We start from the raw sequence: 139,398 nt of genomic DNA, 5'->3' as shown, positions 1-139,398 counted from the left end.
GATTCTGTGACATACAGTGTTTCCCCGACCATAACAACAGGAAGCAAAGGTAGTTGCTTCCTACCTTTAAGCTTTGGCTTGGAGCTCAGAGCGAGCCTTGATGAATATATACATTGTGTCCCTAGAATGCACACACAGTTCAGAATACAAAGGCAGGCTCCCCACCCTCAAGAATAAATAATGCAAGAAGAACGCACGTTAGGTTCTCAGGAAGACAGGCAGACGGCAGTCCTCCAAGGTCAGGAGAGCTGCTGTCAGCAATGTGGAATGTTCTAGTGCGGCAGCTGCTATTCCCTGGCTATGAAAACCCAGCTGGGGATATCACTCAGGCTAGTGACTCATCAGGGCAGGAGGGGTCTCATTTGTCTGCCCAGCTGACACCACACCTTTTGGGGGTGGGGGTGCTACAAACTTGCTTTGGATGTACGTGCTTCACTCTGCCAAACCCTCTGGCAGCTCAGGTGTTCTCTTGTGGACGGGACCCAGGATGAAACAAGTCTGTGGGGAACTCACTGCTGTGTTTCTGCACTGCACCTGCCAGTGAGCCTTTGGAGGCTACACTTGGCAGGAGCCAGCTCTTGCTTCCCCTAAAAGCTGTTCTCACCCACCCGCCAAGGGCCAGGGCCTGACATCGAATCGAGGGCACATTCTAGAGCAGGGCTGTGGGCACAGTCATTCTTACGGTCAGTAAGCCCACAGTGGACCTTGCCAAGCACCCGCCAAGGCCACACCCCAGGCCTTCCCAGGAGAATTTGGCTGTCCTTTCCAAGAGTGGCCAAAAGAAGATTTCTTGATAATATTTTGGAGAGTATCTCCATGTTAAAGTGAATTTAAGATTGAACACAGGGGTAAAACTCCTGGAATCTGTGTAGTAATCATGTAATCATGAAGGCTTTCTACTCAAGAGGCTAAAACACGGTCATTTCCCTGGCAACGTTGGGGAAATGGATGTCTGGTATAGGAGGACCCTGTCCGTGTAAATGTATTGTTGACTCAAAAAATTACAATTTTGCGAAGAAGAGCCATTGTGTGGAGTCAGGTGTCCCAGGAAACAGACTTGGACGTGGGGATTTGCCTTCATGGGGTTCACTGTGGGTGGCTCCTGGTGACATTACTATGAGAAAATGAAGAAAGCAGCATTAAATAGAACGGCGATGTTGAACAGCAATGCAGTTCAAGCGGGTTGGTGTCAATCACACAGCAGACTCTGAAATGGAAAGGCTCTTCAGAGTCGAGTCAGAGTAAGGCAAAAGAGCCGGGCACCATTACCCCACACCCACCGGTGGCTGGTGATTGGCTGCCCCCACAGCACTGATCCCTGGGCCATGCTGTTCCCTCTGGCCAAGCACAATTCCCTAGAAGACTGCTGAGCAGCGACCAGTCAACACTCAGCTGCTGATACAAAGGTGCCTCTGTGACTATGCGTGAAGCTTATTCTCAAATTGTAGGGCACACAGATCCCCTGGGGGGCCTGATGGGCCCACCCACAGTTTCCCACTCAGTGGGTGTGGGTTGGGCATCAGAACCTGCACTTGCAACAATTCCAGGGGACCCCAATGCTGCTGTGTAGGGACACTTTGAGAACCATATACTGTTATCTGACCAGGTTAAATCCTGCAGGTTGAATAACCCGACATGTGTGGTAGTTTATCACTTGTAGATGCTAATTCCTACAGTTCCCTGGTTAGGCTGGTCTTTGTGAGCCCATGCCACCCGCTCTGCAGCCCTGGTTCACTGGAAACCAGACTTGATTCGCTGACACACGTCCTTTATAAAATTGGTAATAGGCAGGTTTTCTTTTTACAAATGCGGTAAAGTTCCCACCTGATTTTCTTCTGTCTGTGGGCCTCAATCTCCATCTAGTTCTCCCAGCTCTAAACAGGATGCAGAGATGGGGAGGCAGATCACTACTGTTTGTGATGAGCGCTAGTGTCTGTCACCCTAACTGCACTGTCCTCCACTCTGAATCAAGGACTTGAGAGCCGAGGGGCGACGGAATGAACTGGCGGTTAAGGAAAGAAGTGACCCAAGTGACCGTGTATCGGACATGACCCCGTGCTAGGAACAGGACGCTTCCTCCTAGGTTGCTGAATGAGCGCTCACCCCAACGCTGCGCGGTGGGCACTCTTGCGAGCAGATTTAATGACCACACAGGCGTGGGCATACGCGGTGCCCTGCGCGGACCACGCAGCCAGGGAGCGAGGGCTCGGGGTCAGGCGTCCCCACGGGCCGCACCGCCCGAGCCAGCGCTCAGAGCTGCGCGAGTTTGCGTTCCCCCCGTTCCCCCCGGCGTGTTGGAAGGCCAGGGTCTGCAGGTGAGCGCTGGGGGTGGGGGTGGGGGAAGGGCCAAGATCTCAGTTGAGCTCGGAGAGCAAGGGAGTCACCGAGGGCGCAGGGAGAACCGGGGTCTGCAGGTGAGCGCTGGGGGTGGCCCGGGGGCGCGGGGAGGGCGCCCGGGCGCGGCGGGAACCTGCTCTGGAGCCAGACTCGGGGTTGCAGGGTGCCCTCCTCTCCGCCACCCCCGCCCGCACCGGGACCACCCGGACTTCATGAGGAAGCCCCCACGGGAATCTGTGGGGTCCCGACCGGCGGTGCGGGCGCTCCCCCTCCCCTCCGCTTGCCCCACGTCCCTGCCCTGCGCGCACGCACGAACCCCGGGCGGGAGCGCCGGGAAGAGGGCGCCTGCGGCTTCGGAGAGGGCGGCGAGGGGACAAAGGCTGATGCGGGACGCGGGAGAAGGAAAAGACAGGAACATCCCTGCAGGGCCCGTCCTGAGAAGGTCTACCGATTCCCCTAGTCTCGGCGCTTGGACGCCCCTGAGAGCCACAGGATCGCGAGAAGGCGAGCGCGCGGGCGACGCCCACCGCCACTTCCGCCCAGAACGCAACTAAGAGACTACTCCCCGCAGAGAACGCGCGGGAAAGCAGCCACCACCTCCAGTCACCCCACACATTGGCTAACCCCGCTGTCGTTCCCGGCAACCCGCCTCCCCTGCTCGCGGGCAAGGTTCTCATTGGCTGAGTTCTGCCAGCCGTCCGTCCTCATTGGTCCGCCCCTCCATTCATCCGGCCCGAGCCTTGGAGACAGGCGGAGAGTGGCGCGTGGCCCCGCCCCCGCTCGCACGAAGGGCGGTCCTTGTCGGGGCTGGAGGCCCCGCCCCCGTGGGCCGTGTGCAAAAACAAACAGCCGTTAGGGAGGTGTGCCGGGGGCGGGGCCGGACTAGAAGGGGGCGTGCGATTGGGCGGCCGCCGGGGTTCAAATTAGCAAAGAGAACGGGGATTGGTCGGGGCGGCGCGAAGCGGGTCCCGGTTATTGTCCGGGCTCCGGCGGCGGCTGCGGCGGCGGCGGCGGCGGCGGTGGTCGGTGCTGTGGGGCGGCGGCTCGGCGGCGGCTCGGCGGCGGCTCGGCGGGAGCGAGGGCGGGAGCGGCCGAGACCATGGTGAGGGCAGCGACCGGCCGGGCGGCGGCGAGTGGCGCTACCTGTTGAGGCTGCGCGGTGCCGCCTCGCCCGCTGTGGCGCCGGCGTGGAGCGCGGGGAGAGGGCCCTGCGGCCGGCCTGCGTCCCGGGTGGGTGGGCGCTCCCCGTGTCCCCCGGCGCGGTGCCTCAGACCTGCGTCCCTCCACCAGGCCGCTAAAATTACGGGTTGGCCGCGGGATCTAAAAATAGCGGCGGCGGAGACTTGTCAGCTAGTTGTTGGGATGCTGACGTCGGGGCTCCGGGAGCAGGTGCCCTGCTGGAAGGAGACCCGGTGTCCGGCAGGGAGGGACCCCCGTCCGGCGCTCCCTCGTTCTCCGGGGCGCGGACCCCAAGCCGATGCTCCCTCGGCCCCCGGGACGCGGACCACCGGCCGGGCCCCTTCCTCCCCGAGACGCGGACCCCCGACAGGTGTCCCTTATGCCTCCGGGACGCGGACCCCCGACATGTGCCCCCTCCCTTTCCGGGATGCGGACCCCGGCCGGTGACCCCTCCGCCCCCGGGATGCGGACCCGCGGCAGCTGCGGGGGTGGACGTGCCCAATTCGGGGCCGAATCGTCCGCTGGCTTCTCGAGTGCGAGCTGACCCGGGCGGAGCGCCGGGCAACTTGGTGGCTGGCGTCCGGAAGGTGACCGCGACCCCCACACCTGGCAGAGTCATGACGTCTGTTGTCTTAAAACCGTGATTTCACGCCTACCTCCTTAAAAATCAAATCAGACAGTAAACAGGATGGATTGGACACAGGCTGAAGTTGCCTATGAAGAGTCAATTCGGGCTTTTGCGGTTTGGTGGCTTTGGATTGGTAACTAGTTCTTATTTCCTGATTCGGCCCTGGAGGCACAGTGATTGTGATTTTAGATTCTTGCGCCTGTTGAAAGGTTTTTACGTTTTATTCCGGGACAGATAGAGCTGAAACAATTTCTGTACTTGAGGAAGAAGTGGGAATGTGTTATGTAAGCCAAATTCAGAAATCAAAAAATTCTACAAAAACCTTTTTATCGTATATCGGTGTGATCAGAAATTATTAAAACATACAAGGCATCCTGTAGAAACCTAGAGCTTCTCAGTCCCCTCTGTTAAACTTAAATCACTGTCTCCTGCTAAAGTGCTAAATGTGAAAAACATAGGAATTTGTTCTTAAACTTTTTTCCTGCTTCTAATACGTGCCAAGACCTGTATTTTTTTTTTTTTTTTTTTATGTCGTTCCGGGAAATAAACATTAAATCCCCTGAGGCGTGCAGTTGGGGGGGACTATGTGTAGTTGATTTTTTTTTAGCTTAAAAATTTTAAGAAAAACATTATAAAGGGGATATGCCATTTCATTGCTTATCCTCTGCTTCGAAAATGTAGATCCTTGAACAGTTTGCCCGTCTTGTAAACCAGTTTTTTTTTTTTTTAAACAGGGAAGCCATAATAGACTTAAATGGTAAAATTAAACAGTCCAAAGAAAACAGTAGTTTCTCTCTCAAGTCAGATTCTTGGTATTCCCCTGCCCCCCCGCCAGAGGCAAATAGCTTTTCTAACATATTGTGTGTTCTTCTGGAAATCTGTGTGCACACATACTCTGCATAGAAGACCCCATGTTTATGTAAGGAAAAGCTCCCTGCACTGGTACATACTTTGCCTTTTCCACTTAAGAGTTTTGTGGGTGTTTATGACACATATCTTTGTCTCATTTGTTGAAATGGCTGCATGATATTTTCCTTTTTTTATGTGAAAGAATTTTTAATGTTTATTTTTTTAATTTTTTATTTTTTTTAACGTTTTATTTTTATTTTTGAGAGACAGTGTGTGTGGAGGAGGGGCAGAGAGAGAGGGAGACACAGAATCCAAAGCAGGCTCCAGGCTCTGAGCCGTCAGCACAGTGTCCAACGTGGGGCTTGAACCCACAAACCCCGAGATCATGACCTGAGCGGAAGTCAGACGCTTAACTGACTAAGCCACCCAGGCGCCCGTTGAGTATTTTTTTTTTTTAATGTTTATTTATTTATTTGGAGAGAGAGAGAATCCCAGGCAGGCTCCGTGCTCAGCACAGGTTCATGGGGCTTGAACCCATGAACCATGAGCCAAAATCAAAAGTTGGATGTCCAGCCGAACCACCCAGGCATCCAGCAGGTTTGGTTTACTTTTCATTCATTGATTGACCTTACCAACAAAAAATGATTTTATTCAGGAATAAAAGAGAATTGCAATGTGGGAAAAACAAGCTGTGAGCAAAACCGTAGGCAAGTCCTGGCAGGATTACTTTTTGTTTTTCTTGTTTTAAACCTCAACCAGCCAAGTATTTATCTATCTATCTATCTATCAATATGGGAGAATACTAACACACACACACACACACACACACACACACACACACACACACACACACGAGGTGGGGGGGGGGGGGAAGGGCAGAGAGAATCCTAAGCGGGCTCTGCATGGTCAGTGCAGAGCCCAGCATGAGGCTCAGTCTCACAAACTGAGATCATGACCTGAGCCAAAAATCAAGAGCAGGACGTTTAATTGACTGAGTCACCCAGGTGCTCCTATTTAATTAGTTATTTGAGACAGAGTGAGTACAGTTGAGGGAGGGGGAGAGAGAGAGAGATAGAGACCCAAGTAAGCTTCATGCTCAGAGCAGAGCCCCCCACTTGGGGCTTGATCCCATGACCCTGGGAGCTGAAATCAAGAGTTGGCCCCTTCCCCCTGCCCATCCCTTGCTTACGTACTCCCTCTCAAAAATAAACATATTTTTAAAAATTAAGAGAAAAAAAAGTTGCTCCCTCAACTGACTGACCCACTCAGGTGCCTGAGGTTTTTTTTTGTTTTTTTTTTTTTTTTGTTTTGTTTTTTACTATTGATAGTAGGATTTGTTTAACCCTTTTAGTGTAAGTGGTTCTTTTTTTAAAATATACATACTTAAACTTGCCATTTTAGCCATCTTTAATGTGCAATTACTGATGTTAAGGACATTTAACACTGTTATGCAGCCATCACTGCCAGTCACCTCTAAAACTTCTTCTCAAAGTGAGTAACTCTCCATTCCAACCCTGTCTCCAGTCTCCTGCAACTACCATTGTACTTTCTCCCCCTCTGATTTTTTTTTTTAAATTTTTTAATGTTTGTCTATTCTTGAGAGAGTGAGACAGAGCATGAGCGGGAAAAGGGCAAAGTGAGAGAGGGACACAGAATTCAAAGCAGGTTCCAGGCTCTGAGTTGTCAGCACAGACAGAGCCCGATGTGGGGCTGCAACTCCCCAGCTGGGAGATCATAACCTGGGCCGAAGTCGCTGCTTAACGACTGAGCCCCCCAGCTGCCCCCCCACTTCTGATTTTTGACTAGGTACCTCATATAAGAGGAATCCTACAACATGTGTCCTTTTGGGACTGGTTTATTTCACTTAGCATCACATCTTCAGTTTATCTGGCATAGGGCGTACCACAATTTCCTTTATATAGCCGAATGCTGTTCCATGGTGTGTGTACACCCCCTTTTGTTGATCATTAGTTCCTCAGTAGGCCCTGGAGCCCTTTCTGTCCTGAGGCTGTTGTGGACTTGCCTGTGTGTTGCTGCATTGAGTCCTCTGCCGGTTTCAGTTCTTTGTGTAGAGACCCCAAAGTGCAGTTGGTGGGCCTGATGTTAATTCTGCGTTTAATTTTTGGGTTTCTTCTAAGGTGCTTTTTTCTCTCCCAAAAGAGCTAACTTTTTTTTTTTTTCTTAAGTTTCTACAGTTTTTTTAATGCTTATTTATTTTTGAGAGAGAGAAAGTGTGGTGGGAGAGGGAAGGAAAGAGGGACAGGATCCCAAGCAGGCTCCACACTGACAGCAGAGAGCCCGCCATGGGGCTCGAACTCACGAACCATGAGATCAGGACCTGAACTGAAGTCAGAAGCTTAACCGACTGAGCTTACCCGGGCTCCCCGATATGTTAACATTTTTAAAAATCACTACGTTATGAAATATTTCCAGCATGAAAGTTATGTTTACTTGATGAAGATTCGTCGGTGTGAAATTCAAGAAAAATAGGCAAACTTATAGAAAACTCAATTTAAATAAGAATTTAAGGTTTGACATCATATTTACATAAGTTAGTAAATAATGATATAACACATGTGTATTTGAAATTGAAGAAAGGGATCACTTACAAATGTATATTTTTTAACTACCTGAAGTAAAAGTGGAGAAAATTATTTCCCAAATGTTTTTGAAATAGCATTTTCAAGTCTTCATCTGGAGGTGTTTTTTTTTTTTTTTTCTTTTCTCTTTCACTTAGGCTGGAGGGAAAGCCGGAAAGGACAGCGGGAAGGCCAAGGCTAAGGCAGTGTCTCGCTCGCAGAGAGCTGGGCTCCAGGTAATTGATGCCGTCATAATTCACGACTGGGTTATTTTCTTCATTGTTGTAATTTAGGACCCATAAATGTTTCATTACTTGCAAAATTATACTTGTACCGCTGACCTTTTAATGAGAGTGAGTGGTCAAAAATTAAAATCCCAATGCAACAGTCTTTTAATTTGGATTCTTCCAAATGAGAACAAGTTATGAAGCAGTGTTAAATGAGCTCTTAAAATCTGTTATTTCTAGATTATAATTATGTTCCTGTTTTTGTTATAAATTGGCCCCCATGAAAGTAAGTATGCCGTGATTTGTCTTCCGGGGACGGTCCACGCCATGTGTGTTCACCCTGAGGCAGACACAGAGCTTGGGGGAGGACCGGGCAGTGCACCCGTCCCCTGGATGTCTCCCCTTGAGCTTCCTTCAGTTTGAGCCAGAGTGATACGCTTGAAACACTAAATACTTTCAAACTTCACGCATTTGAGTTGTTGCAACTTTGATCCACAAACTCCAATGTTTCTGAATGAGTGAGAACCGATTCTACCTAGAGGAGGAGACTTTGAAACAGGACGGTTTGCAGGCCAGACTGTAAGGTTTGGGTTTTCTTCTTGGCGGTGGCGGGGAGCCACTGAACTTTGTGGAGCGGGAGAGTGACGTGAGTCAGGGGCACCAAGGGTAGGGGGAGGGAAGTCCCCCTAGAGGGTGACTAGCTGGACTCTCCCTGAGCATTGCCGGGGGCAGGGGCGTCAGTGACCGACAGTGACCCTTGTCCGCGAGAGGGCAGGTGATGAGGGCAGGTGACGGAGGCTGTGCCGCGCTTTAGGACTGAGGTAGGCACACCTAAACCCCGTGCAGCAGGAGGAATAGAAGGCACATGTGCCTCCCGAGAATGGACAGGGAGGCACGGGGGTTCTATACGGCTTAGAAGCACAGCATCAGAGGAGTTTATGTTGTAGCAAGAACGCGTCAGGAGAGAAGTTGAAGGTGAGTCATTTGAAGTTCCACCAAAACATTGTCAGGAAAATGTCTCCAAGTTGTAGATTTGAGTCCCCTTTCCAAGAGGAGTGATGAAAAGAATTACAAAGTTGAGATCACATGTGTAAATTTGGGAGCTCGTGCCCCAGTGAGTCTGGTCACAGAGGACGAGAGGGGAACGGGGGGCCTTGGGCGGACCCCACATGCAGCCTGGGAGTCCTGGGAAGGCTGGGGACCGGCCCGAGGGCACAGAGAGGCTCGAGTCCTTGAGGATTGGATCTAGAAATGGCTACTGGATTTGGCAGTTAAAGTGCCACCACCTATCTTTAAGAGCAATGGCAAAAGCCAAGGTTGGGTTAGAATAGAACAGGTGACAGGACTTGGGGTGCCTGGGTGGCTCAATCGGTTGAGCATCTGATTTCAGCTCAGGTCATGATCTCGCAGTTTGCGAGTTTGAGCCCCGCATGAGGCTCTGTGCTGACAGCCTGGAGCCTGCTTCGGATTCTGTCTCCCTCTCTCTCTGCCCCTCCCCCACTTGTGCTCTGTCTCTCTCTCTCTCTCTCAAAAATAAACATTACAAAAAAATTGAAAAAAAATAAAGGTGACAGGACAGGTAGGTGTCCAGGATTTGCTTTTAAGTTTTGCCTTTGGAAAGGAGAGCGGGGAACGGGCTGGAGTGGGGTTGGTTGCTGTGAGGCTCAGAGGACAGGTGCAGGGGGGAAGGCTTGGGGGTGGGGGTTGAGCTGTTGTGGTGCTGGCGTGGCAAAGGGTCACAGAAAGTGCGTGAGAAGGGGGCCATGGGGGCGACATGCCTGAGGACACATTGGAGAAAGTTCTGTCCTCGGAGAGTCCCCAGGAGAGTTAGCATAGCTGTCAGCCGCAGGGAGGGAGCGGGGAGCTGGCCACCCCACCCCCCCTACTCCCACCCCCACCCCCGGGCTGCGAGGCTGCCGCGGAGGGGTCAAGGGTCAAGTCTGGCACCAGCACACACCTGGCCCCTCCTTGGGCTGTGCTGTGCCGGCTGCCCGTCTTCAGAAGCTAGTTCCTCAGACCCCCCCCCCCCCCCCCACCGGGTCTCTCCTCGGGAGGGCAGAGGTGGGACCTCTAGGCCCTTACTGCGACACACAGGTGCTAGCAACCGTTCCTTGTTAAGTGGGTCTGACTTCTCTGATCCGTGCGAGTTCACGGTCCGCTCTGCCTTTGGTCTCGCTCGGTAGCGCGCTGGTAAGGCCGCGGATGCTCTGTCTTTCAGTTTCCCGTGGGCCGCATCCACAGACACTTGAAGACCCGCACCACAAGCCACGGGAGGGTCGGCGCCACGGCCGCGGTGTACAGCGCTGCGATCCTGGAGTACCTCACGGCCGAGGTCAGTCGTGCGCGGTCCCGGCAGGTGCGCCGGGTGCAGAGTGGCAGAGCCCACGGGGGAGGGGGCGCCTCCTCGGCACCCAGCCCGGTCGCACCCAGCCCCATGTGGGAAGGACCTTGATGCGCTCATGCTGAGTTAAGGCAGGGTCCGTAGCCCCACGTCTGCGGGAGGTGATGGGTGTCTGGTGCCTGCGGTACTCCGCTACTAAGGAAATGAACCCTCAGTGGGAGGTTTGTGAACTGAAATCATGATCTCTTCGTGAAGATGGGGTGGGGGGGGCAGAGTTTGCCAGGGTGATGTACATTACACATCCATTCTGATGGTGGAATCTGGTGGAAGAGCAGACGAACCCTCTTCTCTGCGTGGTTGCCTGCGTAGACTGCCTGCCAAGACTGCGTAGTCTTGGCCAGTGTGACATTGCAGGAAGATGGGCTGATTGGGTGAAATTCTTAACACCTGGGTGATGGACCAGCCCCTTGTAAGGAGAACCCCCTGAAGACTGCGACCGCCCCCCATCCCTGCACTATCCGCCCCAGTCAGGGCAGGATGAGTAGCAAGCAGGTCAGGCGGTTAGAAACACAGGGAAGTTCTTCCCCGCGATCGTGTGGTGGGGACCCAGACTGAAAGGTGGGAGTTTGGGGTGTGTGTGTGAATTGTTAATGCCGTCATCTCATTAACTTCATCTGGTCCCTGCACTCCAGGCGGTTTCTACGGTGTTAGGTCCTGAGACAGGGACACGGGGCCTCCCCCCACCCCACCTTCTCCTTCAGCCTTACACCAGTTTGTGTTTGGTGAGCGGCAGACTTTTCAGGAAGGTACACGTTTCATTCATCACGTGGAGGCATATTCTTCTGACTCAGAATGTTCCAGGTCTCATCCAGACTCCCATTTTCTTTATTCCCGGGAACTTTGAGTACAAGTTTTTAGGTTAAGATTAGACCATGAGCATTTATGTAAGCAGTCAACATATTTTCAGGTATTTGTGTTTGGGGTGTTAGTCATAGTAGAATGCAAAGAAAATACTGAAATCTAAAGTCAGTAGCTTCACACTAGGGTCACTTGGAGCTTCCAAAAGATACTGGTGCCCAGATGGGTCAGAGTCTTGGGAGGAAGAAGCAGGGGTCCCCGCTGCTTCTGACATACACGGGGACTTCCCACCGCTCTGTTTAAGCGAGGCTCTGTGGAGTTTTTTTTTTGGTAGGACTTCCATCAAAGGTTTTATAATGCCAGTATAGTCTGTAGAGGCAAAACAAAACAAATTAGAAATGCAGTTTTTATGGCCAGCTGGGACTTTGGAATTGTTTTAGTTGAAAATTCCCATTCTAGAATAAAGGGCTTCTAGTATATTGCCTCTAGATTAGAGGACCCAGTGATGTTAAAAACTCTGAATAAGAAATTATTAAAAAAAAATTTTTTTTTTAACGTTTATTTATTTTTGAGACCGAGAGAGACAGAGCATGAACGGGGGAGGGGCAGAGAGAGAGAGGGAGACACAGAATCCGAAACAGGCTCCAGGCTCTGAGCCGTCAGCACAGAGCCCGACGCGGGGCTCGAACTCACGAACCGCGAGATCATGACCTGAGCCGAAGTCGGACGCTTAACCGACTGAGCCACCCAGGCACCCCAAGAAATTATTTTTTAAACTTTTCTACAAGTACTAAGAAATAAGTTCCGTCCATTAAGGGCTGGACAAAAATAGACTACGGGGCCATACTGAAATCACGATTTTCCTCGATGTTCGCATTTGGAATCTTGGCTAGGGAAATAGTGTTATCCCTTGCCCTTCTTTCTGGAGAAGTGGGTTCTTGCTCAGGGGTCTAGCTCTCCTGCAGAAAATGAATATAAGAGACCGTAGCGAAGTAACAAGATTCCTATGAAAGCATCAGAAATGTGAAAAAGAAACCCGCATTACCGGCTCATATGCATTGCGTGTCTTCTGTGCAGATACTGTACAGGTCTGTGTAGCTATAACTGCAGGTCTGCGCTGAGCCTCACGCGCTTGAGCCTCTGATGCACCGTCTCACGGTGCTTTGCAGGTGCTGGAGCTGGCGGGTAACGCCTCCAAGGACCTCAAGGTAAAGCGGATCACCCCGCGCCACCTGCAGCTCGCAATCCGCGGCGATGAAGAGTTGGACTCCCTCATCAAGGCAACCATCGCCGGGGGTGGTACGTAGGATCCCCACTCCCGCCCACGTGGCTGTTGGCCGTTCTGACATCATTCGATCAGTGACCCTAGAACTCATACAGACCTCGACTCCAGGATTCCAGGACTCCAGGAGTGTTGAGTCTGTTACGTTACAGTAAAGGCTCCTTTATATTCTGATCCCAATAAATGCTATGGCCAGATACAGCACTGCTTTAGTTTGGCACATTCCTTGTCTAAATCTCATAAATGATTCTTAAAACCTGGGGTTTTAAATATTTCCCATACCCTTGTAGCGGTGTCTTAAAGGTAATCCTGAGAACCTGCTCTGTGTGATGCCCTTGAAAGTCAGGGCTGAGGTGATTGAGTGAGTCAGGGTCGGTGAAGGTGAGATGAACACCTGAATCCCTTCCGGGTCACCTTCGGAGAAGCTCTTGAAAGCTATGCTTCCTCTTCCCCAAAGTCCATAAAAGCGGTGTTTTATGTAGTTTAAGGGGGGTTCCCAGACCTCAAGAGAGGGAGGCCTTGGCGTGGGTGGGTGTGTGAAGAAGGCCATCAGCAGACTTCATGTCTGGGGAGTTGCTCTCCGGGGAGGCCCCGAAGTGGAGAGAGCGCCCGTGGAGAGTCGTTCATATGTTTCCGTTCCCTTCCAGGTGTGATCCCGCACATCCACAAGTCTCTGATCGGAAAGAAGGGACAACAGAAAACCGCGTAGAGCATTGTTTTAACCAGCCCCTTCCTCCCGTCATTGTACTGTAACCGGGACAGAAGAAATAATGGGGACATGGGGGGTTTTTAAAAGAGGCAGATGGAAAAGCTTAGACAATTACTGTAGACACGATAAGAGACATTTGTACGTTCTTAGGCTCAAAGTTTGATAAAGTACCTTTCCACGCGGCAGCGCTTGTGTGGTGATTGGCTAGGTTTCTCCCGTTGTGTTTTATACAAAAACGGAATTGATAAACCATTTTTTACAAAAAGAATTGGTCTCAAAACTGTTCTGTTCGTGACGTGTTGGAAATATTTTGCTCATACTTTGAAATTTTTTAGATTTCAAATCGGTTACTCTATATTCAGGATAATCTGAGAACAAATTGGGAATCTAGATTTACCAGGATTGATACCATATCACTGTGTGCTACCATATAGTAGGTGCCATCCACTTGCGGTACAAACCGTCGTGTTACATACCCCAAAAGAAGGAAAAACAGCCAAGTAAACCGTGGGGTGCCATCAGCTGTGGGACGCTCCCCGATCCAGAGATGCCAGAATAGGAAAACGCATGCGTTTAGGATTGATGACCTAGGGTAGTGGACTCGTCCACTGAGCACTTACCATGGCAGGCCCTGAACTGAGTGCCTTAGTGATCCAGACTTTACTGCCCTCCACTTTTAAAGATGCAGAAACCGAGGTGCCCAGAAGTTACTTGCTGGAAGACATTTAGTAGGTAGGACTCACAGGGCTGGGAGACAGGCCTCGATTCGGCGAACTCTGGAGCCCACACTCTTACCTGGATCAAAGTTCAGTCTATAAGTTTTCTGCTTTTACTTAAACCTCCAGCTTTTAGTGGTCTTCTGTTGACATAGTAACATCCAGCAATTGGTGCCCTATTTTAAAAAATATTTTACTTTGTCAGCTTTTAAGTAACTTGTAAGGTTTAATGTACCAACTAATAGTCCGTCACAAACTCTCTTTTTCCGCTTGGAAGTCTTCATTAAAAAAAGATCTTTCAATGTTTTATAATCTAGCTCTATCAAAACAAAGCTCTCATTTTAAGAAAACTTATTTTATTATGGAAATTTTCAAAAATACAGAATAAAGAGAAGAGTATAATGAACCCCCGTGTACTTACCCTCCACCTTCCAACAACCGTCCTGTGGTCAGTGTTGTTTCACCTGTCGGCTCCCTGGTGGGTTGGTTTGAATCCTGTTTCAGGCATGACTTCCTGCCTTATATCTATACTTAAGTGTGAGTCTCTAAAGATGGGGCATAATCGCAATCTTAAAACAGCATTTAATGTTTTATTTTTTAAGATTTTTTTTAAACTTTATTTGGCGGGGGAGGGACACAGAGAAAGAGGGAGACAGAACCCAAGCAGGTTACAAGCTGTCCGTGAAGAGCCTGACGTGGGGCGCAAACTTACAAACTGTGAGATCACGACCTGAGCTGAAGTCAGACACTTAACCAACCAACTGAGCCACCCAGGTGCCCTGACAGCATTTTATAATATCTGACCTATTTGGTGTTCACACTTTCCTATCAATTTGTTTATGATTGGTTTGAATCAAGATCCAGACGTGTTCTGGATCTTTTTTTTATTTTTGAGAGAGGGAGACAGGATCCGAAACAGGCTCCAAGCTGTCAGCAGCACAGAGCCAACATGGGGCTCAAACTCACAAACTGTGAGATCGTGACCTGAGCCAAAGTTGGACACTGAACCAAGTGAGCCACCCGGGTGCCCCTTTTTTTTTTCTTTGTTTAATAATCTCTGCAGCCAGCATGGGGCTCGAACTCACAACCCCAAGAACGAGTTGCATGCTCTACCGACTGAGCCGGCCAGGTGCCCTAGCTTGTTCTATATCCTAGATTTTGTTGATCCCTCTTGTTTCTTTTCTATTTTTTTTTTTAAATGTTTATATTCATTTTTGAGACAGCATGAGCGGGGGAGGGCAGAGAGGGAGACACAAAATCCGAAGCAGGCTCCAGGCTCCGAGCTGTCAGTGCAGAGCCCAATGCGGGGCTCGAACCCACAAACTGCGAGATCATGACCTGAGCCGAAGTCGGACGCTCAACCGAGTCCTGCAGGTGCCTCCCCCCACCTTGTTTCTTTTTAATCCATGGGTTTCTCCTCCCTTTTCCTTACAATTTTTAAAGAAACGGGGTTGTTTGTGGAATTTTCTCAGTTTTACTGAATGCATCCTGCTGGTATTTGAGATGTCTTTCCCCTAAATTTCCCATAAGCCGACAGATCTTGAGGGGTTGGCTTTTGTTGCGTTTTGCTTTTTCACAAAAATAATTCCCAGGTGACACTGTACTCCCTGCGGTACCTTGGGGGGCACCTGGCGCCTGCCATGTGAAAACTGCCGGTTGGGCTGTGCCAGCCACTCTCCTGGAAGGGGCCTGTCCCAGCATTCCACGGGGGGCGCCGATGGGGGACACGCTTGCCATCCTTATGCATCCAGAATTCCTGCCGAACTGCTCTTTGATTTACAAGGCAGGAATAAGAAAGAACATTTCAATTTTGGATTCAGTTAGCACGTATTTTGAGGTTTCTGTGTTGAGTGGGCCCGCGATTATCCTGCGAAATTTTAGTAGTTGCCGGAAGCCAAAGTAACAATAGCAAAGAAGGCAAAATAGAGAAGAGTGACTTTTACTAGAGTTTTCTAGGTAATTGCTTCAGATACCGGCCTCCCTTTGGCAGTTGCTTGTGGTGTTCCTAGAATTGTTTTGTTTTTTAAAGAGGAATTTTTTGGGGCGCCTGGGTGGCGCAGTCGGTTAAGCGTCCAACTTCAGCCAGGTCATGATCTTGCGGTCTGTGAGTTCGAGCCCCGCGTCGGGCTCTGGGCTGATGGCTCGGAGCCTGGAGCCTGCTTCCGATTCTGTGTCTCCCTCTCTGCCCCTCCCCCGTCCATGCTCTGTCTCTCTCTGTCCCAAAAATAAACGTTGAAAAAAAAAATTTTTAAGAGGAATTTTTTAAGATTATTTTGAGAGAGAGTGAGTAGGGAAGGGACAGAGAGAGGGAGAATTCTAAGCAGGCTCCGCGCTGTCAGCACAGAGCCCAACGTGGGCTCAAACTCACAAGCCCAAAGATCATGACCTGAGCTGGCCACCCAGGTGCCCCTTGTTTTGTTTTCTAATGGAGACAAAGTCAAACAGCTGGGCCCTGCCCTCCACCCCCACGGGTGGTCCTTGTTGCCCTGCATGTACCTGTCCCCCACCCCGCTCACGGGCCTGGGCCTGTGTTGAAGTCCGTCCCCTCCCAGACTTTGTGTTCCCTCTGTGGTGCCTTAACAGGTGTATCCAACAGAAAACTTTTTTTGTTGTTTTTTTGTTTTTTTGAGAGAGAAAGAGTGTGTGTGCGCGCACGTGCCCTTGGGAACAGAGGAGGGGCAGAGGAGACAGAATCTGAAGCAGGCTCCAGGTGCTGACTGACATCACAGAGCCTGCTTAGGATTCTCTCTTTCTCTTGCCTCTCTCCTGCTCACACTTTTTGTCTCTCCAAATAAATAAATTTAAAAAAATATTTTATCATATTTATCACATAATTATTTTATTACACCATATTTTATCACATAAGTATTCATCAATGGCCCTTATTTGCCTGATGTTTTATGCTCTTTATCTATTGAGAGAGAGAGAGAGAAAGAGAGAACGTGAGTGGGGGAGGTGTGGGGGGGCATGAAGCAGGGTCTGAGCTGTCGATGTAGAGCCCGACACAGGGCTCGATCTCATAAACCCTGGGATCATGACAGCCAAAATCAAGAGTTGGATGCTCAACCGACTGTACTACCCAGGCGCCCAGGAATCATTATTTTAGATGCAAATAGTGGTATTTTGGTTATGTTAAAAATGCAAATTCGTATCTTTTAGAGACAAACTATTTACTAGAATATTTGTGCCTATGATACGTCTGGAATTTGCTTCGAAACAATCCAGAGAACAGGGAGGAGGAGGGGAGGACACGAAACAAGGTTGGGTCTCAGGCAGCAAAAATATACATGCAGACACAGGTGTCCTCAAGTGCCTGCATGTGACATGCGCCAAGTCAAATAGTTAATAGTTAAACGAGTACAAGCTGGGAGCTCACAGGTGAACTGTACGGTTGTGAAAATGAAGACTGTTCCCCCCGAGTTAGGTGGCCAATTGCATGGACGCGTTGACCTCTACTGTCCCCAGACCCTCTTATAACTGCAGCTCACAAGGAAGGGCTCACAGACCCCTGGGACCACCAGGTCCAAGCAACACAGGGCAGCTCAGAGGGGCTCCTGCTGGTCAGACGGGGGGTGGTTTGAGTGTCAAAAATTGTATTGTTTGTAACAGGTTCAGTAAAAATTCGTGAGCCCTTAGTAACTGGAAGAGGGAGAGATTTGAAATTGTTTTTACAACTACAGAATAATCATTGATCGAGGCAAAGATCGTTCACGGGTGCAAAGGCAGAGCCATCAGGCGAAAGGTCTGGGAACGGGGTTCAGACCGAGGCAAAGTATCGCCCACAGATTGCCTCCTCGCTGGGAAGAGGACACAGTGCCTCCCAGGGGGCTGTCTGGTGAGTCGGCCTGAGGTCGCGTGCACCCCCCAGGAGGCAGGATTGCGTACACAGTCACCCACAAAGTCTTCCTGCTACAAATGTGGAGCTTGTGTCTAAATTGAGATTCTCGGCCTAGCTTCCAGTTTACAGAGAATCCAGGAGCTAAACAAGCAGGGGACAGGAACGGGTGGCAGTGGGCAGCTCCAGAATCAAGCACGTTCCTTGAAGTCAACGTCCTGAACCACTTGAGGAGCCAGTGACATAGAAAAAAGTGGAGGCCAAAGATCTTACATATTTTTAGTATTTATTTTTGAGAGAGCACAAGCAGGGGAGGGGCAGAGAGAGGGGGACAGAGGATCCAAAGCAGGCTCTGTGCTGACAGCAGTGAGCCCAATGCCGGGCTTGAACCCATGAACCACAAGATCATGACCTGAGGCGAAGTCAAATGTTCAACGTTCAAACCAGGTGTCCCTAAAGAGTTAAAAAAAAAAAAAAAGTACATTTATGGTGTATAATTATAATCTCCATACAATTATTTTTTTAATGTTTACTTATTGAAAAAGAGTGGGTGCATGCATGCTCCTGAGAGCAGGGGAGGGGCAGAGAGAGACACAGAATGCCAAGCGGGCTCCATGCTGCCAGCACAGAGCTCCACATGGGGCTCGACCTCAGGAACAGTGAGATCATGACCTCAGCCAAGATCAAGAGTTGGATGCTTATCTGAGCCACCCAGGTGCCCCTCCATAGTTATGTTAATAATAGAAGTGACAGTGCGAAGGTCGCCTGATGGCTCTCTCCGGCTCTCTCCCGCCTGGCGTCTCTCTCCTGCCTGGCGACAGCCTGAAACAGCCGGAAACCGATGCAAGAGCAGGGGAAGCGCGGCCTTTGCACTTGCAAGTTCTTGGCTTGGGCCTTTCTTTCCCTCACTTGGTAAACTCTCCAGGAAAGCCACTCGGGACCGATGAGGTCTCATTACACACGCTAACACCACGTTACCAACTCTTGGCAGCTGGCCTGCCTGCCCCTTGGAAAGCTAAGTCGGGCACCACTCTACTTTGGTTACCTTTTTTTCCAGTACCCAGCGCGGCTCATCGGTGTCAGACACTCGGTGGCGGAATACACACAATCAGTGACTAGGCAGGTGTGATCGCGTGCTCGAGGACAACTCTAAGTGAGGTTGGGTTGATGAAAGCCTATCATCACCTGGACACAAGCCATCCAAGGACATTAAAGGTCACTGCAGTCACCCAGGGAGCAGGGGAAACGGAACACACCCAGAGGCACAAGCATTTGGTGAAGGAAGCAGCCAGCAGCCCGACAAATTACATTCTCACACCATCAGGACAGAAATGGCTCTGGGTCAAGAGCCCCGGTGGGGAGGGGCCCTGCAGGGAGAGGAGGGTGCCCCTCAGCCTGTGCAACTAGTTCTGGTCACCAGTTTGCAGCCCAGTTAAAGGGGGAAGGGCCTCTCCTTTGCCCAATCTTACAGCTTGTGACCGTTAGATCTGCGTGACTAAGTGACTGTGGGACCTTGAGGGGGCCAGGATGGGATCACTGTTCGGGGAGAGCAAGGACCGTGGGTCACAGTACCAGGCACCCCCACAGGCCAGGGTCTACCAGACTTTGTCAACAATTCCAGAATTGGACTTTACTGCACACCTTTTGCCCTGATTCTATACCCCCAGACTAAACCGGATCCAAAGACCCTTCCCCAGAGCCTGAGGCCCAACACTCAGTTTTCCCTGCTGATAAACAGCACAATTAGCATCTCCTAACACCCTTTTCAAACTTCATCAAAACCAAGAAATAATGGGGTCTTAGAAGAGCGAGTGGCGCACTCATTCTCCAGTGTTAGAGGGATTCTCCACTTACTGTGGTGCCAGTCCACGTGCCAAGTGCAAATTTGTCCCCGCTCCCCTTAAAGGAGCACCTGTCCCGCCTGCCCATGGTCACTACCTCCCTCCCAAAATCCTGGCTCTTTCCTTCCTTGCCCCCACCCACATCTTCAACACCCCCCACCCCAGGACCTTTGGGCCAGGGAAGCAGAAATGGCAGCTGTGGAATCCAGCAAACTGCAGTGTTGCCAAAAATGCGAGCTGCAGGACCCCCGCGCCACACAAGGACAGACAAGTGTTGTTTAGCTTTTATTTCATGATCATAAACTTCACTCTGCAATCCAGCTAAACTTGGAGGGGAGTAAGGAGGACACAGGACCCGTGGAACTGAGGCAGGAACACAGGGACTCTAGATTTCGAGCAGATGGGGGCAGAAGGGCGCTCTCCCGAGCTACAGAAGGAATGGTCTGGTAGTTAAGATAAAACACGAGTCAAATTTATTAGATTTGTCCACAGTCAGCAATGGTGATTTTCTTGCTGGTCTTGCCGTTCCGGGACCCAAAGCGCTCCATGGCTTCCACGATGTTCATGCCTTCCTTCACCATGCCAAACACCACGTGTTTGCCATCCAACCTGGAAACGAGATGGAGCGTCAGCACTGGTGCCCAGGGGCCACTGAGCCTGCGCCGCACCCCGAGAACAGAGACCCACAGAGCAGTACTGCACCCCCGGAAGAACAGCTGGAGGCCGGGTTACACAGTCGTCAGTACCAGTTAATGTGGATCAACAGTGAACACCTCATCCTTCTAACAGAAACGGCAACACTATAGGTCACCAGGAGTCAGAAGATTCTCCAACTCCTGTCAGAACTCCCGAATTTACAATGGACCCCTAAAAAAGGGCCAACACCCACAGGCCAAGGAGATCTAAGTACTACTCTTTTGTAGTTTGTGTTCACTTGCTTTTTAAGTCTATTGTTGTTGATTACCTCCACCCCCAACCTGGACACAAAAGGGTGCATGCTCTGCAGACCGAGCCAGTGGGCACCCCACAAGTACTGGTCTTAACTACTCAGCTCAGCGCCCCGTTGTGCTATGCTCGGTATCTTGCTTTCTCCACGGACCCCCGTTTCGGCTTTCTCACATCCTCCCACGCTAGAAACAAGGCCAGGCTGAAGCGGGCAGCGCTCCTTGCTGCAGGGATCTGCCCTTACCACTCGGTCTTGGCGGTGCAGATGAAAAACTGAGAACCGTTCGTGTTGGGTCCGGCGTTCGCCATGGACAGGATGCCAGGACCTGTGTGCTTCAGGATGAAATTCTCGTCGTCAAACTTCTCCCCGTAGATGGACTTGCCTCCAGTGCCATTATGGCGTGTGAAGTCACCACCCTGTGGAGTGAGCAAAACCTGTCACTTCTGGCAACAGCGTCAGAAAACAAGCCAAGTCTGCAGAGACCTAGCTTCAAACTCAAGTTTAAATGGACTAGAAGGTGAAGCCGGACCAGACTGGCAGAAAACAGCTCCCATGCACTCATGCTGCGTTCTCCTAGCTCTAGCTCAAGCTCAAGGACCATCACCCAAACCAGAGTCCATGAATTTCATACCTGGCACATAAATCCCGGGATAATCCTGTGAAAGCAGGAACCTTTGTAACCAAATCCTTTCTCCCCAGTGCTGAGAGCACGAAAGTTCTCTATTAAGAGACAAAAACATCGGTCACACACACAACTAAAATCCGAAAAGGTAACAGTGAATTAGACAAGAAAACTAACCTGCTGTCTTGGGAACTTTGTCTGCAAACAGCTGTAAGACAAGACGGAGCGTTACTTCAGCACGCCTGCCCCCCACTGCGGCTCACGGAGTCGGGGGGGGGGGGGGGGGAGCTCCCGAGCACAAGCCCACTTTCTCACCCTAAAAGAGTGCTTTTACAAGAACCACTGGCCCCAAACCTGAGCCGCTACCTGAAGCCTCGGGGCCCTGTGGGGTCGCGCAGAGTAACAGAGACCGTTCCCCGCCCCCCCCGAATCCAGCACCAGACAGGACTCCACCCCCGGCAGTGCAGCCCGTGGGGCGTCTCCCACGTGCCCCCGTCCCCCACCCGAGCACAACCGCAGGAAACCGGCGAGGCTCCCGCAGAACCCCTCCCGCGCTTGAGGGGCGCGTCCTGGCCACACACGAGGGGACGAAGCCCGTCCGCGAGGATAGCTGTTCAGGCCTCCATGAACCGTTTCGAACACGTGCGACCGAACCCTCCCTCCGGCTGCGGAGCAGGCGCCGCCATCTCAGGGCCGGGAGTTCGGGCCGCGCGCGGGCGTACAGCCCACTCAACACAGTAATCCGCGGGCGTCCGTCTCAGCCCGCACCCTTTCCGCGCGTGAACGCCACCCCCTCCCGGCCGCCCCGTCCCCGCCCTTCTCGCGGGGCCGCCCGAGCCCCCGGAGGAGAGCGGGGACGCGCACGCCGAGGGCCGCGGGCTCCCGGGAGGCGGCCGAAGGAGACCGTTAGGCGCGGGCGGGGCCGGCGTCGTCTGCGCGGGGCGGGGGCGCCGCTGGCTTCCGCCGGGCGGGGCCGGGCCCGCTTCCGCAGTGCGCCCGCCGCCCGCACACCCCCGCGGCCGCGCCTGCGGGCATCGCCCTCACCCAGCCCCCACCGCGACCCCGCGCGGCCTAAACACGTGCGCGCCGCCCCGCCTTTGTCCGCCGCCGCCCCTCCCCCGCCGCCCCCGGCCTCCCAAAATGGCCCCTCATCAGGAAATGGCGCCACCCGCCCGCCCGCGCCCCCCGCCCGCCGCCGCCCCGGAGCCGCCCGCGCCCGCCCGGCACACCCCGCCCGCCCTCCGACCTCGAAGGAGACGCGGCCCAAGGGCTCGCCGTCCACGGCGATGTCAAAGAACACGGTGGGGTTGACCATGGCTAAGAGGTGCGGGCAATTCCGGGGCGGCGGCGTCTGCAAGGCGGCACGAGCTCCGCCGCGGCCTCTTTTATAGACGCCCAGGCCCCGCCCACGGCCGGTCGCGCGCCCGGACCCTGGCCAATCGCTACCGCTGGCCGGTCGGAGTGATGGTGTGGCTGGCCTATGAGCTGAGACGGCGCCGGCGGGGCGGGCCGGCGGCGCGCGTGCGCGTTGGCGGCGCAGGCAGGTTCCCGCCCGCAGGCTCCGTCGCGTTACTGCGGCGTGCGGACTGGGACTGGGGTCGGGCGCGGGGACGGAGGCCCGGGGGACCGGCGGAGCCCGAGGGCGCGCGGGAAAGGGGTCTGCGGCGCGGGCGGACCCACGCAGCCCGGTGATCAGGGCGTGTCCCCATTGCGCAGAGGGGGCAACTGAGGCGAACGCAGGCCTCAAGGTCGCGCCGCCCCGCCAAGGTCGCCCGGTCCCGTGTGACCCCGCTACCCCGCATATGTCTGGGGGCTCGGCGGGGGGGGGGGGGGGGGGGCTGGGACATCGCCTCTTCCGCGCACGGGAGGTGCCGTCGTCCCCGTCTGAGAAGTTACGAAATGCTTCCAAAATGCCCTACTTTCCATAAATATCTTGCTCAGTCCGTCTAAATTTTCTCCAGCAGGAAGACGTTGACTCGAGAGCCTGGCAGACTCGTACCTGCAAAGGCGCTGTGTGCTCTTCCGCCCTCCTTCTCCGTCCTTCTGCGCCTCTGCGCTCCCGCACGTGGGGGCAGGACTGGGCCGCGACCCCGGGCGCCCGGGAGCGCGCCCTGGTCAGCCCCCAGGCTCGCACGCCAGCGGTGACCCGGTTCTCTGTGCGTGCGGAGCCCGGAGGAGGGACTTGACAGGTTCTCGTCCGCCCCTGAGTTGCAGTATCCAGAGCATCATCTGGTTTCCAACTCGCTTTCTTCTCCGCACCACCGGGGAAGCCTTGGGATGCGCCGGGTGTCGGGCGTCCTGCATCCCAAGGGTCGCTAGCTGCCACCAGAGTGCACCTGGGCTGGGACTTCGTGCCCCCACTGACACACGTGCCTGAGGAGGCTCCGCCGTGGGAGGAGCCCGCCCCGGGTGTCCCCAAAGCCAGAAACTGCTCCCCCCCCCCCCCCCCCCCGCGCACTTCTCACCTGGTGCTTTGTGACCTCGAAGCTGAAGCTGCTCGTTCCCCTGTGACTGAAAACGAAACGCCCAAGGCCCTGAGATACAAGCGCCCTGCACTCCGGTCCTTCCTCCACGCTGACCCTTGCAGCAGCTAGGGACCCCTCCTAAGAAAGGAAAGAGTGTGTGGATGAGAAAAGAAATCAGCCCATGTGACTTACCTGGAGCCATTGAGAGTCCGGTCCTCTTGTAACCGGCAGCATCAGCAAGGCCACTGCCTAATTCAAGAAAACTAATCGCTGGTGATTTGTTTCTGGGGGAGCTGGTGTTGTAGGGAATCCTTCATTATTACCCTTACCTGTTGAACTGGACTTTCTAACCAGCAAAGGAGGGGCAGGCCCAGAACCTCAGGAATGTAGGGCTGTCCCTATGGTGCTGGGATGAACCAGACTGAACTCAGCAGGGCCCAAAGGGACGGGCAGCCTGGGTTCTGTACCCACAAGTGCAGTGCTGTGGCTTTGCTCCTACAGCGGGTTGTAAACAAAACTTCTGTCCAGAGCATCTCTGAGCAAGAGAAGGTAATAGGGGGGAAATCAGGGCATTGAAACATCCAGAAAACAGACAGCTTTGGAAGAGGGTGACTCACCTCCCTTGTGCCTCTTGCCCAGGGGTGGGCGTGGTCACCTTGCATCTTCTGGGACCACTGGTGACTTCACAGCTCGCTGTCTCAGGGCTTCATCCAGGGTGAACTTTCCGTGAGGACACCCTCCATCAGGCAGGTGTCCGCCCCCCTACTGCTCCCTCAAGCCATTCTCCAGCCCTGCCTTTCCCTGTGAACTTCTCCACAGATTACTCCCATGTCAAATTTCCGTGTTTGATCCTGTGGGGTTCCTTGCACACACACCATGACCAACCTCCTCCGTTCCCAAGGCTCAGATCATCAGGAGGCTTCTAAACCTGCCCCCAGACCGACAGCTCACTCCACAGTTCCTACGGATCCTCCCTGCTCACCGGGTCCTCCCCATGGATGAGTCCCTCACAGAGCTCTTCCAGTTCCCTCTCCAGGCCACAGCCTAGGCCGCTATGCTACCCTCCTCCTCCTCTCCCTCCTCCTCCCTCCTCCTTTCCCTCCTCTCCCTCCTCCTACCCCTCCCTCCTCCTTCCCCTCTTGCACCTCCTGCTCCTCCCCAACCCCCCTTCTCTCCTTCCACCTTCCCTTCTTCCTCCCCCTCCCCTTCCTCCTCCCCCTCCCCCCCCTCCTCTACCTCTCCCTCCTCCTCCTCCTCCCCCTCCTCTTCCTCCTCCACAGGCTTGGTCTCTGTGCCCACAGCTACAGCTCCTGCTTGGCCTTGTTTGCAGCAGCCTCCTGACTGATTACTGGGCCCCAGTTTTTCCAGGGACTTCCAGGATGCTTATTCTCAAAACCCTCTGCAATTGTAACTCCTGTGCTGGACGGCCTTTCCCGGGTTCCTGGTTGCCTACACTACAGAGCGAGGCCCACAGCAGCCCTGTCTCAGCTGGCTCGCCTTCCACTCTTCTCTGGCCGCGCTGAATTTCCCCACACTGCTCCCTGTGTGTGCAAGGCTCACCCCTGGGCTGTGCAGGGCCTCCCTGCTCCCCGCCAGCAAAGCTCCCCACTGTGCTTGGTCCTTTCTGGGAAGCTTTCCTGAGCTCTCCCAGAACTGGTTGCTTGAGAACACTGTGCAGAATCAAAACTCAGCAAAGATGCACTGAGCTAACACATACACGAGGTCAGCCCTGGTGCGTGTGGTGAGAGCCTGGCACTGAGGTGTCCCCCCAGGGGGCTAGTCAGTGAGTTTGCATACCCTGTGGTCACTCGCACCCCAAGCTGTCCCTGCTCAGGCTCCAGGATCTCAGATTCACAAGCCGCAAGGACTCATGCTCTGTGGTGGCTGGCATTGACCCCACGGAGGAGGCAGGGCGCCCCGCTCGGGGCTGCAGTGCCCAGCCCCACCGCTCAGGTCAGGGCACAGCAGCAGCAGGTGGGGAAACCCCACCACAGTGGGTCCCATGGGAATTTATCTCCGTGCTGAAGGTCACAGGCAGAGCACAGCTCCCGGTGCCCTCAGTCAGGAGAGCTGTGCAGGGGACACCTCTCAGCAGGCACGCCTGCCCCCCAGAGCAGCTGGGCCCGGGAAGGCCGCGAAGGCACCATGGGGCAAGGTTGACCCGATACGGAGATGTTTATGGATCTGACTGTGGCATCATGCGTAAGGGTGCTTTGGGAGAGAGGAAACAAACACGTGGTCCGTGCGTCCCCTTCCAGTGATGACAGGGGGCCCTGAGTGGGCTGCGGGCAGGAGCCGGGCCCAGGACAGGCATGCTGGGGTGGCCACAGGCCGTTGTCGCTGGCACCGACCTTGGTTAGGTGTTAGAGTATGCACTTGTTTTTCTCTTTGATTTATGTACCTACATGGAATTCACTTGTGTTAAACATATAGTTCAGTGAATTGTAGAAACCAGAGCTGTAGGGCGCCTGGGGGGGCTCAGTCGGTTGAGTGTCCGACTCTTGGCGTCAGGTCAGGTCATGATCTCTCTGTTCCTGATTTCCAGCCCTGTGCTGTCAGGGCAGAGCCTGCTTGGGATTTTCTTCCTCCCTCTCTCTCTGTCCTTCCCCTGCTCCGCCTGCTTGCGTGCTCTCTCTCTCTCTCTCTCTCAAAATAAATAAATAAAATTAAAAAAAGAGAGAGAAATCAGAGCTGTGCAGATCCCGCCACAATCTAAGATTAGAACATTCTCTTGGCTCCAAAAAGGACCTTGTGCCTGTTTTTAGTAACTCCCTGTTCCCGTCCCAAAACTGCATTTTCAAATGTGAAGTTAAAAATTGACTGAGGGGCACGTGGGTGGCTCAGTTGGTTAAGAGTCAGACTTTGGCTCGGGTCATGATCTCATGGTTCATGGGTTCAAGCCCCACATCAGGCTCTGTGCTGACAGTGTGGAGCCCACTTTGGATCCTCTGTCCCCTTCTCTCTGCCCCTCCCCTGCATGCTCTCTCTGTCTCTGTGTCCAAAAAAAAAAAAACAAAACAAAACACATTAAAAAAAGGAAATATTTGAAAATTATTAAAAACAAGTTCAAATCTGCTATACTCACAAAGATACTAACATGGTTTCTAAGCTAAAGAGTTATGTTTTAAAATGACAACTTTAATAAATGAGATATCAGCTGTTAAGGTAAAACAAAATAACCCCGAGTCCTTTTCCTACATAAAGAAGCCCCAGGTCCCAAATCGCCAGGCAGGGGCCCCGGGGACTCTGCTCTTGCCGTCCCTCAGGCTCAGGCCAGTCACCTCAGGGGCCTCTCCGCAGCCCCCAAGTTCACGTTCTTCATCGACTGCCTGCCGGAAGACTAGGAAGGGCAGAGAAGGAAGAGGCCAGAAGGCTGGGAGTGACGCCACCAGTCAGGCCTGTTCTCGGCGGCTTCCCCGGGAGCCCGCCCAGCTGCTTGCACCCTGGTGCAGGAATCCGGGAAGATGAATGTGTGGGTCCGGGCACGCTGCCACCCACCCCCCACCCCCGCCTCCTGCTGGTGAGGAGGGAGCAGGAGCAACGCTTTGGGTAGCTGGCCGGCCGGCGGCAGAAGGGGGCACAGGCCGGGAAGTAGCAGGCGATCAGAGCCGGGAAAGCAGCACCCGCCGCTGGGGGAGACGCCCCAGCCCATGACGGCCCCGGCGGGAGGTGGGGCGGGGCGGCGGGGCGGGGCGGGGCGGGGTGGGGGTGGGGGGAGGGAATGCAGCTGCTGCCTCGGCCTCCAGAATCGTCAACGCGATGGCGGGGCGGGGGCGGTCCATCTGCCAGTGGAGCCCGGATCACGCAGATCTCTGGAGGCTGCTGCTGTCTGGAGTGTGCACACAGCCTCCCCTGGGACTCGCCAGGTGGGAAATGTCCCCGGCACAGAAAGGGGCGCAGTACCTGAAGCAGGGCAACGAGGCCCAGTTCCTTCAGAATTCTGGGGACTGTCAGGGCCCCCCAACCCCGTGACGCTGCTGTTTTCCCCAAGGGCAGAGAAAGCTCAGGGAGGATGAGAAATTTCCTGAAGACTGCACAGCCAGCCAAAGGTAGAGCCAGGGTGGACGCCCATTCTCCCTGACTCTCTGCTCGGTGCTCATCAGCAGGGCTTGGCTTGAAATTAAAACAAACAAAAAAACCATGGTGGGGCATCTGGGTGGCTCCTAGGTTAAGAGACTTCAGCTCGGGTCATAATCTCCCAGTTCAGGAGTTCGAGCCCCGTGTCAGGTTCTGTGCTGACAGCTCGGAGCCTGGAGCTGCTTCAGATTCTGTGTCTCCCTCTCTGTCTCTGTCCTTCCATCGCTCACACTGTCTCTCTCAAAAGTAAATAAACATTACAAAAAATTTTTTTTCAATAAATACAATTTAAAAAATTTATCAAGGATTTCGAGACAGGGACAGCAGAGTGTTAAAGCAAATGCAAGTCCTCTCTGAGAACCCCTGGGCCACACGCACTGGCACTGCCTTTGGCGACAACCTGTCAGTCCCCGGGGGGGGGGGGGGGGGGTGGCTCCAGACACACATAGCTCTCTTCCAAGAGCCGTCACTAAGTACTCATAAGGAAGACGGTGGGGGGTCCAGGGGACCAAGGAGCTCCCTGAGGCACCGGTGCTCAGGGCCTGCTAGAGTCTGAGGGAAGACCCGGGCCCTGAGAGACCCTCCAGGACAGGGGCTTCCCAGTAAGATCCCAGGAGTGACCGTGCATCTGCTGTGGGGAGCCATGAGTGGGGCCCCGGCCTGAGGCTACCAGAGCCTGAGACTGGAGCAGGAGGCCTGGCAGAAACCAGCCAGGCGGGCCTCACACCAGGTAGCACCTGGGATTCGACCGAGAGCCAAGTCCACGCAGAGGCTCAGGTCCCAGATACTCATGGTGCTCTGGGGGCAGGGGGGCACCAAGGGAAACATGGGGTGTGTCGATTGCCAGCTGGTGGCCCTCTACCGTTCGGGGAGATGAAAGAGAACAGAGAGCCACCGGCCAGCACAGGGCCACCTGGCCTGCTGCAGCAGACCCCGACCCACTCAGATGCCACCCTGCCCCACTCCACCCAGAGGAAAGTATGATCTTTCTGCCCGCAGGCCACACAGCCGAGCCCAGAACCAACAGCCAGCACCGGAAGGGGCAGGCCGTCCTGGGCACATGGCCGCTGACCTGTCACACAATGCCTGGCATTCAGTCACGAATCTGTCCCACCTTTCTCCTGCCTCCTGCCTGGAACTTACCCCATCACTTGTCCTGGGGCCCTGGCTGCCAGTTCACCTTGCAGACCTTGGGATGTGTCAGCCTCTGTTTTCATGCAAGTTAATTCCTTGTGATAAATATCTTTATATTAATTCTATTAATTCCTTTATGTGTGTGTGTCTTTTATTGGCTCTATTTCTTTGGAGAACTTTAATACAGACACCCCAAAAAAGCAAGCTGATGTGGCCCATCGTCCAGGGAGGCGACAGTCGATAGAAGCAGACCCAGGCATGGCCTGCAGCAGTGTGGGAAGACAGTCTTTAATCCCGGGGAGCGTGTGATATGGTGTAGTGCTAAGGGTGGACAGCATGCGCGAAGACATGGGGGTTTCAGCGGAAAGAGAGAACAATAAAGAAGACCTGAGCAGAGCTGCCGCAAAGGGAAATTATGAAATTAGAAGGAAATAGGACATTGGAGATGAAGACCTCTTGTAAGGACGGAGAGTGGACTGGACTCACAGAGGGAGGTCCCGGCGGGTTTGAGGGCAGCTGTGGACTGGACGTCTGTCCCTCTCAACAAGTCATGTGTTGAAGCCCTTAGCCCCAGCGTGACTCTGTTGGAGATGGGGTCTCCACGGAAGTAACTCAGGTTGAATGAAGTCATGAGGGCAAGCCCCGATCACATAGGACTATGCCCTCCTCACGTCTGGTTCTCCATCGCTCAGCGCACACACGAAGGAAAGACTGCGGGACCGAGAAGGAAGCTTCCTGAGGGTCAAGAAGAGAGGCCTCACCAGAAAGCAGATCAGCCGGAAGCTCGACCTTGGACGTCCAGCCTCCAGAACCATGAGAGAAAATACACATTTGCTGTTGAGCCACCCAAATTGTGATGTTTTGTTGTGGACGCCCAAGTCGACTAAAACAACAGGGCAAAAGAAATGATCCAATCAGATATATGAAGATAAAGAAAAATCAGGAGAAATAAAGCAGCAGCCAGCACTGCAGATGTGTGAGACGGTGTCTGACTGTGCGACCTGCCTGCAACTAGCATTTCCTGAAGGTCAACTGATCCCAGAAATCCCAAAATGGATTTTTTTTAATTTTTTTCAACGTTTTTTATTTATTTTTGGGACAGAGAGAGACAGAGCATGAATGGGGGAGGGGCAGAGAGAGAGGGAGACACAGAATCGGAAACAGGCTCCAGGCTCCGAGCCATCAGCCTAGAGCCTGACGCGGGGCTCGAACTCACGGACTGCGAGATCGTGACCTGGCTGAAGTCGGACGCTTAACCGACTGCGCCACCCAGGCGCCCCCCAAAATGGATTTAAAAACAAACAAAGAGGGGCGCCTGGGTGGCTCAGTCAGCTGGGTGTCTGACTTCTGCTCAGGTCATGATTTCACGGTTTGTGAGTTCAAGCCCCACGTCAAGCTCTGCGCTGACAGCTCAGAGCCCAGAGCCTGCTTTGCATTCTGTGGCTCCCTCTCTCTGCACCTCCCCTGCACTCTCTCTCTCTCTCTCTCTCTCTCTTTCTCAGAAATAAATAAATGTTAAAAGACATGCATTAAAAAAATTTTTTTTGAAATGGTCAGTAAAACCCTTGAATGGCCTTAAAATTCTGAATACTATTAAAAAAATAAGACATTTAAAAGAACCAGATATAAAGTATGAGGTGTTATTTTTTATAATCTCGGAGAAGAGAGGCGGCCAGGAGACGCGGACTAGATTCATAGGTCAGTAATAATAAAATTAAAAACTACTCCAGCCAAAGGCTATAAACAAGGTTAAGGTAAGCAAGATTCAGGCACAGACAGAAGGTCAATATCTGTAATATTTGAAGTGTTCTTTTAACTAGAAAAAGACACTAGAGAAGAAAACCAAAAAAGGAACATTCGGTATGAAAAACGGGATGCGGCCCACCGATCATCAAAGAAACATAAAGCATGACATAAGACCGTCCATGGTGTCTGCTCTGGCAGAGATGGAAAAGGAAATTATGCCAGGCTTCTCTCTAGGCTTGAGTTGGACACACGGAATACGCAGCTGTTTGTACATCATACCTCAGTAGAGTGCCTTAATAAAAGAGAGAAAGAACGAGAGGGAGGAAGAAGGACAGGAAGACAGCCTGGGTCTGGCAGGGAAGTGGTGGGGGAGAGCGTGGGGAGGCGGGAAGGTCATCCCATCGCTAGACCTGTGGCCCGGCCCGTGTCCAAGCCCCAGGCGAGGCGGGTGGGCCTGGCCAGCTCACCCAGGGCCGCAGCTGCTGGGACACAGTGGGGGGGAGAGGGGGGCACAGGCATGGGAGGCCTCCTCCGGCCGTGAGGTCGCCAGGGAGCCACGTTCCATCAGAGTCGAGTTGCTGGCTTGTGGGGACAGTGGACGGCTGTGCCGGGTGAGCACCCGCTCCCGTCAGTGCCCTGACGCCCTCGGGGGCCCCCTCACCGCACTGCCCGTGCCAGGAAATGTGATGGCATTTGGTTTAGACCAAATTTTGTTTAGGCCCGGCCAGCATGGGCCTCCCCAGAGCTTTCCCACGGACATGGGGTTGGAGGCTCCCTTTCTGGCGGCCGTGCATCCGGAAGGATGCCGCCCAGTGCCTTGGTGCTCCAACTGGCCCTGCGGCTGTGGCAGCCCAGGCCTCACCCGCTGGGGGACCTGTGTGGGCAGGGCATACATGTGCTTACAGGAGTCCTGCCTGCTTTCCACCCGTTTAGGCCATTTTGTTTGTTTTAAAGTCAATGACGGGGCGCCTGGGTGGCTCAGTCAGTTAAGCGTCTGACTTTGGCTCAGGTCATGGTCTCGCAGTTTGTGGGTTCAAGCCCCGTGTGGGGCTCTATGCTGACAGCTCAGAGCCTGGAGGCTGCTTCAGATTCTGTGTCTCCCTCTCTCTCTGCTCCTGCCTTGCTCATGCTCTGTCAAAAGTGAATAAATGTTAAAAAAAATAAAAATAAAGTCAATGACAATGATTAAGAATTTGTATCTGGTATTTAAAAATAATATGTAAAACGCCAAATTTTTAACAGACTTTGTGAATAGACATTTTTAGAACAGTTGTAGGTTTACAGCAAAACTGAGTGGAAGCTTCGTACAGAGATTTCCCCCACGTCCCCCACATTCCCCCCACCATCACCACCCCCACGATTCGGTGTGCTGGTTACAACTGACAAGCCCACACTGATGCGTCATCACCCGAAGTCCACGTTTGATGTGAGGACTCCCTCCTGCTGTTGGGCATTCTCTGGGTTTGGACAAGTGTCCCGCATGTACCCACTGTTGTCGTGTCACACGGGGCTAAACCCTGCACTCTGCCTGTTCATTGCTCCCCGCAAAACCCTGGCAACCAGCAACCTCTGTACTGTCTCCGTACTTGTGTCTTTTCCGGAAGGTCAGAGAATTGGGACCAGTGTGTAGCCCTGGCTTCCTTCACTGGGCAATAAGGTTTACGTTTCCTCCGCATCTCTCCATGGCTCAAAGGCTCATTTCTTTCTAGCGCTGAGTAATACTCCACTGTGTGACTGGACCGCCGTGTAGTATCCGTTCACCTGCTGAGGGACACTCCTCAGCAATTCTGGTTGCTCCCAGGTAGTGGCAGCTATGAGTAAGGCTACTGTGACACCGGTGTGTGGGCTTCTGTGTGGACACAAGTTTTGAGCTCCTTTGGGGAAAATACCAAGGAGCTCACTAGCCGGACTGTATGGTGAGAATATGTTCAGTTTTACAACACCCCCCCAACTGTCCTGCAAAGTGGCTGCACCATTTTGTATTCCCATCACCACCGGGTGAGCCCTCCAGCTGCTCTATTATTTCTTTCACCACGCGTGTGTGTTTGCAGCACAGAAGCAGCCTTTCCTGCCCACGCAGGGAGCTCTGGGGACCGTGGCCCCCGTGGCTGACCGCCGGCTCTTCTTACTTTGGGCTCCCATGGGGAGGGTCAAAGGGCACAGAGGCGGACGGCCAGTCGCTGGCGAGACAGCTGGAAACCAGGGGCCTCCGGCTCTGTGGTCTTGGGCAGCCTCGGTCAGGATAAGGTTTGGCTTTGAGACAGAAGCCACCACAAGCCAGGCTCAGACTGCACGGCTGCCAACCTGCACACACGAGTGAAGGCCCCGGGGTCTGGGTGCCGCGTCCTGCCCGCTCAGGAGAGAGGAGCAGCGTCCTGCAGGCCGGGTGTGGGAAGCCGGTTCAGTCCAGCCGGAGAGCAGGGCAGCCGCTCCTGAGGCGGGGGGAGGAGGGGAGGTACCCCCATCAATTGTTGGAGGGGCTCCTAGCGTAGGCCTGTGCTGGGACCCCGGCCATCAGGGCTCACCCTGCCCTCAATCCTCATCGGAGCACATGCTCGCCGGGCACCTGCTGGCCATCCCACGGTGCACCTGCAGGGCACAGGGCCTCAGCCAGGACAGCGGCAGGCTGGTTGGAGACGCAAGCGGGCGACAGTAGGGGTGCTGGGTGCTTAGCCGGCCATGGGGTGAGGGGGCTCATTCCGGGCACCGGGGCCTCGTCCCTGCTTAATCTCTCGGACAAACATTGCTGGCTTGGGGATAAATCGCGACACAGAAGTTGGTCCTCGCCCCCATGGAGCTCACGGTCTGGAGGGTGGACACTTAAAAACCAAGGCTTGTCTGACCAGCAGCATTCAGGCAAGCTCTAGACGTCCCTTCTAGGGGACAGGACACACAGGGCAAAGCACTGAGTGTTGCCAGGACCATATGTACAGGTGAACGTGGGGCTTTCTGTGAGGCAACTGGCCCAAATTGTTCAGAAAATCAGTGTGAGGGAAAAAAGCCAAGGGCTCTTCTCTCTTAGAGGGAGCAGAGACACAGCCACCAGTCGCAAAATGTGAGCCCTGACAGAGTCTCGGTTGGTAAAAGTTATAAAAGGCATTGGGACACTGAAATGCGATGGAGGACGCGGTGGGACTGGATGTGCTCACGTAAGGGAACATTTTTGTTTCTCCAAGACGCAAGCTGAGGTGTTTAGAGACCAAAGGTCCATCTGCAACTGACTTTCCAAAGTTGGCAACAACTGTGTGCACATAAAAGACACAGCTACACGAAAAGATGGTGGGAGGAAAGAGGCAGCAAAATGCTCAGTCCGCAAACCCGAGGGTTGTGCAGACGCTCCCTGTGCTGTTTAACTTTGCAAAGATGGAAGTGTTTTTGAATAAAACATCGGGGGGCGTCTGGGGTGCTCAGTCGGTTAAAGCGTCTGACTTCGGCTCAGGTCATGATCTTGTGGTTCATGGGTTCGAGCCCCACGTCGGGCTCTGTGCTGACAGCTCAGAGCCTGGGGTCTGCTTCTGGTTCTGCGTCTCCCTCTCTGCCCCTCCCCTGCTCACTCTCTCTCACTCTCAAAAAATAAATAAATAAAATAAAATAAAATAAAATAAATTAAAAAAAATTGTGAATAAAACATGTGGGAATAACCACTACCAAGTTGTCTGTGATCAGCTGTACGGGGGCCACGGAGGCAGCCATGGAGAGAGCAGTGGCCACAGCAGGCGCCCCGACTTGTTCTGGAGGGCGGCCCCCTGGGGCAGGGGCAGGTCAGGCGAAGCCTGGATTTGGGAGGAGAAGCCTGTGTGTCTCTGGCAGGTGGCCTGTGACAGGTCAGCAGGGGCCGTGGTACTTCTGGTACCTGTTCCCTGTGGTGGGGAGCACTCCTGACCCTACCCTGGTCTCGATCCCCTAGCCAGCCAGCCAGAGCCCCCCCACTGCAAAGCAGGTGGCTGAAGCCTTGGTGGGGTGTCGGCGAGAGCAGGCAGGGCTTGGAAAGGCAGGTCTCTTGCTCCCTGGCAGCCGCTGCTCTGGAGAATGAGACCCTCAACGGGGGCAGGTCATTCTGGGGCTGTGCCTGCCAGAGTCCGGCTGTCCCCAAGGCACTGGGTGGCCCTTTCAGGATGGCTAGCTTCCATCCTTCCCTTCCAAGCTGGTCCCGGTCACTTGCAGCCTGAGCCGTGGTGAAGGCACACGGAAAGGGCACAAGTGGAGGGGGCCTGGCCGGAGGTGTGGAGGCGGGAGTGGTGTCAGCTCGTCCCCCACACCCGTCACAGACGAGGTGGTGCCAGCCTGGGTGGCCAGCAGCTAACGAGGGGGCGCAGCCCCGTGACCCCACTGACAGGCTCAAGACCATGCTAAGTCATTGTCTGCTGACAGACGCAGAGTAGTGGTGGGTGGCTGCACAACAGGGACAGTGACGGTGCGTCACCTCACATGAGCCCACTGCACTTAGCATCTGGGCAATTCATAGACACCAACTTTAAAAACTGGATTGGGGAAAAAAAAAACAAACAAAAACTGGATTGGGCAAGTGGCCAGTGATTCCTAACCTCAAATGTAAACTAAAACAAGTGATCCTGTCCAGGGACCCTCCCTCCAAAAGGGGCCTGGTGTCCCGACTTGTGTCATGATGCCCATCCTGGTCCCCGTGGCTGGCCCAGCTTGGGAGGGGGTGAGGCAGGGGCCGCGCTGCAGGGAAGGGGCTCCTGAGGCTAAAGATGGGGGATTCCTCGATGTCAGGTAAACGAACCCGAGCTGCATGGGGTCCCAGCTTGTGTGTGTGTGCTTGGAGGGCAGGTTGACCAGGGGCTCCACGACCATGCTAGAGTGTGCACTCTGTGGTCCCCTCACCTCCTGGGACCTGCACACTGGGTTGTCTGTCTTCTCCTCTCTGTGACGGTGGCCACAGTTTCTGGCCCTATTGCTGACCTTAGTCACTCGGTCAGACTCCAGGTCGGATCATTCTGTCTCTTCTTAGAGATGCGCGTTTACCTGGTCTCCTCTGCATGGGCCTTGATTTCCTCCTCTCTGCGGCTTTGGACTGTTTCCCTAGTTCCTTCAGGTGCAGAGTTGGGATGTTGAGAGCTGTTGGCAGCTAGAAAATTCCCTCCTGTCGCTGCTTTCACTGTTGCCTCTTAATGCCTGCTTGGCTGCAAAGTATCTTGTAATTCGGCTCCGTACTCCTCTGCGCCTTGGACTGTAGCGGTTGTTTGACCTCCACGCTCGTTACTGTTCCGTAGAAGGTTACGGTGTCCCACCTGAATGCTGTTGGTAACACGCAGCCTTGTCCCGCTGGGCTCAGAGAAGGTACCTCGTAGGATTTCTGTCTCTTTAATTTATGGAGACTTGTCTCGTGGCCTCAGGCAAGGGATGTCCCCCCGGGCATTTGAGAAGAGCTGGTGGGTGGTGGTCAGTGCTCTGAGTCCCGCCGGCTTGTTTTCATATTGCACACATGGCAGACATGAGGACACGATGAAGCACGAGGACAGCTGCCACTCACCTGGAGGTCATCACCGGTACTCCCCATGGTGAAGCACGTCGGTGTGCCCTCGCTGTCCCCCGGAACTATAGCGCATACATAGGAGTCCCGTGAAAGGTAGATTTGGTGTTGTGCTTTACTAAAATGGCACGTCCTATGTGAATGATCGCACTTTGCTGTCACCCCACGTTGTTCGAGGGGAGTCCCCATGTGGCCCCGCCCATCCCTTGGGAGGACTGCCTCAGCTCAGGTCTAGAGTTCTCCGTTCCACCTAGAAGCACCCAGAACACGCTGACGGTGCACGGATGTCCAGCGAGACCACACCCCGCATGGCACCCTGCTCTGCCCCCCCCCCCCAGGGGGACAGCACTCTGGACGGGCCCCTCGTCCCCTGCCATGCTGGGTGGCACTTCCCATTCCCTCAGCAAGGAACAGGCTGCAGGCAGACACTAAGGCTCACACCCGGGGTCCCGAGATGTCAACGGCTAAAGCCACCTGGGGCTGGGACACCTTCCACCTGAGCTTTCAGCACCACACCACAGGGTTCAGACCTGCTGTACAGGAAGACCTTCGGGGCCAGGAGGAAAGGGCCACCCAAGCAGCTGGCAGACGGAGGGGCCTGCAGGACCTGGGAGCCCAGGACCACCCTCCATGAGCCGCCTGGGGCTGGTGTCTAAGGCCCCTCCCGAGGCCCCTGGCTCCCTACCCCAGGCACGTCCACGCACAGTGACATGGTGGAAGATGTGTCTCCTGGCCCTGGTGACACCTCACAAAATAGTTCTCCAGCTGAGGCCAACTTGGAAAATTCCAGAGACCAGGAAATTTACCGTGAGGCAGGAACAGCCGGGTCTTGGCTTGGAATGGAGCCCTGCCCACATGAGGAACACGGGCAGGGCACAAAGGAGGGACTGGCCAGGCCCACCTTGAGGGAGTCCTTTAATAGAGACTGGCAGACAGGGGACACGACTGGCCCCCCCCTCCCCCACCCGGCCTGGCCCTGGGGTGGACATGGGAGAGGCAGTTTTAAAAAACACAGCGGGACCAATTCTTCATGTTCACGGAAAAGGGGTACTCGGGAAGCCCGCTGGAGTCTGTACACAGAGCTGGGTCTGGGCACCCACCCCCAGGAGACCGAAGCTCACAGCCATCTGCCCCGCTGTCTGCACCCAGGAGGGGCAGGAGCCCGCGGGGTCCCCAGCTGCTTGCCCAGAGCTCTTAGTGTTTCTACACTATGTACATTGTTGTGCTTTGGACCTCCTACCCCATGGCCCTGGCCTGAGGCTTCGGGTGGGAAGACGGACCCGCTCCCACTGCAAGCTCAGGCTCAGGACAGGGGCGCCCTGCTCCTCGCCAGGGAGCCACAGGGTCACTGCAACAGAAGGGTAAACGCTGGACAAGATGCAGGCTGGTGGGAGCAGGCGGGGTTGGGTCCGGGGGCGAGGTTGGGGACACAGGTGTGTATGGATGGGGCCCAGCTGGGGTTGGGGGCAGCAGGTGGTGGATGGGGTGGGGCTGAGCTGGGCGGGGGCGGGGTGTCTGAGGTCCCCTCCCACCCAGTGCAGCTGCCTCCACGGTCCGAGGCAGGTGGTGGGCAGGTGGCTGGGGCAGGGTGTGGTGGCATCTGTGGGTGTGTCCCCGCCAGCTGGGCGGGGGCGACAGGATCAGTTGTTCTCGAAGAGAGAGAGAAGGTCGTCATTGCTGTTTGTGGGGAGGTCAGGTGGGCCAAGGTAGGACAGCAGTTCTTCGGGGTTGGTCAGTTCTGGGAGCAGCTGGGGACAAAGCAAAGCCATCAGCAGCTTTGGCCTCAGGCCCACCACACCCCTGCAGGGGACCCTGTGCCTGAGCCCCTCAGCCTGCACGGGCCTCTCCCTGCCGAAGGCTGCTCTTTGACCAGGAATCACTCCATACAAGTTGTTCAAGGACAACCTGGGACACAGAGCATCTGCCCCAGGGGGCATGCATGGGGCCATGTGGGGACCCCGATGTGAACAGAGCAAATGCAAGAAGTGGGGTTTCCAGTGTCTGGGATATTCTGCTTTGAGCTGCTCTAATTTTCTCCCGCTGAACTTCAGGGTGTTCGGTTTATTAGAGAGAAAGACCGTTACCTGCAGTGCACGCACTGATTTTGGCTCACGCGACACCTGTGGGTCAGCTCAAACCACACCGAGGCCAGTGTGGTCCTCTGCAAGCCCAATCTTCTTGGGGACTCTACACAGGTTCCTGTAGCCAACTGCCTGGACAGAGTCATCCCGCGGCTACTCAGGTACCTGACACTCATCATCAAAAGAGCTGATGCTATCTGACCAGCTGTCCTGGCTTCGAGGTCACTAGGGCGTCAGTGTCCTCCCTTCTATGAAGCATGTGGACCCTGGGGACGACGGACACACCGTCCCCAGCCCCAGCTCCCATGCGCTCCCTGGCATGGGGCCTGTACTCACGTCCAGGGCTGGTTCCGGGGCCTCCCCCGCCCCAGACATGGGGGGCCCCATCACGCCTGTGGCAGTGCTGAAGGCCAACTCGCCGATGGGGCCTGAGCTCACTGGGCCCAGGGGCTGCCGGGATGCTGGGGGAGGGTTTGGATGGTGCAGCTGGGGCCCTGGGGCCCCTCCAAGGCTGGGGGCGAGCAGCCCTGGAGCCCCTGGGTTGTGGGCAGGGTCCAGGTGACCTGCTGGCGGCATCTGGAGAAGGAGAGAAGAACCAGGTAGAACAGCTCCTGGCCCCCTGGAGCTGGCCCTCCGCCCCACAGCTTGCACTGACCTGGCCTGGGAGGCAGGGAACAGACTTCTCAGGTGTCAGGAGGCTGCTAGGAATGTCGGACTGGTAGGAGCTGGGGGGTGGCCCCGGAGTGAACTCAGGAAGGGCCGGGGTGCTGGGCGTGGCAGGCGGGAAGGACTCAGGGAAGGTCCCGGGTCCCAGGAAGCTGGAACCTGAGAGCAGAGCCCATGTTGGGTGAGGCCTGGGAGCTGGCACTGGGGAGAAGCCGGGGGGTGAGGGGGGCTGGCGGCCCAGGCTCCCAGCGCTCTCTGCAGGTAGCTCTGGGTTTTACAAAAAAGAGCATTTCCTTTCATCACAGGGGAGCGGGCCTCACCCAGCCACACCCACACATGGGGTCAGGTGGGGCCGGGCCCCCAGCGGGCCAGCAGAGAGCCTCCGTTCCCAAATGCCGGGCCCCCCTGCCCGTCCCCATGGCGTGGCCACACCTACCCCACCAGGTCCCCAGGAGGCCCCCCCAGGCACAGGGCCCGCAGCAGACTGGTCTGGAGAGAGCAAATTACTGGCCCGTGGCACTCACCCTGGCCGGGGTAGTCACCAGGGGCTGGGGCCGGGGCCGAGGGGGGCTGCAGGGGGGCGAAGGGGGCGGCAGCGGGGCCCAGGGCTGCTATCATCTCCATCACGCTGGGCATGAGCATGTGTGCGGGGCTCACGGTGCGACAGCGCTTCAGCACTGGCCCGTCCGGCTCTTCCTTGACGTGAACGTCGGGCTTTACGGGCACCGGCTTCCAGCTGCACGTGGGGTCGATGGTGATCTCCTCGTAGTCAGAACTGGGCAGGGACACATGGCTGGTCACTAGCTGTCCTTGCCGTCTCTCTCGGCCCCTGGCCCGCTTCTAAGCAGACCTCCACTCCAACGCCTGTAGCCGCACGGCCCATCACACAGGCCCCGTGGGCGGCCAGGCCCGGTTGGATGTGGGTTCCATCTGCGGCCGGAATCAGCCCGCCTCGTGGCCGAGCTGTCATAGGGCCGCCGGCAGCGGGACGGCACGAAGACACTTACTTCTGAATGTGAACGAGGACGCCCAGCACATACTGGTCCACCTGCAGGCCCTCCAGCAGCGCTGTCTTGCTGTAGGAAACCAAAGGCATGTGGCTCAGGGGCCTAGCCCGACCTCGCCCCGGCACACTTCTCGGCTCTCTCACCCTGCTTGAGGCCACATGGCATGAAGTGACCCCGCATGCGATGACCCCGTGTACACGGACCCCACGTAAAGCTATTCTATGAGATGATCTCAGAGATGACCTCGCACAAAGCGACTGTGTGCATGAGACTTGTGCCCTGAGCCGCACCGTCCTCGTCTGCTCTGTGACCCCCTAAACCTGGGGTTTTGTTGGTCCCCGTGCCTGGGATCCCAGGAGGACTGTCTGGGAGACACTCACTTGCACACAGGGCACCGCCAGGTCCCCCGCTCACAGTTGAGCTGCAGGTAGGACTCCAGGTCGAAACACTGCGGGGAGCAGGAGAGATGGCTTCTCACGCGGGTGCCGGGGGCAACTGGGCCGCACTTTGCGATTGAGCCTTGTGGTTTCGGGCTGAGTTACGTGAATGTTGAGAAGCCACGTGGGCCAGGCTTGGCCGGGGCACCATGCTAAGTGCTTGGCTCTGGGAGCAGCCGGGAGAGCACAGCCCTCGTGGGACTAGAGTGCCTTGTGGCCAAAGAATAGGGTATCTGTGCTGGCAAAGACCCGCCTCCGGGACACGGTGCTGAAGGGAAACTAGGGCCGGGGTCTGTGCGTGCTGCTCCTGGCCAGGGCAGGAAGACCCCACCCACCACCCTGACGCTTCTAGAGATGTGACATGAGAACGCAGGAAACCATGGGGCGCGCTCCAAGAAACCAATGCCTGGTCTGGGGAGCACATGGGGGACGGTCTGGTGAGTGCGTGGGGGCTGGTCTGGGAAGCACGTGGGGGAGCCGGCTACCCGCCCGCTGGCTGGTCACCTGCTGGTGGAGGGTCCGCGGGAAACCGCTGCACGGCACAAGTTCTGGACCACCCACCTGTATGTGGCGACAGTCATGGCCTCGGGCGGGGAGCTGGATCCTGCGGAATGTGATGGGGCACCTGAGGGACACCTTGATGGCTGTCTGCTCCACCCCGTCCTCACCGTTGGGCCCAGGGGTGCCAGGGACGGTGCCGCTGCTGAAGTTGCGTTTTACTGGCGTGCACGGGGAGAGGACTCGAGTGAGGGGCCGCCAGCTGGGCCGGCCGCTGCCCCTACCCCCCCCCCGAGTCCCCAGCCCTGGCAGATGTGGGGGTGTGCCATGTGGTGGCTGGTCACCGGGCGGCCACTCACTCTTGGTGATACAGTGCTCCGCGGGCAGGAGGCGCTTCCTGAGGAGGCCCTGCAGCACCGAGCGGACGGACGGCCGGTGCACCAGCTGCAGCACGAACAGGTGGGACTGCGGGAGGTGAGGAGGGTCAGGGGCGCGGCCCACACCCCCACATCCCGCACTAGCTGTCTGTCTGCGGCCTGTCAGAGCACCAACCCCCAAGAGCCCCCCTGCACGCCCTGCAAACTGCACCTCGGTGTCTGTGCAGGGCCTGGGCCTGCCTGGAGTCCCCAGCCGGGGAGGGTTCAGGTCAGCCTCCCCCTGGGGAAGGACAGGCCGCCGTCTTGTAGGGAGTAAGCGAGAGCGCCAGGCCCCAGTGAGCAGGCCTCACCAGGGAGGAGGGAGGTCTCCTCTCTCAGCAGGGGCTGGGGTCAGGGGCAAGCACAGCCAGGCCCCTGCAGGCCCAGGAGGCACTCACGCAGCAGCAGGCTGTGACCGTGATCTGGATGGTGTTGCGGCCCGGCTGGCACACGTGCTTCAGGTACAGCGGCTTGTGGGAAGTCTTGTTGTCGCCGCGCTCGATGGTGAGCGGGGTGGCGTTGACGCTGACCTGCACCGACGCTGGCCAGTTGGTGTTGGTCTGCCGGTCCTCATGGTGATAGCACTTGAACTGCAGCTCCAGGTCTGGCCTGCGAGGGGTGGGGAGGGGTGGGCCGCTGAGCAGGGGATGCAGGGCGGGGCTCGGTACAGAGCCACAGTGGGGATGGGGCAAGAGGGCGGGGCCCTAGAAAGGGGCCGTTGGGTGGGACCACTGAGAAGCCTCAGGCAGCCGGAGGGGGCTGCGCGCAGCTAGGCAGGGCCACAGGGCGGGGTCACACTGTGTGGCGGAGCCGGGCTCCAGGCCGCTGAGATGTGGCTGAGGGGCAGGGCTTCATGGAGTGGGGCGTGGGTGGGAGGGAATATCTTGGGGTGGGACCTCACTGTGGGGCGGAGGCACTGAACAGGGGTCTCTAGGCGGGGCCACACTGGGGGCGGGGCCTCTGAGAAGGGTCAGGCGCTGGAGGGGGCTGCGCAGCTAGGCGGGGCCGCAGGGCCCGCTCACCTCAGCATCAAGGTCTTGTAGACAGAGTCCCGGAGCTGGAACGCGTGGTTGCTCACAGCCAGGTTGTGCTGCAGGCGGAAGGGCTCCAGCACTACCCCGTCCCGCACCGGGAAGGTCAGCCGCAGCTCGTCACCCGGGCCGCTGCCTGCGACACGCTGCTATGAGCCGGCCACCCCTGTGGCAGGGCCCGGGGTTGGGGGGGGGGGGGGGGAGGGTGGGAGGGTGGGCAGGTCCCCTCATCCTCCCGCTCGGGCTGGTGTGGGCGGCATCTCCCCCGGGGTCCTGGGCCCGGCCATCACCCCCAACGGGAATAGGATCTTGGTTCTGTCCTGGTTCTCCTGCTGTTCTGTCCTGCTTCAGTCACCTGGCCCCATGTCCCCTAAGTTATGACTGGAGAACGTGCCCCAAACCCAGAAAAGAGGGTGCTCCTGTGTTCAGAAGGGGTGCGAGGCTAAGAAGGTGTGAACGGACCACCTGCCATCATCCTAGCGCTTGAGCTAGGGTTCTAGGACCCCAGCTTCTGTGTGGTGGTCTCCCCCAGAGCATGGGTCTCTTAACCAGGAGTGGACCTCAGGAGGCCCATAAATCCCCTGAAATTATACACAGAACTTTGTGTGTGGGGGTATTTTTCTAGGGAGGAGATCAACACCTTGAACGGATGTGCAGAGTTCTAGGAGCACAAAATGAAACTGAGGGCCCCCCACCCCCACATTCCCTACAGAACTCTGGGGTCCTGGGACCCCCGCCCAACCGTCTTAAGAGCAGGTGACACTCACTGGGGGGTGATGGGTGCAAGGAGCTCACGCTGGGCTTGAGGTCCGGCAGGAAGGGCGATTTGACCTCCTGGCTGGTGGACATGTAGGGGACGCTGCTGCCGGGGGTCATGGGTGGCGTGGGGCTCCCAGGCAGTGGGGAGCTGGGGTAGCCAGGGATGGAACGGGTGGGCTGTGGGGTTGAGCAAACAGTCAAGGTGGGATGGTGGGGGGTGGAGTTTGTTCTCGAAGCACCCGCCGGAACCAGTCACAACAGAAACGGGCAGGGGTATCCGGCTGGCCACCCACACTTCCTCCTGCTTGGGTGCCCTCTGTCCACGTGCCCACCCTGAGAGCCGCCCACCCATGTGCCCGTACCCCACTCAGGCCGGGCTGGCTGTAGCTGACGCTTCCCCCGTTGAAGTTGGCACCCTGCCCGTTGAACTGCTCTGTGGGCTGTAGGGAAAACACGGTGTGCGCCAGGGGCCCCAGCCTGCCCGCCGCCGGGCCCCTGAACCTGACTCAAGGAGTGGGCTGGGGGCAGGGAGCCCACCACACACATGGCACTAGCCTGTTTTCTCTGTACACTTTTGAAGTTTACCATGTGATCTGCAGGGAGCACGTATCGTTGTGTAATTAAAAAAAAATTGCTACTATAGAGAACTGACTCCATGTGTCAGAGGGGTTTTGGGAGAGCCACAAAGAGGCTGAAACCCTCCCCCCCCACCCCAGGCCTTGCTGGGCTTCTCCATGGTGAGTGGAGGGAGTGGAGACACTTTTCCACAATGAAATTCAAGTGACTTGGGGGCCTGCCTACTGCTCCCTACACCCAATTTCCAACAAGATATATGAATTTCAGAGAGTCCTTTCAGAGCTGGATCCCTGCCCTGGTCAGGAACCCTGTGAAGCTCCTGGCTTCTTGGTCACCCTGAGTGCACAGGGCCCAGCAGGAGCTGTGTCGGGCCCGGAGGAGCCATGCCTACCTTGTAGTGCAGTCCTGCTGGGCCAGAGGCGGACAGGGACTGGCCCACACCCTGCTGCAGGGGCAGCCGGTGCCCAGGGTAGGAGGACGGGGCAGGGGGCGGCCCGGCACCGGACGTGTACTGGGTGGCACTGGGTCCGTACTGGCTTCCTGGCAGGTACTGCTGTCCTGGATAAACCTGAAAGAGGCACCATGCCAGGGGAACAGGTGTCGGGGAAGCCAGGTCCCAGGGAGGATGTGGTGCCCGTTCCATGAGGCATGGCCGCTTCTCTCACACAGATGCCCAACCTCACCATGGGTCTGGGTGGAGCTCAGGATGAGGGAGGAATGGACACTCACCTCACTGGAGTAGGCTCTCTTGACCCCCTGTCGGGGCAGTGGCTGGGCCTGGGGAGGCCCAGGGTACCCGTGCTGGGGCAGGCGCTGCCCTGCATAGAGGGGTGCCATGCCTGCTGCCCGGGTGGGGTTCATGCCCATGGGGTTCATGCCAGAGGGGCCCAGCAGCCCTCCCACGCTGGTGGGGTTCATGCTGCCAGGGACGCTGGGCCCCCGGGGACCTCCATGCTGCAGGAACTGGCTGTTAAAAGCCTGCCCGGCCCCCATCTGGGGAGAAAAGAGAGGAGCCATTCAGTACCCCCACCACTGTGGGTGCTGCCCAGTTGCCCCCTGCACCCCCTCGTCTCTCTGTGTGCACATCCCCAGTCCCCAACCCCAGCTGCCCGACTGGTCCCTGCCTTCCAGACCAGCACATGTGGGCTTCACAGGAGGAGCGGCTGGGCCTCACCGCTCCATACTGGCTCAGCTCCTGGCTCTGCTTCTCCTGGAGGGCGGCCACGGTGGCCGTGGCGGTGGCCGTGGCGGTGGCCGCAGCAGCAGCCACTGCAGCTGCTGCTGCCGCCTGAGTAAAATCGGTGGAGGGTCGTGTGGCATGTGAGGGCAGACCCAGGCCCCCTGGCCCCCCCGGGCCGCCCGCATACCTGTGAGAGACACAGATGGCTTGGCTCAGAAGTGCTTCCCTGCCTGTCGCCCGGGGGCCACATAGCACCTGCCGGGGCCCCCTTCTTGTCTAGATGCTCCAGTATCAGCCGTGGGAGCCCGCAAGAGCATCACACTCACAACAGTCAACAGACTGGTTCACATGGTCCCAGGCACCTGCCAAACCAGAAGCTTTGCACCTAGAGGACTCCCAGCACACCTCACAGGTCAGGGGTCCTGCTTACCCAGCTGTGAAGCCAGGGCCCCCTGGGTAGCCCCCGCGGCCATACACTCCTTGCTGCACGAAGCCCTTGTTGGCAGCACCCTCGCCAAACGCCTGCTGTCCGAGGCACTGTGCGGAGTTCAGGGCAGGGCCACCACCTGCCACACCAGGCATTACAGAGCTGCCGGGGGGGCTCCCTGCAGGGCCCATGGGGTTCCCCAAAACCTGCGAGGAAGCAAGAATTGCCAATGGGAATCATCCAAACAACTCACTTCCTGCAGTTGCTCTAAAGGGCTACAAAGGAGAGGCCTGCCAGTGAGGGGCTGGGGGCAGAGGTGAGGGAGGAAGGAGGGGAAGAGAGGAGGGGTGCAGAGGCCCAAAGACGGGGGAAGAAGTCCCACACAACATGTGGTGGGGAGACTCGTCTACAAGGATGGGGCAGACTCGGGGAGCCCAACCCCATTTCTGTCTAAGGTCTAGGGGGGCCCTGGCAGCTCTCAGGGGTGGCCCCACTGCAGGCTCACCTGACTCGGTGCCGCGTTGCCGACGCCCCACACGGTCGTGACGACAGACAGCGACCCTGCTGGCTGAGTGGCGCTCTGCTGCCAAGGCACCGGCTCATAAGCAAATGGACCATCACTGCAAGTAGACAGGTGGGTGGGGAGGCCCAGGTCAGGAGGCCACGGGTGTCGAGACCCCTGGCTGGGGAGGCTGGCAACTGGGGGCGGAGAGGTCCTGCCCTGCCACCCCACCCGTACCCGAGGCCTGAGAAGGGAGGGTGGCAGGAGACCCACTCACCCGTGCGGTGTGGGGGGCAGGGCGGGTTTTACGGGGTGCATGGGGTTCATTGGCCTCGGGCAGCCTAAAGGCCGGGTCTGCGGGTGGCAGGAAGTAGTCCTCACAGCTGTTTACGTGGGACTCGGCTGGTCTGGCTGTGGGGACAGAGGAGGACGTCAGTGGAGATGCAGTGGCCGGGGGCTGTCAGTGGGGTGCCGGGAACCCCCAGCACCAGGCCCCCTTGCTCTGCTCTGACTGATGGAGGGCCGGGCGACAGCGGGGTCTGAGGGCCACTGTGGGGGTGGCGGCAGCCTCAGCCTGAATTGCCCACCCTGACAAACCTCTGTCCTCTGCACCCCTAAAGCCAGCCTGGAAGCCAGCATTAACCCTTTCAGGCCAGGCCCTGCTACTCACAGCCCCTGAAATAGAGCAGGCTTTCTGACCCAGATCATTTTCACACGCCCCTCCCTCAAGAAGGCCTGGATATCCATTAAAGTCAGGGAACTCCCAGGACCCAAGTGCCAGAATCCCCCAGGTAGGCCCCAGGGTGGAGGCCAAGGCCAGAGCCAGCAGAGAAGAACAGAGGAGGACCAGCTGGCGGCCACCTTCTGCTCAGGCTCTGAGACTTGCCCACTCTGGGGAGAGGGCTCTGCTAAACAGGGCTGAGCAAGGTCAGCCAGCTGCCGGCTTCACCCTGGCCTGGGGAAGGGAGTACAGGTCACCTGCGTGCTCCTGGCTGACAGCCCCTTGAGGGCTGACGTCTGCACAGGGCCAGGTGGACCTGACCCCCCACGGGCCACAGTGACACCGAGAGGTCCCCAAAGGGGAGGGACGCACACACGGAGCAATGGGCAGGGGGTTGGTGCAAGCCCAAGGGCATGTCAAGGGGCCAAGGGGAACACGGCAGCAGTGGCTGGCAAACTTTCTTGGGATCCATGTGCCCGTGCAGGGGGCGTCCTCCTACTGTGTGAGGCTCACCGCCCCCTCCAACTGCTGTCTCAGAAAAATGAGGGAGGGAGGGCCAGGCACTCACATCCTCCAACACCCCCAAAAGCAAGCCCAAGCCCTTGTTGGCACCCCCAGGGGCATGCTGCACACCTACGTCTGCCTGACCCAACCACAGAGGTGCACTGGCCGTGGTTCTCAGGGGTCTCTGGGAATCCTGGGTGGGGGGGACTCTGCCCTCCTGGTGTCCAGGTTCTGTCCTGGAGCACCAGTGCCTTTTAGGGGCTGCAAGCCCCGCCCCCCAACATGCACACGTGCCACCCTGGACAAGCTAATGTGTGGTGGTTCAACCCAGACACCCAAGCACTCACAGCACCTCCCTCTGGCCTAGGAGTGAGAAAGTCACCCCAGAACCCACTCAAGCCCGTGACTCACATTCCTGAGTGCTGACCAGGGACCTCAATGTTACCATGTCGTCTGTAAATAGTCCTGGAGGTGCGTGTGGGGGGACCCTCATCAGGGACCCAGAGCAGGGAAGGGGTACAGTGGGAACTGTGACACGGGTGGTTCTGCCTTCGGCCCTTCGTGCCACTGAGCACTGAGGTAAGTGGGTCCCGGAGCCGCAGCAGAGCCGGGGCTGGGGCAGAACAGTTGGCAGGTCTGCCTCCTACCTGGCTCTGCTCCCCCTCTGAACGCTGTTCTCCCCTGCCACCCAGACCAGGTCCCACTCTGGAAACAGAGGCCAGAAAATGCAGGAGTCAGTGGGTCCAGAAGGCTGTGGCCCCAGGAATCTGGGTAGACACAGGCCTGCAAGCCAGGATCACCCAGCCAGGCTGGTGTCCTCGGTCCCTACCGTCCAATTCCAGGACGGTGATGCAGCCACCGTGGATATGGATGGGTGGACCTGCCAACCAATGGACCAGACCACAGAGGGCACAGACCAGGTACCGGAGGAAACCAGCATTGCAACGCGGGGCTCCCACAAGCGAAACCAGAAGTTCTAAACTTCACATCTTGTGCAAAAATTAACTTGAAATGGGCCACGGATGTAAATGAACAACAGAAAATGACAAAACCTTTGGAGAAACTCTTCGGGACCTGGAACCAAGAAAAGAGCCCTTAGCTGTGACACCAGTGCAGTCCTCACAAGGGAGAGGGGGAGTCATCTCAGAAAGGCCCTGCTGATGCAGAGCGACAGGTATGCCCGCAAGTCGCATCTCTGGCGAAGGACTAGTATCTAGGATATATAAAAAATTCTCAAAACTCAAAAGAAAAATAAACACCCCAGATAGAAAACGGGCAGAGGACACAAAGAGACATTTTAGCGAGGTCGTCCGGACGGCATGCCGGCTCAGGAAGAGACAGACATCCGACGTCATGGCCACCGGGGACGTGCAAACTAACACCACACGGAAGCATCGCTATGCACCTATCAGAGTGGCTACAACAGTGACACCACCAAGTGCTGGGGCTGGGGGGACTGGGGGGACTGGATCTCCTACCCACGGCGGGTAGGACTGGAAAATGGCGCGGCCACTCTGGAAAACAGTCTGGCAGCGTCTTGTGAAAGTCGGCACACAGCTACCAGGCAACCGGGCGACCGCACTCCTCTTCGAGACATGCAAGCTGAGGTTCACAGAAAACTATGCGCGTGTCTACACCAGCTTCCTCCTAGCAGCTCAAGAACGGCCACCCAGACGCCCTTCGGGTGAAGTTAGCCAGCCGTGGGGCGTCCACAGCCCGCGGGCATGAAAAGGAAGAGCGAGCAGGAATCCCCAGAGGATCGAGCCGTGGAAAAAGCCAGTCCCCGAAGGTTACACGCGGTATGATTCCCTTTATGTAACGTTCCTGAAATGATGAAATCACAGAAGCGAGGAGCAGAGCCCAGCTGCCAGGTGGGGAGGAGGGAAGCAGGTGTGAACAGAAGAAGGTGCGGAAGGAGAGATGTGCATCTGGCCCGTATTCCCGGAGCATCCCGGTGTGACGTGCCCGTCGTCTGGTGAGACGTCACCGCCAGGGGAGCCGGGAAAAGGATACAAGGGTGATTTCTCACAGCTGCATGTGAATCCGGAATTCTCTCAGAATACAAGTTGACTTGAAAAACCACCACCACCACCCGTGGTCTCCACAGAGAAGCCCCCGGCAATGCTCCCTTAGCCCAGGCTGGTTGGGCTGGCCGGGCCCACTCAGCTGTCCCAGGAGCAGGGGGGAGACCAGCCCCCTGCCCGGTGCAGAGCCCCAAGACTGCAGGTGCTCCACTCTGCTCCGGGCCTCCTGTCTGGCACATCACACTCACCTGGAGGGCGGGGGCCGGAAGACTCCTGTTTCTAAAGAGCTTGTGGGTCAGGGTCAGGCTGCTGCTGACGCAGGGACCCCAGTCTGAGAGCCCCGGAGATCCGGGGAGGAGGGGGCAGGGCAGGGGCCCCAGGAGGCCTCCTACATCACCCCCGAGACTTCTCTGCCACGGACTAGACCACAGACGGTTCCAGTTCCCCCTAAGCCTCCTGCACGCCTGGGTGCTTGGGTGTATGTGTGACTTCCTGCCAAACTGAGTCTGCTCTCCTCCCTGAGAAGACCCAGACTCTCCGAGTGGGGCACCCCACAACCCGCTGCTCCCCACAAATGGACAGGTGCCCTCTGAGTGCAGACCCTCCTCCCACTTCCTGGCCTTGAAGACAGAGCCAGGAAAACCGGTGCGGGCCCATGGGGCTTGTGCCCCAGTGCCAGCTGAAGGCCGGGACCCCTTGGCAGAACTGCCCTGGTTCTGGTTCTGTGCCCCATCTTTCTCCAGAAAACTCACCACTCAGGCCCCCTGCCCCAGGGCCTCAGAGCAGCTGCGCCCAGGCTCCTGCGTGCCAACCAAAGGCAGACGTTAATGTGGGTCAACCTCTTCCACTCCACCCTGTCCAGGCCGCCTGGTCACCCAGGGGCGGCACGCCCCATGACAAGCCACCTGACCCTAGGAGGGCAGGCCTACTCCACGGTCACAGAGCAGGGAACCCATGGTTCCAGGGCGAGTCTCCAACCGGAGGGACACCAGGGTCAAATGGGCTCAGAGGAGGTAGAAATGACGGCTCCAGTGAGCGCGACGGCACCAGGTGGGGACTCAGGTGTTCTGGTGTCTGCAGGTCCTACCGCTCTACATGTGAGGCCCCAACACTGACCAGCTAACTAGAGTCGTCCAAACACCCAGGAAGGAGCATTTGTGAATGGCCCAGACACCGGACACATCAGAGACCAGCTACAGGGTTTCACTACTCTGAGCCTCGGTTTACAATGTGTAAAATGGGTACGTAGCCACCCCAGGACTGAGGAAAGAGGAAGACACATAACTACATTTATCCCAGCAGCCCTGACTGCTGTAGTGGAGGCAGCCACCAGTGGACACGCCATGGGGAAGCCTGGCTGCCCTTGGAGTCCTCCTCAGGCACACCCTGCCTGTCCTTCATCATCTCCTCCTCCCCCCCCCCCCCCCCCCCCCGACTTCTATTCCCAGCCAGTAACCAGCCCCTGGGCATGGCAGGTCCTCAAGGCCAGTATCCCACCAGGTGAGGCTAAGACCCTGCACGGATCCTGGCACCTCCCTTGAGCCTGGAGAGGCCCCCGCTGCTAGCAAGCCAGGGTCTGGTTGGTGAGTCTGTGCTCACTCTCTCTACATCCACCACCGGCTTACAGATCAAGTCACGTGTTCTGTGTAGGTCCCTGCGAAATCTTGAGATAAAACAAACGACTTACAGACGTGGCCATAGATGTTCTGCAACTATCAGGAAGAGAGCAGGGCAGGGAGGAAGCAAGTGTGGGGGGGTAGGAGGGAGTAAAGGGGAGCAGGGCTGTGGGGAAAGGGGACCAGGGCAGGGAGGAAGCAGGTCATTAGGGGGAGAAAGGAGGATGGCTGGGAGCAGCTCAGAGGGGGAAAGCGGAGGAGGAAGGGAGCAGGTCGAGGGAGCAATACACCCTCCCGCCTCAGCTTCGTGCGTCCCGTTTGGAAAGGGGTGTCCCCACGGAAGCCGCGGCCGGAGGCTGAAAGGTCGGCCAGTGTCGCCGGCCCGAAGCAGACCTGCGTGGGTCCCACGTCGCTGGACGGTGGGCGCGCACGGCCCAAGACAAGCCCGGAAGGCGAGCCCGCCGGCCAGAGCGCGGGGCGGAGGCGGCGGAGCCAGGTGGGGCGAGGGCCGGGGGTCACCCTCCCCGCTCAGGAGGTCGCCGGGGCCGCGCACACCCGTCGGGAGCTCGGCCGGCTACCAGCCCCAACAAAGGCTCAGGTGAGGGTCTCCCGGCGCGCACGGGGTCGCTGGGCCCAAAACCGCGACGCGCACGCGGCAGGTGCGGCAGGTGGGCGCCGGGGCCGCCCCCCCCCCCCCCAGCGCGGCCGGAGCCCCGGGGCAGAGGCGCCGCAGCGCCGGGCCCGGGGCGCCGCACCTGCCCACCGCGCGCACCTGCCGCACCTGCCGCCCCCGCCGCCCGCACCTGCCCGCCCGGCCCGCTCACCTCCGCCCGGCCCGGCCCGGCCCCTCGCCGCCGCGGCCCCCGGCCCGCGCCGCTCCATGCGCTCAGCCCGCCCTCCGCGCCGCCCGCCGCCCCGGGGCCGCGGCCGCCACCACCCGCGCCATCACGCCGCCGCCCGCTCCGAGGGCACAATGGAGCCGCCGCGCCGCTCATGCATATGCATGACGCCGCGCGCCGGCCCCGCCCCCCCAGGCCAGAGCAGTGGAGCCCCGAGCCGGCGCTCGGGCGGGGCTGCCGCGGGCCTGCGCGGGCCGAGGTGGCTGACCGAGTCAGGCCCAGCCGGGAGCGGGCGGGCAGCGCGGGCGGCGGGGGACCACGACTGGCGACCCGCGCTCCCTCCACACCTTTCCGAACGCCGCGCCTGCGGAGCCTCCAAAGCTTCCTGCTCGCTGTCCGCCGGGGCGTGGCCAGATGGAGGGGCGGGGCCTGATGGAGTGGATGGGCCCGGGCGGCGGCGGGGACGGCTGATGGGCGGGGCCTGTCAGGGGGGTGTCAGAGCCTGGCTAGGGGGCGGGGCCTGGTGGAGGTGGCCCGGCGGAGGGGCGGGGTCCAGCCGGAGGGGCGGGGCCTTGCAGAGTGGGGTGTCAGAACCAGACTGGAGGGCGGGGCCTGGTGGAGAGGGCACAGCGGAATGGAGAGCGCTGCCGATAGGCGGGGCCTGTCAGAGGGGAGGGGTCCGGCAGGAGAGGCGGGGCCTGGTAGAGGGGGTTCAGAACCGGGCTGGGGTCGGGGCCTTGATGAGAGCCGGGCCAGTCAGATGGGGGGGCAGGGCTGAGGGCGGGGCCTGGGCCTGTCAGAAGCGGGGTATCATAGCCTGGCTAGGGGGCGGGGCCTGGCGGAGGGGGCCGGTGGAGGGGCGGGGCCTGGCTGGGGGCAGGGCCTGTCTTGAAGGGCGGAGGCGGGAGGTGAACGGGGTCTCTTCAGGGGCGGGGTCTGGAGGGAAAGAGGGCCCGCCCACGCTGGACGGGTCGCTGTAGCGCTTTAGCCGATGAAGCGCCTTCTCTGATCTGTCTCTGATCTGATCTGATCTACCTTCCAAGTACTGCTCTCACTCTTTCAGTTGTCCGCTTTTTCCTATCCTTGCTTTAGGGACAACTCGTTCTCCTGAGTACTCATAATTAATCTTTTTTTATCGGGGGAGGGCCAGAGAGAGAGGGAGACACGGGATCCGAAGCAGGCTCCACGCTCCGAGCTGTCAGCACAGAGCCGGACGCGGGGCTCGAACTGCCGCACCGCGAGATCATGACCTGAGCCAAAGCCGAACACTCAACCGATTGAGCCACCCAGGTGCCCCTCATCTTAGCTATTTTAAAAAGTATTTTGAACAATTACTATGCACTGGGCAGTTCTTTATTTTAAAGTTTTAATTTATTTTGAGAGAGAGAGGAGCACAAGCAGAGAGGGGCAGAGAAGGAGGGAGAGAGAGAGTCTCAAGCAGGCTCTGCACTCCCAGCCAGAGCCTGTCATGGGTGGGGCTCGAACTCACAAACCGTGAGATCATGACCTGAGCCAAAACCAACAGTCAGATGCTTAACTAACTTACCCAGTCGGGTGCCCCAGAATTTCCTTCCTCTTTAAGACTGATAATATTTCATTGTATGGATGTTTGGCAATTTGTTTATTCATCCTTTGGTGGATGTGCCATGGCTTTTAACGTTCTTCCCTCTAGACCGTCTGAACCTTGTGCTGTTTTTCTTCTTCTATTTATTTAAAAACAATTTTTTTTTTGTTAACGTTTATTCATTTTTGAGAGAGAGACAGAGTGTGAGTGGGAGAGGGGCAGAGAGAGAGGGAGACACAGAACAAAAAGCAGGCTCCCCCCTGGTGTGGGGTTCGAACCCCTGAGCCATGAGATCATGATCTGAGCCGAAGTCAGACGCTCAACTGACTGAGCCATCCAGGCGCCCCTTTCTTCTTCTTTTAAATGTTTATTTGTTTTGAGAGAGAGAGAGAGTGTGTGGGCCAGCAGGTGAGGGGCAAAGAGAGAGGGACAGAGAAAGAACCCCACGTGGACTCCGTGCTGTCAGCACAGAGCTGGGTGTGGGGCTCGATCTCAAGAACATGAAGTCATGACCTGAGCCCAAATCAAGAGTAAGATGCCCGACCACCTGAGCTGCCCAGGCACCCTGGTGCTCTGTTTCTTCAGAGAACCTTTTGTCAAATGGTGGATCTGTTTTGTGCCAGGCACTCATCTGGGCTCTGAACACTGGTCTGTCGACAGTGACCATGACAGCAAGGACTCTCCAGCCCCAGTAGAGGGGACAAAAAGAAGCAGGTGACTCACCAAGTAACAATGTGTCCTTCAGGGAGAGGGTTAGGAAGAAAAATAAGGCCAGAGCAGGGGATGGGGAGTGCGATAGAATGGGGGAAGATTCTATGGAGAGTTGGCCCACATGAAGGGGGAGGCAGGCGCCAAGGGACCTGACCCTCTTCTGCCTCCAGGAGGCCATGGGTTTGGGGGAGCTGCAGGCAGGTGTCTGGAGGAGGACAGAAGGGCTGTACCAGGCCTCTGGGCCTGAGACTGGCATCTCTGTCATCTCCCCAGGGCAACAGCCGCCCCCCTCATCTTGGGAGATGCCATTTGGTGGCCACTCCCTTCTACATCGTGTTTTCATCTCTGACCATATGAACTGTTAAAAGAGTCTTCCTTATTTGCTGGGAAAAATATGCCCTCCCCAAACTTTTCTTCTGTGACTGCATAAAATGACAGTCCTCACTTTGGTATGTGACAGCTCTTCAGGGATTAGAAGAAACTTCTCATTGCCCCTGAATCTTGGGCTGGAGGACACATGTAACTGATCCCTTAAGTGTTTCAGAGCCAATACAACAGGCCACTCCCTCCAGGCCACTCCCTCCCTCCACTCCCTCCACTGGGCAATGCCCTTTTTAAATGTGACACCAAGTGGGGGACACAATACTCTAAGTGTGGCCTAAAGCTACATTTGCTTTTTAACTTGGGCCCTCGGTCTTTATGAATGGCTGCTAAACACAAATAGCTTCACCTGTTCTTGACTTGCAAAACTGACTTTGAAAAGAAAAAACTTACCACTTCTTTGCATATGAGTATTTTATTCTGATTGTAGAAAATACAGAGGAACTTTTTTTTTAATGTTTATTTATTTTTGAGAGAGAGACAGAGTGCAAACGGGGGAGGGGCAGAGAGAGGGAGGGAGACAGAATCCGAAGCAGGCTCCAGGCTCTGAGCTGTCAGCACAGAGCTTGATGCGGGGCTCGAACTCACAGAGCGTGAGATCATGACCTGAGCCCAAGTCAGACACTTAACCAATTGAGCCACTCAGGTGCTCCTAGAGGAACTTTCATAATAAATCGAAACCTTTCACCATCCAAATGTTCAGCGTTAATCCCTGTTGAATTTTTGGTCTATTTTCTCTCAGATGGTTCTCCACATATCTGAGCACACGTGTGACTTTGCAGCCTTATTTTTCACTCCATCAACAGAAATGTTTCCCTTCTCATAAATGTTTGAGCCTCCTAAAATCAACGCGAAGGTTTGTGCGCCAGGATGTTGCACACAGGCAATTCCTGTAATATTGGACAACTGGATTCAAGCTGAGTTCGACCTTTCAAAACTTTTTACTGAGCTCCTGCTACTTGCCAGACATTGTTCTCAGCTGAAAATACATCAGCAAGCGAGCCCAGAAAAACGTGCGGTGGCCAAGCGTCCATCTGTAAGCCCGGAGTCATGCTCATTAAGTACAGTACCCCCGCAGGCTGCAATTTAGGGAGCGCCCAAATCAGCTGTTGGAGCTGTTTAATTGTATGAGAAGACATTCACAATTCAATCTGCTAAGTAAAAAACCAGGATACAAAGTTGTGTATGATGACAGCATAGTTTCTTAAAACCGTTCATGGTGCAGAAGATCTTCCCCAGGTGTAGAAAAGTACTTTGCAATAAAGATGTGGCTCAAACACCCCCTAACCAAATGAGTGACCAAGTCCGCAAGGCTGGGCGCGGGGCCGCTGACATCCGTGTGACTCGCGACCAGAAATGTTTAACCTGAACCTAATCATGACAAGGCCACGCGGGGGTCAGCCCCCAGCGCTGGTCTGACTCGGAAAACTCCAGAAAATCGGCCTGGGGAAATGGCCGGCAGAGGCCCCGGGGGCCGGGACCCTCGCCGCGACCTTGGGTGGGTGGGGAAGGCATGAGGCGACGCTGGGGCTCCCTGGGCGCGGGCTACAGGCGGGAAGGAAGGGGCTTGGCTGCGGACGGCCCTGGGGGACCCCGGCGGGACCTGGGGACCGGAGGGCGGCCTAGAGGCCCCGGTGAGACCCGCCGAGAGGTGTGCAGCCGGAAGTGGAGGCACGTGGCAGAACCGTGGCGGGGCGCGGGGGCAGGAGAGACACAGGCAGGAAGTGGATGGAGGGCGTGTTTGTAAGTGGTGCGCGCACTCCTCAAACCCCCGATGCTGTAGCTGGCTGCCTCTGCCCAGGGCAGGGAACCCAGAGCCTCGGGGCACGCTGGGCCGCGCACAGCGGCTTCCGGGAGTCCCGGCAGACCGGCGGGGTGACGGTAGGGGCTGCCGAGGTGGGCGGTGGCGCAGGACGGCGGTGTCTCCCAGGGACTCGGAGACGGGGACAGGGGACCGAACTTTTTCTCAAAGGTGTCCTTGGCCGCTGGCGAGGAGCTGCAGGCCGCGCTGGGTGACCGGTTCTGGCGCCGGCACGGCAGGGTCACTGCGACGCGGCAGGTCGGCGCTCAGGGACTGCTCCCGGGGCACGGTCCTGTTTCCTTCTTGCAAGGGGTGCTGGCGAGGAAACCCGCCCAGGCCCCACCCAGGCCTCCCGGCCCCCATCCCCAGACCCTGCCCACCCCACACCCCGTTCCACCCCACCCAGACCCCGCCTGACCTCTGACCCGGCCCAGGCCCCACCCCAGGCATCCCCAGACCCCACCCCACCCAGACCCCACCCAATCCCCAGGCCCTACCCCACCCCAGAGCTCACCTCACTCCAGACCCCATCCAAGCCTCACCCCAGGCCTCAGGGTCCCCGCCCCAGGCCCCGCCCCACCCCGCCCCAGACCCCGCCCCTGCTCCACCCCACCCAGACCCCGCCCCACCCAGGCCTCACCCCGGGCCTCGGGGTTGGGCCCCCATCCCGACTCCACCCCACCCCAGACTCCACCCCAGCCTCAGGCCCCGCCCCACCCGAGGCACCCTGGCCTAACCCCAGACCCCACCCCCAGGCTTAGCAAATTGTATTAGTTTTTAAATTTTTTTTGTCATAAAAGTAATACATATTCATGTAAAAAATTAAAAATAAGCAAATAGAATAAATTTTACTGCAACTTCGTCTCCCCGAACAAAAATTATTTTTGGTGTACCTCCTTCCTGTATTCCATGTGTAAACTCTCTCGGGCAGCAGCAGAGACCACACGCACTTGTTCCCTACCCAGAGCTGGGCCTGACTCCGCCTCCTCCTGGGTCCCTGGGGTCACCCGCCTCCACCTCCACCTACCTGCCCCAGCGTTCCTGTGTCTCAGCAGGGGCCGCCCGTTGGCACAGGCAGGGTCTCCTGGGGGCTCCTGTGACCCATGACCAGCAAGACTCTCACTGTTACTGTTTGCTTCCCAAGCCCCTGACCCTTGGGGTCCGGCAAGGGGTGGACATCTGGAAGGTGAGGACAAAAGTCAGCTGCGTCCCTGTCTTTGCTGGCCACGGAGGCTCCCACGCCCACAGGGCAACACTCCAGCCCTGAGCCTCAGTGGGGGTGGGTGGGCAGCGGAGAGAAGGGCAGTGTCCACACTGTGTCCCCCAAGAGCCTGTGACACAGGACGCACCCCCACCAAGGTAGCACCTCTGGTGGCATCCACATCCTCCCGAAGCGTCTGCTCCTGGGCTCTTCAAACCTGTCTCCATTCGCACATGCAGCCTGGCACCCACCCCCTCTGCCTCTGTTTTCCTTCCCCACCATTGTCTACAGTGTACCTGTTCTTGGTCAATTCACCCAGCTCTGCCAGACATAGACCACTGTCCCCAGCTTCCTGTACGCTCTCCAGAGGGCCTGCTCGGGATTTCAGGAGCTAATTGAACTAACAAGGGACACAACCCGCGTCCCTGTCCAGCTGCACCTGCTACTGACCCAGTCCTCTCTTCCCTGGAGGTTGCTGCTTGCAGTGGGCAGATTAGTGGTCCCCAAAGACATGTCCATGTCCTCGTCCCCAGAGTTTGTGGACATCACTTCCTAGGACAACAGGTGTGACCAAGGACTGGGAAAGGATTAGCCAGGTGGTCCTGAGAGGGTCAGGGAGAGACAAGGCAACTTTAGAGACAGACCCACAAACGGCGATGCAGCCATGGGCAGAGACGGGAGGTATGCGGCCAGCAGCCAAGGAAGTTGGAGGTGCCCGGAAGGGTGCTACCCCAGAGCCCCAGAGGGAGTGTGGCCCCGCACACTCTGATTTCAGACTTCGGCCTCCAGACTGGGGAGAATGAACTGCTGTGATTTGGGGCCCCTGGTTTGTGGTCCTCTGTTAGGGTGTCTGTGGGGCCCGCTTCCTCTGTCTCCTCCCCTGCATCAGGTCCCTCAGCGCCTCCAGCCAAAAACCGGGGACTGCCAGCCCTCGGGGACCTGTCTCCCTGCAGCCACCCCACTTTCTCCAGACTTGCTTTCCCCACCGTCCCCGGGCAGTGGCCAGCCTGGGCTCAGTCCTCAGGGCTGCCCTCTGCGGTGACACGTGTGGCCCTGGAGCTTTGTCTTTCACGAATCTCCTGCCACCCTCGTCTGGCTCTTTTTGATTCCGGCCTTGGCATGTGCACAGGTGGTACTCCGGATCCTGCCCCAGGCCCACTGATCCCACTCCTCTGGCAGGTCCTCCCCCACAGCCACCACCGTCCAAACCCTAGTTCTCAACATCATTTTAGTGGAGATACTGTTCAGCCGCTTGAAGTATACAATTTGGTGGCACTATGTGTATTCGGAATAGTGCCACCATTGGCACAAGTTGAGGACATCTGCATCCTCCGGGGAGAAATCCCGCTCCCGGGTGCTTACTCCCCAAGCCTCCCCCAGCCCCTGGCAACCAGCCGTCTACTTTCTATCCCCTTGAATTTGACTGCTCTGGACATTTCCTACCTACGGTATCACATGGCACGCGGTCTTTCCTATCTGGCCGCCTCACTTACTGTTCCTGGGTTCGGCCGCACTGTTGCAAGACTGCACTCCTGTTTGAGGCCGAGGACTGCTTGTCACGTGGATGGACAGGCCTTTGTACCCATCAGTTAAGGGGCATTTGGATTGTTTCTGCCTTTTGGCTATTATGAGTAATGCATATACACGTTTCTGTCTGGACATGTTGTGGGTCATACGAGAACTCTAGGTTTAGCACGTGAGGCGCCACTGGATTGTGTTCCACAGTATCTTACGTTCCCACCAGTGCACGAGGGGTCCAGTTTTTCCACATCCTGTGTCTTACTCACTATAGTCATACTAGTGAATATGAAGTAGCATCTCATTGTGTTTTTTTTCTTTGCAATTTTTTAAAATGTTTTATTTATTTTTGAGAGAGAGAGAGAGAGAGAGAGAGAGAGAGAGAGACAGAGCATGAGTGGGGGAGGAACAGAGAGAGAGGGAGACACAGAATCTGAAACAGGCTCCAGGCTCTGAGCTGTCAGCACAGAGCCCGACGCAGGGCTCAAACTCAGACCATATGCAGGGCTCAAACTCAGACCATACGCAGGGCTCAAACTCAGACCATGAGCTCATGAACTAAGCTGAAGCTGGACGCTCAACTGACTGAGCCACCCAGGCGCCCCTCATCGTGTGTGTGTGTGTGTGTGTGTGTGTGTGTGTGTGTGTGTGTGTTTAAAATAACCTCTATGCCCAATATGGGGCTCAAACTCATGACCCCTGAGACCAAGAGTCACAAGCTCTTCCAACGGTGCCAGCCAGGCACCCCCTATTGTGGTTTTGACTTGTGTTTACCTGATGACTAATGATGTTGAACATCTTTAATGTGCCCATTACCTATTTCTATACTTTAATTAGTTGCCTTATCGAGTTGTAGGAATACTTTATATATTCTAGACACAAGTCCTTTATCAGATAGATGATGTGTAAATATTTTCTTTCACTCTGAGTTGCCTTTTTACTTTCTTGATGGTGTCTATTGACTTACAATTTTTAAAATGATGTCTAATATATATTTGTTATTTATGCTTTTTGTATCATATATAAAAAACCCATTGCCTAATCAGGGTCACAAAGGTTTATACTAACGTTTTCTTCTAACAGTTGATAAGTTTAGCTCTTACATTTATGTCTCTTTTTTTAAAAAATATTCACTTACTGGGGCGCCTGGGTGGCTCAGTCGGTTAAGCGTCCGACTTTGGCTCAGGTCATGATCTTACGGTCTGTGAGTTCAAGCCCCATGTCGGGCTCTGTGCTGACAGCTTGGAGCCTGGAGCCTGCTTCGGATTCTGTGTCTCCTTCTCTCTGCCCCTTCCCTGCTCATGCTCTGTCTCTGTCTCAAAAATAAATAAAAAAAACATTAAAAAAATTAAAAATATTTAGTTATTTATTTATTTAGAGAATGAGCAGGGTGGGGGCGGGGGGCAGAGAGAGAGGGAGACAGAGAGAATCTCAAGCAGGATCCACACTGTCAGCTCGATGCAGAGCTGGAACTCACAAACCATGAGATCATGACATGACCTGAGCTGAAGTCGGATGCCTAACAAACTGAGCCACCCAGGCGCCCTGGTGTTTATTTACTTTTGAGAGAGAGAGAGGGAGACCGTGAGCAAGGGAGGGGCAGAGAGAGAGGGGAGCAGAGGATCTAAAGTGGGCTCTGCACTGATAGAGAGCCTGATGTGGGGCTCGGTCTCATGAACTTCATATTTAAGAAGACAATAGATGCTAACGCCAAAGTGAAAGAAATGTTAGAATTATCTGACAGAGATTTTAAAGCCGCTGTCGTGAACATGCTTCAACACACACTTATGAACACTCTTAGAACAAATTTAAGAAACAGCCTCAATAAATAGAAAGTATGAAGAAGAGCCAAGTGGAAAATTTACAAGTACAAACACCATAACTGAAATTTAAAAACTCAATGGGTGGGCTTGCCGGCAGAATGGAGAGGGCAGAGGATGGCACAGCTGGAAGGAAGAACAACAGAAATGAACCCAGTCTGAACAACAGAGAGAAACTGACTGGAAAAACTAAACAAAACCGAGCTCAGGGACTTGTGGGACAAGAACAAAGGATCTAACATTTGTTTTTATCAGCGTCCTGGAAGGAGAGGAGAAAGAGGGCAGCTGGAAGAGCACCTAAAGAAATAGTGTCTGAAAACACTCCAAATATGACTAAAGGCAAACACATACAGCTTCAAGAAGGTGAGCAAGTCCTAGAGTGGATAAACCCAAAGAGACCTATGCCGAGACATGTCATAAGCAAACTTCTAAAAACTAAAGACTGAGAAACACTGTTCCATGCAGCAGGACAATTAATGTGACAGGATTTCTCATTGGAAACCAGGGAAGCCAGAAGGAAGTGACACATTTCCAAACACTAAAAGAAAAGAACTGCAAAAGCAGCAAAAATATCCTCAAGGAATGAAGAGGCAGCCAATACATTCTCAGATGTAGGCAAAGTAAGAGATTTATCAGTGGCAGACCTACCCTAAAAGAATAGCTGAAACACGTTCTCTAAACAGAAGGGAAATGATAAAAGAAAGCACGTCTGACCATCAGAAAGGAAAAAAACAACACAGAGAGCAAACCATGTTTTTAAGTAAAATAGAACTGGGTCTTCTAAATTGTGTTTGGTGGTTGAAGCAGAACTTATAACACTGCCTATGTGGTTCTAAATGTACGCAAAGGAAATATTTAGGGCGATTATATTTTAAGTGGAAAGGGTAAAGGGATGTACAGGGAACTACATTTTCTAAAAAAATTTTTTTTACCATTTTAATTTATTTTTGAGAGAGAGAGAGAGAGCACAAGTGGGGGAGGGACAGAGAGAGAGAGAGGAAGACACAGAATCCAAAGCAGGCTCTAGGCTCTGAGCTGTCAGCACAGAGCTCGACGTGGGGCTTGAACCCACAAACTGTGAGATCATGACCTGAGCTGAAGTCGGACGCTCAACCGACTAGCCACCCAGGCACCCCGGGAAATACATTTTCTGCACTTTACTTGAACTGTTAAAGTGATGACTCCAATAGACTGCGACAAGTAATGTACACATTATGTCATACCTACAGCAACCACTAAGAAGCTATACCATAGACAAATACCAGTGGTCAAAAACACCACAGATAAATAAAAATGGAATTATAAAAAACATGGTAGTTCACAGAAAGGCAAGGAAAAAAAGGATAGAAATTAAAAACAGGAAGAACAAACAGAAATTAAAAATAACATGGCATACTTAAGCTCTGACATAGTAACAATTACACTAAATGTAAATGGTCTGAATATACCAATTAAAAGATAAAGATTGGAAGAATGGATAAATATTACATGCTGTCTACCAGACTCTCACTTAAAAAATAACTTATAGGCAGGTTGAAAGTAAAAGAATGGAAAAAGATAAAGATATGCATATACCTGGAGATATTAAGCAAAGAAAAGCAGAGGTGGCTCTATTATCATCAGATAAAGTAGACTTCAGAGTAGAGAGAATTAATGGAGTCATAATGAAAAAAGGGCCAATCTACCGAGAAGACACAGCAATCCTAAATGTCCATGTACCAAACAACAAAGCTACAAAATAAGTGAACAAAAAACTAAGAACGAAAGAAGAAAATGAGAAACCACAGCTGTACTTGAAGATTTCACCATCTCTCTCTCAACAACTATGGAAAACTAGAGAGAAAATCCATCATGATGTAGAAGGAGTCAACAACCATCAACCAACAGGATCTAATAGACATTGACGAGACACTTTGCCCAATGCACATTCTTTCCAAGTGCCAATGGAACACACACCAAGATGGACCATATCATGGGCCATAAAACAAATCTCAGTGAATTTGACACAACTGAAGTCATATAGAGTGCCTTTCTCTAGGGACAATGGAATCAACACAATCAATAACAGAAAGAGAACAGGAAGCAACACATGTTTTAGAGAGGGAGTCTCAAGGGAAAACTTTTTCAATGTACCAAATTCAATGCAAATGAAAAAATACAACATATCAAAATTTGCGAGCCACAGCTAACAGCAGTGCTGACAGGGAAATCTATGGAAGTAAATGCATTAATTAGAGATGAAGAAAAGTCTCAATTTAATAACCTACACTCTCACCCAAGAACCTAGAAAAAGAAGAGCAAGATAAACCCAAAGCAAGTAGAGGAATAAATAATAAAGACTATAAATCAGTGAACCAGAAACAGAAAAGCTAAGTAGAGAAAATTAATGAAACAAAAATCTGGTTTCTTGAAAAGATCAATAATGTTGACCAATCCCTAGCAAGACTGGTAAAGAACGCAGAACACACTCAAAGAAACTATAGATTGATAGCTGCATAGAGAATAGAATCCTCATGGAAGAGCGTCCGTAACAAAATATTATCAATGTATAAAAAACATCACACATCGTGACCAAGCAGAGGTTCATCCAGGGATACAAGGACAGTTCAATGTTCAAAAACCAACCAACATGACAGACTAATGAAGGAAAATCACATGATTGTGACCATCACTGTCGGTAAAGCATTTGACAGAATTCAACACCATTTAGGATAAAAACTCCCAGAAAAATAAAAACAGAGGGGAACTTCCTAACCAGATAAAGAAGTCTACAAAGCACCTGCGGCTAACATCATACTTAAGGCTGAAAGACTGAGCTCTTTCTCCCTGACTGAAAGCAAAGCAAGCCATCTGCCGTCACGGCCCTCGTCCAGCATGGTGACGTGACTCTGGCCTGTGTGACAAGGCAAGAAAAGGGAATAAAAACCATGTCTATTGGAAAGGAAGAAATAAATGTCCCTATTTGGGGCTGCCAAACCCCGTTCTTAAGGCTAATCATGATCTGGAGCCAAGGAGGCAGCAGGAAATCTGAACCCCCTCGTTCCCAAGGTGAAGAAGGTCCCAGCGCGGAGGGGAGAGCACAGCCCTAGAGACTCCCTCAGGTGGCCACAGCCGACCAGGGAGACGGCAGGAACACCCTGGGGCCGTGTGTCCAAGCCAAGGTCCACCAAAGGCAGGGGGACCCTGGGCTGGGGAGACGGGGCCTCTGCCTGCCCATCTGACCCCAGCAGACGGGGGGACGGGGAGAGGGAGGGCTTGAGGCCGGGTGGTTATCCCAGGCACACAGGGGCTAACAGGCTGGGGCAGTGAAAGGGGGGCCCTGGGCACAGGGGGTCACAAGGGACACATTTCCTTACACTGTGAGCGAGCTCTGGGGTACAGCGCGCAGCACAGTGGTTGTAGTTAATGTGTATTTGAAAGTTTCTAAGGGAGTAAGTTTGAAAAGTTCTCGTCGTAAGAAAAACTAATTGTAAGTATGTATGGTACAGATGCTAGTAACATGGAACCACGTTGTACACCTGGACTATAACAGCATGTATCAATTACCTCTCAATTAAGAAAAGGGCCCTGATGGGGCGCCTGGGGGGCTCAGTCAGTTGAGCGTCCAACTTCAGCTCAGGTCATGATCTCGTGATTTGTGGGTTTGAGCCCCGCGTGAGGCTCTGTGCTGACAGCTCGGAGCCTGGAGCCTGCTTCCGATTCTGTGTCTCCCTCTCGTTCTCCTTTCCCGCTCACACTGTCTCTTGCTTTCTCAAAAGTAAATAAACATTAAAAGAAAGAAAAGAAAAGGAAAAGGACCCTGAGGTGAAGTCGTCAGGGCTGGGAGATGGGGGGTTATGTGACATGGGCTCTGAAGGGACAGTGGGAGCTTGAGGTGGGGGTGTGGGCAGTGTGGCCCCAGACCATTTTCTATCGTTCTGCTGGGTCTGGGCCCAACTGAATACTAGCTGACGGTGGGGGGTGGGGGAGGGCGGAGCTCACTGCCCCACCTAATTTAGGGCAGAAATAGGTTCCACATTGATTCCAATTCCCTCTATTTCCACTGGAGAAGTTGGGTGGGCACCTCACCCCATACCTGCCTAAGATGGGTCAGGCGTTAGCCGCACCTGGGCCACCCCCCCCCCCCCAACCTCCTCCTTGCCCAGGTCACCTGTCCTGGGGCTGCAGCCCCCCCCCCCCCCCCCAGCACAGCAAGGTTTCAAGCTGGTGCGGGTGTCCGAAGGGCCTCTCTGTCCAGAAACACCCCTCAGCAGATGCATGCTCACACTCGCCCTCCCCAAAGCCCTGTCGGAGCAGGCAGGATGCTCTTCTTTCGCGCAGAGGTAGGGGCGACTGAAGGGTGAGCAGACAGCTGCCCAGCGAGGTCTAAGCAGCGCCTTGTCAAAGCGCCCCCCAGCGGCTCTCGCTTTATACGCCAACCACAAGGTGGTGGCATCGAGAGGCGACATTCCTTCACCGCAGGCCTCCCAGGCTGCAGCAAGTGGAGAGGGGACCCCAGGGAAGGGAAGGGGCTCCTGCCTCTCATTTTTTGCCTCCTTTAACCCTGATCCACCCTGCCGACTCCATCAGATGCAGCGCCCTGCTGGTCCTGTTGTCCTGACCCCACATCCAGCTCCGCCTGTGTGTGGCCAGTCACACCAGGGCTGGAGGACCCACGGCCAAGCCACAAGGAGCACACGGGACAACACGAAGAGATTCCAAGAGGCTTCAAGAACAAGGGACCCAAGTGTGTCCTAGAAGATGGGGTGGCCATTAGCCCGTGTCCACACTCAGGCCTTTCCCTGAGCTCGCTCAGTGCTGGAACCTGCTGACCCCCCAGGAGGCAGAGGATGGTGTGCTGTGAGCCCAAGATGGTGGGGCTCTTGTCAAGAGGGGACACCAGGCCCCGGGGGTTCTGCACGTGTGGCTGGTTCCCCTGCAGAGGTTGTCCAGGGGCACAAACTCGTCGGGGAGCAGGCCGACCAGCCCGGGGTCTAAGGAGGGACCACCGGGCACAATCTGTACCTGTGACACAGGGCCATGCAGTGAGAGGCTGCTTCCGTGGCAGGATGGGGGTGGGAGGGGTGGGTGGGTAACAGAACCACACACAGACGGCCTGAGGGTAACTTCGTTTATGGGTCAAGCCAAATGCAATGCAAAGTTGTTTTTGTTTTTGTTTTTTTAACCAAAATAAATAAATCAGATTTGTCCCTGTGATGGGTGAGGGGAGCCGCCCCTGGCCCTGGCCCTCCTGTACCCCCTGACCGGCTACGGCACGGCCCAGACAAGACCGCTTCCGTCTCCACAGCATTGGCGTCGGGAGAAGCGGGACATGAGGGTGGGCTGAGGGGGCGGGTGTGTGTGCGTGGGGCAGGCAGTGGCCACGCCATGGCCTGGCCCTGAGCCCCACATCCTGTGGCCTGGGTGTGGCCTGGCCCCAGGTGGGTGCAGTGTGCACGGGCCCCACGAGTGGCCCAGGCCCCTCTCGAGGGCCAGAAGTGGATGCCGCAGAGAGCGGACCCGCCCTCTCTGTGCCAGGCCAGATGCAGGCCACCTCCCGCCCACAGCCCCACCCAGCGCCTCGGTTCACCACGCAGTGGGGGCCCCAGTGGAGCCTGCCCTCTCCCGCCGCTCTGGGGGTTGGGGTGGGTGATGTGAGGCTGGGCCTGCAGTGCGAGAGGGCCGGGGCACGGCAGACCCTCCTGGGACACCCGCAAGGGCCCCTCTCCACGCGGGATGCTCAGCCGGACAGAAGTCGCGGTGCCTGGGGGCATCTGGCCTGGGGGGTGGCCAAGCACTGGGGGTATAGCAGCCTAACGTTAAGCGGGACAGGGTGTGCGGTGCGGTGGGCAGCAGAGGTGTGGACAGCGCTGAGGCACTATTCTTTAGTGGAGAAGCGAGGGGCGGCCGTGGCGTGGAGGGTGGCGGCTCAGGCGGCCTGGGCAGCGTCTACGAGAAGTTCTTGAAGGTGTCCAGGTCGAAGGCCGTGTCCAGGAGGCGCTGCAGCTCTGTCAGGTGGGTCTTCTTGTTGCCAGTGGCCGGAGCAGCGGCTGGATCCCGGCCAGCGTACCTGCGGGGGGGAGGGGGGGTACCGTGGGGGCACAGTGAGCCCAGAGCCTCAGCCCCCGCTGAGCCAGCTCCCAGGCCCTGCCGCTATTGCCCCCAAGGCAGCCAGTTCCCAGGGCCGCCCCCAGCCCCTGCTCACCACACTGGCTTGGCACGGCTGATGGTGGTGCGCAGCCGCGGCTTCACGTAGTCGTAGTAGCCCTGGTTCTTGTGCTCCTCCTGGCACCAGGCCAGCTCAGCATTGGGGTACTTGCGCACCTCCTGCAGCAGCAGGTCGAAGGGGAACGGGGACAACTGCGGAATGAGGGGTTCCCGTCAGAGGGGATGGGGCCTCGGGCAAGGAGGGATGCTGGCCCCCACCGCAGTGCCATCTGCCCCGACCTGTTCAATCCTGGTGATGGCCACCTGTTCGGCCATGCCCCGGGCCTTCCGCTCGCGGGTGAGGTCATAGTACACCTTGCCGGTGCAGAAGAGAAGTCTCCGGACGTTCGCTGGGTTCTGAGCCGCCAGGCCGTCTTCTGGGATCACCCGCTGGAAGTGGGTTCCTACAAGAGAATCCCCACAGCCGGGGGTCCTCTCAGGACCTGGCTGAGGGCACCCAGGGCCCGCTGCTGCTGCTCGTGCAGGAGCCGGGCCCCCGGGGCAGCCACGCGAGAACACCAGCTCTGAACACCAGCTCTGAACGAGCACCAGCCTGGGGGAGGGGGCCCTGGAATCCCTCCGGACCCAGAGCGCCTTGAGAAGCACATCGTGTGCAGTGCATAGTAGGCAAGGCCAGCCCCAGACAGCAAGCAACGCCGGTTCCTTCCTCCCAACAGGAGGGCAACGAACTCTGCTCATTCGGCTCAGATTCCCCACGAGGTACAAACACCGAACCTTCCGCATAGCTGGAACACATACTCAGCTTTCCAGCGCTGGCCCGGCCAGGAGAACCAGACTGCCCTCTGGAAGGGGCATCCAGAAAAGGGTCTCACTTAGTGATACACACATGACACATGCACAATCGTGCTACAGGAACTTTGCCTGTGGAATATAGGCCAGATACAAAAAGCCCACCACGAGCACCAGACTTGGGGGTGACAGAGCTCTTCCTCTAAGATCAGGAAGAAGACAGGGACGCCCACGGCCACCACTCCTGCCCAACCTCATGCTGGAAGTCTCAGCCAGACCAGTGAGGGGAGAAAGGAAAATGAGAGGCCTCTGAACTGGGAAAGGAAAAGGTAAAACAATCGGTGTGTAGATGGCCAAAACCCTAGAGATTAGAATAAACCAACCCAGCAAAGTTGCAGGATAAAAACGTCCATACTCAGTGCTCAGTTGCATTTCTGCAGACTAACAACGACTAATCCAAACACGAACCAGAAAGCCCATGTGCACCAGCATCGACGGGATAACCGGAGACGGTGAGGACTTGGGATAAAAACTGTAAGGTGCTGCTGAAAAGCACTGAAGACACAAGTGAACGAAGACGCATGTCCTGGGGGGGTCAGGCTTATTGCTATTCCGTAGTGACGTACCTGATGCTGGATTAGTAACCTCCACACACCAAGAACCACAATTCAACAAGGCAAACAGCCTAACTCAAACTCAGGTGAAACCACGCACAGATGCTTGTCCAAAGCGGACGCCCAGATAGCCAGCAGACGTGCGTGAGGGGGCTCAGCATCACTGTCACACAAGTGTAGAGACGAGCTCTGGCGGGCTGAACGTGAGATGGCGTGGTCGCCGTGGACAACAGTTCCTCAAAATCCCACGAACAGAATTACGTGGGTCCCCGCCTCAGGGATGCGCCCGAGTGAGTGGAAAGCAGACTCCAGAAGAGGCATCTGTACACCCACGTCCATGGAAGTGTCACTCTCAACTGCTCGAACGTGGGAGCAACACCATGTGCACCAAAGGATGAACAGTCCACTCGAGCGGACCGCCCAGACAGGGTAGGTCAACAGCCACAGGGCGGAAACGGTCCCGGCACCTGCTCTGTGACGCCTGCGGGGCAGGACGGGAGCACAAATGGCCAGACACAGGAGGACATGAGCTGCACGGCTGCACCCGGGTGCAGGGCCCCTACCGGGTGACCCAGGCACAGCAGCAGGGTGGTAGCCCCTGGGTCTGGGGGGGTTCAAACAGACTGGGGAGGCTTCACCCCGACTGAAGATGAAGGCAGCTGCCCGGCCCAGGGGCCTGGGGTCTCTGTGGGTCTCACGGCAGGCCCCCCTCCTCAGGTGGGGGAGATCTTAGCTGACTTGCTCTGCCACCTCTGAAGGAGGCCTGGGGCGCCCAGGCGAAGGCTGCAGACGGGGGCAGGGGCACAACACCCAAGCGCAAACTCTGGCTTCTGGGCCGTCGTGTTCACTGGTGTGTGTGCAACGACCGCAGGAGACCGTCACCACCCTACCCCCGGCACACCCACCTGAGAGCATCTCGTCGAAGCTGGTTCTGGCCTCGGGATGCCGCAGCAGGGACTTGGGGGTGAAGATGATGAGCTGGAATGGAGGAGCACAGGCCCGTGATGGGTCAGGCCCCATGGGGTCCAGAGGGAGGCCCACTGTGTGGCCAGGAGCCCCGCATCCACTCTCCCAGCTGCGCTGAGTGCCGGCACCCTGGCCCTGGGCCCCCAGCCCCTCCTCGGGGTCCCCACCCACAGCCAGGCTCTGTGGACTGTGGGTCCTTCACACCCACTTCCCCTTTAACGCCCCGCCCAGGAGCCCGCTCACTGGGACCCTGCCTGGTGTAGCACCCACTATCCCCTACCCACAGGTCCATCCCCCTGCTGGGCAGGGGCCCTGGACTCCTGAGGCCCAGCCTCTGGGCAGGGACTCCCTGACTGACCGGCTTCCGGAAGGGCAGGAGGATCTGCCGCCGCAGCACATGGAAGAAGTTGCCGGGCGTGGAGCAGTTGACGACGATCCAGTTGCAGTCGTACAGCTGGTTTATGTCGAAGTTGGCCTCCTCCAGGTTCTGCAGCATGAGGGAGAGGCCCCAGCCCTGCCTCAGGCACCATGGCTGCCCTGGCAGGGTGCGCGCACGAGGGGACCCCACCAGGAGCTCTGGCAGCAGCCACACGCTCTCGTTGAGGTTCTGTGTCCTGTTCCCTCCCTCCCTCCCTCCGTCAGTCCTGAAATTGCCAGAACTTTCCTCTACAGCATCTGCCTGAACCCATCTGTGCACAGCTGCTCCTTGCAGGCCCCCGAGGCAGCACCCACAGCAGCAGGACAGAGCCTCTCACTCCGGGGTGGGGGTGGGGGGAGGGTGCTCTACTCACTGGTAGGACGTCTGGGTCGTCATTGCACATCTGCAGGAACCGCTCTGGCCGGGCAGAGGAATGTTCTGGACCCTGGAACCAGACACACAAGTTACAGGCAGAAGGTGTATTTGCAATGTCTCTTCCTTAACGGACTTGGGTCATTTCTGGTCTGAAAAACACCAACTTCCATCGACCTGCTGGCACTTCGACCCCTTTCCTGCCCCCAGAGCATGGAGGGGTGCTTCTGTGTCAGGACAGGGCCCACAGCCTGGCTCCACACGGCTCCTCCCGTGGGGCCTCGGCAGTGAGGACAGTCCTCCTAGGCGCAGGGCGGGGACAGGGAGGTGGCAGGGCGTTTGAGCCGGTGTGACCCGCACTGGCACCCCTGCTTCCCTCCAGAGGTGGAGTGGGACCTACCACCTGCCCTGGGGGGCGGGGGGAAGCAGACCGCACCCTGGGCGGGGACTCACCATGCCCTCCATGCCGTGGGGCAGCAGCAGCACGATGCCGTTCTGCCGCACCCACTTGGCCTGTCCTGGGCAGATGAACTGGTCGATGATGCACTGGGCCGTGTTGTGGAAGTCACCAAACTGTGCCTCCCAGAGGACCAGGGCGTTGGGACTGGCCATGGCAAAACCCAGCTCGAAGCCTGCAGAGCGCGGAGGAGGAGGGTGGAGGGAGGAGAGTGGACCTGAGCCTACAGGCAGGTGGGCAGGGGCAGCAAGGGCTGGGCCTGAGGGACGTGGCACTCACCCAGGACCCCGTACTCAGACAGCGAGCTGTTGCACACGGTGTAGGGAGCCTGGTTGGGCCAGAGGTGGTTCATGGGGATGCAGGTCTTCTTGTCCACGTTCTGGTCATGGAGCACGTGGTGGCGGTGGCTGGGGTGGAACAGCACAGGGTAGACGAGGGAGTTGCAGGGCGTTGGACTGACGAGGAGACCCAGGCAGTAACCTGTTCTCAGCCGAAGTGCCCCCATCGGAGCAGGGAAGGGGTGTGTCTGGGCCAACAACGGGACTGCATGGCTGCTTCCCAGCAGTGATTTTCTTCTCAGGACAAATGCCAGGGCCCTCCCCTTCCGTCCCCTGCACTTCACTGGGGCCACGAGATCACGCAGTTACCTAAAGGTGCCTCGCTCCACATCCTGGCCGCTCAGTCGGATGTGGATACCCTCCTTCAGGAGGGAGCCAAAAGCCATGTACTCCGCCAGGGCCCAGTCCACGGTCCTGTTCTTCACCAGCTCCCCGCGTGTCTTCAGGATGCGGCTCAGCCCTGTAGAGACGACGCTCACCAGCTGCCCGTCACACCCCCTCGTGATGAGAGCTTGTGGTGTCTCCTCTGACCCAGCCCCTGGGGTCCTGACTCGCCTCCCAGGGGGCAGAGGCTTCCTCACCTCCATGAATGGTGAAGTTCTCCACGGGCACGGAACTGGCCACGTTCCCGATGTGCGTCAGAATGTCCTCTGTCAGGCCCGTGGGCGGGCAGGTCATGCTCCTCGGCTGCCCGTCCAGGGTGAAGAAGCCTATGATGGGAGGCCCAGCTGACGCACAGCCACCACCGTCCCAGAACCAAACTGTGGGCCCTGGGGGCGCTGTGGGGGTGGGTGAGGGGCGCATGGTGACGTCCCCGCTGCTCACCAGGCCAGGGGGAGTCCAGCCAGTGCTTGATGTGCAGGATCTTCTCGTCCTTGGACCTGGTGAAGGCCTCCTCGCAGATCTTGTCGTACTTGGAGATCTCCTCCTGGAGAGCGGGGCACAGCACAGCTGTTGGGGGCGCTGCGCCAACAGGCTCCAGGGTCCCCATGTGCACAACCACTCAGAGGCCAGCGAGGAGCTGCCGTCCTTTTCTATGCCCAGCACCTTCTTCTCCAAGTCTGGGGAGCCCCCACCCCCACCCCGCTGGCTTCCTTGCAAACTGGCCCAGTTCATAGGACTCCTAGCACCACTGGGAGAGGGGAGGCCCGCAGCGCCACCCCATCGCCAGCCCTGACCTCCACATGGCCACCAAGGCCAGCCCTTCCTGCCTCTGTGCCCTGAGCATGAGCACGGGCCTCTCTTAACCTGTCAGGAGTGACCAGATCCACAACAGGCCCTTTACCTGCCCCCGCCCGCCCCCGGGCTCTCAGGACCCACCTCTTTTGTGAGCTCCCTGCAGCCGCAGGACAGTCAAGAAGTGACAGTTGTAAATATTGCGCACGCTCTCACTTAGGGCCTCCGGCCGGCCGCACCTCATACTCACCTCGTACTCAGGCTGGTTGACCACGCCCTGGGACACGAGCAACTCCGCATACTTCTGCAGCACTGGCTTCTGCTTGCGGATCTGCTTGTACATGAGCGGCTGTGTGAACATGGGCTCGTCCATCTCGTTGTGGCCATTGCGCCGGTAGCACACCTGGACACAGCCCAAGATGCCAGCGTCAGAGACACACAGCGCCTGCCCCCAACTCCTGTGTGATGCCTCAGTGCACCTCCTCTAGAATTAGGGTCTATGTCTCCTTCACACCAGAGTTGCTCTGTCACAGGAGATGGAACAAGAGCGACCTGGGGACACCCTGGGATGAGACCCCAGCTACTTTCTTTCCCGGGCATGGCTCACCCAGACTGGAGCCTCAGGAGCTCTGGGGAGGGGCGGCAAGGCAAACCTGCGCCAGGGAGCCTGGCCCTTCTCTCCCTGGCACAGACGGGGGTGGCTCACCAGGTCCACCACCACGTCCTTGTGGAATGTGCTCCTCCACTCGGCTGCCACCTTGCACACGTACATGACGGCCTCTGGGTCGTCCGCGTTCACGTGGAAAATGGGGGCATTCACGACGCGGGCCACGTCAGTGGGGTAGGGTGAGGAGCGGGCCATGCGCGGGTCTGTGGTGAAGCCGATCTGCAAGGGACACCCAGGCAGGGTGGGCAGAGCGCCACCAGCTGGCGGCCACCCAGCTGCACCAGCCCCACCAGGTCCCCAAGTACCTGTTTAGGGTTACTTATTTATTTATTTGTAAATTTACATCATTATTTTTTTAATGTTTACTCATTTCTGAGACAGAGAGAGAGAGAGCACACGCGCGCGAGGGAGCGGGGGAGGGGCAGAGAGAGAGGGAGATACAGAATCCGAAGCAGGATCCAGGCTCCGAGTTGTCAGCACAGAGCCCGACCTGGAGCTCAAACTCACAAGCTGTGAGATCATGACCTGAGCCGAAGTCAGACACTCAACTGACTGAGCCCCCCAGGTGCCCCTAGGTCTTTAAAAAATTTTTTTGTTGTTTCTTATTCTATGAACAAAATTCATACATGTTCAATATACAGAGTTTGGAAAACAGTATAAAAAAATGAAAAGTTAAACAAAGTTGTGTATCTTTCCACCAGCCAGTGGAAATATATTGATGTTTTTCTTTGCACATGTACACATGTAACCTATGTTTAAAATTCTGAATGCTATTCTCTAACAGCCTATAATAACTAACCCTAACTATACCGTAACCCCCACTTTTCCTCCTGAAGCATTCAGGGTTGAGTTGTAGAATCCCCATTTCCTAAAACAGGGACATGCCCTCACTAGCCTGAGCAGTTCCATGTCCCAAATACGTAACCTGACCCACGGTGTCCACACACACTGTGCCTGATGACCCACCTTTCTGCCCCTGGTCCAGCATCCAATCCAGCACATCACCCCGTGCCAGTCTTGTCTCCCTTCATCTGGAAGGCTCCCCACCTCCTCGGTTTTCCGAGGCACTGGCATTTGTCTATGTTGGTGGCCTGTGGTCAACCCGCTGTTGCTGGACACATTCTTACACAGGGTTGGTCCAGCAACATGGACTTCATGTGCGAACTCTCCCAGCAGGGAGAACTGAGGCACAGGGCGAGCACTGTGGACATTTCCGAACAGCAGTAAACTGCTCTTCAAAAGTGTGAGCATCTGTGTCTGTGCCCCACGCTCCTGCCAGCACAAACGAGTGCCCTGTGCTTCCTCTCACTGCACGGGGACTCTTTCTCTAAGACATCAGATGTTCTAACGCTTATACGGCACTGCCTCCTATGGCTCTGCCAAAAGTTATGCAAAGGCTTCTATCGTCAGGCATATAGCTTATTTCCCACTCTTGTACCAACATGGTTTTGACACACACAGAAAAATATTTAGCTCCCGAAGGCTTCCTCAGGAGAGAATTTTAGAAGGTTGAACCTGAGGCACATTCTTAGCAAGACAAGGGCCAGGACGGCAGCCACTTCTCCTGCTACAGATCTTACTGACCCCACGCACGCCATCAACTGTGGCATCAGAATCAGTGAAGAGATTAAAGAAAACCCTTGCTAAACTGAAGCTCTTACAGAAGACTGGGCATCATTTATCACACGTTGCTTTCATGTACTCTCCTTTATCACACTAGCTAAAGAGATGAGAAATAGAAACCGATGAGGATGTTAACTGATGACAGTTCTCATGGACACGTCTTCATCAGTCTCCTCGCTTGGGAAATGAGCACAGGGACTGGTGAGTTAGTGATCACAGCATGCGTGCCGTCTCTAGCGTCTCACAGGAAGGAAACTGCTCTGGAAGGTTAAGACCTCAGGCCCTCGGCTGCCCCCCACCCCAATGTCTGCCAGTTACCAGCTTCTGTGTCTTTAAGCACATATGGATGTGGGCACACACACGTGTGTGTGGAGACGGTGTGCTCTGTGGGTGTGCACGCACACAGACGTAGGGAGATAGGTGTTTACACACAATACCTTTCTGCACGTAACAGATCTTGTAGGTCATTTCAACAGTGTATGAAACAGTTGAAACAGTTTCACTGCGTGGTATTAATCACTTTGATAACTTAGGTCAGTGCTTATTCGTGGGCCAGGCACTATTCTGAGCATTTCATGTATATTAATTTTCATGTGTTAATTCACGTAAGCCATATGACACACATGTGGGTACACCATAAATTATGTAACCAGCTCCCCATTGATCTAGAGATGGAAATTTTCATGTCTGGTCTTGTTGCATTAGTCTTTAAAGACATCGTGAGGGCACCAGTGGGAAGATCCCACTGACTGGAACTGCTGGTGTGAGAGCCAGAGACCCTGAGGTCAGCCCTGGCTGGAGCCCTGTCTCCCTCAGCCCTGTGGCTGGTCCCCAGCTGGAACAGAGCTGGTTGCTGAAGTTCTTCCTGTCACTCCACCGAGACCTGATTTCTGGTTGTTAGCACCCATGGTGCCGACTCTGCTGTCACATTCTTGCTGTGTGAATCATTCGCTCACAGGAAGGGAGACCTCATGCTTCCTGGGCCTTCTATCTTCTGGGCTACACGGGCCCAGCTTCCTGGGAGGGTAGTTTCCAGACACCGCCATCCTAGGACACTCTCCCCTGGATCCGGCCTCAGGCAGGTGCAACCAGGATGCTTAGCTTTCTGTCACAAGAAGTCTGACACACCCAAGGCCTACCTGTACCGTTTTGTGTAACGTGATTCTTAAACCGGAATGTTATTAAATGTTTCTATTGCAGAGAAGGAGGGTTTCACCCCAGTGATTTAAGAAACCAGGAAGAGAGGCTACATTAAATCCAAAGCAAATAGGAGGAAAGGAACAACAAAGAGCAGAAATCAATGAACTAGAAAAACAGGAAAATACAGAAAATGCAATGAAGCCAAAGCTGTCCCTTTGGGAACAACAACCAATCTACAGCCACAGCAATTGAAAACAAAAAGAGAAAAGACACGAATTATCAATATCAGGAAATGAGATAAGGGATTCCAGGACAGATGCTAATAACAGAACATCACAAACTCTAAGGACACAAATTGTAATTGTACGACTTACATGAAAGAAATTACCATAGCTCACTCAAGAACAAACAGACCTGAAGAGTCTTATGTATACTAAAGAAATGGAATTTATACTTAAAAGAAATGTTCTCATAGGGACTTGCACTTCTGGAAGATGAAGGAGGTGAACCTTTCCCTATTCTTCCTACCAAGGACAACGGAAGCCCCAGGACATTATCTGTAGAGTAAACATAAAACTCTGAAGGTAGACAGAAGTCAGACTAGCCAAGGACCATAGGGCCTGAGGAGTGACTCAATGACAGGTCCCAGGACGTCTCCTCCTATACCCTGGGCTGGGTGCTGGAGCAGGTTGCTCGGCAACGCCAGCAGGGGGCGCCTGGGTGGCTCAGTTGGCTAAGTGTCAGCCTTCTTGGTTTTGGCTCAGGTATCATCTGACGGTTCATGGGTTCGAGCCCCTCACTGGGCTCTGTGTTGGCAGTGCAAAGCTTGCTTGGGATCCTCTCTCTCTTTCACTCTCTGCTCCTCCCTTGCTTGCACGGTCTCTTGTCTCTCAAAATAAATAAACTAACACCAGCAGGCACAGGCAGGAAAGCCAGAGGACCAAGACACTATTAGACAATCGTCACCCTGCTGCAGCCAGCCCACAGAAAACACCGTGGCCCTTCCCCACCCCCACCCAAGATGCCTAGGAGGTGAGCCTCACAGAAGATTTAAGTAAGATCGGAGTCTCACAACACAATGCTCAAAACATCCCAATGTCATTTGAAAACCAGTGGAATGTTATACCAACACCTGGGAAAACCTCATGGAGTGAGAGAAAGCAATCGGCAGTCAGCACCACGATGACACACGTTAGAATCACCTCACAAAGACATCACAAAAGATGTCAGGAAAACACTTTGATGAAATTACGAACATGCCTGGCATGCGTGAAAAAAATAAAAGCTCTCAACAAAGACACAGGAGACATAAAGAGAACTAAGTGGAAGTTTAGAACTGAAAAGTAAAGGAAATTGGGGGAAAACGCTGAATGGAGGTCTGTATAGTGGAACAGGGCAGAGAGGAAAGAATCAGTGACCCTGGGATCACCCCAAATCTCAAGAAATAGAGACTGAAGGGCACCATGAACAAAGCCTCAGGAAATGTGGGGTCTAACAACGTGTCTGACGTTGGTGCCGCTGGAGACCCAGAAAGAGGGGGTGGGGCTTAATAAATGTCTGAAGTAAGAGACACTGTCTGCAGAAATAAATATAAAAGAGGGGGTGAGTGGGGCGCCTGGGTGGCGCAGTCGGTTAAGCGTCCGACTTCAGCCAGGTCACGATCTCACGGTCCGTGAGTTTGAGCCCCGCGTCGGGCTCTGGGCTGATGGCTCAGAGCCTGGAGCCTGTTTCCGATTCTGTGTCTCCCTCTCTCTCTGCCCCTCCCCCGTTCATGCTCTGTCTCTCTCTGTCCCAAAAATAAATAAATGTTGAAAAAAAAAAAATTTAAAAGAGGGGGTGAGAGATTTGTCCTCTGGAAACTGAGGACATTCTGATGAAAGAAATTGATTACGACACAAATAGATATACCATGCTCATGGATTGGCAAAATAAATATTAAAATGCCCAAACTGCCCAAAGCCACCTACAAATTTAATTCAATCCCTATAGAAATACCAGTGGCATTTTTCACAGAAATAGAGTAACCAATCCTAAAATTTATATGGAACTACAAGACCATGAAGAGCCAAAACAGTATTGAGAAGGAAGAACCAAGCTAGAGGTGCCACATTTCCTGATTTCAAATGATACTACAAAGTGTAATGATCAAAACAGTGGTCCTGTCATAAAAACAGACACATAGACCAATGACAGAATGGAGAGCCCAGAAATAAACCCACACCTCCATGATCAATTAAGTTATGACAAAGGAGCCAAAAATATACAATGAGGAAAGGACAGTCTTTTCAACAAACGGCATTGGGAAAACTGGACGGCTACATGCAAAAGAATGAAACCAGACCACATTCTTCCATCACACACAAAATAAACTCAAAACAAAGACTTGAATGTAAGGCCTGAAAACCATAAAACTCCTGGAAGAAAACATAGGCTGCAAGCTCTTGGATGTTCGTCTTAGTGACTTTTTGGAAATGACACCAAAAGCAAAGAAAACAAAAGCAAAAATCAACAAGTGGGGCTCTATCAAACTAAAAGTTTCTGCACAGCGAAGGAAACCATTACCACAATGAGAAGGCAGCCATGGAATGGGAGAAAATATTTGCAAACTGTGTATCAAATTGTATATATGGGATTCATACTCCAAATACATTAAGAACTGATACAACTCAGCAAAAAACAATCCAATTAAAAAACAGGCAGAGGATCTAAACAGATATTTCCCCAAAGAAGACATCCAGATGCCAACAGACACATGAAAACATGCTCCAGGGAAATACAAATCAAAACCACAATGAGATACCACCTCACACCTGTCTGAATGGCGAAAATCAACAACTCAGGAAGCAACAGGTGTTGGCGAGGATGCAGAGAAAGGGGAGCCCTCGTTCACTGCTGGTGGGAACACAGACTGGTGCAGTCACTCCGGAAAACAGTACAGAGGTTCCTCAGAAAGTTAACAATGGAACTACCTTATGACCCAGTAATTCCACTTCTGGGTATTTATCTGAAGAAAACAAAATCACTAATTCAAAAAGATACATGCACCCCTATGTTTACTGCAGATTTATTTACAATAGCCAAGACACGTAAACAATCCAGGTAGCCATCAACGGATGAATGGATAAAGAAGATGTAATATATATACAATGGAAAATTATTAGGAAATCAAAGGAGGGGCGCCTGGGTGGCTCTGTCGGTTAAGCGTCCCACTTTGGCTCAGGTCATGATCTCGAGGTTCATGAATTTGAGCTCTGCATCAGGCTCTGTGCTGTCAGCACAGAGCCTGCTTCCTATCCTCTGATCCTCTGCCCAGCTTCGTCTCTCTGCCCTTCCCCTCCTTCTCTCAAAAATAAATAAACATTAAAAAAAACCCAAAAACAAATCAAAGAAAGAAATCTTGTCATCTGTGACAACACGCATGGACCTTGAGGGCATTTCGCTAAGTGAAATAAGTTGAAGACAAATACTGTATGAACTCCTTTGTATGCGGAATTTAAAACCAAACCCAAACTCATAGAGAACGTTTTGGTGGTTGCCAGAGGTGGGAGTGGGGAGGAGCATGGGTAAAAGAAGTGAAGGTGGTTTGGAAAAAAAGATACAATGTTTGAAAATTCCCCAAATTTGTCAAAAGATACAAATCTACAGATTCAAGCAGCTGAATGATGCCAAGTCACGTGGGTGGGGGAAAGACGGTCTTCTTCACAGGTGGTGAGGTGTAAGGCAAGCCCCCCCTCCTTGCCTCACACCCAAAAGTTAACTCCAGGGGGTCACAGACATAAGAGCTTAGAGGGAAACAAAGGAGGAAAAGTACAAAACGTTTGTTCGGGCTTCAAAAAACAACTCAAGAAAGTGAAAAAGCCATAAAGTAAGAGGAAACATTTGCAAATCATTTATCTGATAAAGGGCTTGTATCCACAATATATGAAGAATTCTCACAACTCATAACAAAGAATCCAATTTACAAATGGGCAGAAAATCTTTGTGGATATTTCTCCAAAGATCTACAAATGGCCAATAAACACATGTGAAAATGCTCAACATCGTCAGTCATTAGGGAAATGCAAAAACCAGTTCACACCCTCTTTGATGGCTGAGACAGAGGGGAGACAGTAAGAAGTGTGAGAGAAGACCCGGGAAAGTGGGAGCCCTCAGACACTGCGGACATGGGGGGAATGGCGGCCTCCTGGGAAAACAGTCTGTGGGGTCCTCCAGAGGGTACTCAGAGCTACCATGTGACCCCACAACCCCGCTCCTGGTACGTGCCACACAGAAGCCTGCACCCGGAGCAGCATTATGTGTATCAGCCAGGAGGTACGAACGGTCCAAATGTCCATCAACAGACACGTGGGTGGACAGCACTTGACAAAGCCACAGGACAGCCATCCATGGCCATCACAAGGATGAAGTCCTGACTATGATGTGGCTAATGGCTGTGTAGGCCTGGGGAGCACGGGGGGCAAGCATGTGACAGCTAAGAGACACAGAGTTTCTTCAGACGACGTGATGCTCTACAAGAGTGAGGACACCAGAAGCCGCTGTCCGTTGTGGGGATCCCAGCTCAGTAAAGCTGCTGAGACAGAGAAAACGTGGAGCAAAGCCCCAACAGGGTGGACGGGAAGAAATCAGGTGCCATGCAATCGAGCCCTGAACGCAAAGACAAGGGAAAGGTCTTCCCATGGCCAACACTCCGGGCCACCAAGCCTCCTGCCGGCAAATTCCACTCAGTGTTTACAGAGGAAGTTAACACCCACTCTACACAGGCTTTTCCAGAAAACAGAAGACGAGGGAGAAGTTCCCAGCTTACTTTATGAGGCCAGTGCTACCCTGGACAGCCAGACCAGGTTGACATGGCCAGAACACCACAGAGCCACGTGGTGTGTGAGCGGACACAAGAGTCCCACGCTCAGAGTGGATTCACTGTCCGCAAACCAGTTGAACATCTTCAGAGACGCAGAAAAGCATCTGCTAAGAAACACCAGCCCCTTGTGATAAATACTGCCTACAAACTGGGAACGGCCTGCAAAGGCACGGACAGAAAACCTACTGCAAGCACCACACTTAGCGGCCAAGGCTGAGCGCTTTTGTCCTAAATGGGGAACAAGAAAGGGACGTCTTCCCTCCCCCCTCCACGCTCTGCTTACATCCTGGCCGCACAACAGGAAAGCGAAACACGAGGTGTTTATGTATGTAGATTGGACATGAAGAAACAAAACTGTCGCCAAGACAGGACTGTTAATACAGAAATTCCAAACTATCACAAAAAAATTAGTAAAAGCGAGTTTAATAAAGTTGTGGGATAAAAAACGCAAAACTGAACTCTATTTCTATATCCTAGTAACACCTGGATATTAAAGTGTTTAAAAAGTACCTTTTATGATAGCCCCCAAACAGTGAAATATTTAGGTGTCTCACAAAACACGTGTAGGATCTATACTTGGAGGATTACAAAATACCTAGGCAGAAATGAAAAAGAATCAAAATAATGGAGAGATTTACGTATTCTCAGATCAGAAGGCTCAATGTTGTTGCAGCTGTGGCCCCTCCCTAGCGGACATACCTGCCAGCGCACTTCTAATCACAATACCAGAGCTTTGTGGAAACTGACAAGCCGCTTCTACAGTTTGGATGAAAAGGCTACCAACTTAGAAAAGCCAGAACAATGTGAAGAAGGAAGGAAGCCGGAGGACTCCCACGGCGGCCTCCAGACACACAGCAGAGCTACGTCATCAACGCGGTGTCAGCAGAAGGGACACATGCACATCAGTAGAAAAGAACAGAGGCAGAACACACCTGCAGTCACGTGGTCAATTCATTTGACAGTCCTTTCCACAGACTGTACCGGAACAAGTGGATATCTACACCCACCTCGAAACTCCAAATACATCACAGACTACACCCTATAGAAAAGATGAAACTGTAAAACTTCCAGATGGGGGAAAATCTTCGTGACCTCGGCAAGGCAAAGTTTCTTTAGATCTGACATCAAAAACATGATCCAGGGGCACCTGGGTGGCTCAGTCGGTTGAGCGTCTGACTTTGGCTCAGGTCATGCTTTCACAGTTCATGGATTTGAGCCCAGCGTCAGCTCTGTGCTTTTGGTGCAGGGTCCTTGGTCCCCCCTCCCCTTCCCCTGCTTGCGCCCTCTCTCTCAAAAATAAACAAACATTAAAAAAAAAAAAAAAGACAATGCATTGCCCACATTCTTATAAAAAGACATGTATTTTTATAATCAGAAAAGAGCAACTATGCTAAAAAACTGACACACGCTACCCTAGGTAAGACTAATATGAGCACAAGGGCCCTTGGGAGGGTCTGACCACAAACCCGATGCTGTGGCCTCAGTGGTCTCTGCCACCAAGATGCAGAGGCTGCCTGGAGCCCAGGTTACCTGGTTGTTGACGACCACGTGGACGGTGCCGTGAGTTGTGTAGGACGGCAGGTCGCTCAGATGGAAGGTCTCATACACGATGCCCTGGCCGGCGAAGGCAGCATCTCCATGCAGAAGGATGGACATGACCTATACACGTGCAGAGAACACCCCAAATCTGATAGAGCCCCAACCACCACGTCCACAAGGCACCCCAGAGACAGTCACTTGTCTGCTTTCCCAAAAATAATGTTTAAAAAAAAAATTTTTTTTAAACGTTTATTTATTTTCGAGAGACAGAGACAGAGCGTGAGCACGGGAGGGGCAGAAAGAGAGAAGGAGACACAGAATCCAAAGCAGGCACCAGGCTCTGAGCTGTCAGCACAGAGCCCGACGTGGGGCTGGAACTCACGAACCGAACCGTGAAATCATGACCTTAGCCAGTCAGTGGCTCAAATGACTGAGCCACCCAGGCACTCCTCAAAATAACATGTTTTGAGACCATTTCAGACTTGGAAGAAGTGGCAGAACACAAGACCCCCTAGACTCCTGCCAGTGTGTCTGCCCTGCATCTGCATACCTGTCACGGAGCCCACAGACCCCATGCTGAGCACAGCAGGTGGGACCCTCCACCAGGGCAGCAATGCAGGCCGGGCCTCGACCGGGAGCAGCCCATTGTCCCTCCTGTGTCCACAGCCCAGACAGGCCCGGGGTTCTGGGGTGCTTCATGAACAGGCTCAGGAATGGCGCCCTCTGTGCCAGGACACCTCAGCTGTGTCCCCCATTCACCCAGCCGTGTCCCCTGTTCATCCAACTGTGTCCCCCATTCACTCAGCATTTCCCCTGTGTCGTGAGAACGGCCTCTGTGAGGACCTCAGTACCCCGCTCCTCATCAAACTCTGCCCGGCTGTGGTCACTCCAGCATGTGTTTGCTGGGGTTCCAGAAGAGCCTTCCCTTCTCACCCTTTACGTGTGCTACTGCAGGTTCAGGAAGCCCTAGTCCACCTGGGAAGCACCACGGGCTCACAGAACCCTAGTCTGTCCAGGAGACTGTAAACGATTAGTGTGATAGTGACTCCGTGGCGCCCACCATCCCAGATTTGGCATGGGAGCCCCGTGCCGTCTGGATGGGCTCTGTGGCTCCCGCGCCTCCTGCTCTCTGGCCGGGCGAGGTTCAGCCTCACGCTGCGTGGCCCCCGCACAGCCTGGAACCACATTTCTCTGGGAGCCCGCGTCCTTGAGCAAAGCACGGGATCCAAGATTAGTATTTGCACACAAGGGTGTCTCCTGGTGTCCGTGTCTCTGGCAGGATGGCAACACTGCCCCACGCCCTCCTCCCTGCATGTCTGTGAGCACCTCTTGCACCATGAGACACTGTTCCTGCCGCCTCGACATATCCCCAGCGCCCCTGCTCCTGACAACCTCCTGTGTGTCTGTCCTCAGTGGCAGGAAGGGAAGGTCTGCGACGTCCTTCTTGGGGACGAAATCTAGATCTATTAAACAGAACCCTGCGTGTGTGTTGCCTCCTGATGCTCACGAGGACAGGGGAATGGCGGACATGGTGCTAGGTTTGTGCAGGGGCCTGCTTGGTGCAGCTGGGGGGAAGGTCATGGGAGCCCTCCTCCCGTCGTGCTGTCTCTCCTGAGCTGGTAAAGCCACACGGCTGTCCCAGAGGCTCCTTCAGCGTGGTGCTGCTTGCTGACGCCACAGGTGCCCAGCGTTCCTGGTGTCTGACAGCCCCCGGTGTCCCACACGGACCCTGACAGGAGCGGGTCTCAGGGCAGCCACCCCTCTACACCAGGGGCCGCTTTCCCACAAACACCCAAAGGGCCAATAGGGCCAGACTCTGCCTTGGTCACGCCTACAGAGGTTACATGACTGTTCTTAAACGCCGAGTGACGTGGTGTAACAGACCCCAGCCCAGCATCCTCAGTGGAACAGAAACTGCAGACGGTGGGGTCTAGGTTCACGGCCGAGGCAGGTGCGGGCTCACACCTGGGCAGCAGCGCTCCCCAAGACCGGAGCCTCTCCTGGCTGCACATTGCATGGCAGGACCTATCAGTGCCGTCGCCTGGAGCACGTTAGCTGTGCCTGACAGCTTTTGCCGGTTTCCTCCCTCTCTAGGATGCTCCCAGCACTCCCACTGAGTGCTGCTTTGGGGACAAATGAGGACACCACATGGAGCTTCCTGCCATCTCGCTCCCTGCTCGGCTCCCAACGCCCCAGCGAGTGTCCTAGTCCAGGACAACGGAAATGCTGGAGGCAATGGTCATGCTGGCCTCCTCCCCATCCCTCCCCGGCCACCCTGTTCTTGCTGGTCCCAGGGGCTGCATGGGGTCCCTTTCCACCTGGAGTGTGTACGGCACCGCCCAGGCCCCTAAGCCCCTGGGTGTGGCCTTCACATCCTGCCCCTTGTCTGCAGGGCATCCGTCAGCGCAGGAATCACTTTCTGTTGCCAAAGCCTGGCCCAGACCCATCGCTGCTAACAATGTCCCTTGTCACCCTCTGCGTGTGGTACTAGTGAACCTATGGGATTTTGAATCACGAAACCCGGTAAACGAATGCTCGGCTCCACCTGTAATGAGCTTGACTCGTGTAAAGGTTGCCCCGGGCCAGCGGCCCCCTCTGCCCTCAGTGCCCTCGACAGGCCTCTACCCTAGCCCGTCTTCATCTCCAGAGAAGGTCCTTTTTTGGAAGACCAGCTTCACCACAGATGTGATGGCAGCAGCGGCCCCTCCAGCCCAGCCTTGTGCTCACCACCTGGGAGGGAGCATTCTGAAGGCAGGCCTGGGTCACCATATACAGGTCCCTTGAGGTCCACTCAGAATACTTTGTTAAATGCCAGAAACTCGAGGTCTGAGATACGACTGGGCCTGTGAGCCCGTCCTGGCCGGCCCCCCATGGCCTTACCTTCTTGCCCTCTGTGTCCCCGCAGTAAAACTGCTCGGCCTTGGTCTTGCCCATCACCACAGGGTCTGCGGCCTCGAGGTGGGAGGGGTTGGCCACCAGTGACAGGGTGATGTTCCTGTCGGTCACGCGGTTGATGCGCCGGTGGTACATGCCCAGATGGTACTTCACGTCCCCGGAACCCTGACACACAAACAGCAGTCTTGGCTCTTGGAGGGAGGGGCTCAGGCTGCTGTGCTACATCCAGTCCTAGGACTCCCAACCTGCAAAGGTTCTTCCCAGGACAGCTCCCACCCACGGCACCGGGAGGAGGTCCCCTGCCAAGGGGCACATCCTGGACCCCCAGCAGGAGGGCTGGGGGTTGTTGCTGGGCCTCTGACCTGTGGCCGTCCCTCTTTTCTCAGAGAGGACGGCCCCGGGCACGTCCTCTGTGAGTGGGGTGGAGCCCCCACCCCTGGAGGCCGTCCTGAGAAACACACGGAGAGGGGATCCCATGTGGGCTGAGCTGCGCCAGACGTTTCTGGGAGAAAGTGGGGGCCTCACCTCATCGGCAGCCTCCAGCTTTGAATCGAACTGGCAGAAGATCTGCTCCAGCTCCTTCCTGATGACATTGGCAAGCACGTTCAGCCGCCCCCTGGGACACAGAGACCGGTGAGCAGGGATCAGCTGCTCTGGGCACCTCAGGCCACGGTGTGGCAGGAGGCAGGAAGGCGGAAAACAGGCCGCTGCCCATGGGGAACGCTCCACTAGCCCCTTCGGCTTCGGCCCCACATGGTCGGGGATGGGGGAGGCTCATGGGGACGGTCACCGGGGCGGGCACCTGTGGGGCATCCCCATGATCACGTAGTCCACTCCATTCTCACTGGACTTGTCGATGATGGTCTTGAGCGCAGGAATCAGCACCTCGCACCCCTCCAGACCAAAGCGCTTCTCGGACGACCACTTTCGCTGCAGGAAATCCTCAAACCTGGACAGGGACCGAGTCACCCCAAAGAGCCAGGTCACCTGGGCCAGTGCGGCTCGCAGGGCCTGCAGCCCCGCCTCCTGCAGCGACCCCCTGCCCTGAGCGCAGCCCCCACCTGGTAGACCGCACAAGCCTGGCCAGCAAGGTCCGCTTCTCCTCGTTGGTGAACTGCATGATCCCCGGTGTCTCAAACTTCTGCCGGATCCACTGGCACTGCTCCAGGTCATTGATGAACATGAACTCCACCCCGATGTGCTGACAGTACGCCATCTGCTTCACACACACAGATCCCATCAAGGCTGCTTGCCCAGGGCCGTTGGCCGCCCACCCAGCCAGGAGGCCAGAACAGATGCAGCAGAGCCGGCTGTGACCCAGGGCAGAGACCAGGGTGGCGCCAGGCCTGGGTCCACGGCCCCCTCTCGCTGCCAGTGTGGCCGCGAGGTGCTTCCTTGGGGTCACGCTGTGCCCACTAAGCAGGGAGGGGCAGCGAGAACCATGGGGCCACAGTGCTTCCCTTTGTGGCAGGAGGACGGCAGCACCTGCCAGGGGACCGGACGACTCTGGGAAGATAGCCTCCCTGAGCCCAAGGTCAGACTGTGCCTGGTGCCAAAAGAAAGAAGGGACCACACTGTTGGTAGGTGATGGAGCTCAATGGCCACCTAAGATTTGTAGGTGCTTAGGTTTTAAATTCAACTTTTAATGACTGCCTCCTCCTGGGAAGGCTGGGTCCTACAGCAGCGTGCTTGCACACATTGCAAAGCAAAGGGCCCTGAACAGAGCGAACGCATCCCATCCACGGTGCAGACGTTGCCACTGGGAGGGAGGCCGTGTGTCCTGTGGGAAGCATAGGCTCCCTGGACAGGAAATGGTGGGGGAGACACAGGAAGGCCAGGAGGGCCCAGCCTCAGGGTGGGGGGCCTGGGCCCGGGCCCGTCTGTATCCTCCACCAGTTCAGGGTGAGAGCAAACCCCAAATCAACACATGAGCTAAAGAAGAAAGCACCTGGTGTGGCAACGGGCGATTTTATGAACCCCAAAACATCTCCAACAGCCACACCGTCCAAGCACTCAGTACCAGGTTCTGTCTGTGCCCCATCGGTTTTTACAACAGATACGGAGCCTACTGGCACAGGGCAGGGCGGGGACATGCCCCAGGCCCTTTGATCCTGTCATCTGGAAGAGTGGGCGTCTCTGCACACTGCTCCATGATTGTGAAACAAAGGAAGGTTTGCCCTGAACTCAAAATAACAGCCAAGCACTACACACGCCATCATGCTAGCCAGGAGGAGGATGACCTTGTCTGGGGATGAAGAGGAAGCGAGCTGGGGAGGGCCTTGGTGCTTCGGATCGGTTCATCAGCCAGGTCAATGAGGGTGTCTCAGTGATAACAGAGGGTGCAAGAAGTCCGGGGCTGGGGCTGCTGGGCCGCCCTCCCTGACTGCACGGTTAGTACTAGCTCCACGGTGCCCAGGCTGACCCACAGAACATGTAACACAGCCCAGAGTGCCTCTGAACATGAACCCTCCTCCCTCAGCTTCAAAAAGGTCTTCCTGGGGTCTCAATACAATCTTCAAGGCCCAGAGAGAGGGGGAGTGAGATGGAGGGGAGGTGAGGAGTTAAGAAGGGGGGGAGGGGAGAACAGGAAGGGAAAGGGGAAGGAAGGAGGGAAAGGGGAAGAGGGAGAGATGGAGAGGAAAACAGAAGAAGGGGGGAAAGGGGACAGGGAGAGGGAAGAGGGAGGGGAAGGAGGAGGGGAGGGAGAGAGGGGCACAGGAGGTGGAAGGGGGAAAGATGGAGGGGAAAGCAGAAGAAGGGGGGAAGGGGAGAGGGAGAGGAAGAGGGAGGGGAAGAGGGAGAGGAAGGAGAGGCAGGGAGAAGGGGAAAGGAGGAGGAGGGAGGGGGAAGAGGGAGAGATGGAGGGGAAAGCAGAGGAGGGAAGGGGAAGGGAGAAGGGGAGGGGCAGGGAGAGGAAGAGGGAGGGAGAGGAAGAGGGAGGGAGAGGAAGGAAGAAGGGGCTAGAGGGAACAGGAGGGGGACAAAGAGAGAAGAGGAAGGGGGACAGAGGGTGAGGGCAGGGGGTGAGGGCAGGGGAGAGAAGGACGAGGGGGAGGAAGGGGGCAGGGAGAGAGGAGAAGGGATGGAGAAGGAAGAAAGGGGCAGGGGAGGGGAGGGGGAAGGAGGAGGCAGGGAAGCTCTGGGCACAGGTGGGAAGAGGGCAATGACAGGTGCCCCTGACACCTGCTCACACCTGTGGGGCATAATTTCCCTGAGGGAACACTTAGAAGATCAAAGGAAAGATCAGGCAGAAACTAGAAACGAGTGAGGTCAGTGTGGGTTGAGCTACTAACTGGGACACGTGGTTACGGGGACCTGGACGCAGTTTTGTTTTTCCCGTTCCTGGCTCCATCCCCAGGAGAAACAGCAGTGAGTTTCAGGGGTGGTTCTCAGCCTCTCTCCCTAGAAACAGGTGCCAAGCGGCCCTGGCTGCAAGCAGATCGTATCGCCCTGGGGCCCTGGGCCTGGCCTGTGGTTCTGGCAGCGCATGTGTGCCAGCAACCTAGTGTGGACAGGCGTGCGTGAACGTCCGCACCACCGGCAGGCAGGCAGGTCTGCCCAAATGCCTGGCCACCATGAGCACGGCACTGGGGTGGAGATGTGGGCACCCTGGGGTTGGGACACGCTATGGTCAAGGTCCCACACCTTAAGAGTGGGCTCCTGGGCTGAAAGAGAGCCGTGGGGCTCTGCTCCCTCCCAACGCCGGGGTCAGGGCCACCGGGGACTCCAGCCTGAGGAGGTCAAGCACAGGGCTCTGAACATCTCCACTGTGCTCTGGCAGGGGAGGAGGGCTGAGCTCCTCACTGGAGACCATCTCTGTGAAGGGAAGGAGGGGCAGATGCACAGCATGAGCTCCTGTGCCGACTGGTCCAGTCCCTGCCTTCCAGAGAAACTGTCAGCTCTGAGATGGCTGAGGTGCCTGCAGGCAGGGGTGCGGCGTGCACAGGCTCATCTGGATGAGGACAGGTCTACAACGGGTGCTGTTTCTGGGGTCTAGATCAGGAGAGTGCCTGGGTCAGGAATGTCCCAGAGAAACACAACATGAACACACATGGAATTAAAATTTTCCTAATAGCGCTGAATGAGTCCTCAGACCATGTAGTGAAGTATCAACACGTCAGGTCTTTAATACTAAAAGGTTACTCAGATCCTCTGTACACTTCCAGTGCTCAACCGCCACAGGTGGCTGCTGGCCGCGTGTGCACAGAGTGGGTCTATACACTGCAGTCAAGGTGCACACGGAGGAAGAGGACGGACCAAAAGTCCATTGCCTTGGCCAATCCTGCCCAACCCTCCCTGATGTCCACCTTCCCTCACGCTTCCCCATGCTCACCTGTCCCCCATGCCCACCCCTCCCTGATGCCTGCCTCGCCCCAATGTCCACCCCTCCCTGCCATGCTCACCCCTCCTCCATGCCCACCCTCTCTGAGGTCTACCCTTCCCCCCTCCCCACCCTTCCCTGTGCTCACCTGTCCCCCATGCCCACCCCTCCCCGATGCCCGCCCTGCCCCAATGTCCACCCCTCCCTGCCATGCTCACCCCTCCCCCATGCCCACCCTCCCTGATGTCTACCCTCCCCCCCCTTCCCTCCCACACTCACCTGTCCCCCATGCCCACCCCTCCCTGATGCCCACCCCTCCCCATGTCCACACCCTCATGCTGGCACCAGGTCACCAAGTTTCTACATTTTACCCCACAGCCTAGAAGTGACGAAGACCAAACTGAGGTGCTGATGCCATAGGCCACTTGTCACAAGTTAGACAATGTCACCAATAGACACTCAGACCTTTCTAGGCCACCGTAGCCACATGTGGTACCACTGAAAGGAGCATTTTGATCAGACCCCACTGGCAGGAGTTGGGTCCCCATCGTCACACCTGAGTCACAGGGCTGGGGCTCTGGCTCAGTGGATGGAGGTGTCAGTGGTGGTTCTAGGGCCCAGCCTGGAGACCCGCTGCCCGGTGTCCTTCAGCTGGGGATTCCAGGAACGCCAGGTGCCACCCGTGATTCAGAGCGTGCGTGCCACGCAGTACCCCAGAAGGCTGCACAAACCCACGGGGAGCCCACTGCAGGGTAGTTTTTTTCTCAGTCTGTCTGAATGGGCAGTGTCTGCATATGGAGCCTCCCCCCACCCTGTGTAGACTGTGGGGCTGGACACCAGCAGCCAACAGCAGAGCCCTGTGTAGCCCCAGTGTTTGTGTGTGTGTGTGTGTGTGTGTGTGTGTGTGTGTGTGTGTGTGTGCGCAGCACCCAGCAGGCTGTGAGGCCCAGCCCCAGAAAGGAGAAGGAAAAGAAGAAAACCACAGAAGGACCCTGTCTGGGGTGGGGACCTGCCGGGTGGCCTCGGGCTCGTTCCCAACGGGGCCCAGAAGGTGGAACTCGTGCTCTGGGGGACCTCACACTCCTGAAGCAAGCCACTGAGCTTGGGACGCACAGAAATGCTTTTTCTCTTCTATGGTTGATTGTAAAAATAAAAAGCATGAATCTTTATCTACAAAATAGCAAAAATGCTCCCCATTACCTTACATTAAAAAACAAACAAACAGAAAACAAGACAAACAACTGCCTCATCGGGAGGCCCTCCCCCACCCCCTGCCTGCCCCCACCCTATCTGGAAGCCCCTGTCTGTTCAGGTTTGCAGCAGGTGCACTGGGTTTCTGTGGACGCACCCTGTGCCCCCTCACCTCCAGCCGCCGGATGATCTCTCGCAGAGGAAGCGCCGACTCCTGTCCCCCGATGAACGTGGTCGTGGGCAGGTGGAAGACCTTGTCCAAGTCAGACTCATCCAGCCCGTAGAATCCTGCATGGTGAGGAGAGAGGGGCACAGCCACACGGGGGCCATAGTTTATGGAAAGGGGAAAGGACTCCCCAGGGGAGAGAAAAGAGAAGAGCAAAGTCATAAAAACCTCTGATATATATGAAAATAAGTAATGTCTTATAGCTAGGAACACAAACTTTAGCAACAAACAGCTGTAAACATTACTGGTGTGGTAGTTAAACAGGAAAAACGTCCATATTATGTGTGTACTAGTCCAGTGAACCAGTTTTTCATAATTTAGGAAGCACTGTACTTCAAGGTCCCAAGGACATAAATTTTGACTTAGAAAGGCACTGGGTAAGTTAATCAGAAAGCAAAAGAGAAGCAGTTAAGGGAGGAATTCAGGTAGACACTGAAGAACTGGTGTAGAATAGGGCTAGGACCTTGTGTGCGGAGGTGGCGGGTGGGGCTGGGGGGGCTGGGGGACCGGGGGACTGGGGCGTGAGGGCATGGGCCGCGGCCGCCCTGGATGAAGGTGTCCCTCCCTTCTAGGAACCGCACATCTGCACCCATCCTGCAAGTGGAAGTGCACAGGTGCCCCCAGTACCACACCAGCAAGGACCTGCTGACTAACCACTAGTATTTTCTACGTTGCCAACCACACAAGGCGCCTCTGTATCTGAAAGTGTATTTCAAACTGACAAAAACGTGAAGGGAGGGCTCTTTCTCAGGCATGACGTGCTTGTTTCGTGTCAAGGTAAGTGTCATGGGAGGAGACCTGGCAGACTGTTGGGTGACACAGCAGGCAGGGTCACTTCACACCAGCATCCCAGATGCCAGGACGGACAGGGAAGCTCTACGCCAGCGCGCCGCGGTCTCTGTCACCTGGCTGTGCAAGGTCAGACTGTGTCCTGGTTTCTGCCTACCCGAGTGGCAACAAGACGCGATGGCCCAGTGTAGGACTCAGGCAGTTGCCGGCAAATACAGTTGTGTCTGAACTGCTGGGAGGTTTGTAAAATTGTATATTTCCAGGCCCCATCCCCAGAGCTGACTCACTGGCGGCACATGGGCCAGGAGTCCCCCGGTGTTCCCATTCAAGCTGCCATGGGAACCACAGCCTTTATGTCTTTAGCAATTCTGCACACATTTTGTAAGTCTTCAAAGCAAATTCTGTTTTTCAAACACTTTTTGCTGGCTTTTTCACGTGGGGGTAGCAATGGCAGCAGTGGTGTGGGTGACCCCATGCGTCCGTGTCCTGCCGCTATTCTACCAAGAATGAGGACAGGCCATCGCATAGGTCCAGGGAGGCTCTGGGCGTTCACAGTCCAGCGCGCGGCAGTCACGGGGGGCAGCCAAAGTCATTTGGGCGCAGGGAGAGGGGCATTCTCCCTAGCTGATGAAAACACCAGGCGTGGCTACTCTCGGGAACATTCTGACCCAGAGACCCTCAGCCTGCCATGACCTTTCAGCATAAAGTGCCCCTGGCCTCAGCACGGCTCTTTGCCTCCATCACCTTATCTGAACACTCTGGGGCTGTCCCAGTGAGCCTCTGCACGGCCAGCCCTGCTTCACGTGAGAAACGGAACCTCAGACACCTGTTTCCAGGAAGGTGGAGCAGACATCTTCATATCTCTTCCCCACTAACCGCAACTAGAACCCAGACATCCTACATAAAATGTAAGACAATGTCAAAGGGTGGAGAAGAAGGCTGACCAGCCAGTGAGGTCCCCGGATTTGCTTCTGGGCTCCCATACCCCAGATGTGGGCAAAGAACCAGAGATCTGTGAACTCCTGCAAATGCAGACAAAAAAAAGCCCCAATCAGAGCCACTCTAAAGGGTCGGGAGAGGGGCAGCCGAGCAGGACAGAGAGCTTTGACAATGACGGCTCTATTCTACCCAAGCACACAGACCACACCCTTGCCAGGCTGCCATGCATGCCAATCTCTGGCCCCGTCCCAAGGCTTCAGGCCCAGGATGGAGCTCAGGCTTCACTCCCTCCGGGAGGTTGTGCACAAGCCCACTTCCCCATCCTAGTGTCAGCGGGGTCTGTGGGGACCGGGATGCGCACCCCAAGCTGGCAGTGAGGAGGCGGCCCCTCCCTGCCGCAGCAGTGTGCAGACGGGCCCTGCTGTCACAGAGCTCCGAGTGAGACTCCAAGTCTGGTAACACCCGCACGTCCTGGTCTCAATAAAAGAATCCGTCACAACAAGAACACTGCAGACTGAATGAAGAAAGACAAGCAACAGACACCAGCAGCCGGTGGCACGGACGCTGGGGATTACCTGGCGGGGGCTCCCTAGGAGCCGTCCTCAGACGACTTTGGTGAGCAATGAGAATGTGACAGAGACAGTGGGGAACCAAGTCTCTGCAAAGACTGGGGACGCCAAGAAGGACCAGATGGGAAATTCTGAAACTGCAAAATGCAATAGCCCTGAGTTAAAGCTGGCAGATAGGCTCAGGGGCAGAATTAGGGTCACAGGACTGGGGACCCTGAAAACAGAATAGTAGAAATGAAGTAATGTGAAAGAGAGAGAGAAAGCAGACTGGGGAATGAACGAAGAAAGCCTCGGAGACACGTGACATAAAACAAGAGACTGTGTTGTGCCCATGAATCCCAGAAGGGGAGGAGGGAGAGGGAAGCTGAAAAAAGGGACTTGGAAAATAATGGCTGAAATGCCCCAAACATGGCCACAGACTTCAACCCACAGATTCAAGACATGGTACGAACTCACACAAGAAACCCAAGTACGACCACGCCAAAACACGGCATAAACTTCTCAAAATTAAAGATGAAGAAAGAGTCTCAAAAGTAGCAGTTGTCCAGGACACCTCACCTGGAGGGAAAAACCACTTGCATGACTGAGGGTTTTGCATCAGGAACAAGGGGGCAGAGTGGGGTCCGCACACTTTTCCAGAGCATGAGGAAAGAGCTGTCTCCCTAGAACCCCATGTGCCAGGTTTAACATGCTTTAGGAACGAAGGGGAAATGGAGATATCCTCAGTTACAGGGAATGAAGACAGTCTGTCACCTAAGGAATGGCTATTGGAGGTGCTCTACAAAGAAAGGAGGTGATGTCAAAAGGGCTCTTAAACACTAGGAGGAAGTCAGGACATGGAAGGCAAAACACAGGCAAACAAACCAGATTTCCTTCTCCTCCTGGGTCTTCTAAGTTTGGTTTGATGTGATGCCAAGCCTCTGATCTGCCTGATGTGGTTCTAAATGTAGGCAGAGTAAGTATTCAAGACAATTTTACTTTAAATGGGGAAGCTAAAGGGACGTACAGGGAGGTGCACTTTCTACACTTCACTTGAACTTGTAACACGGCGACACCAGTAGGTTATGGTAAGTTCTATATATATAATATCATACCTAGACAACCAGAAAAAAGGCAGAAAAAAACTACTAAAAACATGTAAATATGACCAAAAATACTATATATAAATAAAAGTGAAATTTTAAAATGTAGGTTTGGGGTACCTGGCTGGCTCAGTTAGAAGAACATATGACTCTTGATCTCGGAGTTGTGAGTTCAAGCTCTATATTGGGTGTAGAGATTACTAAAAAACGTAAGTAAACGTTAATAAATAAATAAATAAAATATAGGCTTAAAAATCCATATGAAGTCAGGAAAAAGAGCCAAGAAATGAAAAAGAAGACAAACAGAAAAGAAAGAATAGGAAGTTAGACTTAAGCTCTAGCATAACAATAATTACATTAAATATAAATGACCTAAATACACCAATTAGAAGACAGAGATTGGCAGAGTGGATTAAAAATCAAACAAACAAAAAAACAGGACCCAACTATATGCTTGTCTAAGAAATCCACTTTGACTATAATCTTACAGGCAGATTAAAAGTAAAAGGATGAAAAAAGATATATCATGTAAACCCAAGCAACAGCAGAAGTGGCTCTATTATTACCAGCTAAATTAGACATCACAACAAAGAAAGTTAATAGACACAGAGGGAGCATGACATAACTATAGGTCAATCCACCTAGAAGATACAGCAATCCTAATTGCATATGCACTCAACAGTGGAGCTACAAAATATATGCACCAAAAACTGAGGACCAAAAGGAGAAACAGAAACTCACAACTATAGTTGGAGACTTCAACTCTTCTCTCTCAGTAATTCACTGAAAAAGTAAATAGAAAGGATGTAGAAGGACTCAACGACTATCGACCAACAGGATCTAATGGGCACTGACAGGACATTTCACCTATCAGTAGCAGAACACACGTTCTTTCTAAGTGCCCATGGAACTCAAGACAGACAACACCCTGGGCCATAAAAAATCCTCAACAAGTTTAGCGGAATTGAACAGAGTGCACCCTCTAACCACAAATGAGTCAAATTAGAAATCAGTAACAAAAAGACAAAAGGAATGTCTCCAAATTATTGAAAATGAAACATGACCCTAAATAATCCACAGAGCACAGAAGAAGTATTAAAGGGTATCAATACAATGACCTGAATGAAAAAGAAATACAACATACCAAAATGTGTGGGACAGCTAAATTTACAGTAGTAAACACACACATTAAAAAGAGAAAAAGTCTTAAGTCAGTAATATAAGCTCTAACCACAAGAACCTAGAAAAGGAGGGGGGAAACCCCACACAGAAAGCAGAAGGAAATAAAGATAAAAGCAGAAATCAATTGAAATCAACTGAAATTGAAAATAGCAAACAACAGAGAAGAATCAGTGCAACAAGGAGCTGGTTCTTTGAAAAGATCAATAGCACTGACAAACCTTTAATAAGACTAACAAAGAAAAAGATAGAAATTACCAATATCAGGAATAAAAGCGGCTATCAATACAGACCCTGCAGAAATAAAAAAGATACTTAGGGAATACTACGAACAACTCTATACATGTACAACGTATACTTGACAACTCATATGAAATGAATCAGTTCTAGAACAATACAAACTGCATTACTCACCTGATATGAAACAGATAATTTGCAATATCTCTACCACTATTAAGGATATTGAATTCATAAATAAAAAGTTTCTGAAAAAGAAATCTCCAAACCCGATGGTTTGAGAATTCTAGAAAATGTTTAAGCACTTTTAAAAAATGTTTATTTATTTTTGAGAGAGAGGGGAGAGAGAATCCCAATCAGGTTCCGTGCTGTCAGTGCAGAGCCTGATATGGGGCTCGATTCCACGAACTGGGAGATCATGACCTGAGCTGAAATCAAGAGTCAGATGCTTAACCCACTGGGCCACCCAGGTGCCCCTCTACCGAATGTTTAAAAAAGAATGAACACCAATATATGTAATCTCTTCCAAAACAGAAAACAGAAAAGAAAAAAAAAAACAAAAAAAAAACCACCTCATTTTATGAGGCTAGAATTACCCTGACACAAAGAGCAGACAAAGACAGCTGAAAAAGAAAATTACAGACAAATCTCCCTCATTAATATAAATACAAGAAATGCACAGTTGCAGGAATATGTATAAAAAATTATAACCAAGAGAAGTTTGTTCTAGCAATGCATGCTGGGTTCAATATTTGAAAATCAATCAATGTAATCTACCATACTCTCAGGTTAAAGAAGAAAAATCATACGATTATATCAACAGATACAGAAAATTTTCACTCTTCCTCATAAATAACAATAAGCAAAAATAGGAATAGAAAGGAACTTCCTCAACTTGATAAAGAGCATCTACAAAAAAATCCGTGGCTAATATTATACTTGGTGATGAAAGACTGAAGGCTTTCCCCCTAAGACCAGAAACAAGGCAAATATGTACATTCTCAGCACTCTTACTCAACACAGTGCTCTAAGTTCTAGCTAGGGCAATTAGCCACGAAAAGGAAATAAAAGACACACGGATTGGAAAGGAAGAAATAATTGTTCCTATTGTCAGGTGACATGATTATCTACACAGAAAATCCTAAATACTCTACAAAAAAAAAAAAAAAAAAAAAAGTCCTAGAATAAGCGAGCTCAGAAAGGCCACAGGATACAACATAAATGCAAAAATCAATTCCATTTCTAGATATTGGTAATGATACGTAGACACTAACATTAACAAGAAAAAAAGTCTTGGGTATAAATCTAACACAACACATACAGAACTGGTAAGCTGAAAACTACGAAAAGCTGACAAAAGAAATCAAAAAAGATCTACATAAACGGAGAGGCATACAACGTTCACGGACTGGGAGGCAATGGAGTAAAGACAGAAAATCTCTTTAACCAAGCTGTAGGTTTAGCACCATCGTTACCAAAATGTCAGCAAGTCGCTCTGTAAACGCAGACAAGCCTTTTTTCAGATTTAAATGTAAAATGCAAACCTAGAAAAACCACTAGAAAAATACACAGGAGACAATCTTCAGGTTCGTAGGCTTGGCAATGAAAGCACAATCCATCAAAGGGAAAACTGACAAACAGACCTCATCAGAATTTAAAATTTTGCCTCTCAAAAGACTCTATGAGCCAAAGAATGGGAACCACGTGAAGGTCCCTTAATGAGTAAGGAGTGGACACAACGGTGGGAGCCCACGGCAAGGGGTGCCGCTCAGCAAGGAGGGACAAGCTGGAGTGACAGAGCAGCCTGGATCAAACCCAGAAAAATCACGTTGACTGAAAAATGCCAAATCCAAAATGCGACGTATTATGACTGCATTTGCATAACACCCTGAAATGATGAATCACAGAAATGGAGACCAGGGTGGTGGCTGCCAGGGGTTCCATGGGGTGGGATGGAGGGGAAGCAGTTGGGGCTGAGAAGGGCAGCAGGAAGGACCCGAGGTGACGTGTGGCCACACCGGCACGGGGGACCCCTGTGAACTCTTAGAGCTGCTGTGAATCTACAGCGATCTCACAAGTGCAATCAGGATGAGAGTCACAGCTATGGGATGATGGAGGAAAAAGAGACCCTCTGAGCGCCAGCTGGCGTGGGTAAGACTGGCCACTGGTGGGGGGTGGGGGGGATGACAACAGGCAGATGGCCCCCAGCACCTCACTCTGGATTCCTCAAAGGCGCTTTGCCCAGAAGCACAGGTCACTGAGGATTCCTTACTCGATGAAGTACGTGTTTACAGTACTTCAGGTGTCCTTCACACACGGGAAGATCAAAGAGAGATCTTGTCCAAAACGCCCGGGAAGCAGAATCTGAAAGAATCCAGAGCCCCGTGGAAGGCACAGCACGGAAGGTGGTGGGAAGGAGGAGCCGACATGCACAACACCATGTGACGTCAGGCCCCGCCGGCCCCGGCAGGAGCCACAGGCCACCTGCACCGGACAAGCCCAGCGAAGCAGCGGCCACACACTCCAGGAGGTGAAAATGGACAGGGACAGAGACGACACAGAAGTGGCTTCCCCTGCTGGGTGACAGCCGAATGACGGGACAATCAACAGTCAACTTTCCCCAAATGGCATGCTGGGAAAAGTTGCACATCCTGCTGAAATGAAGTCCTCGGCTCAAGAAAGGGGAGAGGCTCGTTGTTTTCCTACCTCCTACGGTTAGCATTCGGAGTCGTTCCTTGAAAACTGCAAGGTCTGAGAGGCAGAGTGAGGTGGCATGGGTGAGCGCAGGAGGAAAAAGACAGCAAGAGTTAGTTGAGGACCCAGACACCCCAACCCTGCACCGTCACCACGGTCACGGGGAGCACAGACACCGTCACACAGACAGACACCAAAAGGGAACAGGGTGGGGCTTGGGGGCTGAGAGCTGCTGGGGTAAGTGTGGAAACCGCTCAGGAAGAGCAGGAGTGAGGGGATCCTGAGGGAGGGATGCGGGCCAGCCACCGCAGTAGCGGCAAGACATTCTCCCGACCCGTCCCGTCCTGTCTGGAAGAAGCGGCTGACACAGGCCTCTCCTGGGACGTCAGACCCACCCAACCCAGCTGGCTTTGGGAACAGAAAAGGAGAAGGCCTAATGTCTAGCATACCGTCCTCAGAATCGGGAGCACCAGGCAACAGACCAGACCTACACCTCCAGACTCTGATGGGTCCTAGAGGACACATGCAGGTCCTCGGTCCCTCCCTTGGCTACACGGCAGAGCTGGGGGGGAGCCCGGCTGCAGAGAACCACCCAGGGGGCCTACACATGGCTCCCGCTGCAAGCTTTTCAGTGCCTGTACCGTTCCTGGCGCTTTCCGGGCCGCTGGCGAAAACCCACACGTTTGTCTGGACGCACAGAGCACTTTTCTGACCCTGGTCACCCAGCAGGGGGCATGAGCCTGGGGAGGTTCGTGGCAGCGGGGCACCCAGGCCTGACTGACGGTCACTGCAGCTGGTCCCTGCCCTGGGAGTGCAGAGGAAGGCCAGTGGATGCCGTCTTGGGGGCTGAGAGTGAAAACTCTGAGGCAGGGCAGGCAGGGACCCCTGCTCTGGGTGGTAAGTCCCCCTCCCCACCCACAGGGACAGCAGCACCTAGCAAAGACCGCAGAGCCGGTGGCTCTTAAGACAACAGATCGTCGAGTTCTGCACAGAAGTGCGGATACTCGGTTTGAGGCAAGAATAAAGAATCTTCATTTTTCTCCTTCTATGCTCAGAATTAAGACACAGGGCCACACCAGGCGACCACCCCCACCCAACAGGGAAATGTAGGGGGCCACATCTGTTAACAATCTACAGGCAACACACGAAATGTCCTGAAATGTTTACATTTGTTCACTCTGTACTGGTTATGCGGACGTGTTCAGTTTCATCTGTACTTATTTGTCTTTTTAAAATAAAACATGAACAAAGACACCAGCTGAAGGCGAGTGGAGCGGCAGCGGCATTCTGGTTGTCATTTACAGAAAGTGCATGGGGGCCCGAGCTATCCACACGCGACACCATGCTGGACGTGGAGAGGCTGGGATTCGGCCACGGTGCCCTGGGGCGTCCAGCAGGACACCTCTGCAGGGCATGGTCCCTGTGGCCCTGGCTTGACTCCAGCCTGATTCCCAGCTCTTCACTCGGGTGTCTGGTGGCTCCGCACGCCACACATGGCAGTCCCTAAACGTTAAGTGAATTGTTCTCTGTTGCTCTGAAATTAGGAAAGTTGACTAAAAAATCAACTCTATTTTAGTTATTCTCCCCGACCATCAAGGGAGCACAACTGGCCTTGGGGGATATGGAATGGTGGAGCAGGTGGGGAGGACCAAGAGGACCAGGAGGATGGGCAGAGAGGCCCCATTGCTGGAGCAGGTGGGGAGGACCAGGAGGACGGGCAGGGAAGCCCCATTGCTAGAGCAGGTGGGGAGGACCAGGAGGATGGGCAGAGAGGCCCCATTACTGGAGCAGGTGGGGAGGACCAGGAAGACCAGGAAGATGGGCAGGGCAGCCCTGTCCCCCACTAATGCACTCAAGCATCAATGCTGCCGTGATCTTGCACTTCTGACTTGGCTTTGTAACTGCAGACACACCTCGCGTTGTTGGACTTCACAGACAGGATCGGTCTAACAAATTTTAGAAGTTGACACATTTGTGGCAACCTTGCACCAGCAAGTCTATGGGCCCTGTTTGTCCAACCGTATTTGTGCACTCCGTCTCTGTGTCACATGGTGATTCTCACCGTTTCAAACTTTCCACTGTGACTGTGGTCTGGATGTGAGGAAGGCCGGACGGCACTTTTCAGCATAAAGTATTCCGAACTAAGGTGCGCACGTGGCCTTTACCCACAGTGCTCCACTGCACACTCACAGTGTGAACGCTTCTGTGCAAACGCGCAGGGAGCCAAAGGGCTCACGGGGCAGGCTTCAGCGTCACACCAGTTTTCCTGTGCAGGTCTGGAGCTGAGCTCGAGGGGTCTCCAGCCACGCCCCCACCCCCCCCCCCGCCCCACCCCAGCCCTGCACTGAACTCAAATGTGAACAATGGTGGCAAACAGGAGCAGCACCGTGAGGTTCTTCCCTGCTCTTTACAGATTTTGTCTCGGGCCCCCTTTAATTGTGTTTAAATCTCACACCATGGTAAACAACCCCTCCGAGGGTGCCCCAGACCATGCGAGGGTGACTCGGCTCCTTCCCCACCCAAAGGAAGGAAGCGAGGGCTGCGGGCACAGAACACCAGCCCCAAGGCAGAACCGCACACAGGTGAGGCAACGTGGCTGCGTCCATAGTCTGTAGCGAAGATGGCAATGCCCAGACTCCACAGGACTCTCTGTCTAGACCTTTCCATCCGTCACACCCTGATCCATCTTTCCCACCAAGCAGAAGGGGCCTCACTAGGAAACCCAATCCTGTATGCACCCCCCACAGCCTCCCCTGGGGTTCAAGGTGGAGCGTGTGCCGGGGCCTCTCAGGTCAGCGCTCCCGACTCTCCTCCACAGACATGGGGTTGACAGTACAACCTGACACAGATGAAGATGCGTTACTGGGGCCCACCTGGGACACCTGGCTCCCCACAAAAGGTGGGAAAAGGTGCCCCGTTCCCAGTAATCACCTACCCAACTGTGGCCTCATTCAGAAACTGTACCAACATTAGTGTAAATTTAAAATCGTAGTTAAAATAATCATGTCCTCAACGTTCCTGCCACACTGGCGGTGTTCTGTGTGCGCCACATCCGACATAACCCTGGAGCCCTGGCTGTCCAGGAGCACTGCTGGCCACAGAGCTTGCTGGGACGGGTATGAGCCTGGCTACTGGTATCTGTTTATTCAGGTGCTGGAAGGCACGAGATGGTAGGGTACAGACCCTAGGCCAGCATTTCCCTTTCTCAATACTGGCCAAGGGGCAAGAGCTTCGTGGAAACTATTTCACATAATCCACTTTCTTTAAAATAAAAAAGTGGACACGAGCCATGCTGGCACTGCACACGAGTTCAGCACGGGACACCACGTGCTGTCTGCCTCCGGAGCCCACGCCTGCCCAGCGCTGTGCCCCCTCCCACGTGATTCTTCAGCAGAACGTGCTCTCAAACGTGTGTGGAGCGAGCTTCTCCCCAGCCTCGGTTTCCCCATAAGAGAATAGACAAATTGTGCTCACCTCCACAAGGAGAGGTCAGCCTGGAGGAGGTGTGAGAGGGTCCCAGGCCCAGGGAAGCTGCCGCGTGACTGGGTGGTGCGTCCCCGAGACCTCCACATGGAACGTGCAGGCCACCCTACTCCGGCCGTGGCTCTGGGCTCCCTCACCACTACTGACTCCGGTGTGACCCCAGGCTGCCTGCCCCCTCAGTTGCTCTCATTGTGACCACGAGGTCTGACAGCTACTTACGTCAGAAGACTGCTAAGCACCGCACTAGCTCACACTCCCACGGAGCTCAGGAAGCTCCAGGCAGCATTCTAACGAGTTTATCTAATTCTGCAACAGCCTCACAGATGAGGAGACGGAGGTGCACAGCCGCTCCCACCAAGGGGGCTGGTGCTGAGGCCAGGCCCGTGGCCCAGAGGAGACCATGGGCACGTTAGCGCCCGTGCCTGGGTCCATGAGCAGCGGTCAGGCTGGACCGGCTGTTTTCCTGAAGACCTGCACGTGCCAAACTGACATTCCTGCAGATTTATTTCCAGTGTTTGCACCTGCAGACCCGCTATTTCCAGTGTTTGCACGTAAAGCAAGAACTCAGCACAACTATTCCGTGCTGATGCTCAACTTCACACAAGCACAAATGCCCAAGGACACTATTTTAAGATGGAATGTTAAGGGGAGGCCACAGCAGCCCAGAAAGAACTGGAAAGCATGATGTAAGCCCTGCCCTGACCCCCGCCTCTGCCCTGGGCCAGTGCTGTGAACAGACACTGAAGAGTCCACAGGCTTCCCACCCTGCACGGACCAGCCGGGGGACCTGTAAACATCCTGTGCCGGAGCCCGCAGGATGCAGCTCGGTCCTGGCCTGACCAGCCTCACATGGGGCAGAGCAGAGCTGCGCGCCCCCCTCCCTGCAGTGCTAATGAGAGCCCATAACCAGCAGGAAAGGTCCACTTTAATACCAAGTACCCTGCTAGCACGGATGCCCCCAGATGGGATGCGGTGTCAGGTGGGAGATGGCAGCCCCCACCTCCTATGTCTGGGAACACTAGCCTCCGAGGCCCTCACTGGTCTCTGGGAGAGAGGCCCCAGGCCCCCAGCTGGCCCCGGGCGGCTCGCCTGCCTTCCACACCTGGAGGGGCCTCCCTGGGGAGGACTGGAGGCGCCAGCCAGGGCTTCAGGACAGGCAAGCATTGGTAGAGTGGGGCCTGAGTGCTGCAGGGTGGAGAGGAAAGGGAGGAAGCCCTGTACCCCCAGCAGCGTTTCTCCAGTGGAGATGGCAGCGATTCGGTCTGAAACCTAGCCTACGGGGTGCTGGGACACTACGGTGCGGGAGACCGTTATTCGAGGAGGTGGGTTCCATCCCCCCGATAGGGCAGCGTTGGGCAGGTAGGCAATCGTCAGTTTTAGTAGCATGCATGGTGTGTCTGTGGACGCCTGGCCATTTCGAGATCAGTCACGTCTCAGCACAGGTTAGTGGCACAGTAACCGAGAGCAGATTAACTGGAGGAAGCAGCTGCAGGGTGAACCCAGCGCCCTGTGCTGCGCGGTGGCAAAGGAAGGGTGGGGACGCGTGACAGCAAGTGCCCGAGCGCCACACACACGCCTCCCTGCACGCCAGGACACCTTCCAAAGTTTCCTCGGTGTGATCACCAGCATTTACGGATTGACAGCCAGCGCACAGCACGGACCCGCCCGCTACAGGCAGCCATGTCTCGTGCCCAAGAGCACAGCGCGTGCCCACGGCCCCAAGAAGAGTCCCTGGAGGGGTGGAGGCCGCACTGCACCGGGATCTGGACACCCAGCCGGCAGAGCTGGCCTCCGGCATGTCTTCTGACCTGCCTGCCCAATGAGGCCATCTTTTCCTCTGTGCCACAAACCTTTTCTGCCCCAAATTTTACTCTCCAATTTTGAGACCCAGACAATTGAGCTCACACTGTCTGGCTGAAAAGCTGGGATAAACGTAACTCGTCCCAAACGCACTAAATATTGAGTGATCAGAACGAAGGAAACTTCAGAGTCTTTCCCTGGCGCCTGAAGACACCCTGGCCGCCACAGATGTGACACCGGGCGGCGGCGCGGCGCTGGCCGCCCCCAGACCCTCACCAAGTTTGTCTGTGGATGAGATAATGTCAGCGGGCACGGAGGAGTCCAGGTCGGCATCCAAAATTCCCAGGGGGTCCAGCTGCGCTACATGGTGCCCTCGTATCTACGAGCGGGCCAGCGAGGGAAGGGTCACACACAAGAGGACAGGAGAAAAAAAAGAGGGAAGGGGTAAAAAAAGTAAAATTACATTAAAATTAGCGTTTACAGACGCATTCTCACCCACGTTTGAAGACACAGTTACCGGAGCACCATCAAAATTTACACAACTAATGCCGAGAGGATCAAGCTTTGCAATGTGGTGACCCCTGACCTGGAAGCAATAACACAGGCAGGCGTTAGCAGGACCCGGGCTGTGGGGGATGTTACACCTGGTCCAACCTGAACCCAAAACAACAAGATTAGTCGTCATCGTGAAGCACACTTGTGCTCACGGATGAACCTGGCGGTTCAGAGATCAGTTTTGGGGAGCCCTGCTGCCCCCTGGGTAAGTGGAGCGGGACATGCTGGGTGCTCACTCCCACGTGAAGCCACACAGTTCAGCACCTCTGCACCCTGAGAGGGGATGAGCAGGTGCTGGCCCAGAGTTGGGGGGGGGGCAGTGGCCACTGGGGGTCTGCCCTACACCCGGCCGGGCCCGCCAAGAGGCACAGGGCCTTCCCATCTGATCCCAACTGCCCGAGGAGCAAGAGAAGGAAGAAAATCCCTCCCAGTTTTAAGTCTTGACTGTTTCGCCCATGATTGTGTGCTAGCTCTTTGCGAAGGGGCGGCTGCTGGAGGGACATGGGACCAGGTGACATTACTAAGGCTGCAGGAGGCAGGCGACAGTCAGAAGCCACACAATATGCCTCTTTCAACTGAACAATGCTGGAGAGCATTGCTGGCCACTGGCTTGGAGTTTCTCCGTCTGCTCGCCAGGACCCACTACCCTCCCCCGTGCCACCTGCCCCAGCCGTGCCGTCTCTTGGAGACAGAACACGGATGAGGAGACTGCAGCAAGCCCAGGTGCCAAGGACTCCCAGAGGGACACCCTGGGTACTTAGGGACCTCGGGAGGGACACCCTGGGTGTCTAGGGACCCCCGGAGGGACACCCCAGGCCTGACTTCTCCTCCTATCCTTCTCGGGGCTACCCTCAGAACAGGTGCTTAGGTTTGAATTCTGGGCTCTTCCCCATCAGGTGAAGAAATGTCAAGGGAGCCCCACTTGCCCTGACACTCCCTTCAGTGGTGCTGATCACCAACTGGAACATTCCTGGACACTGCTCCACCCTCACGTGTCTGCGGGCTCAGTTTCTGTCCCCAACTCTGAAGGTTCATTTTCTCTTGTATCCGGGCACTGGCGACTGAGAAGGGATACACCCCTCCTGGTCACTGCTCCCTCCCGGTGGCTAGGACCCCGCCCCACCCCCCAGCCATGACCTTCTTTCCCTGCCCACAAGCTCTTCTTGCCAACTTATGGGAAGAAATGAGGAGCTGTTCACATCTGCAAACAGGGTCAAACTGTCCTGGCTCCTTCCGTCTTGGCACATCTCAGGTGTGCTCCCCAGGCCCCCGGGCAGGGAGGGTGTGTCTCAGGGTTGGTGGGGTGCTAGTTATAGGACAGTTCACGCGGAGCGCCCGGTGTCACAGATGTGCCACCGCCCGGCCAGCGCCCTACCTGGTAGGCTCTGATGAGCGACTGCACTGCCAGGTGGTCCTCCACCAGCTTGTCCACGTTGGGCTGGGCTTCCACCAGGGGCTGCACTCTGGCCACGGCGGACAGCGAGCCTGGGCTCAGGGGGAGCGGGCTCTGGTAGGCGGTGCCTGGGGGCGCTCCGGCATTGGTGTTTCGGAAAAAAATGTCCCATGACTAAAGACAAACAAAGAACTCACGTTATCCTGATCACTTAGGACACAGGACTCATCTTTAGCCCAAAGGAGCTCTGTTTTTGGCAGGCAAGTCCCATCCTGGGGGGGCTGATGTGCTCCTCCGCTGGACGGCCTGATCCCAAGCCTGAAGTACGGGGCCTTGCTCCCAGCATCCCCACAGGACACCCCTCCTCACCCCCACCCCAAGATGCAGAGGACTTGAGGCTGCCCTGCCATCAAAACCCCAAAGGCCCAACGTCGCCCAGCAATGCCACACCCCAGTGACATGCCGAGTGTCTCTATGGCAGGCTGCCCGGGGGGCAGGTGAACGCGGGCCTTCCCACCCCATCTGCCCCCAGTCCGGTTATCGCAAAGACCAGAGCTCCTGGCCCCTGGCCCTTAGCTCTACAGCTTCCCCCACGAGACCACTTGAGGGGGAAGGGGCATCCTAAGTGCGTCTCCAAACCCCAGAGACTGGGCACAGCCTTGGGGGCCCAGGCTGGCTTTGCTCATGCTCGTGTCCCCAGGTGCAAAATGGAACCAGGGCCTGTAAGGAGCCGGGAGCTTGTACCGGGCGGCCTGCCGGGCTCCCTCACCGGACCCTAGACAAACAGTCTCGTTGGTAATTCAGGAGGGCGACTCTGGAGCTAAGGGCCCAGGGAGCGAGCTCAGAGAGGGGACCTGGTATGTTGGCCCTGACATCCTGGTGAGCCTCCTGACTTGCTGGGCTCGATTTATCTGTGAGCGGAAGACACAAGTACTTCTCACAGGTCTGCTGTAAAGATCAACTCATGCGGGGAAAGACGCTCACACGTGACCTGCAGGCAGTTTCCTCCAGCCCATGTGAGCCACCTCATCTACTTCTTCCTCCTACATTTGCTTATCCCGTGTTTGGATGATCCAATTTCTGATCTGTGTAGATACCACGAACTAGAATAATTTATCATCTCATGCGAAGGTATGAGGCTTAAAGTAAATATTTTAGAGGTCAGGGAGATGAAAACTCAGTAAAATTCCTGTGGAGAAAAGAACACTATTGAAAAGTGGCAAATTCAGAAACACGAGAACACTGTCTTTCCTGTCGGCCACACATACTCCAGTTTCCAAGATTCTTCCGTCAGTAAGCTCTGATTTAGACTCGTGGAAAGTCTGGACAGGAGGAATGTCACTGGACTTTTGTGCTCGTCCGCCCAGGAAGAGCTACCAGGACCATTTCTGGAGTGGCTTGGCTGGGGCTCGGTGGGCAGCGAGTGGGTCTGCTGAGGACACTGGTCCTCGCTGTCTTCTGGCTTTCTCAGAAGGGCTCTTCAGTGCTGTTCAGGGCACAGACCTACTGAGTCCATGGCCCCTCAGTGGCCGCTCACAAGCTCATCACCAGTGTTACCGGCTCACTGTGCTGGCCCAGAGCACCGCCTCCTGCAGGACAGTCTGGCTTCTCCCTACAGCCACTTTTGAGGGAGCTTTGCAGAATGTTTAAACCATTCTACAATAAGAACATATTCCTTTTGTATTCAGAAAAATTGGTTTTTAGGGGCACCTGGGTGGCTCAGTAGGTTAAGTGTCTGACTCTTGACTTCGGCTCAGGTAATGATCTCAGGGTTCGTGGGTTCAAGCCCCGCATCGGGCTCTGTGCTGACAGTGTGGAGCCTGCTTGGGGTTTTCTCACTCTCTCTCTCAAAATAAACACACTTAAAATAAAAAAATTAATTAAAAAAAAAATCAAACCAGAAACAAGATGACTGTCCAACACTGAGTTGTATACTTTATGTGATTTAGAACTCAGTAACAATTCTAAAACGCTTTAACTGTTTTTACCTTTCTGGTTAAGCTGGAGTGTGCCAGCTGACGGTGGGAGGGAAGTGTGGCTCTCTGGGGGCACCTGCCTTAACACTGACACAAAAGCACCTTGTGGCATGAAACCTAAGGCCAGACACCCTGTGCAATCCAGGACTCAGAGGCCCAGGGCCACCCCCCTCCCCCTTCAAACATCGTCCTACTATGCTGGCCCTTCTGACACATGTCCACCAGAGAAGGCAGCTGCCTTAGTCTCTGGAGGGAAAGAGAGGCCACCTCAGTGTGGACTCCTTGGGGAAGATGAGGCTGCCCTCCCCACCCTCTCATCCCTGCTGCTTGGCACCCACTTGATTCCTTACAAGGACACCCCCCCCCAACTTCTGACCTCGTGGAGCTTTGCCAGCAGGTCTCAGGGAGCCCCTGCATTTGGGGAGTGGCTGTGGCCCAGGGCTCTCCTTGACCTGAAAGAAGCCCCCTGCCTGAGACGGCAGCAGCAGCCAGGCAAGAACCACCGGCACGCAGCCCTGAGCAGTGGGGACCCAGGTTGGCGGGCAACCCCAAGTACACGTCCCTGCTCACCCGTTCCCCCCCTCCCCCCCCCCCCGCCGCCCGCCAAGCAGATGACGAAATGAAAGGCCTCTCCAGCAGACACCAAGGGCGCAGCTGGGAGACAAGGGCTGTGGGGGCCCGTCCACCCAGGGCCCTGAGAAAGGGGGCGATCGCCATCATCGGGCCTCCTCTCTCTGACCTTCTTTTGTGCTCAGAATACAACTCCAGGTGACTTTCAACTGGCCGAGGACAAACGTATGGCCACGAACCCTGCTCGCGCTGGAGGCGGTCAGAAGAAACTGGTTGGTGGCAGTCCTGCAGAAAGCAGGGAGCCAGCACCCGCTCCCCTGGTGCTCACCCCCAACACCCGGCCAGGCTGGGCACCTGCCCTCATGTGACCCGCCCAAGGACAACAGCCCGGGAGGCCATGCACACCTGCAAACCCGCTGCCGTGCTGCCACTCATGTCGGTCAGACCTCAGAAAATTCTGCCTGAAAGTGGAGGGTGCGTCTTGTCCCTCTAGTGCTTTCTGTTCCCTTAGGAGCCTCTTTCTCTCTCTCTCTCTCTCACCTCCGCCCGCCCGTTCCAGACTGGGGCCCCTTGCCACCGCCTGGAGAGAGAGGTTCCTATCTAACAACCACAGCCCTCACACGCACACCTGGATGGCAGGTTTTACAGACCTGCGCGCAGACAGGTGACCACAAGGCTGCAGCACTGCTCAGGGGCGCCTCTCCCCTCCTTGAGGAGGAAGCTTCCAGAAGAGGACGCCTGTGCCTGCCCACAGGCTCCTTGAGCCTGAAGGTATGAGGCTGATGTGCCATCAAGGCAGGTGGCCCCAAGCTCTTGTCAAGAAAAACCCTGTCCAGGGGGCGCCTGGGTGGCGCAGTCGGTTAGGCGTCCGACTTCAGCCAGGTCACGATCTCGCGGTCCGGGAGTTCGAGCCCCACGTCAGGCTCTGGGCTGATGGCTCAGAACCTGGAGCCTGTTTCCAATTCTGTGTCTCCCTCTCTCTCTCTGCCCCTCCCCCATTCGTGCTCTGTCTCTCTCTGTCCCAAAAATAAATAAACGTTGAAAAAAAAAAAATTAAAAAAAAAAAAAAAGAAAAACCCTGTCCATGTTGGCCACCTCAGTGAAGTTCTCTTTTTCTCTGAGCCAGACTCATCTCTAACGATCGCGTGCTCTTGTGTGGATGCCCCAGTCCACAGCGCAGGGACTTGTGCCTCCAGCAGTCACTCGGGTGACCCAGCAAGGAGTGAGGAGAAAGCACAGGTCTCTGAACACCTCGAGAAACAAGCCGAGCCGAACTGGCTTCTGTCTGGGGTCTGGAGAGTGGCCTCCGGTGGCCAGTAATGGATACCCAGTCCTCTGCCCACCGCTGGAGGAAGTGGTGGCCTGAGGGGGATACGAAAAGGTGCCAGCTTCTCCTCCTGCCAGGACCAGAGGGTTCCCATGACCTTCTCCCTGCACGTGAACACTCTTCCCAAAGGCACACGGGACGCACACATAAGGTGAGCACTTTACTCCAAAGTCTGGTCCCATGGTCACACCAAGGCAGCCTCATGCAGTGTCCCGGAAGCCTGGGGCCAGGGGGATGACTGTGGGAAGCCCTCCCTTCTCTCGGGAGCAGCAAGCACAGGTGCGGAGATGAGAAGAGACGGTGCTTGGGGGACGGCTGGTATGAGGAGCCCAAGGAGAGGACCCGAGGGACCTGCCGGAGACAAGACCAGAGAAAGGGCTGGAGCCAGCAGAGGCTGCGTGGGAAGGGGGCATAGCCATCAGTGGAGCTGTGGGGCTGAGACCACCACCAAAACACGGTACATTCTGAATATAAACGAGTGGAATATTCTGGTCAAAATGAACCCACAATTCTTAAATTTTAGGTAATTGAAGCTCTGTCCCAAAAGCCATGGTACCCGCATTCCCCCAATTTCCCATAGACCTGCCAGGCGCTCCCTGCAGTCCCAACGTTCTGAGAGCCAAGCAGAGGAAGCCCGTGCAAGGCTGCAAACAGGTCCCTGTTCCTCTGCAATGTCCCCGGGCTTTGCACACAGTAGGTGTTCAACTGAGATAAATCAGGTTCAGACTCCTTCACAGGCTGAGTCCGGCAAGTGTGCTGTTTAGCTGTGGTGCCAGGTGGGGGGTCAGGTGAGGTGCCAAGTGGGGGGTTAGATGGGGGGTCAGGTGTGGTGCCAGGTGAGTGCCAGGTGGGAGGTTAGATGGTGGTCAGGTGAGGTGCCAGGTGGGGGGTCAGCTGTAGACACCTGCAGCCTCCAGAGTCCAGAGGCCTCACCTCAGCTCAGAGAAGGTGCTGGCACTGGTCAGCATAGGACTGCTCACCAGCAACATGGGTGTGAGCAGGTCAGTGAGCCAAGTGGACTCTGCCCTAAATTATTCAGTCAGCAGATCACAAGCGCCTCTGGGCCTAGTTCCCGGCTGTGGAGTTCATGCCAGAGGCCATTCAAGAACCTTTGGTCTCGGAAGGGTGGCACACGTGCTACCTGGCGCCCTTCTGCTGTTGGGAAGGAAGGCCCCCACAGCGTGTGACCGAAGGGCCCTGTGGCGACAAGCCTGTCTCAGGGAAGCGGCTTGAGCAGTGTGTGTGCCCGACGCCTCGCCTGCAAGTGTGAGGAGCATGTCTGGCACTTTCACACCTGCTCATGCTTTGAAAAGCAGCAGGATACTTAGATTTGTTGCAGAAGCTGTTGATCAACACTGACCACGGGCGCGACTGATGCTGATTCTGGACACCAAATTGTACGCCTCTGGGTTCTAGGGTGCCCAGACCGTTTCCCCTTTTCCAAAGTCCCCTTCAGACACTGCTCCACCAGGGGGCACCATGCACCTGCACGCCACACCCTGGTCTGGCACATGTTGTCACCTGACGCCACCACCACCCTCTGCTGGCATCCTGCCAAGGACCCTGCTGTAAAGCCAGCTTGGGGAGTGTGGGTGAGGCAGCCTCTGGCCACCTCGGAACGGACCGAACCCTAGGCTCAAAGGCCACCACGAGGCTGATGATCTAGTGACCCACAGTCATTGGGGTCGGACCCAGCACATTCACAGACAACCGTGTTACTAAGTTCCAATGTTAACAATGTTTAGCTGCTACAAACATGAAACTTGGGGCATTAAGTGACCACCGGTCATCCTGAAACAAGGGTTTGGCTGCTTCAGGCTAATCCCTACAGACATGCAGCAGCAGCTCCCCAAGCTAAGGGTGGCACTGGGGCCAGCAGGTACTGCTCCCAGGCTTCTGTCCTCCCCAGCCCCCTGCACACGGGCTCTGTGGGCTCAGGAAGTGTGCTGGTGGCCCTGTGTTATTTCCTAAGCATCCAGGTGACTGTGCATGGCAGCCCAGCCATGGCGTGGGTGTACATGCAAAGGCTGCCCTGGACGGTTCCCACACCCACCTTGAAGTGCTCTATCTGTGCCAAACACTGGGTCCCGGCCTTCCTTGAATACACTGTGTATGCCTGCCCTCCAGTGGGGCTCTGACCCCTCCATCCACGGACACTGTGTCTGGAAGGCAAGGACTGACCACGCACTGGGGTCGGGAACTGCCTTGCCACCGTGGAACACTTCATACTAGAAGCAGCTAAAAACTGGGGGTTCTGCTTGGGACTTCCTTGGTTACAGAGACTGAAAGAATTTACGTGCAGTCAGAGCACAGCACGGGGGAGGGAACATCTCTAGGCAGGCTCTGCCACCATCTCTCCAGAGGGCGCACGAGCAAAATGCCAGCAACCACCCAAGACCAGCCAAGGACAGTGGCCTCTGCTCTGCCCGTGGACTCCGCAGACAGTGACAGGGCTCTGCCTGAGGGACTAAAGGCGGCAGTCCCTCCAGACAGTGATGGTGGGTCCTCCTAGGCCTGCAGCACATCCCCTCGTGGGCTCTGAGTCCCAGGCTCACTTCCAACCCCTGAGAGCCCGAGGATCTTCAGACCCCTCGGGGCTTCGCTCATCACAGCCCACCCAGGAGAGGCAGCACCTGGCCTGGGCACACAGGGCCCTGCAGGGTCCCAACAGCCGCCCCCCCGCTGTCCTTGGGCTGATGTACGCATAAGGGAAGGCGCTACTCCTGCTTCTCACTCTTCACACGTGCTCACTTTATCCCTGGACTGAACCATGCAGGTGGAAAGCCCCTTGAATACCAAGGTCAGGGAAAGCACTCCACCTGTTTGGTTAACTTAATACACAAAGCCACTACGGCTGAGGCTCGCAGCCTCCCTCACCAAAATCCCACAAAGCGCTCCAAGGACCTTCAACATAGGTGTCCCCCCGCCCCCGGGGGCCAGCCCACGGTTCTCCAAGCACAACCCGGGATGGTTCAAAACCACAGAGCGAGCAGGCACATGTCACCATGAATTGGGGGCTGTGTTTTTCCCTGCTGGTCTGGTTCACTCACAGAAAACGACAGGACTGTGTTTTATGAGCGTGGAAGAGGCAGAGCTATCTGTGTTTTATGAGCGTGGAAGAGGCCAGAAGGGGGGCACGACCGAGCCCCGAGAGGTGGGACCGAGTCTGGAGACTCCACCTCGGGTGAGGTGACCGAGCTGGACCAGAGCTGTCATTACACTTGGAGCCGACCCAGGAATGGCATAAGAAACTGATGCGGTTATGAAAAGAGGAAGACGGCATTTAGGAAGTGGGCCAAGGCCACCAGAAGGCCCGGTGGGGGAAGCAAGCTCTGAGGCTGTGGGGGGCCCAGCGAGCACAGGTCTGGCGGGTCTCCCGCCAACACCAGGGCTGACGTCGTTCTGTGTGTGGGTGGGCACGTGCCTCCGTGCACAAATGGGGCCTGGCAAGGGCTCAGGGGCTCCCAATGCCTGCCTGTCTGACACATAAATGGGGCAATCTGCCTTTGATTCTATGCGTTTCTGAGACATAAACGAAAGATGCTGCCATCTGACTTGTCCCCAGAATGTCTGAGACCCCATGAGGGAGGCTTCGCAGGCTGACATCACAAGCCCCGGCTGGGGGTTCCTAGGGGGTCAGGTGGTGAGCTGTGTCTGGGAAGGTGTGGAGGACTGGAGGGGACAGTGGGGGAGGCCGCAGCAGGGGGCACAGAGGGGCTGGGGGCCCCTGCAGCCCATACGGGTGCCGTCGGGGCCAGCCACTGACCTGGGCACCAGCAGCATGAGGGGCTTGTGACTCCAAATTGCTCAATTACTTTACCAATTTCCACAATTAGACATTTCAAAATAGAAGTGTTCTTTAAAAACAGGGGTATGACAACCAACCGTAAGTTGGCCAGTTGGCAGCTGGCTGAGGCTGAGGATTAGGTGTTAGAGAATTATCTTGTTAACTTTGTTAGGTGTGGTTAGGAAGACATCCCTGTGTTGGTTAGAGCCGTGTGGAAATGACTCAGGTCTGGATCTGCCTTCAGACTCTCCCAGCCGCCCCCGCCCCTGCCCCCAAGAAACCAACCAGCACAAATGAGCGGGGAAGGAAGAGGTTTAAGGCCTAGCAAACTGTAGAGTGCCGTTGAAGGTGGATGTGGGTCTCCTCACAGAGGCTCACTTCGTACTCTTCTCTCTACAGGAAATGTTACAGAAGTAATCAGAAAGCTAAGTGCAGTAGGGCAGAGAGGGGAGATGCTAAGCTTGTGCTGTTCCTGCCGAATACGAACAAGTTCTGTGCCAATGGAGGAGGGGACAGAAGCAGCCCTCAGGACAAGGAGGCCGCACCCCACAACAACGCACAAGTGGGGGATCAGAGGCACTCAGTCTAAACCTGAAAATCTAATCGTCATTTCTCCCTGAACCATGGGTTCTAAAACACGAGAACAAATGAGGCATTCTTAATGTAGTCAATTATTTCTGAGGACTTCTGTAGTCACTGATGCCTCTAAAATCTGGTGAAAGTTCCAGATTGTGTGTCTGCAACAGCACGTACACAGGTGTGGGGCCTCCAAGGAAACCTGGAGAAGTGATCAATTCCACAGGGTAGGGATGGTGGACGAGGACACACCCACTGACGTGCACCCCCTGAAGAACCTTGGCAACAGAAACTAGCATGTAAAATCGGACTCGGGGATGATAGCCTGTGCGTACTCTCTCATTCAACTGAAAAGTCCCTTTCTGGCGTCCTCCATGTCTCTGTGGCATCTCCATGTGGTGATCGCTCTGGCCTGCAGAGTCCAAGGGCCATGCCCCTCCTGAATTCCCCCCAAAACCCCGGCCCCATGGCACCTGTGCCTGTCAGTGGACCTGTCGGTGTGCTGTCCTTCCCAGGATGGACGGGCACCATGGCCACCCCTTCCCGGCCTGAGAACCTCTGAGGGGCTTCCTTGAAACCATGTGGTAAAAACACTTTCCAAGAACAGGTGGGGTGCAGAGGACTTTGAGGGCAGTGGAAACACTGGGATACCATGGGAAACCATGACAGAGATACATGTCACTTGGCACCTGTCCCAACCCTCAGAACACATACCACCACGAGGGGCCTTTGGACGAAGAAGATGTGTCAGCGTGGGTTCCCCAGCCTGATAAATGTCGTAACCCCAGCATGTGTGCCGATGGTAGGGGAGACCGGGCATGGGGGCCGGGGGTACATGGGGAATCCCTATACCTGACCCTCAATTTTTCTGCTGAACCAAAAGCTGGTCTAAAGAGTAAATCCCAGGGGTCCACAGGGCCTCAGCTGGCCTAAGACCAGTCCTGTCACTGGTGATGATGAGTGGGAATGAAATCAGGGGGCTCCCTGACAGCCCAGACTGCACGCACTACTTCTTGGATTCTCAAAAAAGTCCTTAAAAAAACCCCCCAAAACCAGTAATAATCAAAGACGCCTGGGTGGCTCAGTCGGTTGAGTGTCCGACTTCGGCTCAGGTCATGATCTTGTGGTTGGTGAGTTCAAGCCCCGTGTCAGGCTCTGTGCTGACAGCTCAGAGCCTGGAGCCTGCTTCGGATTCTGTTTCTCTTTCTCTGTGCCCCTCCCTTGCTCACGCTATCAAAAATAAAGATTAAAAAGGATTTTGGAAAAAAAACCCCAGTAATAATAGTCATAATAATATTAACTCAAACTACTGACAACAGCAGCAAACCTAATAGAAAAAAAATTTTTTTCAAGGAAAACTGGCCCCATTTAGGTGTCATGGTCTACAATCAGATCCCCATAAAAACCTTCTCAAGAAGCTTCCGGCAGGAGCCGTGGTGCCGTGTCAGCCCCACTTGTCTGTGCTCTGTGCTGGAGCCACGGTGCGCTTCCTAACTGCAATGCAATCCGAGGCCAGGCACTGGTGTGGATGCTCCTGAGCCTGGGCCCGTCAGCACACATACAAGATGTGGCTAGTTCCACGAAGAGGTTGTGTTTGGGGAAAGGAAGGCAGAGGGACAGGCTGGGGCACCAGACGACTGTCCGACCTGACCCCTCCAGAGCGCACCGTGCACACCTGCCTGCAGAGTGCCTGCCAGCCGGCCAGGCACGGCCGTTTCTACAGCACACTTGTGGGCAGTCTTTGTCTGCAGGCCAAGGAACACCTACTCTCACAGGAAACCAGGCTTCACCTTGTTCAGGGAGCCAGTGGCCTCCAGGTTGGTAGGGAATGACTGGCTGGGTGCCCTGAGCAGTGAGGTCAGACCAGGAGGGCATTCGCAACGAAACAGGGCCAGCGGCTCTGGCAGTCACATGAACGTATCCAACCTTACACACCACTACCATTTCAGGGTAAAGCGGATTCTTGGGGGCCTGATGGAAGCAGGCTGCCTTCTGATGATGAGACCCTAAGATTCACAAGTGAGGAAGGGGCGAGGCCGGCAGCGCATGGCAGCCAGGCTCCGTCAGGCGCTTCCTCTGCACAGGCCCTGAGCACCTCACACACACTGTCTCCGCCAAACCTCCCCTGGCCTGCGTCAGAGCATGACGGCAACCTGTGGACCCACCACCCTCTGGTTCCTACCGTGAGGCCTCCACCCAATGTGAACACAAGAAATGGGTGTCAGAACCAGTCAAGTTTAGAGGCCAGGCCTGCCCTGTGGGCAGATTCATGCACACGGGTGACCGGGAGGACGTGCGTCACAGGCAACAGAAGTACATCAGAAAGAAGCCTGCAGGGAATTCACTTCCAGATACAGGAGGAAAAACATGGCACGCTAACTGGAAATGCCATTTGCGCAGAAACCAATGTGATGATTCTGAGGTGCTCCTGGCATGACGGGACTGGGGAGCATCCAACAGGGTCGCCGCTCTGGCCACGGCCTGTCTCCGCTGTCTGTGTCCTGCAGCGTCCTCGGGGAGATGCTGGAGGTGGAGCACATCCTTCTCACACCCTCGCAGGGCAGATGGGCCTTCTGTTCCCAGAAGCAAGTCTCAAGTGCGCGGCTTGTCAAGGGGAGGGAAGCACTCCTCCGGTGGCGTGGCGGTCATGGTCGGGCTGATGTGGAGGACTCCGGTCGGTGGGGCTCCCAGCCGCCTGCCTTCCCAAGGGCTCCTCAGCACACTGGCACTTACCTGGATGCCCAGCCGATGGCAGGCCGAGACACCAAACACAGGAAGACGTCTGCTCGGAGAGCCTTACCTTGTGTACGCTTTTGGGGTTTTCCAGCCACGCATAGTACATTTCCTCCACATAGTTGGAGCTAGTCCCGCTGAGGAAGGGCTCAGCAGCAACGGGGGCGGTATAGCCCCGAACCTGCCCGAACGTCCTAGCTGCGGCTGGTCTGTTTTGTGAAAACGTCCTCACAGTCTGGGAGGCCGTCAACGGCCTCAACTTAGCAGCACAAGTCCTTAAGTGAAACATTCTCGTCCCGAAGCCTCTCGTGAGCGTCTGCACAAGAAAGGGAAGAGAAGTCAGAAAGTGTTTTAGCGAACAAGGCCACCAGGAAAGACTGGCGGACACACCAGGGACCCTGTGCCCCGCCCCAGTGCCCAGGCCCACACTTGACATGACACTGAGGGGGAGACGCAGCTTCGGTCTCATAGGAGGGAAACGAAGCAACGATCGACCTGTGATACTTGTCAAGTCTGTGCATCGTGTGACACAATCACAGAAAAGGCAACAAGGATTATTCAATGGGATTAGATCAGGATTAATTACAAAGCGAGAAAGACATTTTCTTTTTTTGTTAAAAAATTTGTTTAGTGTTTATTTTTGAGAGAGAGAGAGACAGAGAGAGTGTGAGTGGGGTAGGGTAGAGAGAGAGGGAGACACAGAATCTGGAGCAGGCTCTGGGCTCTGAGCTGTCAGCACAGAGCCTGACATGGGGCTTGAACTCACGGACTGTGAGATCATAACCTGAGCCAAAGTCGGACGCTCAACTGACTGAGCCACCCAGGTGCCCTGAGAAAAACATTTTCTAATCTATCCTGGAACTACTGAGCACCTGCTGGACCCAGAGTGCTCTGGAAAGTACAGAGAAACTAGAAAAACACTGTGTTCACCCTCAAATAATTTATCTTGAGGCAGAAGAGAAAACAATCATAAAAGAATCAGTAGAAGGAAAGACGGAGGTGGAAAAGTGTGGAAGGGGCCCAGAGGAAGAGCAAGAATTGTCTGATGAAAGACAGGGAGGGTGGGGTGAGCCGGGCAGGACCACACAGAGGATCCTGACACCCCACACGCAGCAAGGTCATGTTTCACAAGCACTGGTTGGGGGGGGAGGCAAGGGGGTTCTGCCAGGGGAGTGAGTGGCTCTAACAAAGGTTCAAAAGGAAAGTACGCACAGCCATGGTTAAAGAGATGTCTACCTGCCCTGTGCCGCTAGATGGTCAGCAATGAGACACGACAGGACTCCACGAACCCCACAAACCCCCTAGAAGCCAGGTGCCAGCTCCTCTACTTATGGACTGCTTTTCTGAGTTTCAGTTTCTTTCTTGAAAGAAAGTCCCCAAGGTCACAGGGCCGTCAACAGCAGAGCCAGGATGCAAACCCTGTCTTCCTGTTCTGCCTGGCCCTTCAGTGGCTGGAGAGGAAGGGAGAGGCCGGGGCGGGAGGGCAGGGACTCCAGGAGGGAGGGGGGAGAGGGGGCTACTTACTTGCTTCTGATCTGAGTGGACCTTGTGCTTGGCAGTCATAGTGCTTGACGGTCATAATTTTACTAAGCTTAACCTGTCCAACACAGCCACACTACAAAAGAAGTGGCTATATCCACCAGACCATGCGAGAGCCAGACTGTTCCCAGGGTACCCTGAACCACTTGCAGCCGTGTCTAAGAACCTTGCGTGTCTGAGGGCAGGGGCCCTATGCCGTCCTCCTCCCAAGAATCCTAGCTGCCCGGGGGCACCTCTATTCAGACCCCGGGGACCCCAGGAGGGCGGGAGGCAAGGCTCACCGCAGACCCCTGCCCAGGCCTGCCCTGTGTGCTGCTGGCCTAACACATCACTCACGCCAGAGCCTCAAAGTAGGTGCCCTGGCTGGAGTCACGCACCACCCCCCACCTACCGGAGGGAGATCCAAGCTCTGAAATGTGCTGAGAATTCCCCAGAAATACATGTTGAGTAAACTACCCTCTGTACTTTTTACAAGAACTCTTCCTCTTGGCCCCAACACGATCAGAGTACACATAAGGCCTGTGATGGAGAGGGCACCCAGCCGGCTCTGTGGCTTGGAAGAGACAGGTCAGCAAAAGGAAAAAGCAGGGGGGGTGCCTGGCTGGCTAAGCCAGTGGAGCATGTGACTCTTGATCTCAGGGTTGAGAGTTTAAGCCCCACGTTGAGTATAGGTATTAATTAATTCAAAAAAAAAAAAAAAAAAAAAAAAAAAAAAGGAAAAAGCAGAACATGTGCTCTGAAAACCAACAACAAATGAAAACTTGCCCATTGAAAATTAAAGATGGATGGGGGTGCGTGGGTGGCTCAGTCGGTTAAGCATCCGACTCTTGATCTCAGCTCAGGTCATGATCTCACAGTTTGTGGGATCGAGCCCTCTGTTGGGCTCTGTGCTGATAGACAGCGTGGAGCCTGCTTGGGATTCTCTCTCTCTCTGCCCCTCCCCCACTCATGTGCTCTCTCTGTAAAATAATTAAAAAAATAATAATAATAAAAAATAGACAGGCCATGTATTTTGAACATGCCCCCAGAATGCAATCGTAGCCTGTGTTTTGTTTTCACTCAAGTCGCATGTTCCACATTCAGCCAGCGGGTCTCCCGGCCCCTCGCCCCTCGCTCATTCACAAACATGTTAAGGCAGACCAGCACCTTCACACACAGTGACAGCAGAAAGCATGCCTGCTGCTCTGGACATCAGTCTTCTTTCTCTTATTTACGTCCAGAGGAAAGTGCTCATGTCTCCCCTCTGGTGTTGCTGCCCTCTGGACCTCCAGAACCACGCAACCGTCTCTGAGTCGGGCTCTCCTCCAGGAACACAGCAGTCTCACCTCCATTCACTGTCATCATTCAGCTGCCATGGTGCCCAATTATACAAGGACCACACTGACAATCACAAAACCACTCGTTTCTTCTGTTCCACCCAAAGTTGTCCTTCCAATCCCATGTGCAAATGAACCATGTTCTCTAGCTGTCTGCAGTCACAGAGTCTGCTGCCCAGCGCAATGACTGGGACAGATCACAAGCATCAAACTTCCCTCGAGATGACTCATCACAAAGACTGTCTGTCAGCATATCGCTCGGGACCCCTTACCTCCACCCCAGGGTAACCAGGAGCAGCTGTTCTCTGTCCACTATCGGATGGATCCAGAGCAGACCCTGGGGTTACATTCAGACTTTGGAAGAATCAGTTTCCATCCTTCCAATTCCAAAGTCAACTGTAAGAATAGCGTGTTCTTTGCTAGAGACATTCAATTGTTCAAAGAGTTTCATGAAACCTTTGGGCTGTCCCAGAAGTCCAAGTGTTCTGACTTTCATTTGGATGAGTATTTCTATTTCACAAAGGTGCCAAAAAATTCTATGGGGAAAAAGTAGTCTTTTCAACCAATGGTGTTGGGACAAGTGGGGTTCCACAAATAAAAGAACAAAATTGGGCCCTATCTCACACCATATCCAAAATTAACTCAAAATGGATCAAAGACCCAAATGGAAGAACTAAAAAACTGTAAGACCCTTGGAAGTTTCATAATTTCCAAGTTAAAATGGAGTAAATCTTTGTGGCCTTGAGTCAAGTAATGGATTATTAGTTAGGATATCAAAAGTACAAACAAATGAAAAAACAGATAAATTGGATTTCATCAAAATAAAAGCCACGGTTTGTTGTCACAGGACACCAACAAGAGAGAGGAAACACAAACAGAATAGGAAAACATATGTACAAATCATATCATTATGTACAGAATATGTGAAAAAAAAACCCTCTTTTTAAAAATGTTTATTTATTTTTGAGAGAGAGAGAGAGAGAGAGAGACAGACAGACAGACAGACAGAATGTGAGTGCAGGAGGGGCAGAGAGAGAGAGAGGGAGACACAGAATCTGAAGCGGGCTCCAGGCTCTGAGCTGTCAGCACGGAGTCTGATATGAGGCTCGAACCCACAGACCATGAGATCATGACTTGAGCCAAAGTCAGATGCTTAACCTCCTGAGCTGCCCAGGCGACCCCCAAAAAACACCTCTTGTAATTCAATAGTAAAGGGAAATATAACTAAATCAAAAATCTAACAAAGGATATGAACAATTTTCCAAAGAAGATATACAAATAGCCAATAAGCACATTAAAAGTTGTTCGAAATCATCATTCATTAGGAAACTTCACATCAAAACCGTAAGAGACCACTTCACGCAAGGAGACTAGGTACAATTAGAGAGAAAATCAGTGTTGAAGACGTGAAGGAACTGGAGCCCCCTGCACCGCTAGTGGGAACAGAAGCTGGTGTAGACGTCGTGGAAAACAGTTTGGCAGGTCCTCAAAGAGTTAAACAGAAAGTCACCATATGACTCAGCAATTCCACTCCTAGATACATAATGGAGAGAAACGAAAACATATGTGTACACAAACATTTGTATGTGAGTGTTCACAGTGGCATTATTCATACTAGCCCCAAAATGTAATAGAGTGGGCAATAAAAAGGAAGGAAATACTGTTATGTGCTACAACACAGACAAACTTCGAGAATGTGAAGAAAATCATCCACAGAAAACATACTGTGTGATTTCACTCCTATAAAACGTTCAGAAAGCCTGCGGGGGGCTGCCCAGGGCTGGGGGCTGGCGGGTGGGGCCGAGTGCACACATGGCTGCTGATGGGTGTGCAGTTTTTTAGTTTGGGGGGGTGGTGCGATGAAGATGCTCCATGACTAGATTATACTGATGGTTACACAACCTTCTAACATACTGGAGAATTCCCCATCGTAAAACTTCAACGGGTGAATTGTATGGTATATGAATTGTGCCAAAAGTTGTTTCAAAAAGAACTATGTCTGGGGCGCCTGAGTGGCTCAGTCAGTAAGCGTCCGACTTCAGCTCGGGTCATGATCTCGTGGTTCATGAGTTCAAGCCCCGTGTCGGGCTCTGTGCTGACAGCTCAGAGCCTGGAGCCTGCTTCAGATTCTGGGTCTCCCTCTCTCTTTGCTCCTCCCCCACTCACACTCTGTCTCTCTCTCAAAAATAAACATTAAAAAAAATAAAAAAAAAAAAAAAGAACTATGTCTAAGAAAAAAAAAAAAAGTGAGTCTACCAGTATCAAAGTGACACTACTTGTGACCCATAATTTCAAGACGTACGTCTAAACCTGTCCACTTGAAAAAACAACATTTAAGATAAACACAAACCAAAGCAAACTTTGTTTTTAAGGGTTCAATCTACTGCCCCTCAGAACCTACACGCTGATGTTAGACAGGACTTTATCTGTGCCTGGACCTTCCCCAGCTGGGCATACACTTTACCCAAGGCCACCTCCCCACACACAGAGTGGAGAGATAAACTGACTCCTGATGCCTATCAGGGTCACGTCAGCTGGGCAGGGGTGCAATTAGAGAGGCAAGGTCTAACAAGCACAGGCTGGGCAGTTCCTCAGGAAAGGAGTCCCAGGAAAGGAGCACGTGATCACGATGTGATCGTTCCCTGTGCATGTTACCGGACAGCAGTTTTAAAAGCATAACAACTTGGGGCGCCTGGGTGGCGCAGTCGGTTAAGCGTCTGACTTCAGCCAGGTCACGATCTCGCGGTCCGTGAGTTCGAGCCCCGCGTCGGGCTCTGGGCTGATGGCTCGGAGCCTGGAGCCTGGAGCCTGTTTCCGATTCTGTGTCTCCCTCTCTCTCTGCCCCTCCCCCGTTCATGCTCTGTCTCTCTCTGTCCCCCAAAAAAGAAATAAACGTTGAAAAAAAAATTAAAAAAAAAAAGCATAACAACTTATCTTGAAAACGTTCCCCATTCTCTTCTGTTATGGTTTTGGATGCAGGAAGATTCAGGTAACGAATCAAGAAGACAACGCATGCTACATGCCTGCACGGCCACCTTTACCGTACTTCCCGCAGCTGGACACAGAAACGTGCACAGAGAGCACAGATATCAACTGTCCCCTCGCTGGCAGACAATCTCAAAGAACTCAAGTCTTTTACTTGGGAAGCCTCGTCCAGCAACAAACTGAAGGACAGGGAGATAGTGAGGACCACTTTTCAGTGCAAAGGACTCTTGTCGGTACTAGGTAGAAATGATGGTCGGCCCACAGGACACACGGGCAAAGTGACCACATTGCTGTGCAAGCCTCAGGCACATCGCAGGCTCTGCATTTAGGCTCTTCTGCCATCAGGTGTGCTCCCTGGCATCGCTTTTTGTGATTATGATGCAGAAGTGAAAATACTTTTGCACACTTTAAAAGTGTTCTATGACTAAAGAATTACGACTAACCGGCAGGAAAAAGACCAACTCATCTCTCTTAAAAACCAAGTTCCCAAGGTGCAAGGTTCCCAGATTACCATGGAGTGGGCAACTGACCAGGTTGCTGGGAGAGACTTCCACCTCCGAGGTCAGAACCCCCACCAGGTTTCGGGGCGCCTTCACCCAGACTGCCACTGTGTGGTGCTCTGGGGTGCGGCCAAGCAGGCATCCTTCAATGACCAGAGTATAAATGATTAAGTATTTATTAAAGCAAGGCTATTTGTCAATATTTATTAAACATTTTAAAGGCACATAAAGGACTTGTTTCTCACTAAATGCAGCTAAAGAAATAAGACGTTACACTTAAACCCAACAAAACAGGAGTGGAAAGGGATCTGGGGGCTCGAAAAGATACAGCATCAAGTCCTCAACTTTCTTTCTGCCTCACGTATCCCAGACTAGGTGCTGAAGAAGCTGGCAATCCAGAAATGCTGACCGATAGAAACAGAAGCCCCTGCTCTCTCTGATCAAAGGACAGACATTTCTAGACAATAACTGCTCTACTGAAGCCTGCAGCTAACCCCACAGAAAACACTGTGGCCCACCACTACCCCAACTGATGGTGTCAGAGAAGATCCGGGGCTCCCATCCCCACCGGATGACCCCCAGCAGGTCCATGGAGGCGAGGAAGGGGCCTGCAGTCCACCTGTGCCCTCAGCAACAGGGCAGCACCCCTCCTTTCCCACGCAGGGTTGAATCACAAAGGCCTACTGGGGAACGTTCACCCACACAGCAATAACAAGGAGTCCCTCCCTGCAGACACCAAGGAGGCTGGGTGGGGAGCCTGGATTCCACCCTTGCCCAGCAGTAATGAGGCAGCACCCACTGACGCCCAACAGTGTCAGCAGAAGCCTGTGTTCAGACATTTAAGATCCAGAGTCTCACATACAGAACACCCAAAATGTCCAAAATTTAACCAAAGATCACTCATTACATCAAAAAGCAGGGTGATCTCAACCAAAACAAAAAAGAACAATCTATAGACACCAAGAAGACAGACCTGTTAGAAATATCTGGCAAAGACTTTAAAGGAGCCCAGCCTCAAAACACTTCCTTGAGCAACTATGAACAAGTTCGAAAACAAGTAAAAAAAAAAAAAAAAAAAAAAAAAAAAAAAATTAAAAGCCTCAACAAAGAAAGAGAAGAGATAAAGAAGAACCAAATGGAAAATCAGAACTCAAAAATAACCAAAATAAAAAAATCTGATGGGTTAAATTGCAGAATGAAAGGGACAGAAGAAACTCAGAGAACGTGAAGAAAGAACAAAAAAAAGTACTCAGGTTGAACAGTAAATACAGACTGAAAGAAAAATGAACAGCATCTCAGTGACATGTAGGACTATCATACAAGATTTAATGATGAATGTGAATGCCATCATATCAATGATGACATGAAAATGTCATCAGAATCTCAAGAGAAAAAGAAAAAGGGAGGGGTGGAAGGAGTATTCAAAGAAATAATGGCAAAAATTTCTCAAATTTGGCAAAAGACAACCACCTAAAGATTTGAGAAGCTGGGTGAACCCCAAAAAGAATAAACCCAAAGAAATCCACTGTAAGACACACTATAATCAAACTTGATTAAAAAAAATTTTTTTAGTGTTTATTTTTGACAGAGAGAGAGAGAGAGAGAGAGAGACAGAGACAGAGACAGAGCATGAATGGGGGAGGGGCAGAGAGAGAGGGAGACACAGAATCTGAAGCGGGCTCCAGGCTCTGAGCTGTCAGCACAGAGCCCGACGTGGGGCTTGAACTCACAGACTGCGAGATCATGACCTGAGCCGAAGTCAGACGCTCAACCGACTGAGCCACCCAGTCGCCCCCCCAAAATTTTTTAATGTTTATTCTTGAAAGAGAGAGGGAGAGAGAGAGAGAGAGGGGGAGGCAGAGAGAGAGACACAGAATCAGAAGCAGGCTCCAGGCTGAGCTGTCAGTACAGAGCCTGACATGAGGCTCGAACTCACTAACTGTGAGATTATGACCTGAGCTGAAGTTGGACGCTTAACCCAGGTGCCCCCCTAATCAAACTTGAAAACTACAAACAATTTGAACAGCGTATTTCTCACCAGAAACTATGGAGGCCAAGAGAAAGTGGCACAATTCGTTTTAAGTGCTGAAGGAAAATCATTGTCAACCCAGAATTCTATGTCCAGTGAGAATATTCTTCAGGAATGAAAAGGGAATCAAGACATTCTCAGATGATGAAAAACTAAGAGACGATAGGCAGACCTACCTAAGTGAATGGCTAAATGAAATTCTCTAAACAGAAATGAAATGATAAAATGAGGAATCCTCCTTTAACAAGACTATCTAACATCTAAGTGGTTAGGTCAGCTGACCAGAGCCTCATGCCTGCTTTTTTATCCAATCTTAAAATCTCCACCTTTTAATTACCTAATGAATCATGTTTTAGAACATTTACATTTGATGTGATTTTTGTTATGGTTTAGGTTAAATCTATCATCTTGTTTTTTGTTTTTTATTTGTTCTATTTGTTCTCGTTTTCTTTTTCTGTTTTCTTTTGTGTTAAGTATGTTTTATCGTTCCATTTTATCTCTCTTGTTGGCTTAGTGTATCTCTTTGCCTGTCAGTGATTGCTAGTGCAGTATCCTAAACTACACATACACATCAGTACAGATGTACAGAAAGATCTACACCATACTATATAAAAAAAAAAAAAGAATCCTCCAACATCATGAAATAACAAAGAAAAACATATGGGTAAATATAATTTCTTTCTCCTCTTGAATCTTCTAATTCTGTACAATGGATGAAGCAAAAATTGCAATATGTCTGATGTGATTCTAAACATACGTAGAGGTAATACTTGAGACAATTTTAAATGAGGGAGGGCAAAGAAATGTAAATGGAGGCACGCTTTCTACACTTCACTCAAACTGATAAAATGGTAACACCAACAGACTGTGATAAATTGTGTACATATAACACCGTGCCAATCACTAAGAAGGCCATATAAAGAGACATTCTCAAAATCAGCGTTTATAAGTAAAAGTAGAATTTTGACATGTGTTCAAATAATCTGCAAGAAGTCAGGAAAAAGAAAGCAGAGAAACAAAAAATAAAGAAGATTAAAAAAATGACAGGCTCGGGGCACCTGGGTGGCTCAGTTGGTTGAGCGTCCTACTTGGCCTCAGGTCATGACCTCACAGTCTGTGAGTTCAAGCCCCGTCTCGGGCTCTGTGCTGACAGCTCAGAGCCTAGAGCCCGCTTCAGATTATGTGTCTCCCTCTCTCTCTGCCCCTTCCCCACTCATGCTCTCTCTCTCTGTCAAAAATAAATAAACATTAAAAAAAAAATGACAAGCTCAACTCCTAATATACCAACAATTACATAAAACCATCTAATTACAGCAATTAGAAGACACTGATTGGCAAAGTGAATAAAACAGGATCCACCTATATGCATGTCTACAAGAAACTCAACTCAAACAAAATTATATAGAATAATTGAAAGCAAAGAGATGAAAAATTACGTATCATGCAAATGTTAATCAAAGGAAAGCAGAAGTGCTATGTTGTCAAAGCAGACATCAGAGCCAAGAAAATCTGGAGACAGAGACATTATACGATGATAACAGGTCAATCTACTAAGAAGATACTGCATGCATCAAACAACGTAAGGGTAAAATATGTGAATCAAACTACTAAAAAGATGACAAACCCACAATTATAATTGGAGACTTCCAACTTCCAATGCCCTCTTTCAATAAGAGGTAGAACAGCTAGACATTAGATCACAAGTATATAGAGGAATTTGGCAGAAGTACAAACTACCACAATTAACCCAATATAAAATGATTTTACAACCTCACAACTATTGAAGAAATGTAATGTATAATTAAAAATCTTAAAAAAGTAATTTTCTGGCCTAGATGGTTTCACTGGGGAATCCTACAAAATGTTCAGAGATTAATTAATTCCAATCCTACACAATCTCCTCCAGAAAATATGAGAAACCAATTCATTTTATGAAACTGATATTTCCCTGAAACCAAACCCAAAGACAGTACAAAAAAAAAAAAATGCTTCAAAGTAATATTCCTCATGAATACAGATGAAAAAGAAAATCCTTAACAAAATTCAGCAAATAGAATCAAGGAATGTATAAACACAATTATACTCCATGACCTGGTGGGGCTCATTCCAGGAATGTAAGGTTGGTTCCATATTCAGAAAAACAACATAATCTATCATACTGACAAGCTAGAAAAGAAAAATCACAGGAGGGGCACCTGAGGGGCTCAGTCGGTTAAGCGTCCAACTCCGGTTCAGGGTCATGATCTCACAGTTTGTGGGTTTGAGCCCCACGTCAGGCTCTGTGCTGACAGCTTGGAGCCTGGAGCCTACTTCAGATTCTGTGTCTCCCTCTCTCCCTGCCCTTTCCCCATTCACACTCTGTCTCTCTCTCAAAAATAAAATAAACATTAAAAATTTTTTAAATCACGTGATCATAATAGACGCAGATAAAACATTTCACAAAATTCAACAGCTACTTATGATAAAAACCCTCAGAACGGTAGCAGAAGGGAATGTCAATTTGATATAGCACATCCACAAAAGTCTACAACTGACATTATACCTAACAGTGAAAGACTGAATACTTCTTTCTAAAGTTTTTTTTTAACGTTTATTTATTTTTTTGAGAAGAGACAGAGCATGAGCAGGGGAGGAGAAAGAGGGAGACAAAGAATCTGAAACAGGCTCCAGGCTCCAATCTGTCAGCACAGAGCCCGACGCGGGGCTCAAACTCACGGACCGCGAGATCATGACCTGAGTCGAAGTCAGATGCTTAACCGACTGAGCCACCCAGGAGCCCCTCTGAATACTTCTTTCTAAAACCGGGAGCAACACCGGCGAGGACGTCTATGCTTATGCCTGCTACTCAGCACAGTACTGAGAACGGCAGCCAGAACAAAAACGCAAAACAAGAAACTAAAAAGCATACAGATTAGAGATTAGGGAAGAATACTACATCTGTTTGCATATGGACATGGTTGTCTTGATATAAAATTTCCAGGAATCTACAAGATCACAGAACCAACAAGTGAATTTGACAGGATCATAAAATACTAGACGAACATACAAAAATCATTAACATTTCTATATGCTCTTAACACAAGAAAACCAAAACTTTTAAAAAAAGAAATATTAGGGGTGCCTGGGTGGCTCTATCAGTTTAGCATCCAAGTCTTGATTTTGGCTCAGGTTGTGGGATCGAGTCCCTCATCAGGCTCCAGGCTGAGCATGGAGCCTGAGATTCTTTCTCTCTCCTCCTCTGTCCCTCTCCCCCAATTCATATGCACGTGTTCTCTCTCTAAAGAAAAAAAATAAATAAAATGTTAGAAAGGATTATTTAGTGTAAGTCTAACAAAGCAGGTGCAGGACCTGTATGCTGAACACTACAAAACACTGATGAAAGAAATAAAAAAATCTAAATAAATGGAAAGACACACTGTTCATAGATGGGAACAATGAACATGGGAAAGATTTTGATCATCTCCAAACTGATATATAGACACAACACAATTCCTATCAAAATCCCAATCCACCTAATTTCAAGATTTATTATACAGCTACAGTAATCATAAACCATGAGGTATCGATGGACCAAAAGTCCAATGGGACAGAACAGAGAACTCTGAAACAGACCCACATAAACACAACAAATTTCTGACAGAAATGCCAAAGCAATTCAACAGAAGAAGTCTTTTCAACAAACGGTATTGGTTGGCAACCAATGAATGGTATTCACAGGCAACCAACCCCACCTGAAAAATAAAACAAAAAAACACCTCAAACTAGACTTCACACCTTATATGGAAATTAATTCAAAATGAATCAGAGATTTAAATGCACAAAACTATGGAACTTACAGAAAAGTACCTAAGAGAAACCCTTCAGGAACTAGAGCTAAGCAGAGTCCTTAATTTTGACACCAAAAGCAGGATCCATAAAATGCAAAATTGATAAACTGGACTGCATCAAAATGAAAAACTTTTCCTCTGCAAAAGATCCTGTTAAGAAAATAAAAAGATAAGCTACAGATTAGGAGAAAAATATCTGCAAATCACGTGTCTAACAAAGGACTGGAGTATATAAGGAATTCTCAAAACTCAACATTACAAAAAAAAAATCTATCATAAAATGGGTAAAAGACCCCAAAAAAAGGCATAACTCAAGAAGATATACGGACGGCAAGGAAGCACATGGGAAAATGTATGACGTCACTAACCATCAGGGAAATGTAAATTAGAACCTCAATGACACATTACTACACGTCTATTAAAATGGCTAAAATAAAAAAACAGTATCATCCTGAAGTGCTGGCAAGGATGTGGAAAAAGTCGATCTCAAATACACTACTAGTGGGAAGGTAAAATGGTATAGCCACTTTGGAAAAACTTGGCTATTTCTTAAAACAGTAAAAACGCAAACACTCTATGTCCTAGTAATTGCACTCCTAGGCATTTGTCCCAGAGAAACAAAAACTTATGTTCACATGAACACTTGCGTATGAATGTTTATGGCAGCCGTATTCATAACTGCCAGAGAATGGAAACAACTCAGACGTCCTTTATTGCATGAGTCAACTGTGGTACATCCACAGCCTGAAAGGAACTACCGATCCAGGCAACAAGCTGCATGCACCTGCAGAGAATCATGAGTAGGAAAAAATCAATCCCAAAAGGCTACATACTGTGATTCTCTTTACATAACATGCTTTGTTTGCCAAAATCATAGAAATGGAGAGATTAGTAGTTGCCAGGAGCTAAGGACACAGAGGCAGGAGGGAACAGGTGTGGCTGTAAGAAGGCAACAGGAGGGACCCTTGTGACTACGGAAATAGTCCATATCTTCACTGTTATCCGTGCCATTATCTGGCTGTGATATCATACTATAGTTGTTGCAAAATGTTATCACTCTAAGAACGGGATAAAGGAACACTGGGATCTCTCTGTACTATCTGTTGTAACTGCATGTAATATGTTTATGTGTACAATTCTCAAAACATATCTCAATAATTATACGGTTATCCCCAAATAAAAAACTATCTACAAATTTAAAAGGTAGACGGTACATTTTTTTTTTTAATGGGGCAGTGAGACCAGTTAAAAGTAGATCTGATATGCACATAAGCACAGATACATGAACATATGATATACATATGATATGCATCTAATAAATATGGCAAATATTTGCCATTTAATAAACTGTGCACATTTTTAAATTTTTTTTTTAAACGTTTATTTATTTTTGAGACAGAGACAGAGCATGAACGGGGGAGGGTCAGAGAGAGAGGGAGACACAGAATCGGAAGCAGGCTCCAGGCTCTGGGCCATCATCAGCCCAGAGCCCGACGCGGGGCTCGAACTCACGGAACGTGAGATCGTGACCTGAGCTGAAGTCGGACGCTTAACCGACTGAGCCACCCAGGCGCCCCTTAAACTGTGCAAATTTAAATGAAACCAACAGAAATTCATGTTTCTGAAACTAGTTTTGTTTTTTTTTTTAATTTACTAATTTTGAGAGAGAAAGTGTGCACACATGGGGGAAGAGCAGAGAGAGAACCCTAAGCAGCCTCCATGCCGTCAGTGCAGAATCTGACCTGGGGCTGGATCCCATGACTGTGAGATCACAATGTGGGCTGAAATCAAGAGTCAGATGCTTAACTAATTGAGCCACCCAGGTACCCCTGAAATTAGGTTTTAAAAGTAACTGAACTGTGATGGTTGCAAAACTGTGAATACACTACAAATTGTTTAGTCATATACTTTAAATGAGTGAATTGCACGGTGCGTGTGAACTGTGTCTCCATAGAGGTGTGTGTAAAAGAAAAAACTGAAATGTGGAAAGCACTCTTAATCATCAGGAAACTCTGATCTTTCTCCAACGTTCCACGATCCTCAGCTAATTGGCAAAGCTAAAATAGTATTGCATGTTCTCATATGAAGTGTGTCCTCACAAAAACACCGGTTTGACTATTGTAGCTCCCGCCACTGTGCAAACAAGGTTTCATTCCAGGCCACTTGTCCTGAAGCTGCTCAGAGCTGTCAGCCTGGCAGCAAGCGTCCAGTCCCTGCTTCACAGGACAGGACTGCAGAACGAGGCACGGAGGAGCATCAGGACAGACATCACACCTCTCCCTCCCATGCTGCAAGTTTTCTACTACATTCTGGTACAGCTTACACTTCTGTCAGGCAGCTTCTCAAAGGGGAGGCGGCACAGGACTAGCATGCTGCTCCAAGAAATGTGCATCACCTCAACACGGGCTATCAAACCTCCTGAAGAAGGATGAATACCAAGGGGTGCAGCAAGGAGATTCGCAGGGAACAGAATGGATGTGGTGGGGTGGTGATGCTGGGAGGTGTCACCCTGAGAGCACAGGGAGAAGGAGGGGTATTATGGAGTAATGAGTACAGGGTGTGCTGTAGGGTGATCTCCCCAGGGTGTTACCTTAGTTAGGAGTGCAGGGAGAAGGATGGGTGTGGTGGGTGGGGTGCTAAGGACAGAGGGGTACTGAGTACACGGGTGTTGAAGGCAGAGGAGTACTGAGTACTGAGTACACTGATCTCTCCAGGGTGTTACCTTAGGAGTGCAGGGAGGATGGGTGTGGCAGTGTGCTGAGGATGGAGGAGTACTGACTACACAGGGAGCTGAAGAAATTAAGGACTCAAGGGTGTCAACCCAGGAGCACAGGGAGAAAAATGGGTGTGGTGAGGTACTGCATAGGGCAAGTACTGAGTACAGGGTGCTTCAGGGTGCTCTGCTCGACTCTCACCCCAGGGGCTCAGGGAAGATAGGTGAGACAGGGTACTGAGTACACAGGGTGCTGCAAACATCAAATATGCTCAGAGATCTCCTCAGGAGTGCAAAGACAATGGGTTTGGCGGGGTACTGAGCACATAGGGTGCTGGTCCACTCGAGGACATCATCCTAGCCGTGCAAGGAAGATGGGTGTGGTGGGGTACTAAAATGGGTCCTGAATATACAGGGTGCCGGGGGAAGTCTGCTCAAGGGCGTCTCCCCAGGAACAGGGGAGGATGGGTGTGGCGGGGTACTGAGTCCGGAGGAGGCGTACTGAGCACGAGGGGGGCTGAGCAGGGTAAACACACTCTAGGGCGTCTCCCCAGCGGCGCCCGCAGCCAGAACAGAGGCGGACCCCGCACAGGCTCTGGCGTGGAGCACGGGCCCGGCGCCCTCAAGCCGTCCCGTCAAGGGCGCGCCACCCTTCCGTCCGCGCAGAGGACAGAGACGGGAGACTCCCTCGTGACGCCTCCTCGACCTTGGGGGTCACCCCGGCCTGGCGCCCGTTCCCTCACATCCGCCGCGCGTCCCGCCCCCCCGCCCGCCTCAGCCAATCGCGCGTCGCTCCGCGCCCCCCGCGACGCCCGCGCGCGCCCGCACCCGCCAATCTCTGCCTGTCAGGCGGCGCTCGCCGCGCCAATGGCTGTCACGCCCGTCCGTCAGGTCCCGTCCCGCCCACCTCCCTCCGTCAGCCCTGCTCCATCCGGCTTCACTCCCTGTCACCGCAGCGCCAGTGACAACGAGGACGCGGCGCCCTCGCCCTCTGCTGCAACCCCCGCCTCCTACCCAAGGGCGCGGGTCTTCACGCACCGGGCCAGGCCCGGGGGCAGCGCGCGCTTACCTGTCCTCTGCTCAGCTCCACCCGAATGAGGCGCCGACACCCCACTCCGGGGCACCAAACTCTTGACCCCGCCCCTGCGTGTTGCGTCAGCACGCAGCTCCGCCCCTGGAGGAGAAGGCCCACCCCTGCAGCCTGGGCGTCATAGAGCCGCGCCGGCGTTGCTGCAGCGCGTGCCAGTGGCTTGTGGTGGGCGGGGCGGGTTCGGGTGCTGCTGAGCGCTGGGTTTTGCGCGTGCCCAGTAGTGTCGCCGGCAGTGGGCTCCCCGCTTGGGTTGGCGTGGTCGGAGCGGAAGGAGACGGTTGGACGGCAGGCCTCGGAGGGTCGCATGTGGATGTTGAGGCCGTCGTGAACGTGAAGGCTTCTCGCAGGGGCGGCGGGGCGCTGGACTCTGCTCTGCGCCCCCACAGAAGCCTTCCGCGGGGTCGTCGTCCTGGCAAGACAGGAAAAGTGCGTGCCCCTTCTCCCGAGCTGGAAGTCGTGCAGGGCTCCTCCTCGGAGGCCGCGGGCCGGGGACGTTGCCCGTTCTCGGAGCGGGGTCCCGCGGACCTACAGTACTGCTGAAGTGTGGCAGGGCGTGCAGACCCCCGGCTGGGAAGGTCAGCCCCTCGCAGCTCAGCGCGCTGACCACTGCCAACGGGAAGCCTCTCCCGGGCACGGGTCTGCACGTCCCTCCCCCACCCCCCTGTCCCCGTGTCCACAGGTCGCGGACCTTAGGCCCAACACTTTTGGAGGGCAGAAATAGAGAGCTAGAGTATAAACGGCTTTGACCATAGCCCTGTGCAGTACGTTACGTCCCCATCGCTCCGTTAGCTTATAACCGAAAGTCTAGGTCTCCTAATCCCCTTCACCTGTGCCTGCTCCCCCCCCCCCCCCCCCCCCCCCCCCCCCCCCCCCGCCTACACGGCTGGTAGCCAACAGCACCTTTCCTGTGCCTCGGTGATGTTGCATATCTTTTCAAGTGCCTGTTGGCTGGTTTTAGCTTTTATGTTTAGGTGGTTTATCCATTTTGAGTTAATTTTTGTGTTTGGTGTGTGGTAGGGGTCCAGCTTCTTATGAACTCAGGCTGTTCCAGCACCGGCTGTTGAAAAGAGGATTCTTTTCCGTTGAATGGACTTGGCACCCTTTTTGAAAATAAGTTGGCCATATAAGTTGGGTTTGTTTCTGGACTCTTCAGTTCTATTCCGTGGGTCTGTCTTTATGCCACGGCCATGTTGTTTTGATTATTGTAGCTTTGTAGTATTAGACTCCTTAAGTGTGAGTTCTCCAACTTTTTCCACTTTTTCAAGATTGTTTTGGCTATTTGGGACCCCTTCTAATTCCATATAAATTTAAGGATTTTCTACTTCTGCAAAAAAAAAAAAAAACAAAAACAAAAAACCCCAAAACTTGGAATTTTGATAGGGACTGTGCTGAATTGGTGGACCACTTTGGGTAGTACTGAGATCCTAACTCGATTAAGTCTTGCAGTCCATGGGCTCTTGCCATTTAATTTCCTTTAGCTGTATTTTTAGTTTTCTTCTTAAAAAATTTTGTTAAATGTTTGTTTATTTTTGAGAGAGAGAGAGAGCGTGAGCAGGGGAGGAACAGAGAGGAAGACAAAGAATCTGAAGAAGGCTCCAGGCTCCAAGCTGTCAGCACAGAGTGAACTCACTAACCCTGAGATCATGATCTGAGCTGAAGTTGGGGGGTTAGCCGACTGAGCCACCCAGGTGCCCCTATTTTAAGTTTTCGTCTGCAAGCCTTTTTTACCTTGGTTATTTCTAGTGTGTGTGTTTTTGGATGCATTTGTAGGTGGACTTGCCATCTTAGCCCTCTTTCCTGGTTGTTCATTACTGGCATGTTGATTTTTGTGTACTGATACTGTGGCCTGCAGCTTCACTGAATTCATTATTAGCTCTGGTAACTTTCTCCTGGATTCTTTGGGATTTTTTTCATACATAGGATCATGTCATCTGTGAACATACGTTTTCTTCCTTTCCAGCTTGCATGCCTTATGTTTCTTGTCTGATTGATCTGGCTGGAACACCCAGTACAATCTTGAATAGCAGCAGTGAAAGTGGGAATCCTTGCCTTGTTCTTGATCTTAGGGGGAGAGGTTTAAGTCTGTCATCATTGAAAATGGTGTTTGCTGAGGGATTTCTGCAGATGTCCTTTATCATGTTGAGGAAGTTCCTTTCTATTCCTAGTTCTGAGTGTTTTTGATAATGAAAGGGTGTTTGATTTTGTTAAATGCCTTTTCTGCATCAGTGGAGGCAATCATGTGTTTTTCTCCCTTTCATTTTATTACTGTGATTTATTACATTGGTTTTCTTATGTTGAACCACCCTCACATGCATGGGATAAATCCTACTTAGTCGTGATGTATAATCCTCTTAATATGTTGCATTTGCTAGTATTTTGTTGAAGTGTTTTCATTTATATTCCTAAGTGAAGTCGGTCTAATTTTCTATTATTGTGGTATTTTCTCTGTTTCAGTGTAATGCTGGCCTCATGGAATGAGTTAGGAAGTGTTCCCTCCTCAGTTTGTTGGGAGAGTTTAAGTAGGATTGGTGATAATTCTCTAAATATTTGGTAGAATTCAGCAGTGAGGCCAACTGGTCCTGGGCTTCTTCTTAATCTTGTGTGTTTCTAGGAGTTTCCTCTAAATCACCTTACTTGGTGTGACGTTGTTCAGTATTCTCTCCTTTTTATTTCTGAAAAGTCCTTGGAAATGTCTCTGCTTCCCGTTTCTGATTTTAGTGACTGAGGTCTTCTTTCTTTTTCTTTGTCAGTCTAACTAAAGGTTTGTCAATTTTGTTGATCTTTTCAAAGAACCGGCTTTTGCTTGCATTGACTATTGTTTTTCTATTCTCTGTTTTATTTATCTCTATTTATTATTATTATTTTTTAATTTTTTTTCAATGTTTTTTATTTATTTTTGGGACAGAGAGAGACAGAGCATGAACGGGGGGAGGGGCAGAGAGAGAGGGAGACACAGAATCGGAAACAGGCTCCAGGCTCTGAGCCAGCAGCCCAGAGCCCGACGCAGGGCTCCAACTCACGGACCGCGAGATCGTGACCTGGCTGAAGTCAGACGCTTAAGCGACTGCGCCACCCAGGCGCCCCTATTTATCTCTATTTAAATTTTTATTCTTTTTGCTAGCTTTGGGTTTAGTGTTTTTTGTTTTTTTGTTTTTCCTTCTTTAGTTTCTCAGCGTTAGCTTAGGCTCTTGATTTGATGTCTTTAGTTTTAGTTTTTTTTAATGTTTATTTATTTTTGAGGGGGGGGCAGGGGATCTGAAGCAGGCCCTGTGCTGACAGCCAAGAGCTTGATGCACTCAAGAGCTGTGAGGTCATGACCTGAGCCAAAGTGGGACGCTTAACCGACTGAGCCACCCAGGTGCCCCGCTTTGGTTTTAATGTAGACATTTACAGCTATAAATTTTTCCTCTGTGCACTGCCTTCACTGCATCCTCTGGCCTCTGCTCAGTGTGCTTTCTTATAAAGTATACTTCTGGCAGTCGTTCAACAGGTGTTTATACCAGTCTGGCCCTAGGTTCTGGGCATAAGAGGTGAACTCAGGAGAAAGGCAGGAACTGTGTTGTCACAGAGCTGACATTCTAGGACAAACCAACAAGCTAGCGATTGACAGCAGCTTAAGTCCATCAAATGGATTGAGGGTGGTGGTAGCTGCAGTTTAGTTTTTAAATTCTATTGTATTATATAGGGGACGTACTCCTATGGTTCAGAAATGAGTAAGATATTAAAAGGTCCAGTTTGCAAAGTCTCTCTTGCACCCTGTCACCATCCACTTCAATGCCTGCTGACCTGCCAGATCCCATCCCTGCCAGGGGTAGCTCTGTATTTGTTGGATTTATCATCTTGGGGTAGACACCAGAGGTGGAGGGAATCCAGGGGCTCGGGGAGTGGCCATTCAGCAACCAGGAAAGTATTTCTATATTTTGACCTGTACATCCATACCAGTGTGTATTGGCTGAATACTCGTGTTACTCTAAGTGACTACTAATGCTGGAATCTTCTATGGAGTCTTCCAGTGTTTTCTAGCCACTCCCTACTCTCTTTGGCACCTTGCTTTCCTAACTTATGAATACATCACAGGTGTCTTTCTGTATCAGCTCATAGAGCACATCCTCGCTTTGCCAGTTGCAAAACTGTGAAGCGTGGTTTTGGTGGGGATGGCGCATCTCTGTTCCATGTGGCATTGGCCAGGGCAGCCGCCCTGGGACGGGAGTATCCCAACACGGCGTCCTCCCAGTGACTGGTGGCTGCTTTGGGTGCGCTGAGCCTCATGCCTCCTGGGTTCCCAGGGAGGGGAAGCAGGAGCCGCAAGGCCTCTGAGGAGGGCTCAGGCCCAGGGCCCACACAGCTTCCCTGCACTGCTGCACGCACTGAGTCTTCAGGACAAGCCACCGGCCAGTGGAGGTCCCTGTGGGCGGAGACGCACTCCACCTCTTCACAGGCAGAGCGGTGTGCAGACACGGGGGTGGGGGGTGGCGGGGAGGTTGGCACAGGTCACGGCAGATATGCTAGCACACGGGTTCCATGACGGCTTACACACCTTCTGTCATTGTGCATCTCTAGTTCTCTCCTTTCAGTAGTTTTCAAGTACGACCCCCGCCCCACATTTCTATCTCCTCTTGACTTCGGTTGTTGGAAGGTAGACACCACTCGCTCCAGCTTCTGAACTTCCTTATTGTTTCCTCACACTGCCCTTGAACTCTTGAGTTTCCTGTGAACTGGAAGATAGGACAGAAGACCTGATTTAGATGAACCATTACTTACAACAACATTCTGATCCTTTGATCCATTGATGAGCCTGTGTTTGGCAGTGATCATTTGCTGCCTGGACAGGATGAAAATCTTAAAATAGGAATTAGATCAAGGTATTCTTCACTCAGAATCCCCTACAGGCTCTTGGTTCTTGTTTGCCAAAGTCTTTAAAGTGGCCTGACAGGCCCACCTGATTCTCCCACCCCCAGTTATGACCTCATTTTCTCATACCTCATCCCCCACACCTAATCCTGCCACACTGGCCCCCTTAACCTTCTCACACCCCACACCAGCCTTGGGGCTCTTGCTCTTTCTTCAGGTATCCATGTGACCTGCCCCCGAGGGCCTCTCTCACATGGCGCCTTCTTGGTGATCCTTCTTTGCCCACTCCATTGTACCCCACCCTGCCTCTAACCAGACACCTTCTACGTTGGTCTCCTGTGGCTGCCATAACCAGTCACCACAAACATGGTGGTTTAAAACAACAGAAATTGGGGCGCCTGGATGGCACAGTGGGTTAAGCGTTCAATTTTTGATTTTGGCTCAGGTCCTGACCTCGCAGTTCGTGGGTTCCAGCCCTGCATTGAGCTCTGTGCTGACAATGCAGGTCCTCCTTGGGATTCTCTCTCTCCCTCTCTCTTTGCCCCTCCCCTGCTCATGTTCTCTCTCTCTCTCTCTCTCTCAAAAAAACAAAAGATAAATGAATGAATGAAGCAAACTGGAAACTTACTCTCACAATTCCAGAGAGCAGAAGTCCAAAATCAAGATGTCAGCTGAGTTGTGCTCCCTCCAGAGGCTTTAGGACAGATTTTCTTGTTTCTCCCTCAGTTTCTGGTGGCTCCAGCCATTCCTTGGCTTATGGCCACACCCCTGCGGCGTCTGCCTTTGTGATCACACGTCTGCTTCCTTTTCTCTGTGTAGCTCTCTCTTTTTAAGTGTGCAGTTCAGTGACATAGTGTTGTCAAACCATTCTCCAAAACTTTTCATCTTGCAAATCAGAATCTGTCCATCAGACAACTCCCCATCCTCCCCTGCCCCCAGCCCCAGCACCCAGCATTCTTCTCTGTCTCTACTAATTTGACTACTTTAGATAGCCTATTGTAAGTGGAATCATACAGCATCCATCTTTTGTGACAGGCTTACCTAACATAACGTCCTTAAGGTTCACCCATGTGGTAACATTGAAGAATTCCCTTCCTTTTTAAGGCTGAATGATATTTCATGGTGTGTGTATACCATGTTTTCTCTCTCATCTGCTTGTCCGTTGATGGACTTTTGGGTCGCCTCTACTATTGGCCACTGTGAGCAGTGCTGCTGTGAGCCTGGGCGTGCCCAGTGCCTTTCCAAGATCCTGCCTTCATCACGTTTAGAGATCTACCCAGCAGGGGGATTGTTGGGTCATTGGGCAGTTCTGGTTTTAATTTCTTGAGGTACCTGGATATTATTTTCCATAGTGGTTGTACCATTCACAAAGCCACACAGAGCTCACAGGGGCTCTGATTTCTTCACATCCTCACCAACATTTATTTTGTTTTATAGCAGCCTTCCTACGGGTATGCGGGTATCTCTGTATCTTTTATAAAGACACTTGTCATTGGACTTAGGGCCCACATGAATAAGCATCAAGATCCTTAAGTACATTTGGAAAGACTCCCCAAGTAAGGTCACATTCATAGCTTCCAGGGATTCAAACACAGATGACATTCAGCCCCTGCATTCCTTAACAGCTTCCCTCCTTTATTTTTCCCCTTGACACTGACCTCCAGCTGACAGGCTATATGTTATTTATTGAAGGGCAATAATCGAAATAAATCCACAAGGACAAGGATTTTTGTTTTCACCGTTGTGTCCCCAGGGGTTAGAATAGTGTGTCTCCAGGGGTGCCTGGGTGGCTCAGTGAGTGAAGCGTCCAACTTCAGCTCAGGTCATGATCTCATGGTTCATGGGTTTGAGCCCCACATTGGGCTCTGTGATGAAGCTCAGAGCCTGGAGTCTGCTTGGTATTCTGTGTCTCCCTCTCTGCCCTTCCCCAGCTCACACTGTCTCTCTCTCAAAAATAAACATAAAATTAAAAAAAAAAAAAAAAAAGGTAAGTGCGTCTGGCACAATTAGCTGCTCTTAGATATTGGTTGAGTGAGGGGGTAGCTAGTTTAGGTAAATGTTGGCAGAAATTGCCACACCACCTTTGAGGAGAAGTTTTTGGGCCTGGGGATTTAGATTTAGATTACCTAACTTAGATTTTCTCCTGTGGGTAATGCTGTCTCTTTAAGATTACCCGTTACTTAGGACAAAGTTTAGGGTTTGTCTTTATGAAAAGAAAGCCCACAAGGGGTACCTGGGAGGCTCAATCCATTAAGCATCTGACTGTTGATTTCAGCTCAGGTCACGATTTCACGGTTCAGTTCATGAACTTGAGCCCCACATTAGGCTCTGCGCTGACAGGGAGGAGTCTGGGATTCTCTCCCTCTCTCTGCTCCTCCCTTGTGTGAGCATGTGTGCGCTCTCTCAAAATAAACTTTAAAAAATGCACAAAATTATAAATGTAAATTCCATTTCTCACTCAAAATCAAAAGCGAGGAACCCACTTAAGACTACTAGAACTGTGTTAAAAGGGCTTAGAGAAGCTGGATGTCTTATGAGGCGATTTGAGTATCTTTCAAAAGGAGTAGTGACTGTCATGTATGCACACATTTAGTTTTACTGAAAATCCTCCCAGGTTCTGGATTTAATGGTTTATAGGATGTAGCAGTGACAGACGCATGTCAAATGACATGTGTAGATGCAACCAGCCAAATCCACGATGTCCAACGATGCAGGTGCTTTAGTACATAAATGGCACCATCATCAACAGCAGAGACGGGAGGGGAGTTGTTACATATTAAAACAGATTATCATGAATGCAGTGGGTTTACCTTGTTTGGATCCTGATTAAACAATCTCAAGTTTTCTGAGACAATGGGGAAACTTATCATATGCCAAGTATTAGAGGGCATTAAAGAATTGTGTTTAGTTTTGTAAAGTCCTTGTCAGAGACACACCCTGAAGTACTGATGGGTGAAATAGATGTGATGTCTGGAAA

At 53.6% G+C, this 139,398-nt stretch overlaps 5 protein-coding genes across 13 annotated transcripts; 1 reads left to right on the top strand and 4 right to left on the bottom strand.

Annotated features, from left to right (window-relative positions):
- Window positions 1–3,302: 3,302 nt before the first annotated feature.
- LOC125160663 (histone H2A.V) lies at window positions 3,303–13,257 on the top strand. Of its 2 annotated transcripts, XM_047849830.1 has the most exons (5): window positions 3,303–3,439; window positions 7,731–7,808; window positions 10,018–10,131; window positions 12,168–12,297; window positions 12,928–13,257. In XM_047849830.1, the coding sequence occupies exons 1-5, from the start codon at window positions 3,437–3,439 to the stop codon at window positions 12,987–12,989; spliced, it is 387 nt and encodes a 128-aa protein (XP_047705786.1). In that variant the 5' UTR covers window positions 3,303–3,436; the 3' UTR covers window positions 12,990–13,257. The 2 variants fall into 2 exon arrangements, with proteins under 2 accessions (XP_047705786.1, XP_047705787.1); XM_047849831.1 differs by lacking the exon at window positions 10,018–10,131.
- A 6,396-nt stretch (window positions 13,258–19,653) lies between these two features.
- PPIA (peptidylprolyl isomerase A) lies at window positions 19,654–22,342 on the bottom strand. Its single transcript, XM_047850734.1, has 5 exons — window positions 22,196–22,342; window positions 21,127–21,157; window positions 20,959–21,047; window positions 20,571–20,743; window positions 19,654–19,990 (listed from the first exon to the last, which is right to left on the bottom strand). The coding sequence occupies exons 1-5, from the start codon at window positions 22,262–22,264 to the stop codon at window positions 19,858–19,860; spliced, it is 495 nt and encodes a 164-aa protein (XP_047706690.1). The 5' UTR covers window positions 22,265–22,342; the 3' UTR covers window positions 19,654–19,857.
- A 13,620-nt stretch (window positions 22,343–35,962) lies between these two features.
- Window positions 35,963–51,589, bottom strand: ZMIZ2 (zinc finger MIZ-type containing 2). 7 transcript variants are annotated; one of them, XR_007150171.1, is made up of 19 exons: window positions 51,135–51,221; window positions 45,723–45,856; window positions 45,449–45,563; window positions 44,947–45,149; window positions 44,511–44,703; window positions 44,066–44,329; window positions 43,728–43,904; window positions 43,123–43,200; window positions 42,769–42,937; window positions 41,993–42,137; window positions 41,369–41,579; window positions 40,914–41,019; window positions 40,618–40,775; window positions 40,000–40,067; window positions 39,620–39,688; window positions 39,137–39,387; window positions 38,602–38,771; window positions 37,950–38,522; window positions 35,963–37,613 (listed from the first exon to the last, which is right to left on the bottom strand). XR_007150171.1 is itself a non-coding variant. In XM_047848885.1 (19 exons), the coding sequence occupies exons 2-19, from the start codon at window positions 45,770–45,772 to the stop codon at window positions 37,506–37,508; spliced, it is 2,775 nt and encodes a 924-aa protein (XP_047704841.1). In that variant the 5' UTR covers window positions 45,773–45,856; window positions 51,135–51,221; the 3' UTR covers window positions 35,963–37,505. The 7 variants fall into 7 exon arrangements, 6 of the variants coding, with proteins under 6 accessions (XP_047704841.1, XP_047704839.1, XP_047704837.1 ...); XM_047848885.1 differs by having other exon boundaries at window positions 38,283–38,522; XM_047848883.1 differs by lacking the exon at window positions 51,135–51,221 and adding an exon at window positions 51,497–51,589 and having other exon boundaries at window positions 35,963–38,522.
- Window positions 51,590–54,460: 2,871 nt separating this feature from the next.
- Window positions 54,461–58,578, bottom strand: LOC125153352 (nascent polypeptide-associated complex subunit alpha, muscle-specific form-like). Its single transcript, XM_047836428.1, has 4 exons — window positions 58,541–58,578; window positions 57,258–57,329; window positions 56,634–56,785; window positions 54,461–55,850 (listed from the first exon to the last, which is right to left on the bottom strand). Exons 1-4 carry the CDS (start codon window positions 58,576–58,578, stop codon window positions 55,351–55,353), a joined length of 762 nt encoding a protein of 253 aa, XP_047692384.1. The 3' UTR covers window positions 54,461–55,350.
- A 6,663-nt stretch (window positions 58,579–65,241) lies between these two features.
- Window positions 65,242–131,668, bottom strand: OGDH (oxoglutarate dehydrogenase). 2 transcript variants are annotated; one of them, XM_047848789.1, is made up of 23 exons: window positions 131,550–131,668; window positions 115,639–115,887; window positions 104,585–104,776; window positions 103,150–103,240; window positions 89,829–89,944; window positions 85,206–85,360; window positions 84,947–85,093; window positions 84,670–84,760; window positions 84,130–84,309; window positions 81,241–81,369; window positions 72,129–72,308; window positions 71,673–71,825; window positions 71,072–71,174; window positions 70,828–70,956; window positions 70,556–70,706; window positions 70,188–70,315; window positions 69,905–70,083; window positions 69,453–69,524; window positions 69,020–69,148; window positions 68,601–68,673; window positions 66,572–66,735; window positions 66,330–66,484; window positions 65,242–66,194 (listed from the first exon to the last, which is right to left on the bottom strand). In XM_047848789.1, exons 2-23 carry the CDS (start codon window positions 115,858–115,860, stop codon window positions 66,074–66,076), a joined length of 3,060 nt encoding a protein of 1,019 aa, XP_047704745.1. In that variant the 5' UTR covers window positions 115,861–115,887; window positions 131,550–131,668; the 3' UTR covers window positions 65,242–66,073. The 2 variants fall into 2 exon arrangements, with proteins under 2 accessions (XP_047704745.1, XP_047704744.1); XM_047848788.1 differs by lacking the exon at window positions 103,150–103,240 and adding an exon at window positions 102,931–103,033.
- Window positions 131,669–139,398: the final 7,730 nt, after the last annotated feature.

Source organism: Prionailurus viverrinus, chromosome A2 (genome assembly GCF_022837055.1).
Source record: "Prionailurus viverrinus isolate Anna chromosome A2, UM_Priviv_1.0, whole genome shotgun sequence".
NCBI classification, from domain to species: Eukaryota; Metazoa; Chordata; class Mammalia; order Carnivora; family Felidae; genus Prionailurus; species Prionailurus viverrinus.
The sequence above is the reverse complement of the archived record's forward strand: the minus strand, read 5'-3'. Positions and strand labels throughout refer to the sequence as shown.

Coding starts and splice junctions, on each gene's coding strand:
- ZMIZ2 (XM_047848883.1), bottom strand. CDS start 45,772: ATGAACCCCATGCACCCCGTAAAACCCGCCCTGCCCCCCACACCGCAC. Junction 42,138..42,768: donor CTTGCACCCATCACCCCCCA/GTGAGTGTCACC, acceptor AGCGTGTCGCAG/GCAGCGGCCCGGGTGACGAG. Junction 39,388..39,619: donor GTCCTCGTTCACATTCAGAA/GTAAGTGTCTTC, acceptor GTCCCTGCCCAG/TTCTGACTACGAGGAGATCA.
- OGDH (XM_047848788.1), bottom strand. CDS start 115,860: ATGTTTCACTTAAGGACTTGTGCTGCTAAGTTGAGGCCGTTGACGGCC. Junction 81,370..84,129: donor GGGACACAGAGGGCAAGAAG/GTAAGGCCATGG, acceptor GCACGTGTATAG/GTCATGTCCATCCTTCTGCA. Junction 71,175..71,672: donor TCAACCAGCCTGAGTACGAG/GTGAGTATGAGG, acceptor CCCGCTCTCCAG/GAGGAGATCTCCAAGTACGA.
- PPIA (XM_047850734.1), bottom strand. CDS start 22,264: ATGGTCAACCCCACCGTGTTCTTTGACATCGCCGTGGACGGCGAGCCC. Junction 21,158..22,195: donor TGGGCCGCGTCTCCTTCGAG/GTCGGAGGGCGG, acceptor CTTGTCTTACAG/CTGTTTGCAGACAAAGTTCC. Junction 19,991..20,570: donor TGCACCGCCAAGACCGAGTG/GTAAGGGCAGAT, acceptor TCTCGTTTCCAG/GTTGGATGGCAAACACGTGG.
- LOC125160663 (XM_047849830.1), top strand. Junction 7,809..10,017: donor CGCAGAGAGCTGGGCTCCAG/GTAATTGATGCC, acceptor TCTGTCTTTCAG/TTTCCCGTGGGCCGCATCCA. Junction 10,132..12,167: donor TGGAGTACCTCACGGCCGAG/GTCAGTCGTGCG, acceptor GGTGCTTTGCAG/GTGCTGGAGCTGGCGGGTAA.
- LOC125153352 (XM_047836428.1), bottom strand. CDS start 58,578: ATGTGGAAAAACTGGACCCCTCGTGCACTGGTGGGAAC. Junction 57,330..58,540: donor CCTCGTGCACTGGTGGGAAC/GTAAGATACTGT, acceptor TCTGGGGACGAG/GACATGGACATGTCTTTGGG. Junction 56,786..57,257: donor TCCAGGGAAGAGAGGACTGG/GTCAGTAGCAGG, acceptor CTCACCTTCCAG/ATGTCCACCCCTTGCCGGAC.